This window comes from Panulirus ornatus, chromosome 3 (assembly GCF_036320965.1).
Source record: "Panulirus ornatus isolate Po-2019 chromosome 3, ASM3632096v1, whole genome shotgun sequence".
NCBI classification, from domain to species: domain Eukaryota; kingdom Metazoa; phylum Arthropoda; class Malacostraca; order Decapoda; family Palinuridae; genus Panulirus; species Panulirus ornatus.
The window spans coordinates 19,281,644-19,417,001 of record NC_092226.1 but is presented as its reverse complement, the minus strand read 5'-3'; the positions used below and the strand labels follow the sequence as shown (position 1 = coordinate 19,417,001).

Sequence of the window (135,358 nt, the reverse complement as noted above, 5' to 3'; positions counted from 1 at the left end):
GCTTATAAACCTCCTCGGACTAGTAGAGAAGTGGAGGGAGTGTGTCACCCAAGCCATGGGGGCAGTGCTCCATAATGCTCGCAATAAAAATTAAGACACGTATACAACATCCCTGATTTCGGAAAGCTGATTTTTCTTTTTTCACACAGACTCGGGTTTCAGGAAAGAGTGGAGGACTTGGTTAACTCATTATTTTCAAGTTTGAGAGGGTTGAGTTGTGGTGTTCAGAATCTGAAGAGGAGAGATAGAAAGCTCATTCACAGCACTATTAAATGTAACCAGGTTACTGCTTCCCTATTGCAAGATGCTGCACAGTTCCGAATATGAGATGTGTTCAGAATGAGAGAGATCGAGCATTAGAGATAGGAAGGGAAAGTGAGCTGAGGAACGTTGAGTGGAATCATCAGTGTACGAGTGAAGTGTCAGGACTTGAAGATAGATGATCTTTTATAGAAAGAAGAAGAGAGGAGGTCATAAGATAAAACCCTGAGGGACAACACAGTTTATAAAATGAAACGTCGCTCCATCAGAGATCTCTGCAATGGACCTACTTGAAAGGAAGATATAGTCAGTAAACAGAGACGCGAAACAGCTGAAGGAAAGAAAGTTAGAAATCAAAGACGTCCTCTTAATTCCGTGTAACAAATAAAAAAGGATTCGACAAAAATAATATTTATGTGACACCGGAGATCAACAGTCGAGCTTGTACTATGAAAAACGTATTGGTGATCAGAGAGAAGACATGGGATACTAAGAAAGTGCGAGATAAGAAAAGTCTTCAAGACTTTGGAGGTGGCAGAAGTGAGAGCAATGCGGCAATAGCTGGAAGGGCTGAAACAGTCTCTTGAGCAGGGGTTCCGAACCTTTTTTGTTCCTCTGTACCCCTTGGGCATTCTGACAGGTTCCCATGTGCCCCTAAACATTAAGGATTAGAAATTGATAACATGATACTGGTTTTATATCACTTTATTATGAAATCTGTACGAGATTATTCAACGATTTTATACTGATTAGTAACGAGGGTGTTCTAAATTGCTTATGTTCTACATTACTCATGGTGTACACTGAATATTATGGTTACTCTCAGACCTCTACTTTGTACCCCTTGAGAAGTGCAAATGTATCCTTGAGGGTATATGTTACCAAGGCAGGGAACCCCTGCTCTAGAGTCTTCAGCATACTATCTCACGACTCGAGGAGATATGTAATCTGGGTTATACACCTTGCTGTGGTCGGAAGACCATGCGAGAGGAAATTATAGATGGCATAGGTTCAGTGGGAGGATTAATCATGGAATCATCCAAAGATGAATTAGGAAAGAATACGTAGTGAAATAGTGACTCTGTCAGTTGGAGTTTTGTGCTGATTGATCAGGTCGGAAGAGAGGAGGAAAGGCTGAATTACGTAGTTATTGTACATGATTTTAGTTTAGGATCAGATAGATTTACCACACACCGCATCAACACACTTTCTTTTGATGACCTTCAGTGATTTACTTAATCTTTTCACTGTTCACTTCCCTCCTTGAGCACAAAGGTCATGTAAATAACTAATGTGGAAGTGGAGGCACAGGGAACGTCTCATACTGCACCCGTCCCAAGCTTCCTCCTTCATGTTACTCCTTTGTTCGGGTATCTACAATGAGTAAAAACAGCATTCTTCCAACGAGAAATCAGACAAATATATTTCTGTACTCCATTTAGTTATGCCAAAGTGGGTACGCAACCCGTGCCAAAATAGACCTTGCGCTGTTTAACCCCATGAGTGGTTTGCTAGCTTTATTTTCTATAATGGGATTTCGTAAAATATATATATATATATATATATCATACAAACTTCCAACAGCCAGGATCGAACCCGGGACCCCTGTGCAAGAGGCGGGAATGCTAACCGCTAGGCTATGGGCATTCCCAGCTCTTGCACAGGGGTCCCGGGTTCGATCCTGGCTGTTGGAGCTTTGTATGTTCTATGAAGGTACGCGTTTCCATGAACTATGTTTGTATATATATATATATATATATATATATATATATATATATATATATATATATATATATATATATATATATATATATATATTCTTTTTCATACTATTTGTCATTTCCCGTATTAGCGAGGTAGCGTTAAGAACAGAGGACTGAGCCTTTGAGTGAATATCCTCCGTTCTCTGTTCCTTCTTTTAGAAAATCTAAAAACGAGAGGGGAGGATTTCCAGCCTCCCGCTCCCTCCCCTTTAAGTTGCCTTCTAAGGCGCAGGGAATACGTGGGAAGTATTCTTTCTCCCCTATCCCCAGGGATATATATATATATATATATATATATATATATATATATATATATATATATATATTATTCACTGAAAAAACGGCATGGACGCTGCTACCAGGAATCAAATACATTCATAAAACCTCCACAGCAACAGCGGCGTTGCGGACGCTGGTGTAACGGTCACTAACGTTCCGCCATGGGCGGCTGACCTTCACCAAACGTTGTAGGTTGTGGCAAGTCGTCTGGTGAGGCAAGACAGGAATCCCCCGGTCATGTGATACGTGGGCGAGGGCTTACGGCATGCAAGGATGGGTGGGGTTATTATCATTGGTGTATTTCGAGAGTGATTTACTACATTCGTGTCGCCCCGCCTCAACCTTTTGTGTGCGACTCGAACGCATGTTTCTACGGTATTTCTGGTTCACAAGTCTAACCACTATACAACGTGAGCCGACCGGTCTAGCATAGAGTTCCAATGATATTGTTCAAGAGGTGTCAAAAATAGAAGTGTCCAGCCAAGCTGTCATCTAAAATCTCACACAATACCTCTCCACTTGTAAAGTGTCTCCATTTTCATTGTGGATTACTGAACTGCAGCACCCTCGGTCCTGGGCTTAAAATCTTCTGCCATATTTTTTCCAATCATTTCAATTCTTCCTCGGTAATTCTATATTACCGATCAGCTCCTGGTGGCCGGCTGGTGCCATTTGTCAGTATAATCTCTGTGAAGTTGACTAACATTTACAGCACTGCTGGTGAGGTCGAATGTTCACGGTGAAGCAGATGGTCAAGTGAGACTGGGTAATCATTCTCGTGGATGATCTTAATATTGTAGTCCACTGCTACAGATCTCTTGCTGGACATCTCATTTCATCTCTGACTTGTTTACATGGATCATGTGATCCCTTGACATAATGCCCATCACTAAGAGGCTAGAGTGTCGGGAGTGGTGGGGGAGCTGCACTGCAAAAACCTTTACTGACGTCAGAGCTAAGTGAGGGGGCGGCAGTCACACGCGCTGATATGTACCCAGAGGCAGCATCTATAATGGCCACAAGCAATATCACTGAAGAACCGCAGGTCAGCAACTACACAGGCACAGCATCAAACAGCAACTACGGCCACTGGCGGCAGATACCAGCACCAACTACAAAGCAATCTACAAGAACCCCACATGCGACATCTAAGCTACGAGTTCTCACAGGTCGGAGCTCCATCTAATGGCAGCAGAGAAACAAGCAGCCACAAGCAGGAATTACCGAGAAAAAAAAAATTGTGACCATGGCAACTGTAAGGCTACCCAACCACTAAGCTACCCGGGTAACCCTGGCCGGCGACCGGCTGCCGCCATCCACGTCTGTGTGACTGATAAAGCTTACGGGCGAGGCTGTCCGTCTATGGAGGACACCTCAGAGCATCAGGACTTAGCCTGAATCTTGTCCACAGGTGGCGCCGCCACTGCAAGCACACCGTACACATACCTTCATATTTCACTGGAGTAGCAAATATGACAAGTTCAGACAAATTAGTTTGCTGTATAATCTAATGACAGAACTGCAATCATCACAGAGAGATATGAAGCCATCACAAAAACCCTCTCCAACACACATTACTTTCAACCTGACAAATACGTAGGCGCCGACAATGCGGCAAGACAACACATTCAGTAAACTTAAGTAAAAAAAAAAAGTGTTCATTCAATGTAATGTAATAGTTCTTTCCAGTTAAAAGTAGCGAAAATGGTGATGAATGTCAATGTATATATATATATCAACGTTACCACACAAACGGCAGTCTATGCTGGGACTACGATGTTGCCCCTCCTGAAACAGTCCAAGATATCTCTCGTTAGACCCTCTGTACACACACATATATTCATATCGTTTTAAAAACATAAGAAATATTCCTATACATGCTATGGGAATTATAAGGTGGAGGTCATGCACAAAATTACATGTCTATGTATTTATAAATCAGGATTAGTAGGCCCGTGTACGAGTCCCAGACCGAGTTGCAGGTTCACAACAGGCTCAGTTGTTCCCCTATGGTAGCTCAGCGATAGATGGACACCTATCCTTATCTTAATCATATTCACCCCAGGACTTCTTTTTAAAAATCCTGGCATTACCCATGACGCCTTTCCAAAGGCAGTGCTACCTCTAGTAGCAGGAAAATGCGGTCTCCATTAAAGAGAAATTCTTGACGAGATTACTCCCAATGATGCAGCCACCTCAAAGGTGTCTTTTCACTTGCGGTTTAAACTCGAGCAGACAGAGTCCGGTAATACCGAACTATATGTGTGTGTGTGTGTGTGTGTGTGTCCTGCCTAGGATCCGTTTCTATTGGGCGTGATTGCAGGTCAAGAGGTTCCGTGGTGTTTTGGTCTTTGTAGGGTGTGTGTGGTGCTGGTGTCCTCAGTATGGAAGGTGTACTTGGGGTATTGAGGGCTCGTGACACGATGAATTATGTTGTAATGAGGTAGTAGTCTCCAAAACGCAGACGAGAAAGTATACTTCGTACGTTTCTGGGGAGTGTAATTTCAGACGGGTGTAATTTTTTTGGTTGAGTTAGAGACTGGAATAGCAGGGCTGTTGTTTAATGTTTGTCGTCATTAAAGCATGCATGTTTTGTCAAAGAGGATGTTGCTGTGAGAGGGGGAATGCTAAAGTATGGAGTCGAGGTAAGATTTTGATTTCCAATTGGGGATTTGTGATGGCTTATGAAATGGTTTGGGTGGGAAGGGTTTAGTCTTGCTGCTGCAAAGAACTGTATGCCGAGTATAAGATTCTAATGGGAGTTTTTTGTTGTTTGTATATTTCACACAGGTACTGAATGTCGGTGCTTGTTCTGAGTGATCTGTATAAAGCATTTTGCATGTCTGTTTGCTTTTGACAAAGTGGATGACCTGGCAGGTGAGGTGTAGGTTAGGAAAGAGCGGATGAATACTTTGTCGAAGGCACTAAAGGCTTTCCTGTCTAATCCAAAATTGGTGCCCGTGAATGTTCAGAGAGAACTTGTCTTTCTGCTTACTGTTTTACGAAGTTTCATCCACGTGACGCCCCGTTTCTCAACCTTATGTACGTAGCATGTATTTTACTCATGTGTATACACACACAAAAAAACCTCCCAACCTTAGCCAGGTACCTCTTTATCGACCAGCCCCAAGGGAAGGATGAACAGCTGGATTGGCTGTAGGCCAACTGCCGCACCCAGAATGCGAACCTGTGCATGTTGACCATTAATATGTTAGTGGCTAACTATATGACACATTCGTATGCGATACATGGGGTTTTTTGAAAAGGGGATTATTAATCATAGTATGGTGCAGGTTATATATATATATATATATATATATATATATATATATATATATATATATATTTTTTTTTTTTTTTTTTTTTTTTTTCTTTTAAACTATTCGCCATTTCCCGCGTTAGTGATGTAGCGTTATATATATATATATATATATATATATATATATATATATATATATATATATATATATATACATACATAGGTAGGTTGGGCCATTCTTTCCTCTTGTTTCCTTGCGCTACCTCGCTAACGCGGGAGCCAGCGACAAAGTATAAAAAATAAAATAGAGAGAGAGAGAGAGAGAGAGAGAGAGAGAGAGAGAGAGAGAGAGAGAGAGAGAGAGAGAGAGAGAGAGTCTTCTTGATGTTACCTATTTAAGATGTGTGTGTGTGTGTGTTCTTGTTCTGCATGGGGAGGGTTTTAGTCTTGGGGCCCCATCTCTGAACATTCTCATTATCATACAACTTCTAACTTTCCGTATAATGTCTGCATTTATCACGTAGTTTATTCATGTTCTTCAGTTCAACCATCATCATCATTACAGTACAAACGTACTTTTAATCGTTTTTAATGTTTCTCGTTAAATTCTGTATTTTGGTTGGTTTATTCTGACATCTCTGTCGAACTGATGAGTGAATTAGAGTTTTACACTCCTGTTGCCCCGTACGTAACTAACAACTGTTGACAAGATATAACGTTAAGCGATATATATATATATATATATATATATATATATATATATATATATATATATATATATATATATATATATTGGGGGCTCACTTTCTAAAGCCATCTTTTCTAACATTACAGATGTTAGCATGATAGCTTCGATATTCTAACGTTGATCTGCCACTGTAAGTTAGTAATCATCCATCAAAATGCTTTTTAATCTTTTACTATTTAAATGCACAAAGGTGTATTAGCCGACCAGTCACCCCAACGGGGTCTGCCGAGCAATCCACCCAAATCAGCAGTATACACATGGCTAATTAGACAAGCTTCCAGAATTAAATCAATAACGACAGCCGGTAGAAATGACCAGCAGGATAACGTATGCATACACATCATAACGAAGTAACTAGTTGATTAGTACTCATTCCTTCACTTGTATATTAGCTATACACAGACTCCACCAATGTCTCTTATCAAATTATACAATCCTGTCTAGTGCCTAGGTCTACAAAGCTACATAAGAATATATAATAAAATTAAGTCTTATAACGCTCTGTCCTTACCCTCTTCCGTGATGGAGGAGAGAGAGACGGGGGAACCTTGAATCACTGGCGGCATCGTCTGCTCTGCCGTTGTTGCCACCGACCCCTGTCTTCAAATGTAACTTGTACAGGGAAGAAGTACAGTTGTAGTTGCGTCCGACACGGTTAAGTACCAGCGAACGTCTTATGAAGTTCGGGTGACTTACGGCGGAAACTGTGATTACTTGCTGCACTCTCAGTCCGTACAGAATAGACTTCTTTTATCCAAATGACACTGACACAGTTGTTCTTTTAGATTGTAATAACTGTCAGAAATCTTAAAAAGTTTTGACCAGCTGGAGTGTTTCTAGAGGTTTAACGAGTATAACCTCAACCAATGTATTACTACATCTCGGAGACGATGCACGTTGTATATATGTGAGTTTCCGAGGTCGCGTCCGGATTGTTGCCAGATTGGCAACATATATTATTGTAACTGTTTTTGATACTTAAGACCTGTAAATTATAGATGCTTATTGACAAGGCTGTCAAACACGTGTGATGAAAAATTAGGAAAACAGGCTAATTCTACAATATTAAGGTTCTGACAACACTTACAATATATAAGCTTGTCATATGTGGCACTGCTAGTACGCTGCCATATCGACTATGCTGTTTCATTTTCTTATATTTAGTTCGAACAAGGAACATATTCCTAAGTATTGACAGATGAACGTATCACGTAACACGTGTATTGAAAAATGGAAATTGCACTAAGTACGTAATGCAGCATCCGTCTTTACAGGCAGTTTCCTATTCCGCAGTTTACGTTAGTAACACTGGTGGGCTGAGCAGTATTGCCAAGGGTAGCGAGATGTCCTACGTCAGCGTTTTGCGCTTGGGGGGTCCATCAATTTCAACGGCATTTCATGCTGTAATTACGTGTGATTTTCCTACATTCTAATTTGTTTCGAATTCGTTTCAAGAATGTTACTCTCAATCAATAGGGGCTCCATCCACAATGCAATCGTTAACAGATTACCAATTTCAAGCAGAAGTTCAGTACACGTGAGCATCACGTTAACATTATTTCCAGAGTTTAACAACCTCGTTAATTCCTTCTGACCAACTCATGGCATCATTCATCATTACCTCCTGTTATCTTAGACCTCTACGGTATATTACATTCTTGATAGTATGCTTGTGAAAGGACATTAGGCAATTCTATTCCACCGTAAAACATCTTTCGTGCACATAACATTCCTTACTCTAATCCAGTTTTCTACTCTCGTCCAAATATGGCCTCAGTAACATCTCTACGCCTATCCTTTCCAAATACATGCTATCCTACACCTCTATATAGTTTATTCTCTCTAGATGCCCTTGTGAAAGTGCCCCTTATTTATCCAACGTGTTTAGGGGCATTAAAGTTTGTGTAATTCCTCCTACATCAATTTTTTGCCATGGTATTTGCCAATACATTCGCAACCAGTCTAACATACACAAGGTACTCAAGAGGTACATAATATTAATTTCCGTATTTGCTAGATTGTCAACACTAAATGTAATTTAGTGAGAATTTAGAAGAATATTTCGATCCATAACATTCTCTTTTTTTTTTTTTAGTTTCTCAAGGTCACATTTAGAGTCACTTGTTATCAGTTTATCATTTCAAGAGTTTATTCATTTTTCATCCTTAGTATCTGAATAACATCAACTAGTTCTGCTTTTGTTGGGGAAACTCCATCACTCATTCTGCCACTTATATTTTTTTTTTTTTACCTCGACTCATTTTTCTGTGTCGCAAATTCCTTCATGATCTTGGACTTATTCTTCAGTATCAAAAACGTCATCGCATTTAAGTCATTGCATGATTTTCTTTATCCAAGTTGGATAGCATTTGCCTACTCACCAACAACAGTCATTCACATATCTAGTAATATTTTCATACTCACTTCTAAGATCACTGACAGTATGCGCTTCCTCACCATAAATATTTCTTGGATATTTCCTCACCAACACAGTGGTTCATAAGGGATACAACTACCTTGATCCTGTTTCAAGCTTGCTAATTAATCCTTCATACACATCATCAGTAAACGTCTGGTCTCTTAAGTATTTTACATCTGATATTACACTACTGTGCCTGATCATGTTCACCTGGGTGCATTAGGTGCCACCGTAAGAGCTTTGTTCTAAATTATCATCTTTTATTACTTTCTGTTTATTTGTAACTGATCTTGCAGAAACATAAACAACTAAAGACCTAATCCACTTAGTATTCAGATCTTACATAACTACTTGGGTACCAATGGATTTATGTCACATAAATCCTTGCACGTCACTTGTCATAAATCCTTGCACTTTTTTTTTTTAGGTTATTCCCATTATCAAAATATTATAACCAATTACTTAAATTACTTGACTCGTTTTAGTTTTCCCGATTATACAAGCTATTGTTATGTCTCTAGACATCACCAGCATCTGTTTGTTTACTACCAGGTGACATATTTTTCTCTGCTGTAATATTGATTATAAGAACGAGAAGTAGCGAACATTCTTCTCTGTACATGATATCCTCTTGAGTACACTTGAAATATCACTCTAGTTACTCTTCCTGTTATATAAGTCTTCGTCCATTTTAAGGAACATCCTTCCATCCCCTTCTTGGCTAACTCCTTCAACATTTAGGCTACTAGCCTTACTGAAATGCTTCCTTACAGTTGATAATGTTAAGTAATTTGTCTCTACTTCCTAAAACGTAGGCAGTGGCCTTTTCCCACGTAACCCTCACGAAGTCCAGCTGTCTAACGAGATTTTAAAGATATTCTCTGCAACGTCTTACCCAAACAACAGAAAGTAAGGTGTATTAGCCCACATCACTCATCCACACTCCTCACCCCAGCACCCCCCGATATGGTCATGACCATCGTTTTCTTCCATGACACAGCCAGTTGTCCTGCTTCATCTGTTGTGGGGTTATAGTAGACAGTATTCTTAAAGGGTCTTCCCTTAACATCAGAGTATCAAGTGTAGACAAGGTTATCCCATCCTCTTTTATGATATATTCGTATACTTAAAATCCTTGGCATTTATCTCAAAAGGATTGTCTAACCAATTTTGTAATAAAGTTTCATTTTTTCACTCCCTAGTTGTTTCTAAAGAGTCTGTCCCTGTTTAATGTCATCTGGTAGAGAATAAACACAACTTTAATGTTCCCATTTGTCAGCTGGTTGATCAGGAACAACATATGGATTAAGATATGATCTTGTGTTATTTTTCCTTATAATTTTTAGCGTTTTTCTCCACATCTCAGGTTTTGTCATTTGTTTAATGATATTTTCCTTGAATTCATGCCATGAGTCATCTCTTACTTGCTTAGTGAGATCATCTTTATAAACTCTTCCAGCTGGTAATGTTATGTAAATCCCTGAGCTCCTTATTATTACAGTTATATTCATAACTTATTCTCCTAAGTACAATGGCCTCCTTAATGTGTGGATTGTCCTTGTACATTTTCTTTGTTACTCTACCTCTCCCCTCCCTTGTCACACCAGTTTTGAATCTCCTCCACCAGATTATTAAGAAAAAGCTCAGTCCTATTTGTCATAAAATGTCCAAATCATTTGTTTATACATTCAATGATTCTGTTCCTTGCCTCCAGCCAACTTCCTCACCATTTCCCACGAACACAAGATCATGTCTTCCTCCATTGCTATTGTGGACGGTTTATCTCCCACTACTTTAATCTTAAATTTTCAAAAGTTGATATTCTCATCAGATCTTGACCTGGACTATCACAAGATTCAATTAGGAACTTATGCCGGCGATGTGCACCAAAACCACCTTCATCCTCATGATTTGAAGACTGGTGAAGTTCAACAACAGAATGTAAGTATGAACATATTATTTTTTCCTCATTGTATCTGACGTAGTACATGCATTTCTTCTCATGGCCATTTAGGGGAGAAAAAAAAATTAATCACAGTTCTCTGGTTGTTTGTAAACCTAACCCTTAAAGCTGAAAATGTATCATCAACTCTTAGTAACTTTTAAGAGCTCATTCTCCTCTCCTGTGTACACTGTGTTATACCCTAACACTTCAGTGTTGTCTTAGGTGAAGGTTATTACAATCTCGCTTGTTCTCCCTTCTGTGTACACAGACTGTTAAACCCACCAATTTTAAAGCAATCTTGCAAAGCTTCTTGCAAAAACCATTACTTTTATATTACTGTCTATAGCGTATCATAAGACCTTTTTTCCTAAAGATATTGATATTTCTACCTTCAAAAGCCTATTACTAACAATATCCAAGACACTATCCTTCACTATCCTCATCCATGTTTAGATACACCTTATGTACTCCACTATTATAGTCATCGCCTTCATCATCAGAGTATTATGGAACCTTTTGATTATGTATCTCATGGTCATCATCCATGGTTGCCACGGACATCTGAACGTTCCTAGTCTTCAATGCTTCCATATAATCAAGGAGAAGTTTCTCCAATTCTTCATCTCATCATCTATCCTCATAGTCTCTTCTCTTATTCGGACATTGTCTCTCTCCAGGTTTTGTAACAGCTTCATACGTACCTAAAATCTATTCTGCCCTTTAAGTAAATCCATTTTGCTTTGAATAGGAGTATCAATTTCTCTTTCCATATTACTCTATCGATCCATATCCTCGGTTTCGTCTTGTTTATACTTAGGCGCGCCACTGTCATTCTGTTGTTTCTTGCCACTAGTGTTTCCCTCGGTATGGGAAATTCTTTCTTTATATGTATCTTTGTATCCTGGATGACCTCGGCACCGTGCTCTAGCTACGACTCCTGCTGCTGTTGGTTGTGTATCTTAGTATCTTAGGACATCTTTGGGTATCTAGGGCACGCTGTTGACCAATGGTTGCGAGTTCAGAAGCAAAGGTTGGACCCTCTGCCCCTGATCTGTCTTCTGTCTGCACAAAGTAAATTCATAATTTCCAATGTAAAGGCCATAAATATAAAAGAAGAGTCACAATGCTAAGCCCTGTGCCTCCAACACTGACATTATCCCACAGAGAGTTGGCTTGGCTTCCCCATACAACATTCCACAGCGTAGGTGAAACAGCCGTGAATGCTAAGCAAATCCTAGTTTCTTTTCTCTCGCACCAGTTAGGCTCAGGAGACGGGAGCTTCCCCCTCCTCCTCCTCCTCCTCCTCCTCCTCCTCCTCCTCCTCGGGAACAGTCGAAAGTTAAGTGAAAAGATTCTGATAATCACCCTTAACTTCACATCTTCGAGTTACTGAGGTCAACGTACTCCTCCGTATGTAGGTGTCCTGCCTCTGTGGCCAGTGATACTGCCTGTATCTTGGGGTCTCCGTACCTTGACCGGGACAGTTATCATCTCAGTGAAGCACGGTCGAAGCACTGGACTCCTGTGTTTCCTTCAGAAATGAACAATCCAAGTTTCATCCCTCTTCCACCTGGCTGCATGATTTCGTGGTGCTTCCGTCAAACCACATCAGCGATCATGTATGTTCCCACCCGCATCTCTCTCAACCGTAGCTCGGGCTATATTGCTTTTCCACCCTGATCCTCTTCCTCTCTCTGCTCCTATCGGCAACGTTCATCCGGTTAAAGAATCTTCCCAGACTCTCACAGAGGGATCGTCTATATCAAGAGAAGGTCGACCTTCCTTGGAAAGAACCGGATCCGGGATTGGAAACGGTGGCTGGTCCAGAGTTGCCAACTTAGCGCTTTTGGCGCTAGATCGAGCGCTTTCTATTGCTATCTTGCGTCTAAATTTCGTATTTAGCGTCTTAGCACGTTTTTCGGCGTTTTTTGTCCTATTTAACGCTAAACTCGGTGTTATTTCAATATATAAGGAAATTCAAACTCAGAAAAACAATACAAATATTGCAGGTAATTCATTTTAATCGAAATTAACATATTCGATTTTTTTTTTTTGAACATGTTCAGTTCGGGTATATTCCGCTGGCTCCCCTTCCTCAAGACCCTTGTTCAGTTCAGGTTCAGTCGGGCACTCGTTATTGATTGAACTATCCTTGGACCATTAAGGACAGTAACATTGCTGGCTGTGTGTGTTAAGTTTTATCCGAGGACAATGAAAGAGGCGAAAATGAGATGGTTGATCCCCTGACTGCTATTTTCAAGAAGTCCCTTCCTTCGTGAAGAGCTCTAGAGGGCTGGGAGTCTGTCAGTGTACCACCAACATTGAAAAAAAAAAAAAATGTAGTTTAAGTCCCTTGCTGAAAATCATCGTCCAATTAGCGTAACCTTTGCCGCTGGCGGTACGCTTACGGAAACCAACATTCGTGACAAAATCGTAAATCAGAGGACCACTACATTAGCGATTCTTAGCATGTTTTTCGCCCAAGTTGTTCACATCTGACAAATTTGCTTGATGTCTTTTCTGTGATAAACAAGTATAATGAAAGTAAATCAGTTATCAATATATTTAGTTTTTAAAGAGCATTTTATAATTATCGTATCAAAGGTTATTAACATAAAGTGAGACATGATATCGATTGAGTTTTAACTAATGGTCAAGGAATTGGCTGACTGGCCATATACCTCATAATAGTTAGGCATAATAACAATGTACCACAGAGATCATCAGTTTTGGGACAGGGTCTTTCTCATAGATATTACTGATATTGATAATGAGCTGCGTTGTTAGATATCAACATTTGCAGACGATATTAAGGTGGGAAGAAAATCTAAAAACAGAAGTTGAACGTCGTCTACAGCGACAAACTAACGAAGAAATAGATAGACTTGGCTCACAGACGGCAAATTAAGTTCAGTAAATAGATAAGTATAGAGTTGAACATATCACTAGTAAACACATGAAGACAAGCTGCCCAGTGAATTCTGTTGAGCTGCGAAACTTGAATGGGAAGAAGACTTGGGTGTAATAACCTCTGGTGACCTGAACCCAAGTAAGCAGTGCACAGAAGCAGTAAGGAGTACTGACGAAATTCCTGGTGTCAATTTTAAGGCTGTCGTTTTAAGTCTTGAGAAATTGTCCTCTTTCTTTACAATTGGAATACTGGAACATTGTGTCCAGTTTTGTTCACCCTGCTTGAAAAATAAAAGGATAGACATCACAGAGCACAGCGGTGAACCAGCAAAATTATTATAACGGCTTAATGACCATAATGATTTACCAGTTGGAGTAGTTTAAAGCAACATTATAGATACGTTTAAGAGCAGACTTGATAATCACTTCGCTTCAAGTCCTCTCTTGACATGTGCGTCTCCTTAGTGAAATGAAAAGTTTACAGATATTTTTCTGTAAATCACCTCTAAGGCTAAATGCTCTTACCACACTAGAATATAATTTTCTGATTTCTTCCCGTATCACGAACTATCTCGAAAGTATCCAATGGTTGCTTTTTGAATTTTGTCCTTGTACGTATTGGACTGAGGCTCTGGGAAGCTTCCCATTTCTACTTGGAGGTTTATGGATAATAATGAAACGATCTGGAATGAAAAGGGTCTAGTTGTTTGTTGCGAAGAACTGAATGCCAAGGAAACTGAGGTGGGACTTTGTTAAGAGAATCCTTCTTTCTATGAGTATCTAAAGAATATAAGTATAGAACCGCTCGGTCTCTTCTGTAGGACTCCTGCAGCGTCGAGGCAGCACTTCGCGTAGGAGTAGGGAAATGATAGACTCCTTTGGAGCGAGAAGATCCTCATCGAGACTGTTCTGTTCATCAGTTTAATAGCCTCGCGGAACAACTTCAATGATAGGAAGGTGGAGCTAGCACTAAAGACTAGTCCCGCGGGACAGTATGACAGTATATAAGGCAGGTCGGGTGCCGGGTGTGAGAGAGCCAGATGCCACCCCGGCCCCTGGTCAGGTATTGTGACCTTGGTGCAGCAGGTTACGCTGACGGGGAGTCTTCTACTACTCGCCGTCGAATTGGTCGACCGTCAAATGGGGGTATTGTGGCGATCATGAATAGATTGTATGCTGACTGTCGGACCTATGTCACGTATATGGACAACTTCCAAACTTGTGGGCGTCGGTATCCGTGCTTGATGCGATGACACAGGTGTTTCTTCGCATATCATCAGCTGTAAGGGTCATCATACCATGTTCCCGCCAGTAGTTTTGTCTAGGCGCCCCTTTATCAATGTGTTTAATGATGCATCAGCTCAGGGTACAGCTAGTCTGACCAGTGCAGCGTACATTTTGGGTTGCACACTTCCCATCTACACAGAGGTATTGGTAGATCACATTGACCTTAACCACAATGTCGTGAGGGGCATCGGTGTTGGTACACACGATAAGATTGGCTGATTTGGGGCTTTTGTGGCCCGACAGATCTCAGCTTTTTGTCGTTGTTCATAGGGGGGTACACTGTGGTAATGCTACGATTTTCTTGATTATTGATCATCTTGCTTGTATACTGGAGTGATGGTGTTACGATGGAGATGATGTCATGTACCTGTGTAGACGTTTCCTCAGAATGTCGTCGAAATTAGCGTTCGAGGATCCATTGTTGACCAGAATCTGACGTATCCTGTGTGTAATTCCTGGTTCAGGAATGGCCACGAGGACCGTGTTTGCAAGGCTTTGCCGATGTATGCCCGTACAACGCTATCGTTGTAGCTGTTGGTACACTCTCCCTCAACATTTAGACACTGGCCTGCGTCCCTCTGTTTCTTAGACATGTCAGTAAGAAATTGCTGTCCCTCAGTTGTTACACAGACGTCAAAGAACCCAGAGATACGTTCGTTAGTACTTCTCTTTACGGGGAATTTGGAAGCCTGTTACCTCTCGCATCTTTCCTCTTAGCAGCTCTAGGGTGTTCTCGCTGTCTGTGCACACAAAGATATCATCGACGTAACGGCAGTAGATATTGCCTTCTCTTGGACATGACATAATGGAGGTCTGCCCAGGGTGTAAAGTTTTCATTATACTGGAAAACCACCAACAGGAATTACTTTATTCATTATCTATCTGCACTCAACGAGAGATCAAAATCTTGGGTGATGATTGTGTTCTTCTCAAGGGCAGTCAGAATATACAGTGATGAATACGTACTTGCACACGCCTCATTGAGGTGTTCAAGAAGGTACGTTACCCTGAAGGACTTTCAATTAACCTCAAGTAGAAGGCCAATATCATATCAGAAAGGCACAGAAGGAATACTGAGAACGGCACAGAGAAAAATATGAAGTATATAAGAGTCCCCAGTTCAAAGAAAACCTCGGATGTGGATAGATATTAACAGAAGACGGGGTTGGACGTTGCTACATCGTCGGAGATGAGGATAGGAAATGAGTTTAAAACAAGCAGCTGAAAAAGTATGAACAAAGATAGAGTGATATACAGTGCACTACCATGTTGTGGATGTCTGGCCCCATGTTATGGGGAAACAGGGCGGGGTATTGTTAACAAGATCAGCGAACATGAAGCTGATATCCGTCATCATAGGACATCGAATGCGTCTGTCGCCACATAGACAAGTGCGTACACCTACCAAAGTAACAAGAGGCGAATATAGTGCAGAAGAAGCTATGCAAGCAAGTATGAAAAGCTATGGAAGCTGCTTTCAGTGCGCGGAAGTAACAATAGGCAAATATAGTGCAGAAGAGGCTATGCAAGCAAGTAAAAAAAGCTATGGAAGCTGCTTACAGTGCGCGGATGGGGTAATATGACGTCACGCAGGCTTTATACATTGGGCGGGACCAGCGGCAAAGATGTCGGTCACAGGAACCAGAAAAACACGGTGGAGGACTGAGTAACACAGCCGACCAAGAATAAGGATCAGGGAGCGGCGTCTGGCGAGGTAGTGCTCTATTGTGGGGATATGTGTATAGACTTGCATCTTTGTACCTTACATAGTTTCTCTGAGGAAGATTACTGCTCAAGCCGAAACATTACAAGAATATACTCAGGAGCTCTTCCCTGCGTTTATTCACCACTCCAAATTTACACACACACACACACACACACACACACACACATATATATATATATATATATATATATATATATATATATATATATATATATATATATATATATATATAACTACAAACTCGTTGCTTCTACAACTACAAGGATTACCAGTAATTCCTCAATCACTATCATTATCATCATTGCTACCTCTCCCTCCTACTCTCATGACTGCCACTTCTTCCAATGGCAGTATTATCAACACTGGTACACCCCTGCTGGCTTCCTTATCACTGATATTAGTACTATTAAAGATATGATGTCCGATAGCCCTGCTGTTAGATAATCACCCTCTGTTCCCCTGCAGTGATGCGAGTAGCGTAACGACCTTGGAATCTCACCGGCCGGCGTTCAAATCCCAAGGTAATATGAAAAAAAAAAAAAATGAAAGAAAAGAAAAAGCTATGTGAACTGTTCACATCGTCCATAACGTTGTATATACTTACCGAAGGTCTTGGTGCTCCCAGACCCTACCCAATCTTAGCCACTACGTCACCCGGCAGCATTTAGGCTGCGCGTCCTTGCAACCACCACCAGCACTCACTCTTCCCACCCCATTTTTTTTTTTTCTTTTTTTCGTATGAATATTTCTTATTACCTGACCATCATAAAGCTGTTACATTAACAGTAACCTGAAGTATGCTTGATGAATTGTCTAAAAATCTGGTTACGATACATCTGAACTTATTAGAAATTTTTTCCTTATATATATATATATATATATATATATATATATATATATATATATATATATATATATATATATATATATATAAAGTTACCAAGCCCAGATTTTAGGATTATTGTTATCTTTTGCTTCAGTAACTGTAGTTTTCAAGATGGATTTATACAGGGAAAAAGTCGCCAGCCTCGCGATGTGTGGCGTTGTTATCTTGTTATCTGTCTCACACAAGTAAACACTTGTGTTGACACCATTACTATGCACAACCCTTACCTTATGACCCCATTGGTGAGATCTTTTTGATGTCACCCACTTTCCTCGGGTTTTCAGGCTGTAGAAGACGTCCATAACACTTAGTCAGAAGCAGTTTTATTCATAGTCTTTAGTGGTGAAAATTCTCAAATTCTGTACGTTACATAAAGTCACTTGTTACCGGCAGGGCCATGGGATTGTGATAAGAACTGGATAAATAATTGGATAATAGAACAAAGTAAATAAAAAGGGATGATTGTGGCTACCATTTCATCCAAGATTCATTTTATCAGTTTATGTTTGGCATCACTTTATCACTTTTTGGGGAAATACGTCAGCGTCCAATCTGCTACCATCAAGAGATCAAGACTTAGACATGGTATTTATGACACGTACAAGTTAGAGTATGTGACACACCTGACTCTCGTGTAAGAGTATGACATACTTGACACCCGTGTAGGAGTATGTGACACACTTGTTCCTCGTGTATGAGTATTTGACACATTTGATAGTCGTGTAGGAATGTGACACAGCTGACACTCGTGTGAGACTATGTGATTCAGCTAACACTCGTGTGGGAGTAGTGACACATGTGACATTTGAGTAAGAGTTTGTGGCACACCTGATACTCGCGTTAGGTTATGTGACACACCCAACACCCATATGAAATATATGACATACCTGACGCTGACATAATATCTCAGTGGGGTAGACGAAACCTAGTTTAATGCCTCCAAGACCCAGTTTCTACCCATCTCTCTATCGAGAACGCCTCACAACTCTCGTCTCTCCTTTGACGGCTATGTAATTCCACCTCTTGAATCAATGAACATTACTGTAATATCCACCAGTCTTTCTTGAAAACCCCACATTACAGGAATAGCTAAGTCTGCCTCAAAGAAACTGGACGTTTTGGTTAGAATCTTATCGAAACTTCTTTTCTTCTAAACAGTTGCTCCTTTTATACAAAGGATTTTGATTCGACCTTGACTGGAGTACTGCTTTCACATCTGGCTTGGTACCACCGCTACATCCTTACTTGACGGAGGTGAGTCGAAAGCGGTCCGACTAAATAAACTGTCCTAGGCTAACTTCCAAATGTAATCTCTTTGCCCTACGCTGCAGTGTTGGTTCACTCTCCCTCTTCTGTAGGTATTACTTTGGTTTTTGCTTTGAGTGCTGGCTGCTTGTGTACCCCCACCACAAGCTAGACCACGCAATATGCGACAAGCTGCTGCGACACATGAGCATTATGTGGCCTTTGGCAATTCAAGATGAGCTATTTTGATAATTGTTTCTTCCCCTACACCCCGAAGCTTTGGAACTCTACACCATCTCATATCTTGTCCAATAACTATGACATGGCATATTTCAAAAGACAGGTTTTTTCTTTCTCCAAAATTCGTAAATAAAAGTCCTTGTCTCTTCTTTTACGCTCTCATAATTCTATTTCAGTGAAAGCCTAACCTTGGTGTAGACTTTTGTCCGTGACTGGAGCCTTCAACATGAGAGAGAGAGAGAGAGAGAGAGAGAGAGAGAGAGAGAGAGAGAGAGAGAGAGAGAGAGAGAGAGGACCAGGTGGAGGCGGTGAACTACAGACCGGTCACCCTGATGAGTGTGGTCTGTAAGGTACTCGAAAAGATTATAATCAGTAAACAAAGGGACATCTTACTGTAGGAGAGAAATTGCCTTAGTGATGACCAGTATGGCCTTAGAGAAAGAACGTCATGCGTAACGAACCTCTTAGTTTCCTGACAGAGTGAGCTTAGTACATGGGGAAAGAGAAAGCTGACTGGATTGTATATCTCTGGACTGCCAGAAAACATTTGACACTGTCCCGCGTGCAAGGCTGATTAAGATATTGGATCATCAACATTGAAACCCACGATGGATGGAAGATTGCCTTCATGAAAGGGAACAAAGGACGCATGTCAAAAAATGGTCATAAGGGGAGTTCCCCGGGGCTCTTATCCAGTACTATTACACACCATAATGTTTGTGAGTGAATTGTCTGAAGTTACGGCCTCCTATCTGGTTATGTTTGCAGATGATGCAGTGGTCAAGAGGAAACTAAGACAAGTTGAAGGTTGCATCAAGGTACAAGGCTACCTGGACAGACTCCAAAGTTGGTCTGGTACATAGGTTGATGAAGTTCAATTGGAGAAAATGTAAAGTAATTAGGATGTGTCACAGTGACAGAAGGTCTCGAAATGAATATCATCTAGCAAGAAACAAGCTGCAGGAATCTGTGAGTGGCATAGAATTAGGAGGAGACATTGACCCTAACCTATCACCAGAGTCCCATCTTAGATTAGTTAAGAAGCCCAACTGTCTGTTCGGGAGTTAGGAGATATCAAGTAAGCTGTTCACCTCATACAATAGGCCAAAACTAGAGTATGCGTCTCAAGTTTGGTCGCTGCACCTACAAATGCACCATGAGCTAAGAGAGAGGGTCCAGAGGAGAGGAATAATGATCGTACCAGAACAAAGAGAACTGAGTTACAAGGAAGGATTAGATGCCTTGAATTTGACTACCATGGAAGAGAGAATAATGATGGGTGACATGATCACAACTTTTAGTTTTTAAATTTGACTGATGACGTAGACGGTGAATAAATGTTTGAAAGATGTAGAATAGAACAATCAGTGGACATAGCAATAGACTAAGTAGGAAACGTTAGAAGATATTGAAAAAAAAGTGCTTATAGACTATACCAGTGGTGGATGAATGGAAAAAACTGAATGAAGACATGGTTCACGCTGAGGGTATTCAAAAATGTTAAAAGTTGTATGATGGTTGAGAATGGTTGATAGATTAGGCACAATGGACGTTATACTCCTTCCCTGCAGAGTACAAATTGGTAATACACACACACACACACACACACACACACACACACACACACACACACACACACACACACACACAGAAGCCCTCAAACTGCCTACCTTGGCGGGAAGGAGATTAAGGTAAACATAATAATTCCTTTCAAGTCCGTCACGGGGTCACGATGAGGTTAGCGTCGACCTCATCTTAGAAATGAAGAGGAATGTCACACTTAGAGGTCGTGCATAGTTGTTAGGCCTGGAGGGGAGTGAAGAAGCACCTGGACAGTGACAGACCGGGACACACGCAATAGCAGCAGCGGTAGGAGGTCGTGGTAGATAATGACCGAAACGTTAGGCTGTGAGATGAGGCACATTGAGGGTCCAGGCCCCGTCCCTATATACACAAGTCCTCAAAGGAATCACAAGCATTTTTGCACGCACATAAACACACACGTAAAAGCATAAACACATATAAAGATACACAAATATTCAAAGAGAGCATTTTGTGTTTGTGGGATTACTGAAGGAACCATCGTAGAGTCGTGGTTGGATAGAGAATGGTGGATGACGTATCCTCCACTCACGGGTGCCAGAGGGCCATCAGTTTGGGCGGATGATCCTGGATAAACGGGTGTAAGAAAGCCTACCTCAACCATGGGAGATGGGGACGGTAACGACTAAGCCATGCGCCCCATTGCCTCCCTGTCGTGGGCTCCACAGCCTAGCAGTAACCGTCCCCACACCCCACACAAATGGTAGCGGTTTGTATTGCTGTGAGGAGGGCACTGTACGTGCTATGAAAATGCGCGGCCACTGGGCGAGAAAAGCGATCGAAGGAATGAAAATCGATAGCTAACCGTTGCCAGGGGAGACGGACGCCAGCCGCTTTGTTAGAAGTTGCAACCACAGCGTGACCAGTGGAGGCCACAGATGGACGTCTGTAGCTTATGGAATGATGGACATATGGACGACAATAAGAAAAAGATATGCAAACAACAGCAGCAGACTATTCGATCCAATGGAGGTTATTTGCATTACCAGATGTGGTAAGAAACAGACTTGAAGAAAATCAGACAGATGACATTTGTTAACGCTGATAATCTGTGTTTGAATAATAGCGTTGTGTGTCTCTCTTTCCCTTGATGGCTCTCAGTGGAAAAGTACAGTTTCGTCAAGGTTGGTTTTGAACCATCTTAGCGGAAATAAGAGTATTGCGAAGATGAGGGTGTATGAAGAAGGGCATAATGATCACATGATAAATCAATTAGGTTCAAGGCTGGTTGACAGCTGACTTTAAAACTAGCTTAGTGAAGTTAAGGGGACGTGAGGATGAGGGTGGAATGAAGAATTTAGTGAACTCAGAGCAATCCAATATTAAACATCCATGATGACATTAAACACGTCTGCCGCAAACACCCTACACCTGGAAACACTCACCCTCCTCTCTCCTTATTCGCACACATGTCTTACTGTCTTGATAAAAACTCATCACTGCCTCTAATACCTTTCCTCCCACACCAAATATTCTTGGCATCTCTTTCAACCCTGTCTTATGCTTCCAGATCCATAGATGCCGTATACAAATCCCTCTGTTTATTTCTGACACACATTCCTCAGAGCCAACACCTGATCCACACATCCTCAACCTCTCCTGAAGGCACATCGTTCTCCAGTCTGATGCTCTGTTCATGCCACCCACCGCTCTGTCATACAACTTATCAGGTAATCTCAACAAAATAGTATATCTGTATCTCAGCCATTCCCTTTTGTTTCCCTTGTATATATATGTATTTACACAGTACATGCATTCCGCCAGTCACCTCACGTTGAGCCATATCTATAATGGAGATCCTAACTAATCAACAACACTGCAACACCCTTCCTTGACATATTCAATTGCATCCCTTCCACTCCACCCAATGTGCCATATTTCATATTAAGTCTTTTACCAGCCTTGACTCTCACACTCCACGTCCAACACACTCCCACGTCTGCCACTCTATCATCTAAAACATTCAACAGTTCTTCAAAATACATATTACAGCTCATCACGTCTTTGTCTCTTACCACTTTCCCATACGCTCATTTAATAATGTTTCCATTTGTTCTGTTTTTTTCCTAATGATGTACACCCGAAGCATTTCCTTATCTTCCCTGATGTTTTCTGCTACTCTCTCACCCCATTACCTCATCTATTATTTTTTCCTCTTTATCAGCCCTGCACCTTCCTCTTTCCTTGTTGCTGCTTCTTGTACATCTACGAAACACTCGCTTTCCTTCTGTGCAGGTATTAGCTATACACCTCTGTTTCCTCTTTCACTAACATCTTACCTTCATTTTCCCCTTCTCACACACCCACATTCCACTTTCAGCTTGCCACGCATTTCTCACGCTCGTGCCAGCATTGTTTCCCTAAATACCTCTCATTGCTGACCCACTTCCTTAGTGTTGTTGATTTTCAATTTTTGCCATTCTTTGTCAATCTCTCCTGGTATCTCCTCACACGAGCCCATTTTCCGAGTTCATTTACTCTCACCAACCCCTTCCCATCCAAATAACTTTTTCTTTTCATAAAGCCTCTACAAATCATCACCCTCGCCTCCGCCAGGAAAGAATCAAGTCCTTCTAGTTGTCAACACATTTTCATCCAAAAGTCTCTCTTTAGCACGTCTGTCATTTAGTACATTTTTACATTTTGCAGTGATATTCTCTCACCATTAACCTTACTTACCCACGCATAACAATTGCATGTCCCTTTTTTTTTCTTTTACCAGGCATTCCCAGTCACCATTCTGTTTTTCAGCATTTGCCTCCACGTAGGTTCGTTCATACCCCAATTTACGTGTCTACCCTCAAAAGCCACATTATCCACCCTCACATTCAGATCACCAGTCACTATTACATGATCCTGCACGTCAAAACTGCTACTGACGCCCTCACTCATCTCCTCCCAGACAATTCGCCTCTCTTCCTCTCTCCTATCGTTACCAGGTCCTTAAGCACCAACAGTTCCAGCTGCCTCTCTCTCCTCAGGACGCCATCCAATCCCTTAATACTAATCCATTGTGACTATTTTTTTTTTTTTTTGGTTCTGTTAGATGTAAGAAGGTCATCACCCCCAGTCAAGTGGTCCATTAATTACTGACACTGTGACTTACTTCAAGAAAACGAACCCACAACAAAGATTCAGTAATTAATGGACCACTTGACTGGGGTGATGACCTTCATGCATCTAACAGAACCAAAAAACTCCTTAGCACGTCTTTTGTTATTTTCGGCAATATATGTTTCACACTGACGTTATTTTTATGCAAATTTACGTAATTCACTCTATCATCTTGGATATTGGTCTCTTTGCGTTTCTTATGTGCTAAGTCCGCCATTTTGGTTTCATTTTGGAAGTCTATTGCGCATTGGTCCGTATGTTCCTTTTACTGCTTTGAAAGTTTTCCTGAAGCTTTTCACTGATGACACCATCCTATATTTGCTTTTCAGGGGGAATGTCCAAACCATGAAACTTTACGTCTTTTTTTTTTTTTGCGATTTTCATCATCCTATATTTGCTTCTCAGGGGGGAATGTCCAGACCATTAAACTCTACGTCTTTTTTTTTTGCGATTTTCATGTGGGCTAACATTACACGGTGTTACAACTTCCCTTAAATGTATTAAATGTATCAGTGATCAAACTCTTCTCCAACTTCAATACTTAACGAAATCTTCATTTGCAGATAGAACTATATTTAACATGCATTGTTCTCGTCGCATTAGGACACAAGCAAATTTAGGTAGAGTCCACGCCCGGAGCCACTGGAGAGGGATTCCCTCTATATAAATACCGGTATGTTAAAGTCTCCCGTGATGATCGAATCATGTTCATTACAATTTTCTGTTGTGATCATAAAATCTTTCGTCTACCTCTGGTGTCCTTGATGTGGGCAGATAAAACGAGTCATGCTGTTATTTTCTCACGAAGCTTATCTTTACTTTCTATGAAGTCGATATTTCCAGCGGCCACAACATATTTCATCATAGGATGAGCTTAAAGAAAGAGCAAAACACCACCAACTGCTTTATTTCCCCTATCAACTGTTTAATAGAGAGTACTGCTATAATGCAAGTTGTGGATGAATAAAATAAACTGTGTGATGAAGTTGTGATTGTTGATAGCATACATACAATACTTCGAAAAGCTGTTTGGAAGCCAAGTAAATTCAGGAGATTCCCCCCCTCCCCCCCACGAGATTCACAGGCCCTTCCTCGTAGTCCCCCCCCCCCAAAAAAAAAAAAGATAATTAGAAACGAGTGATTACACTCAGAACTGACACAAGATGTGAGGAAAATGATTGGTAAAGTGACTCAGGGAGTGGTAGCTGAAGGCAAAAGATGGTGGGGTGAGTGAGGGACTTACGAAACGAAGGAAAAAACATCCAGATATACATAGGTTAACCTACGCTCCTGAACGTGTGCAGACCGGGAGAAGTGTAGTGGAACACAAAGAGAAAGTTGTTACGAGGAAAACACAACAATAGGGATGTGTAAAAGTGAGAAAAGTGAGATATAAAGATAAGATTAAGGTTAAAGGAAAGTATGTAGGAGATGGTTAGTACCGGGAATCAGGGAAGTTTCATCAGGGAAGTAAGGTATTAACTAGGAAGGAACAGATCGGCGGTGTTCATAACTGGAGGATGACATTAGGAAAGAGAGGTTGCATCTCTATGTGAAGCCAAGGGGATACCTGAAACTGAGGAGGAAGTAGGTATAAAAAAGATGGCCGGACTGGGATGTAGGAAGATGTCGAGCGGAACGAGGATAAACGTTTGAACTTTTTTTTTTTTTCATCTAGTGACCGACACGATACGGTCAAAACGTACCCGAAATAAAAGCCATCTCGAGTGAAAAGAAAGATCAATATATGAGGAATATAGAAATTGATCAGGACACCTGCGCAGGTGTTTGTAGACCTGATCTTAAAGGAAGACACATTTTGTGAAGACGGAAAGACGAAAGAGGGAGGAGAATTCCGCAACTTCGTTGTTCGAGGGAAGGAGGAGGTATGATAGTAGCTAATCCTCGAGTGGTCGATCTCCACACTCACTGCGAAGCAGCAGCTAAAGACTGTAAGATGTGAAAAGTAAGGACAAACGAACATTCTAGAAAATAAAAGATAAAAAAAAATGTCGGATGTTACTAAGTAAAATCAAGAGTTGGAGACGCTGAGGGAAATCATCCAAAAAGTGAAAATCAAGGAAAATTGTGTTGCGAAAAACACCTTCCCTCTTCCCCTTCACATGAGCAGGAACGGGGGAGGGAGCCGTGTAGTTGGGAGGAGAGCTAAGGGAACAGGATAGTTGAGGTATGAGGTGTTGAAGTGGAGGAAAAACCTGCCAGGTAATATCTGCCAGCGACGGTGCAGTTCGATATTGACCAACATTAATTTACAACCTTCTTAGGATTCCTTAGATTTAAATTCAGAAACTGGAGTGGACCTCGAAGTAAATATCTTCGGCTTCCACCGACAATTATGTGCATCCATATGTCAGTTATGTGGATTAGTCCGTTCCTTACGACCATATTCACCTTCCATAATGGCCGAACAACATGCAAATCAAGAAACAAATGTACAATATAGAAATCACTTGCAAATAACGTCACGAAGACAATAGTTGTCAAACGTCACCAGATGCCGCTCGTCCAGCAGGCCGTGCGTGTCTCCGGTCTCCGCTTCACATACGGTTGCCGTTGTTGAGTTGTTGTTAGATCCGCCAGGTTTGTGCCTTCCACAGACGCTTTGTCCTGCACCACCCGTTCCACCACACCTTGTTTTTCCAGTTAACCCGTCGGGCCGTAGGGCTTAAAGCAGCCCGCAAGTAGTTAAAGTACTTACATCACCGCTGTATGAACGGTAACCATGTTAATTGTAACATTCAGTTTCCACGATATTTTCGTGGTTACAATGATATCTACTGTTATGATTAACTTTGTTAGTATAATGGAAGACGTTTGAGTTACCACACGATTTTAATCAATGGCTAGTGGAAGCACAGGGTGGCTGAGCTCCACCCACTGGTACCTAGAACCGAGTTGGTGGCGCTGCTGAAGCAGAAAAAAACAAGACTCGAGCCGGTAGGTAGATGTGTATCTGTGTTTACCCCGTCAGCCAAGTTATCTAACGGCCTCAACTTTTCATATATTGAAGTATGCTAATTACTCTAGTAGTTATATTAATTTTTAGATTTTGATGAGACGTTAGTGTTCAGCATACATAAAAGTATCTATGCTGAAAATTTCAAGAAAATCTATTTTTTCAAAAAATTCAAGAAAAATCCAAGGCTATAGCCTTGCATTTTTTTTTGCTCAGATTTTCAACTTCCTCAGATTTTAATAAAAATAAGTGTATAGATGTAATTTTATATGGTATTTAAGTATTTGGAGTCAAAAGTCTGTAATTCATAATACTGACCGTTTAATTAAATTAGATCCTGGACTAATTATAAAATGTAAATGCTAATTACTCGACTGATTATAGGTTTTTTTTTTATTTTGACCACTGATTCATATTCAGCATACATAAAAGTATCTATGCTGAAAATTTCAAGAAAATCTATTTTTTTCAAAATAAAATCAAGAAAAATCCAAGGCATTTTTTTTTGCTCAGATTTTCAACTTCCTCAGATTTTAATAAAAATCAGTGTATAGATGTAATTCTATAAGGTATTTAAGTATTTGGAGTCAAAAGTCTGTAATTCATAATACTGACCGTTTAATTAGATCCTGGACTAATTATGATAAAATGTAATGCTAATTACTCGACTGATTATAGGATTTTTTTATTCTGACCACAGATTCGTATTCGGCATACATAAAATTATCTATGCTGAAAATTTCAAGAAAATCTTTCAAAAAAAATCAAGAAAAATCCTAGGCTATAGCCTTGCATTTTTTTTGCTCAGATTTGCAACTTCCTCAGATTCTGATAAAAATCAGTGTATAGATGTTATTTTATATGGTATTTAAGTATTTGGAGTCAAAAGACTGTAATTCATAATATTAACCGTTTAATTAGCACCTGCACTAATTATGATAAAATGTAAATGCATTCTCGAGTAATTATACTAATTTTTAGATTTAGACCAGAGATTCGCACTCAGCATACATAAAAGTATTTATGCTGAAAATTTCAAGAAAATCTATTTAAAAAAATCAAGAAAAATCCAAGGCTATAGCCTTGCATTTTCTTTTTTTTGCTCTGATTTTCAACTTAGATTCTAATAAAAAGCAGTGTATAGATGCTATTTTATATAGTATTTAAGTATTTGGAGTCAAAAGACTGTATTTCATTGTATTAACCGTTTAATTACCACCTGCACTAATTATGATAAAATATAAATGCTAATTACTCGAGTAATTATACTAATTTTTAGATTTTGACCAGAGATTCGCCCTCAGCAAACATAAAACTATTTTGTTGAAAATTTCAAGAAAATCTATTTTTCAAAAAAATCAAGAAAAATCTATAACCTTACAACTTTTTTTTCTCAGATTTTCAACTTCCTCAGATTTTAATAAAAATCAGTGTATAGATGTAATTTTATATGGTATTTAAGTATTTGGAGTAAAAAATCTGTAATTCATAATACTGACCGTTTAATTAGATCCTGGACTAATTATGATAAAATGTAAATGCTAATTACTCGACTGATTATAGGATTTTTTAATTTTCACCACAGATTCGTATTCGGCATACATAAAATTATCTATGCTGAGAAATTCAAGAAAATTTATTTTTCAAAAAAATCAAGGCTATATAGCCTTGCAATTTTTTTTTCTCAGATTTTCAACTTCCTCAGATTCTAATAAAAATCGGTGTATAGATGTTATTTTATATGGCATTTAAGTATTTGGGATCAAAAGACTGTAATTCATAATATTAACCATGTAATTAGGACCTGGACTAATTATGATAAAATGTAAATGCTAATTACTCGAGTAATTATACTAATTTTTAGACTTAGACCAGAGATTCGCACTCAGCATCCATAAAAGTATTTATGCTGAAAGTTTCAAGAAAATCTATTTAAAAAAAATCAAGAAAAATCCAAGGCTATAGCCTTGCATTTTTTTCTCTGATTTTCAACTTCCTCAGATTCTAATAAATATCAGTGTATAGATGTAATTTTATATGGTATTTAAGTATTTGGAGTCAAAAATCTGTAATTCATAATACTGACCGTTTAGATCCTGGACTAATTATGATAAAATGTAAATGCTAATTACTCTACTGATTATAGGATTTTTTTTATTTTGACCACAGATTCGTATTCAGCATACATAAAATCATCTATGCTGAAAATTTCAAGAAAATTTATTTTTCAAAAAAATCAAGAAAAATCCAAGGCTATAGCCTTGCATTTTTTTTGCTCAGATTTTCAACTTCCTCAGATTCTAATAAAAATCAGTGTATAGATGTTATTTTATATGGTATTTAAGTATTTGGAGTCAAAAGACTGTAATTCATGATATTAACCGTTTAATTACCACCTGCACTAATTATGATAAAATATAAATGCTAATTACTCGAGTAATTATACTAATTTTAGATTTTGACCAGAGATTCACACTCAGCATACATAAAGCTATTTATGTTGAAAATTTCAAGAAAATCTATTTTTCAAAAAAAATCAAGAAAAATCTATAGCCTTGCATTTTTTTCTCAGATTTTCAACTTCCTAAGATTTTAATAAAAATCAGTGTATAGATGTAATTTTATATGCTATTTGAGTATTTGGAGTCAAAAGACTGTAATTTATAATATTAACCGTTTAATTAGCACCTGGACTAATTATGATAAAATGTAAATGCTAATTACTCGAGTAGTTATATTAATTTTTAGATTTTGACCAGACATTAGTGTTCAGCATACATAAAAGTATCTATGCTGAAAATGTCAAAAAAATCTATTCCAAAAAAATCAAGAAAAATCCAAGGCTATAGCCTTGCATTTTTTTTTTCCTCAGATTTTCAACTTCCTCAGATTTTAATAAAAATCAGTGTATAGATGTGATTTTATATGGTATTTAAATATTTGGAGTAAAAAAAATCCGTAATTCATAATACTGACCGTTTAATTAGATCCTGGACTAATCATGATACAATGTAAATAATAATTACTCGACTGATTATAGGATTTTTTTTATTTTGACCACAGATTCGTTTTCAGCGTACATAAAAGTATCTATGCTGAAAATTTCAAGAAAATGCAAGGCTATAGCCTTGCATTTTTTTTTGGTCAGATTTTCAACTTCTTCAGATTCTAATAAAAATCAGTGTATAGATGTTATTTTATATGGTATTTAAGTATTTGGAATCAAAAGACTGTAATTTATAATATTAACCGTTTTATTAGCACCTGGACTAATTTTGATAAAATGTTAATGCTAATTAATCGAGGAATTATACTAATTTTTAGATTTTGACCAGAGATTCGCACTCAGCATGCATAAAAGTATTTATGCTGAAAATTTCAAGAAAATCTATTTTTCAAAAAAATCAAGAAGAATCCATTTTTTTGGCTCATATTTTCAAATTCCTCAGATTCTAATAAAAATCAGTGTATAGATGTAATTTTATATGGTATTTAAGTATTTGGAGTCAAAAATCTGTAATTCATAATACTTACCGTTTAATTAGATCCTAGACTAATTATGATAAAATGTAAATGCTAATTACTCGACTGATTAAAGGATTTTTTTGATTTTGACCACAGATTTGTATTCAGCATACATAATAGTATCTATGCTGAAAATTTCAAGAAAATCTATTTTTTCAAAAAAATCAAGAAAATCCAAGGCTATAGCCTTGCATTTTTTTTGCTCAGATTTTCAACTTCCTCAGATTCTAATAAAAATCAGTGTAAAGATGTAATTTTATATGGTATTTAAGTATTTGGAGTCAAAAGACTGTAATTCATAATATTAACCGTTTAATTAGCACTTGGACTACCTATGATAAAATGTAAATGCTAATTACTCGAGTAGTTATATTAATTTTTAGATTTTGACCAGACATTAGTATTCAGCATACATAAAAGTATCTATGATGAAAATTTCAAGAAAATCTATTTTTTCAAAAAAATCAAGAAAATCCAAGGCTATAGCCTTGCCTTTTTTTTTGCTCAGATTTTCAACTTCCTCAGATTTTAATAAAAATCAGTGTATAGATGTAATTTTATATGGTATTTAAGTATTTGGAGTCAAAAGACTGTAATTCATAACATTAAACGTTTAATTACCACCTGAACTTATTATGATAAAATGTAAATGCTAATCACTCTAGTAATTATACTAATTTTTGGATTTTGCAAAGATTCGCACTCAGCATACGTAAAGCTATTTATACTGAAAATGTCAAGAAAATCTATTTTTCAAAAAAATCAAGAAAAATCTATAGCTTTGCATTTTTTTTGCTCAGATTTTCAACTTCCTCAGATTTTAATAAAAATCAGTGTATAGATGTAATTTTATATGGTATTTAAGTATGTGGAATCAAAAGTCTGTAATTCATAATACTGACCGTTTAATTGGATCCTGGACTAATTATGATAAAATGTAAATGCTAATTACTCGACTGATTATAGGATTTTTTTATATTTTGACCACAGATTCGTATTCAGCATACATAAAAGTATCTATGCTGAAAATTTCAAGAAAATCTATTTTTACAAAAAAATCAAGAAAAATCCTAGGCTATATATAGCCTTGCATTGTTTTTGCTAAGAATTTCAACTTCCTCAGATTCTAATAAAGATAGTGTATAGATGTTATTTATATGGTATTTAAGTATTTGGAGTCAAAAGACTGTAATTTATAATATTAACCGTTTTATTAGCACCTGGACTAATTATGATAAAATGTAAATGCTAATTAATCGAGTAATTATACTAATTTCTAGATTTTGACTAGAGATTCGCACTCAGCATAAAAAGTGTATATGCTGAAAATTTCAAGAAAATATTTTTCAAAAAATCAAGAAAAGTCCAAGGCTATAGCCTCGCATTTTTTTTTTCTCAGATTTTCAACTTCCTCAGATTCTAATAAAAATCAGTGTATAGACGTTATTTTATACGGTATTTAAGTATTTGGAGTCAAAAGACTGTAATTTATAACATTAACCGTTTAACAAGCACCTGGACTAATTATGATAAAATGTAAATGCTAATTAATCGAGTAATTATACTAATTTTTAGATTTTGACCAGAGATTCGCACTCAGCATACATAAAAGTATTTATGCTGAAAATTTCAAGAAAATCTATTTTTTCAAAAAATCAAGAAAATCCAAGGCTATAGCCTTGCATTTTTTTTTGCTCAGATTTTCAACTTCCTCAGATTCTAATAAAAATCAGTGTAAAGATGTAATTTTATATGGTATTTAAGTATTTGGAGTCAAAAGACTGTAATTCATAATATTAACAGTTTTATTAGCACTTGGACTACCTGTGATAAAATGTAAATGCTAATTACTCGAGTAGTTATATTAATTTTTAGATTTTGACCAGACATTAGTATTCAGCATACATAAAAGTATCTATGATGAAAATTTCAAGAAAATCAGTGTATAGATGTAATTGTATATGGTATTTAAGTATTTGGAGTCAAAAGACTGTAATTCATAACATTAACCGTTTAATTACCACATGGACTAATTATGAAATGTAAATGCTAATTACTCGAGTAATTATACTAATTTTTAGATTTTGACCAGAGATTCGCACTCAGCATACAAAATCTATTTTTTCAAAAAAATCAAGAAAATCCAAGGCTATAGCCTTGCCTTTTTTTTTGCTCAGATTTTCAACTTCCTCAGATTTTAATAAAAATCAGTGTATAGATGTAATTTTATATGGTATTTAAGTATTTGGAGTCAAAAGACTGTAATTCATAACATTAACCGTTTAATTACCACATGGACTAATTATGAAATGTAAATGCTAATTACTCGAGTAATTATACTAATTTTTAGATTTTGACCAGAGATTCGCACTCAGCATACAGAAAAGTATTTATTCTGAAAATTTCAAGAAAATCAATTTTTTCAAAAAACGAAGAAAAATCCAAGGCTATAGCCCGGCATTTTTTTTTATGCTCAGATTTTCAACTTCCTCAGATTCTAATGAAAATCAGTGTATAGATGTTATTTTATATAGTATTTAAGTATTTCGAGTCAAAAGACTGTAATTCAGTATATTAACCGTTTAATTACCACCTGCGCTAATTATGATAAAATATAAATGCTAATTACTCGAGTAATTATAGTAATTTTTAGATTTTGACCAAAGATTCGCACTCAGCATACATAAAAGTATTTATGCTAAAAATTTCAAGAAAATCTATTTTTCAAGAAAATCAAGAAAAATCCCAGGCTATAGCCTAGCATTTTTTTTTGCTCAGATTTTCAACTTCCTCAGATTTTAATAAAAATCAGTGTATAGATGTAATTTTATATGGTATTTAAGTATTTGGAGTCAAAAGTGTGTAATTCATGATACTGAGCGTTTAATTAGATCCGGGACTAATTATGATAAAATGTAAATGCTAATTACTCGACTGATTATAGGATTTTTTTTATTCTGACCACAGATTCGTATTCGGCATACATAAAATTATCTATGCTGAAAATTTAAAAAAAATTATTTTTCAAAAAAATCAAAAAAATCCGAGGCTATAACCTTGAAATTTTTTGCTCAGATTTTCAACTTCCTCACATTCTAATAAAAATCAGTGTATAGATGTTATTTTATATGGTATTTAAGTATTTGGAGTCAAAAGACTGTAATTCATAACATTAACCGTTAATTAGCACCTGGACTAATTATGATAAAATGTAAATGCTTATTACTCGAGTAATTATACTGATTTTTAGATTTTGACCAGAGATTGGCACTCAGCCTACAGAATAGTATTTATGCTGAAAATTTCAAGAAAATCTATTTTTTTCAAAAAAATCAAGAAAATCCAAGGCTATAGCCTTGCATTTTTTTTGCTCAGATTTTCAACTTCCTCAGATTCTAATAAAAATCAGTGTATAGACGTTATTATATATTGTATTTAAGTATTTGGAGTCAAAAGACTGTAATTCATAATATTAACGGTTTTATTAGCACATGGACTAATTATGATAAAATGTAAATGCTAGTTACTCGAGTAATTATACTAATTTTTAGATTCATACCAGAGATTCGCACTCAGCATACATAAAAGTAATTATGCTGAAAATTTCAAGAAAATCTATTTCAAAAAATCAAGAAAAATCCAAGGCTATAGCCTTGCATTTTTTTTTTCTCAGATTTTCAACGTACTCAGATTCTAATAAAAATCAGTGTATAGATGTTATTATATGAAGTATTTAAGTATTTGGAGTCAAAAGCCTGTAATTCATTGTATTAACCGTTTAATTACCACATGCACTAATTATGATAAAATATAGATGCTAATTACTCGAGTAATTATACTAATTTTTAGATTTTGACCAGAGACTCGCACTCAGCATACATAAATCTATTTATGTTGAAAATTTCAAGAAAATCTATATTTCAAAAAAATCAAGAAAAATCTATAGCCTTGCATTTTTTTTTTTTTTTTGCTCAGATTTTCAACTTCCTCAGATTTTAATAAAAATCAGTGTATAGGTGTAAGTTTACATGGTATTTAAGTATTTGGAGTCAAAAGACCAATTCATAATATTAACCGTTTGATTAGTACCTGGACTAATTATGATAAAATGTTAATGCTAATTACTCGAGTAATTATACTAATTTCTAGATTTAGACCAGAGATTCGCACTCAGCATACATAAAAGTATTTTCGCTGAAAATTTCAAGAAAATCTATTTCAAAAAGATCAAAAAAATTCAAAGGCTATATCCTTGCATTTTTTTTTTTTGCTAAGATTTTCAACTTCCTCAGATTCTAATAAAAATCAGTGTATAGATGTTATTTTATATAGGATTTAAGTATTTGGAGTCAAAAGACTAATTCATTGTATCAACCGTTTAGTTACCACCTGCACTAATTATGATAAAATATAAATGCTAATTACTCGAGTAATTATACTAATTTTTACATTTTGACCAGAGATTCGCACTCAGCATACATAAAACTATTTTTGTTGAAAATTTGAAGAAAATCTATTTTTCAAAAAGATCAAGAAAAATCTATAGCCTTGCATTATTTTTTGCTCAGATTTTCAACAGACTCAGATTGTAATAAAAATCAGGGTACAAACGTTATCTTATATGGAATTTAAGTATTTGGAGTCAAAAGACTGTGATTTATGATATTAACCGTTTAATTAGCACCTGGACTAATGATAAAATGTAAATGCTAATTAATCGAATAATTATACTAATTTTTAGATTATGATCAGAGATTCGCACTCAGCATACATAAAATTATTTATGGTGAAAATTTCAAGAAAATCTATTTTTCAAAAAAATAAAAAAAATCCAAGGCTATAGCCTTGCATTTTTTTTTGCTCAGATTTTCAAATTCCTCAGATTCTAATAAAAATCAGTGTATAGATGTAATTTTATATGGTATTTAAGTATTTGGAGTGAAAAGTATGTAATTCATAATACTGACCGTTTAATTAGATCCTAGACTAATTATGATAAAAATCCAAGGCTATAGCCTTGCATTTTTTTTTCTCAGATTTTCAAATTCCTCAGATTCTAATAAAAATCAGTGTATAGATGTAATTTTATATGGTATTTAAGTATTTGGAGTGAAAAGTATGTAATTCATAATACTGACCGTTTAATTAGATCCTAGACTAATTATGATAAAATGTAAATGCTAATTACTCGACTGATTATAGAATGTTTTTGATTTTGACCATATATTCATATTCAGTATACATAAAAGTATCTATGCTGAAAATTTTAAGAAAATTTATTTTTTAAAAAATCATGAAAAATCCAAGGCTATAGCTTAGCATTTTTTTTTGCTCAGATTTTCAACTTCCTCAGATTTTAATAAAAATCAGTGTATAGATGTAATGTTATATGGTATTTAAGTATTTGGAGTCAAAAGACTGTAATTTATAATATTAACCGTTTAATTAGCACCTGGACTAATTATGATAAAATGTAAATGCTAATTAATCGAGTAATTACACTAATTTTTAGATTTTGATCAGAGATTCGCACTCAGCATACATAAAATATTTATGGTGATAATTTCAAGAAAATCTATTTTTCAAAAAAATAAAGAACATCCAAGGCTATACCCTTGCATTTTTTTGGCTCAGATTTTCAACTTCTTCAGATTCTAATAAAAATCAGTGTATAGATGTAATTTTATATAGTATTTAAGTATTTGGAGTGAAAAGTCTGTAATTCATAAAACTGACCGTTTAATTAGATCCTAGACTAATTATGATAAAATGTAAATGCTAATTACTCGACTGATTATAGAATGTTTTTGATTTTGACCACAGATTCATATTCAGCATACATAAAAGTATCTATGCTGAAAATTTTAAGAAAATTTATTTTTTAAAAAATCAAGAAAAATCGAAAGCTATAGCCTTGCATTTTTTTTTATGCTCAGATTTTCAACTTCCTCAGATTTTAATAAAAATCAGTGTATAGATGTAATTTTATATGGTATTTAAGTATTTGGAGTCAAAAGACTGTAATTCATAATATTAACCGTTTAATTAGCACCTGGACTAATGATAAAGTGTAAATGCTAATTACTCGAGTAGTTATATTAATTTTTAGATTTTGACCAGACATTAGTATTCAGCATACATAAAAGTATCTATGCTGAAAATTTCAAGAAAATCTATTTTTTCAAAAAAATCAAGAAAATCCAAGGCTATAGCCTTGCATTTTTTTTGCTCAGATTTTCAACTTCCTCAGATTCTAATAAAAATCAGTGTATAGATGTAATTTTATATGGTATTTAAGTATTTGGAGTCAAAAGACTGTAATTCATAATATTGACCGTTTAATTACGTCCTGGACTAATTATGATAAAATTTAAATTCTAATTACTCGACTGATTATAGGATTTTTTTTATTTTGACCACAGATTCGTATTCAGCATACATAAAAGTATCTATGCTGAAAATTTCAAGAAAATCTATTTTTTCAAAAAAATCAAGAAAAATCCAAGGCTATAGCCTTGCATTTTTTTTGCTCAGATTTTCAACTTCCTCAGATTCTAATAAAAATAGTGTATAGATGTTATTTTATATGGTATTTAAGTATTTGGAGTGAAAAGACTGAAATTTATAACATTAACCGTTTAATTAGCACGTGGATTAATTATGATAAAATGTAAATGCTAATTCTTCGAGTAATTATACTAATTTTTAGATTTTGTCCAGAGATTCGCACTCAGAATACATAAAAGTATTTATGCTGAAAATTTCAAGAAAATCTATTTTTCAAAAAATCAAGAAAAATCCAAGGCTATATATAGCCTCGCATTTTTTTTGCTCAGATTTTCAACGTCCTCAGATTTTAATAAAAATCAGTGTATAGATGTTATTTTATATAGTATTTAAGTATTTCGAGTCAAAAGCCTGTAATTCATTATATTAACCGTTTAATTACCACCTGCACTAATTATGATAAAATATAAATGCTAATTACTCTAGTAGTTATATGAATTTTTAGATTTTGACGAGACATTAGTGTTCAGCATACATAAAAGTATCTATGCTGAAAATTTCAAGAAAATCTATTTTTTCAAAAAATTCAAGAAAAATCCATGGCTATAGCCTTGCATTTTTTTTTTTTGCTCAGATTTTCAACTTCCTCAGATTTTAATAAAAATCAGTCTATAGATGTAATTTTATATGGTATTTAAGTATTTGGAGTCAAAATTCTGTAATTCATAATACTGACCGTTTAATTAGATTCTGGACTAATTATAAAATGTAAATGCTAATTACTCGACTGATTATAAGTTTTTTTTATTTTGACCACTGATTCGTATTCAGCATACATAAAAGTATCTATGCTGAAAATTTCAAGAAAATCTATTTTTTTCAAATAAATCAAGAAAAATCCAATTTTCAGCATAGATACTTTTATGTATGCTTAATAGGAATCTGTGGTCAAAAAACCCTATAATCAGTCGAGTAATTAGCATTTACATTTTAATCATAATTAGTCCTGGATCTAATTAAACGGTCAGTCATATGAATTACAGACTTTTGACTCTAAATACTTAAATACCATATAAAATTACATCTATAGAATGTTTTTTTTATTAAAATCTGAAGAAGTTGAAAATCTGTGCATCTTTTTTCTCAGATTTTCAACATCCTCAGATTTTAATAAAAATCAGTGTATAGATGTAATTTTATAAGATATTTAAGTATTTGGAGTCAGAAGTCTGTAATTCATAATACTGACCGTTTAATTAGATATTGGACTAATTATGATAAAATGTAAATGCTAATTACTCGACTGATTATAGGATTTTTTTTTATTTTGACCACAGATTCGTATTCGGCATACATAAAATTATCTATGCTGAAAATTTCAAGAAAATCTATTTTTCAAAAAAATCAAGAAAAATCCAAGCGTTTTTTTTGCTCAGATTTTCAACTTCCTCAGATTCTGATAAAAATCAGTGTATAGATGTTATTTTATATGGTATTTAAGTATTTGGAGTCAAAAGACTGTAATTCATAGTATTAACCGTCTAATTAGCTCCTTGACTAATTATGATGAAATGTAAATGCTAATTACTCGAGTAATTATACTAATTTTTATATTTAGACCAGAGATTCGCACTCAGCATACATAAAAGTATTTATGCTAAAAATGTGAAGAAAATCTATTTCAAAAAAATCAAGAAAAATCCAAGGCTATAGCCTTGCATTTTTTTTTTTTTTACTTAGATTTTCAACTTACTCAGATTCTAATAAAAATCAGTGTATAGATATTATTTTATATAGTATTTAAGTATTTGGAGTCAAAACACTGTAATTCATTGTATTAACCGTTTAATTACCACCTGCACTAATTATGATAAAATATGAATGCTAATTACTCGAGTAATTATACTAATTTTTAGATTTTGACCAGAGACTCGCACTCAGCATACACAAAACTATTTATGTTGAAAATTTTAAGAAAATCTTTCGAAAAAATCAACAAAAATCTATAGCCTTGCACTTTTTTTGCTCAGATTTTCAACTTACTCAGATTCTAATAAAAATCAGTGTATAGATATTATTTTATATTAGGTATTTAAGTATTAAGTATTCATAATATTAATCGTTTAATTAGCAACTGGACTAATTATGTTAACAATGTAAATGCTAATTACTCGAGTAGTTATATTAACTCTTAGATTTTGACCAGACATTAGTATTCAGCATACATAAAAGTATCTATGATGAAAATGTCAAGAAAATTTATTTTTCAAAAATCAAGAAAAATCCAAAGGTATAGCCTGGCATTTTTTTTTTTTTTTGCTCAGATTTTCAACTTCCTCAGATTCTAATAAAAATCAGGGTATAGAATGTAATTTTATATGGTATTTAAGTATTTGAAGTCAAAAGTCTGTAATTCATAATACTGACCGTTTAATTAGATTCTAGACTAATAATGATAAAATGTAAATACTAATTACTCGACTGATTATAGGATTTTTTGATTTTGACCACAGATTGGTTTTCAGCATACATAAAAGTATCTATGCTGTAAATTTTAAGAAAATGTATTTTTTCAAAAAAAATCAAGAAAAATCCAAGGCTATAGCCTTGCATTTTTTTTGCTCAGATTTTCAACTTCCTCAGATTCTAATAAAAATCAATGTATATATGTAATTTTATATGGTATTTAACTATTTGGAGTCAAAAGACTGTAATTCATATTATTAACCGTTTCATTAGCACCTGGACTAATTATGATAAGATGTAAATGCTAATTAATCGAGTAATTATACTAATTTTTAGATTTTGACCAGAGATTCGCATTCAGCCTACAGAAAATTATTAATGCTGAAATTTTTTTTTTTTTGCTCAGATTTTCAACTTCCTCAGATTCTAATAAAAATCAGTGTATAGATGTTATTTTATATAGTATTTAAGTATTTCGAGTCAAAAGACTGTAATTCATTATATTAACCGTTTAATTACCACCTTCACTAATTATGATAAAATATATATGCTAATTACTCGAGTAATTATAGTAATTTTTAGATTTTGACCAAAGATTCGCACTCAGCATACATAAAATTATTTATGCTGAAAATTTCAAGAAAATCTATTTTTCAAGAAAATCAAGAAAAATCCAATTTTTGCTCAGATTTTCAACTTCCTCAGATTTTAATAGAAATCAGTGTATAGATGTAATTTTATATGGTATTTAAGTATTTGGAGTGAAAAGACTGTAATTCATAATATTAACCGTTTAATTAGCACCTGGACTAATTATGATAAAATGTAAATGCTGATTACTCGAGTAGTTATATTTTTTTGCATTTTTTTGCTCGGATTTTCAACTTCCTCAGATTTTAATAAAAATCAGTCTATAGATGTAATTTTATACGATATTTAAGTATTTGGAGTCAAAAGTCTGTAATTCATAATACTGACCATTTAATTAGATCCTAGACTAATTATGATAAAATGTAAATGCTAATTACTCGACTGATTAAAGGATTTGTTTGATTTTGACCACAGATTCGTATTCAGCATTCATAAAAGTATCTATGCTGAAAATTTCAAGAAAATCAATTTTTTCAAAAAAATCAAGAAAAATCCAAGGCTATAGCCTTGCATTTTATTTGCTCAGATTTTCAACTTTCTCAGATTTTAATAAAAATCAGTGTATACATGTAATTCTATATGATATTTAAGTATTTGGAGTCAAAAGAGTGTAATTTATAATATTAACCGTTTAATTAGCACCTGGACTACTTATGATAAAATGTAAATGCTAATTAATCGAGTAATTATACTAATTTCTAGATTTTGACCAGAGATTCGCACTCAGCATACATAAAAGTATTTATGCTGAAAATTTCAAGAAAATATTTTTCAAAAAAATCAAGAAAAATCCAAGGCTATAGCCTTGCATTTTTTTTGCTCAGATTTTCAACTTCCTCAGATTCTAATAAAAGTCAGTGTATAGATGTAATTTTATATGGTATTTAACTATTTGGAGTCAAAAGACTGTAATTCATATTATTAACCGTTTCATTAGCACCTGGACTAATTATGATAAAATGTAAATGCTAATTAATCGAGTAATTATACTAATTTTTAGATTTTGACCAGAGATTCGCATTCAGCCTACAGAAAATTATTCATGCTGAAATTTTTTTTTGCTCAGATTTTCAACTTCCTCAGATTCTAATAAAAATCAGTGTATAGATGTTATTTTATATAGTATTTCAGTATTTCGAGTCAAAAGACTGTAATTCATTATATTAACCGTTTAATTACCACCTGCACTAATTATGATCAAATATAAATGCTAATTACTCGAGTAATTATAGTAATTTTTAGATTTTGACCAAAGATTCGCACTCAGCATACATAAAATTTCAAGAAAATCTATTTTTCAAGAAAATCAAGAAAAATCCAAGGCTATAGCCTTGCAATTTATTTGCTCAGATTTTCAACTTCCTCAGATTTTAATAGAAATCAGTGTATAGATGTAACTTTATATGGTATTTAAGTATTTGGAGTCAAAAGACTGTAATTCATAATATTAACCGTTTAATTAGCACCTGGACTAATTATGATAAAATGTAAATGCTAATTACTCGAGTAGTTATATTTTTTTGCATTCTTTTGCTCAGATTTTCAACTTCCTCAGATTTTAATAAAAATCAGTCTATAGATGTAATTCTATACGGTATTTAAGTATTTGAGTCAAAAGTCTGTAATTCATAATACTGACCATTTAATTAGATCCTAGACTAATTATGATAAAATGTAAATGCTAATTACTCGACTGATTAAAGGATTTGTTTGATTTTGACCACAGATTCGTATTCAGCATTCATAAAAGTATCTATGCTGAAAATTTCAAGAGAATCAATTTTTTCAAAAAAAATCAAGAAAAATCCAAGGCTATAGCCTCGCATTTTTTTTGCTCAGATTTTCAACTTTCCCATATTCTAAGAAAAATCAGTGTATTGATGTAATTTTATATGGTATTTAAGTATTTGGAGTCAAAAGACTGTAATTCATAATATTAACCGTTTAATTAGTACCTGGACTAATTATGAGAAAATTTAAATGCTAATTACTCGAGTAGTTATATTAATTTTTAGATTTTGATCGGACATTAGTATTCAGCATACATAAAAGTATCTATGCTGAAAATGTCAAGAAAATCTATTTTTTCAAAAAATCAAGAAAAATCCAAGGCTATAGCCTTGCATTTTTTTTGCTCAGATTTTCAACTTCCTCAGATTCTAATAAAAATCAGTGTATAGATGTAATTTTATATGATATTTAAGTATTTGGAGTCAAAAGTCTGTAATTCTTAATACTGACCGTTTAATTAGATCCTAGACTAATAATGATAAAATGTAAATGCTAATTCCTCGACTGATTATAGGATTTTTTTTATTTTGACCACAGATTCGTTTTCAGCGTACATAAAAGTATCTATGCTGTAAATTTTAGGAAAATATATTTTTTCAAAAAAAAATCAAGAAAAATCCAAGGCTATAGCCTCGCATTTTTTTTGCTCAGATTTTAACTTTCCCATATTCTAAGAAAAATCAGTGTATTGATGTAATTTTATATGGTATTTAAGTATTTGGAGTCAAAAGACTGTAATTCATAATATTAACCGTTTAATTAGTACCTGGACTAATTATGAGAAAATTTAAATGCTAATTACTCGAGTAGTTATATTAATTTTTAGATTTTGACCGGACATTAGTATTCAGCATACATAAAAGTATCTATGCTGAAAATGTCAAGAAAATCTATTTTTTCAAAAAATCAAGAAAAATCCAAGGCTATAGCCTTGCATTTTTTTTGCTCAGATTTTCAACTTCCTCAGATTCTAATAAAAATCAGTGTATAGATGTAATTTTATATGATATTTAAGTATTTGGAGTCAAAAGACTGTAATTCATATTATTAACCGTTTAATTAGCACCTGGACTAATTATGATAAAATGTAAATGCTAATTAATCGAGTAATTATACTAATTTTAGATTTTGACCAGAGATTCGCATTCAGCCTACAGAAAATTATGCTGAAAATTTCAAGAAAATCTATTTTTTCAAAAAATCAAGAAAAATGCAAGGCTATAGCCTGGCTTTTTTTTTTTTTTTTACTCAGATTTTCAACTTCCTCAGATTCTAATAAAAATCAGTGTATAGATGTTATTTTATATAGTATTTAAGTATTTCGAGTCAAAAGACTGTAATTCATTATATTAACCGTTTAAGTACCACCTGCACTAATTATGATTAAATATAAATGTTAATTACTCGAGTAATTATAGTAATTTTTAGATTTTGACCAAATATTCGCACTCAGCATACATAAAAGTATTTATGCTGAAAATTTCAAGAAAATATATTTTTCAAGAAAAATCCAAGGCTATAGTCTTGCAATTTATTTGCTCAGATTTTCAACTTCCTCAGATTTTAATAAAAATCAGTGTATAGATGTAATTTTATATGGTATTTTAGTATTTGGAGTCAAAAGTCTGTAATTCATAATACTGACCGTTTAATTAGGTCCTTGACTAATTATTATAAAATGTAAATGCTAATTACTGGACTGATTATAGGATTTTTTTGATTTTGACCACAGATTCGTATTCAGCATACACAAACGTATATATGCTGAAAATTTCAAGAAAATTTATTCTTCAAAAAAATCAAGAAAATTTTTTTTGCTCAGATTTTCAACTTCCTCAGATTCTAATAAAAATCTGTGTATAAACGTTATTTTATATGGTATTTAAGTATTTGGAGTCAAAAGACTGTAATTTATAATATTAACCGTTTAATTAGCACCTGGACTAATTGAGAAAATGTAAATGCTAATTAATCGAGTAATTATACTAATTTTTACATTTTGACCAGAGATTCGCACTCAGCATACATAAAAGTATTTATGCTGAAAATTTCAAGAAAATCTATTTTTCAAAAAATTCAAGAAAAATATAAGGCATTTTTTTTGTTCAGATTTTCAAATTCCTCAGATTCTAATAAAAATCAGTGTATAGATGTAATTTTATATGGTGTTTAAGTATTTGGAGTCAAAAGTCTGTAATTCATAATACTGACCGTTGAATTAGATCATAGACTAATGATAAAATGTAAATGCTAATTACTCGACTGATTATAGGATTTTTTTTATTTTGACCACAGATTCGTATTCAGCATACATAAAAGTATTGATGCTGAAAAATTTAAGAAAATTTATTTTTTCAAAAAAATCAAGAAAAATCCAAGGCATTTTTTGATTGCACAGATTTTCAACTTCCTCAGATTTTAATAAAAATCAGTCTATAGATGTAATTTTATATGGTATTTAAGTATTTGGAGTCAAAAGTCTGTAATTCATAATACTGACCATTTAATTAGATCCTAGACTAATTATGATAAAATGTAAATGCTAATTACTCGACTGATTAAAGGATTTGTTTGATTTTGACCACAGATTCGTATTCAGCATTCATAAAAGTATCTATGCTGAAAATTTCAAGAAAATCAATTTTTTCAAAAAATCAAGAAAAATCCAAGGCAATAGCCTTGCATTTTATTTGCTCAGATTTTCAACTTCTCAGATTTTAATAAAAATCAGTGTATACATGTAATTCTATATGGTATTTAAGTATTTGGAGTCAAAAGAGTGTAATTTATAATATTAACCGTTTAATTAGCACCTGGACTACTTATGATAAAATGTAAATGCTAATTAATCGAGTAATTATACTAATTTCTAGATTTTGACCAGAGATTCGCACTCAGCATACATAAAAGTATTTATGCTGAAAATTTCAAGAAAATATTTTTCAAAAAAATCAAGAAAAATCCAAGGCTATAGCCTTGCATTTTTTTTGCTCAGATTTTCAACTTCCTCAGATTCTAATAAAAGTCAGTGTATAGATGTAATTTTATATGGTATTTAACTATTTGGAGTCAAAAGACTGTAATTCATATTATTAACCGTTTCATTAGCACCTGGACTAATTATGATAAAATGTAAATGCTAATTAATCGAGTAATTATACTAATTTTTAGATTTTGACCAGAGATTCGCATTCAGCCTACAGAAAATTATTCATGCTGAAATTTTTTTTTGCTCAGGTTTTCAACTTCCTCAGATTCTAATAAAAATCAGTGTATAGATGTTATTTTATATAGTATTTCAGTATTTCGAGTCAAAAGACTCTAATTCATTATATTAACCGTTTAATTACCACCTGCACTAATTATGATCAAATATAAATGCTAATTACTCGAGTAATTATAGTCATTTTTAGATTTTGACCAAAGATTCGCACTCAGCATACATAAAAGTATTTATGCTGGAAATTTCAAGAAAATCTATTTTTCAAGAAAATCAAGAAAAATCCAAGGCTATAGCCTTGCAATTTATTTGCTCAGATTTTCAACTTCCTCAGATTTTAATAGAAATCAGTGTATAGATGTAACTTTATATGGTATTTAAGTATTTGGAGTCAAAAGACTGTAATTCATAATATTAACCGTTTAATTAGCACCTGGACTAATTATGATAAAATGTAAATGCTAATTACTCGAGTAGTTATATTTTTTTGCATTCTTTTGCTCAGATTTTCAACTTCCTCAGATTTTAATAAAAATCAGTCTATAGATGTAATTTTATACGGTATTTAAGTATTTGAGTCAAAAGTCTGTAATTCATAATACTGACCATTTAATTAGATCCTAGACTAATTATGATAAAATGTAAATGCTAATTACTCGACTGATTAAAGGATTTGTTTGATTTTGACCACAGATTCGTATTCAGCATTCATAAAAGTATCTATGCTGAAAATTTCAAGAGAATCAATATTTTCAAAAAAATCAAGAAGCATTTTTTTTGCTCAGATTTTCAACTTTCCCATATTCTAAGAAAAATCAGTGTATTGATGTAATTTTATATGGTATTTAAGTATTTGGAGTCAAAAGACTGTAATTCATAATATTAACCGTTTAATTAGTACCTGGACTAATTATGAGAAAATTTAAATGCTAATTACTCGAGTAGTTATATTAATTTTTAGATTTTGACCGGACATTAGTATTCAGCATACATAAAAGTATCTATGCTGAAAATGTCAAGAAAATCTATTTTTTCAAAAAATCAAGAAAAATCCAAGGCTATAGCCTTGCATTTTTTTTGCTCAGATTTTCAACTTCCTCAGATTCTAATAAAAATCAGTGTATAGATGTAATTTTATATGATATTTAAGTATTTGGAGTCAAAAGTCTGTAATTCTTAATACTGACCGTTTAATTAGATCCTAGACTAATAATGATAAAATGTAAATGCTAATTCCTCGACTGATTATAGGATTTTTTTTATTTTGACCACAGATTCGTTTTCAGCGTACATAAAAGTATCTATGCTGTAAATTTTAGGAAAATATATTTTTTCAAAAAAAATCAAGAAAAATCCAAGGCTATAGCCTCGCATTTTTTTTGCTCAGATTTTCAACTTTCCCATATTCTAAGAAAAATCAGTGTATTGATGTTATTTTATATGGTATTTAAGTATTTGGAGTCAAAAGACTGTAATTCATAATATTAACCGTTTAATTAGTACCTGGACTAATTATGAGAAAATTTAAATGCTAATTACTCGAGTAGTTATATTAATTTTTAGATTTTGACCGGACATTAGTATTCAGCATACATAAAAGTATCTATGCTGAAAATGTCAAGAAAATCTATTTTTTCAAAAAATCAAGAAAAATCCAAGGCTATAGCCTTGCATTTTTTTTTGCTCAGATTTTCAACTTCCTCAGATTCTAATAAAAATCAGTGTATAGATGTAATTTTATATGATATTTAAGTATTTGGAGTCAAAAGACTGTAATTCATATTATTAACCGTTTAATTAGCACCTGGACTAATTATGATAAAATGTAAATGCTAATTAGTCGAGTAATTATACTAATTTTAGATTTTGACCAGAGATTCGCATTCAGCCTACAGAAAATTATGCTGAAAATTTCAAGAAAATCTATTTTTTCAAAAAATCAAGAAAAATGCAAGGCTATAGCCTGGCATTTTTTTTTTTTTTTACTCAGATTTTCAACTTCCTCAGATTCTAATAAAAATCAGTGTATAGATGTTATTTTATATAGTATTTAAGTATTTCGAGTCAAAAGACTGTAATTCATTATATTAACCGTTTAAGTACCACCTGCACTAATTATGATTAAATATAAATGTTAATTACTCGAGTAATTATAGTAATTTTTAGATTTTGACCAAATATTCGCACTCAGCATACATAAAAGTATTTATGCTGAAAATTTCAAGAAAATATATTTTTCAAGAAAAATCCAAGGCTATAGTCTTGCAATTTATTTGCTCAGATTTTCAACTTCATCTGATTTTAATAAAAATCAGTGTATAGATGTAATTTTATATGGTATTTTAGTATTTGGAGTCAAAAGTCTGTAATTCATAATACTGACCGTTTAATTAGGTCCTTGACTAATTATTATAAAATGTAAATGCTAATTACTGGACTGATTATAGGATTTTTTTGATTTTGACCACAGATTCGTATTCAGCATACACAAACGTATATATGCTGAAAATTTCAAGAAAATTTATTTTTCAAAAAAATCAAGAAAACCTTGAACTTTTTTGCTCAGATTTTCAACTTCCTCACATTCTAATAAAATTCAGTGTATAGATGTTATATTATATGGTATTTAAGTATTTGGAGTCAAAAGACTGTAATTCATAACATTAACCGTTAATTAGCACCTGGACTAATTATGATAAAATGTAAATGCTTATTACTCGAGTAATTATACTGATTTTTAGATTTTGACCAGAGATTGGCACTCAGCCTACAGAATAGTATTTATGCTGAAAATTTCAAGAAAATCTATTTTTTCAAAAAAATCAAGAAAATCCCAGGCTATAGCCTTGCATTTTTTTTGCTCAGATTTTCAATTTCCTCAGATTCTAATAAAAATCAGTGTATAGACGTTATTATATATTGTATTTAAGTATTTGGAGTCAAAAGACTGTAATTCATAATATTAACGGTTTTATTAGCACATGGACTAATTATGATAAAATGTAAATGCTAATTACTCGAGTAATTATACAAATGTTTATATTTAGACCAGAGATTCACACTCAGCATACATAAAAGTATTGATGCTGAAAATTTCAAGAAAATCTATTTGCAAAAAATCAAGAAAAATCCAAGGCTATAGCCTTGCATTTTTTTTTTTTTTTTGCTCAGATTTTCAACTTACTCAGATTCTAATAAAAGTTAGTGTATAGATGTTATTTTATATAGTATTTAGGTATTTGGAGTCAAAAGACTGTAATTCATTGTATTAACCGTGTAATTACCATCTGCACTAATTATGATAAAATATGAATGCTAATTACTCGAGTAATTATACTAATTTTTAGATTTTGACCAGAGATTCGCACTCAGCATACATAAAACTATTTATGTTGAAAATTTCAAGAAAATTTTTCAAAAAAATCAACAATAATATATAGCCTTGCACTTTTTTTGCTCAGATTTTCAACTTCCTCAGATTTTAATAGAAATCAGTGTATAGATGTAATTTTATATGGTATTTAAGTATTTGGGGTCAAAAGACTGTAATTCATAATATTAACCGTTTAATTAGCACCTGGACTAATTATGATAAAATGTAAATGCTAATTACTCGAGTAGTTATATTTTTTTTTTGTAGATTTTGACCAGACATTAGTGTTCAGCATACATAAAAGTATCTATGCTGAAAATTTCAAGAAAATCTATTTTTTCAAAAAAATCAAGAAAAATCCAAGGCCTTGCATTTTTTTTGCTCAGATTTTCAACTTCCTCAGATTTTAATAAAAATCAGTCTATAGATGTAATTTTGTATGGTATTTAAGTATTTCGAGTCAAAAGTCTGTAATTCATAATACTGACCGTTTAATTAGATCCTAGACTGATTATGATAAAATGTAAATGCTAATTACTCGACTGATTATAGGATTTTTTTTATTTTGACCACAGTTTCGTATTCAGCATACATAAAAGTATCTATGCTGAAAATTTCAAAAAAATATATTTATATCAAAAAAATCAAGAAATATCCAAGGCTATAGCCTTGCATTTTTTTTGCTCAGATTTTCAACTTCCTCAGGTTTTAATAAAAATCAGTGTATAGATGTAATTTTATGTAAACAAAGATGTAAACAAAGGACAATCGTCAGCATAATCTCAAAATGGGTTGAGGTCACCAGTGACGACATAGATATATAGCAGGAAATAAACTGTAGGGAGCAGAAAACATCCCAGACAACTTGTGGCCTGCCAGAGTCGCACCTAAAGAGAAGAGTAGAGGAGGAAGTGTTTACCGGAAAATATTGGTAAATATTGCTGCTCGGATTTGGTCACCGTTCTTAAAGAAGTACCAAGAAGTAATAGAGTAGGTCCAGAGGATGGCAACAGAGATGCTACCAGAATTAAGAGAGCTGATTTGCAGGGAAAGGCTTAGAGGCCTTGAATATGTCCACCGTATAAGAAAGAAGAGTAATGGGTGATACGATTACAATCTTTACGCTTTTTAATGTTTGATAATGTCAAAAGTGTACATTCGAGAGATGGAGGGACAAAGCAGTCAGAAACTATAATATACAATTAACCAAAGAACATTAAGAAAAGATGGAACGAAACTTATATTGTAGTATAAGAATAGTTTAGTGGAATAAAGTGAATGACGGAATTGTGAATGTGGTCAGCATACACGAGTTCAAAAGGTTATGTGACAGTAGGGAAAGGCCAAGAGGTGAGGACCCATGATTGTAAACCTCCCTCCTCGTTCAGTACTGAAGAGGTACTTAACTCGAATACATATTCACCACAACAGCTGCCAAAAGCTTTTATTTAGATCATCTATGATGACTGAAGGAACGCTATGTACACCTGTAAATAAAAAATAGTCAAAAACAGATACAGTAAGTCTATTGTAACGGTCGGAGTGTAGAGAATTATTAGGTTCTTTATCCTCTACATTAACGGTGGGAAGAATGGCGTCCCTTTCGTCTGAGATCAGTTTAATTTTTTGTGTCAGACCTGTTTCATTATAGATTCTAGAGGGTTTAGAATGATCTCCAGAAACCTGAAGATCTTGTAAAATGCCTGGCGCGTCTGACTCGCCACACTAAAGCAGTTTCCAACTTACAAGTCTAGAAACACTGTTGTTTCGTGATACCATGGACAAACCTGTTGACGCTATTGAATTCGGTGGAAGTGTGTCAAAAACAAGGAAAAAGTTTACACAAAACACTTCAAAGAACTCTGGTATATTCAGAGGGATGTAGGTGTGGGCCATTCGGTGTAATACATCCACAGATCTCCGGTATATGTAGCGTCGACCTTCGTCAACAGTGTTCTACCAACGCGTGGTGTAATGACGTGTGATGACGTACTTCCCAGTCAGTGGTGGCGCGCTCTCCGGGAAAACCCCATGAGAGAGGAGTGCGACGCACTCGCTCGAACTAAGCAGATAGTTTATCCTCAGCTAGCACGCTGTGGCTGGTTGTTTATAACTTCTTCCAGTGGCGAATCCCTTTGAATTCTCTGACGCGTTTGTGTCATTTAGAATAACTCGGGATATTCTTGGAATAATGAACCCACTTGGTCGTCAGGTGGTCGATACGCACAACCTTTAAAATTTAGCCGACGCAGCATACCACCCTGTTGTTACTATTACGAAAGCTAAACGATACTTGTCGTATCTGAGACCAATAATAGATTTGTAATCATGTATCTTAATTTTTGTATATTCAACATGAATCATTATCTCTTCCGGTGACCTTTTGTTATCCGTTGGTGTCCGTCGATGTCGTCTGAATGTAAATTATGCCACATTTTGATCTCAGGATCGCAACTTTGCTAAAAGTATGATATATGGATTGTCCAATTTATAATTCCTCTTCTACTGCCGATCCTTCATCTAATAAAGCGTCATGTGGCGTATGATCTCTTGTTAGTTATTTTGAAAATATTGTCGGAAACCATGGAACACTGAATCAAAACCACGGTTGCCATTTAGAGCCGATAAGACGTTTAAAATGGCATCTGCAACCCGTCTTGGTTTCAGATTGCCTGAAAATTTTAGAAATCTCAGAAACTATTGTGCCAGGTGACAGAAATGATTGGGTGATTGTCTTTTATCAGATGCTCGTCTTTCGTGTTGGCTAGAAATATAATGTGGCTGCCATAAGCCATCATTTCTTTTGAATTAAATTCATGAAATCTTATTTATATCCAGGTGAGTGACGCAAGCTCACCCAAGCATATGGGGGTAGTCTTGCGATTTTAAATGAGAAAAATTTTTTCTCGTTTTTTGAGGGAATTTTTCCTCGCAAACTCATAACTATTTTTCCTACGGACTTATATAAATATAATTTAGTAGTAGTTTTAAGAATTTTTATTGGTACGACGAAAATCATATTTTTTTCTCGTAATTACATTATATATTACAAAAAAGGCGTAATACTTTGCGATTAGATTGTTTTTCTCACGTATATCGAAATATGCCTCCATTTTAACGAGATTATGGCATGATAATTTTTCGTATTAATGATTTTTTTTTCTTGTTCAGAGACGATGACTTCATTCCAAAGTCTTTAATGTATCATAAATTGATCGAGCGGCACTGGTTCCACCTATGGCGGGAGAGCTGTAATAAATTTCATAATGACTGTCAGCCAGGACGCAGTAGCGTGGAAAGGTACACACACAACTTTTTTCTATTATCGTGAAATTCATGCACTTACAAACACTCATATAACTTGTTTATTCTCTAGGGTTTAGGGGAAAAAGAATATACTCCTCACGAATTCACCTGCGTTTCGTTGAGGGGGACCAAGAGGGACAAGAGCACAGGCTGCTGGAAATCCTCCCTTCCTGTATTACATTCGAAAAGAAGGAACAGAGCAAGGAGCCGAGTAAGGAAATTAACCTGAAAGGCCCTGTCATCTGTTCTTGACACTACCTCGCTCGTGCAGGATATGGCGAGCTTTTATGAAACACACACACACACACACACACACACACACACACACACACATATATATATATATATATATATATATATATATATATATATATATATATATATATTCCTATGAGTCCACGGGGAAAATGAACCACGATAAGTTTTTCCCGTGGACTCATAGGAATATCTTGATCCCGCGCGATCCTTTACAATATATATATATATATATATATATATATATATATATATATATATATATGTGTGTGTGTGTGTGTGTGTGTGTGTGTGTGTGTAAGTGTGTGTACACGAACAAAGTGCATTTGAACGCGCACTTTCATAGAACATACAAACCTCCAACAGCCAAGATCGAACCCGGGACCGCTATGTAACAGGCGGGAGCGCTACCGATCTTGGCTGTTGGATGTTTGTATGTTCTGTGAAGGTGCGCGTTCAAATGCACTTTCTTCGTATTCATATACTTCCGCGTTGTACAGTTAGGTTCGGTAAAATGCTATCTGCTGGCTGTCTGAGCCTGTTGGGATATGACCGGTGTAGACCGGTGTAGATTCCCTTTAAACACTAATCATAAGAAGTATTTTTCGTGCTGAATACAAATGTGGTGTTAGTATATCGCTTTGTCGTTTATGATATTCAATTAAGCTCTTTAATGAATTCAATTCTAAATATTTTTTGATTCTTTGTATCGTATTTACTGGGTATGTATCTTTGACTAAGAGCATTACGATATATTTTCCATGATTATTTCAAGTATAGAATTGCTTAAATATCTTATCTTTCAGTTTATCTTTTAACGAGTTTTTAAAGGGAATCTATTTTTCTGAGAAAATGCTAAAAATTAAAGGTAATACTTCAGGATAATTTTTAGCTCAAAAAACTTTTTGTTTTAAAATTGAAAGATAAGATATTCAAACGCTTCTATACTTGAAATAATAATGGAAAATATATCACAATATTCTTAGTCACCAATACATGCCCAGTAAATACGAAGCAAAGGATCAGAATGAATTTAAATTGAATTCATTTAACAGCGTAATTGAATGTCATAAAGACGACCAAACGCTATTCTAAGACCAGGTTTGTATTCAGCATAAAACATTCTTCTCATAATGACTTTTTAAAGGAAATCTATTTTTCTGAGAAAAATGCCAAAAATTGAAGGTATTACTCCAGGGTATTTTTTGGCTCAAAAATCTTTTTGTTTCAAAATTGAAAGATACCCCAGGCCTCACATAGAGCGCTACTTCAGCCGTCAGGTCAAGGACAACAAGTTATTCTATTTTGAGTACCAAAAATGCCACCGGCCCAAGAAAATTGTTGGGAGGCCATGTCACCAGCCTTAATAATTTGCTAATTCTGAGTTTGTATATAAATATTGTACCATGCAGGATGCTTAATAGTTTGATAAATGTACTTAGATTTCAAATTTACCTTTCAGTTCCCCCTGGAATGATTATTTGGTATATTAGAATTAAGTTCATAGTATTGGTTTGGTTACAAGGGTTTCAAAACCACATTAGAAAAAAATATAAGCGAAAAAGCTGCCAAACTAGTCGAAAATGCTTATATATTCATGGACTTAGCATAGATAAGCATTTTATATGGGTTTTCAAGCTTTTTTTTCCGTGTTATTGATTTTCTATTTAAAAAGTTATCGTTATCGGATTATCGTTAACTTCCTACAACTAGGTATTAAAATCATCGGATTATCGATATCGGACTTAGAAACTTGAGTTGTGGGATTATCATCGTCGAAGTTAACTTTTTTGTTATCGGTGCTCAACACTGCTTTCTCCATATACATGTTTTACTTTACACATTTGACTGTGATGGAAAATGTTTCTACCTGTGCTTATCGGAACTCGCCATCGTGCTTCAAAGAGGCCAGTTAGTTCCTTTCTCATTACAGTTTTGAGGCTTGTAATTGACAACCCAGTGTTGTTTTCAACATCACCTTTACTAAGTGCAAGTGTGGCTAAAGCATCAGCTTTGTCATGCACACGGAGGCCTATATGAGAAAGGAATCCATAACAATTTGATTTGAATCCCTTGACCAATGATATTAGAATATCTATCACTGGCTTCAGAGACCAGCATGTTACATTCTGGTCTCAGGGTGTTAAGGGCAAGTAGTGAAAATAAAGAATGAGATAATTAAGCTTTTTGTGGCAGTGATTTCTAGAATAGATGCCCACTTGTTTATTCTACCATTTTTCTTTACTCTCTTACAAAGGCAGCACTGCCTGCCCTCCCAGTGGCAGAGTCGCGAGAACCGTCAGTACAGATGCACTGGGCTAGGTTGTTGTATATGTTCAAGAGCGCTGGTCTCGGCTGAATGTTGAAGGTGAAAATTATAAGTAATTAGTGTCTTCGATGGATAAGTGGATGTAGTGACGTCAAAGGGACTTATCTGCCGAGGCAGGAAATGCAGCTGTTTCTTAATTCTATACAAATGATGTACACCAAACATTGTCATGTGGTTAGCTGATATTTGGATCCATTTAGATTCACTTGTGCCATGACATATATGGTTTAACAATTCTTTAGAGACAACACTATCAGGATCACCAGGCAGAAGTTTCATTGCAATTATAAGATTGATTTTAAGTATTCTGTCTTCAGTGCTGGGAATATCAAGTTCTTTCCGCATGTTGAGTACTTTAGTGGACTTCGGGCAGCTAAGTATGATGCTTACGGCTTCATTTTGCATTTTTTCGTCATATATATATATATATATATATATATATATATATATATATATATATATATATATATATATATATTTCACCTAATATTAATGGTTTCACTCATGGCAAAAGTGTACACAACTATGTTTCGAGACTACAAAAGTGAAGTCAAAGATACTCCTCAAGGTGGAGTACTTAGCCTCGCTGTCTTCAGTGTACTAATCAATGCATTACTGAAGTCAATTCCATAGTGTCTCAGAAATATCACTATTAGTTATGCTTATGACATTCATGTACACACCAAAATATACCGTGAAATGCAAACTGTTCTTAACTGCATACACATAGCCTGTGAAAGCCTTGGCTTCATCATTTCTGCAGGTAAAACTAAGGTCTTCAATAAACGAGTTGACACCAGCAGGAGCGGACCATCTAAGTTGACGGTTGGTGGAAACCCGATTGACTATGTCTCTTCCTTTATATATCTTGGTGTCTCAGTCCCATGTGCTGCAGCTGGTGTGCAAGAACTGAATCGACAATGCACAGATAGACTCATAGCTCTCAGTGCTGTTGCAAGGTACAGTCTTAATTATGGTGCAAATATCAGAATTGCTAATATGATGTACTTACTTATATTAGGTCCCTAATAGATTACCACTCACCGGTGTTTGTCCTACAGAACAACAACAGCAATAACAACCCAGAAGCTAGGGCCTGCCCTGGTCTGACTTAACGCAATGGTCATTTTGCACATTGGTGTCAACACTGTGTGACTGATTGATTAACTCCAAGAGCAGATATGGCGCCCACCGTCTCTGGAGAGTACTGAACGGGCAGTTGTTAAGGGTGCCATTCGCTACACACGTTCATTGGCAGTGCCCATCAGCAAGAGTATGTGTTTCCTTTACCAGGCCAAGTGTACACAACTGTCCCACTCTGCACCATCATACACAACACTCACACAGCCACTTGACTACGTCCATCCAATCACTGAGAACCACACAGACGACCTGGGTCAGTAATGGCACATGAAAAGACCGAATTGTCATTGACAAGAGCCCGTTCCTAGCGAATCTCTACCCACTCACTCACCGCTGGAGAGCCGCCACAAGGAGTTAAGCAAAATAACAAGAGAGAGTAAGTGGACTTAGGATAAGCCATCTCTCCAAGTGATGCTCGTGACCGTGATGTAAAGTTTCATGTATACGTTTCCGTAGGAGAACACAAGCACAACACATGTTTACCAAATGGCGTCCTAGCTTCGTCTCTTCGATGTATATCAACTGACTCTTATGTTTCTCTCTTGTGTATCCCCTGATGATGTGATTATTACACGAAAGTGCACTTGGGAACTTTTCGTGTTTCATTTTCCCCGTAGACTCATAGGAATATATATATATATATATATATATATATATATATATATATATATATATATACGTGGGACGTATTCTTTCACCCCTATCCCCAGGAATGATATATATGGTTTGTTCACATGGAGAGAATGAGTGAGGAAAGATTGACAAAGAGGACATATGTGTCAGAGGTGGAGGGAACGGGGAGAAGTGGGAGACCAATTGGAGGTGGAAAGATGGAGTGAAAAAGATTTTGAGCGATCGGGACCTAAACATGCAGGAGGGTGAAAGGCGTGCAAGGAATAGAGTGAATTGGAACGATGTGGTATACCGGGGTCGACGTGCTGTCAATGGATTGAACCAGGGCATGTGAAGCGTCTGGGGTAAACCATGGAAAGTTTTGTGGGGCCTGGATGCGGAAAGGGAGCTGTGGTTTCGGTGCATTACAAATGACAGCTAGAGACTGAGCGTGAACGAATGTGGGCTTTGTTGTCTTTTCCTAGCGCTACCTTGCGCGCATGCGGGGGGGAAGGGTGGTTGTCATTTCATGTGTGGTGGGATGGCGACGGGAATGAATAAAGGCAGACTATGAATTATGTACATGTGTATATATATGTATGTCTGTGTATGTATATATATGTACACGTTGGAATGTATTGGTATGTATATGTGCGTGTGTGGACGTGTATGTATATACATGTGTATGTAGGTGGGTTGGGCCATTCTTTCGTGTTTCCTTGCGCTACCTCGCTAACGCGGGAGATAGCGACAAAGTATAATATATATATATATATATATATATATATATATATATATATATATATATATATATATATATATATATATATATATATATATATATATATATATATATCACCAATATCTCACCCACTATTCTTACACCTTTCTCTCTTCAGCCAAACTGTACATAGCAGATCATTTGGACTATGCTATTTTTTTTTCCTCTGTGATACAGTAAATCCCCTGACTCTTCTCTTGTCATCTTATCTATGTTGTACTTCCGTTGCCCGCTCTCCTGTTTCTTTTGAGCACCACGTTATTATTAGTCCTACTCAGCTCCATATTCATCCAATTGTGTCCCCGTCCTCGAATTATTTCTTCTCGTACCAAATTATTACGTAGAATTATATAGAGATATAGAAAATGGTCTGTCATGTTCTCTCATCGCATGTTTCCCTGACAGTGTCATTATTTTAGCACCGGAGTCATTAAAGGTGTCAAGGACAAGTTACGATCTCCTCCCTTAGAATTCTTAAGTACCTTCGTCAGGTGTTGTATTCAACCGGTGTACTATCTTGCCTTTACGACCGTGCTGACGTGACGACTACAATGAATCTCTAATTTTTACATTTAATGGACCTTTTTTTTTCATTATAGGTTTATCACCACGTTAATTCAAAGTATTGTTCTTACTTATCCTATACCCTTTCCCATAATTTTTTTTTCGGTCTATTCGAAAAGCGCTGCTCTCTCTCTCTCTCTCTCTCTCTCTCTCTCTCTCTCTCTCTCTCTCTCTCTCTCTCTCTCTCTCTCTCTCTCTCTCTGTGGACACAAGCAAGGCATATCGTCCTAATGGCATTCATCACCATGTACCGTACTAGTGTGCCTCTGACCTTGTCCCTGTGCTTGTTCGTCTGTTCCGTTTCTGTATGAGATTGGAACTTCTCCTTCTTCCTGGAAGCATGCATTGATACACCTCATCCCTAAGAAGAGTGACTTTTCTAACTCCTCGAACTATCGTCCTTTGCTTTGACATCTTCCATTTCCAAAGTGTGTGATGAATCCCTTCTCTGCTTCTATATCCTCAGACGTCTAGAATCTCAAGTCTTTTCTCTGATCACCAGCATGGCTTCCGTAAAGCGAGATCAGCTTACCTATCTTATTAATGTCTGGTTATCATCCCTGAAAGATTTTGGAGAGTCCTTTTTTTCATTGCCCTTGACATATCCAAATCTTCTGACCAGGGTGTTGCGTCGGTGTCTCATCTCTAAGCACTTTTGTGTCTCATCTCTAAGCACTTTCTTTCTGGCTTCCCTCCCTCTCTGACCGATCTATCTCCGTGGTTCTTGATGGAGTCCTCAAAGTTCTGTCCTATCTCCTACACTTTTTTTTTTTTCCTTTTAATCAACGCTTTCCTCTTTTCCACAAATAGCCAAATGCTTTCCTTCGCTGACGAATTAACATTGCATTTTTACAATCCTTCATTTCGGTTCCTTCTTCTCTCACTTGATCGTCTCTTCTCATCACAACTTCCTCAGTAAACACAGACTTGGACAAGTTATCTCAGAAGGGTAGACGAAATATGGCTAAGTTTGATGACTCCAAGACCCAGTTTCTTCTCATCTCTCGAAAATTCCTCTCAATTTTCCTCTTTCTTCAGACGGTTCTTATAATTCCACTTCATGATTCAATGAACATACTTGGTATTATTGTAACATCCACTATTTCTTGGAAACCCCACATTACGGAAATAGCTAAGTCTGCCTCTAAGAAACTGGGAGTCCTGTTTTGATGTCGAAATTTCTTTTCTTCTGAACAGTTGCTCCGTTTACATAAAGTAGGATCCGTCCTTGTATGGAGTACTTCTCTCACATCTGGGGTGGTTCTAGCTCTGCATCCTTGCTTGACAGAGGGGAGTCAAAAGCAGTCCGACTTAAAAACTCTCCCAGCATTAACTTCACAACTTTACCCTCTTGCCATACGTCGCAATGTTGGTATACTTTCCCTCATCTATAGGTATTACTTCGTCCTGTTGCTCCTGAGAGCAGGCTACTTGTGTGCTCCACCACTAGCAAGACCACGCAATACTCGGAAAAATGCTGCGTCACATGATTTCTGTGTGACCCATTGGCAACCCAAGGCTGGGCCGTTTTGATGACCATTTCTTTCCCACACGTCGGAGCTTTGGAACTCTCTGCCTTCTCATGTCTCATGTCTTTTCTGATAACTACTATATGCCACATCTTAAAAGATAGGTCTATTACTTCCTCCAAAATTTGTAAATACTTTTCCTTGCCTTTTCTTATTTGCTTTTGTAATCCTCTCTATATTTCAATTAAGGTCAGGCCTTGATGTGAACTTCTGCTCATGACTAGAACCAAAAAGAAAAAAAAAAAATGAATGGCTCATCGTCACTGGATTATTTACTAAAATGGTCTGTGGTGAAAAGACTACATTCTTCATATATATACCAACGAAAAATATGCAACACTGTATCTGGGAACCTTAATGGATGTTGAAGTTAAGAATCACGTGGCTTAGCCAAAAAGAACAAAGAAAACATTTAGTTCTACTTGTTATTATGAAGAAATACAGTTATTCTCATGATTAAGGTTACAAGACGATAATTTCCGTTAGTTTGCTGTTTCAATTAAAAGACAATGAAAATCGTACGACTAAAAATATTTATATGGAACTTTGTCGCAATCATAGAACTGTAACTACGAAAAGTAAAAAAACTTATATATATATATATATATATATATATATATATATATATATATATATATATATATATATATATATATATAAGTTTCAGTAAAACAGCTTTTTTCTTTGTGATGTTTTAGATTCCCATATGAAAATACTAGAAAAAGTTATCAGTGTTTATATATATATTCTTTATTCGCTGCTGCGAATTCGTTTTTCAAGATGGATGCCTAACTCAATATCAGAGAGGGAAAAAAAAAAAGCCAGTCTTGCTTTTTAGACTCGCTGAAACAACTGAAGTCTGACCGTGGTGGTGTTACCACACGAGGAAAATGAGTTTTAAAATCCCCGCCGAAAGCCTTAAGTTTATATAAGAAATACACTTCGCCTTGAAAAGGAAAATTAGTCAAAAACACATTACGATACGTAGATTTTCATTCACGTAAAGCACATGCTTGAAGAAAATGGCCATAGGTGCCCATGTGTAGAGCTTGGAGTACGTTGTATTGTATTGAAGGTTAGGGGTGATTGCTGCTGCTACCGCTAGATGCCTCCACCGTCACTGACAGTGTCGTCTGGAAGCTTCCCTCATTGTGTTTAAATTGTGTGCCATACCTCAGGTCTGAGTTGAGGACGTTTCGGCCGAGGAGAAGACCCATAGACCCGCTGGTGAGTAAGTCGAGGGGGTTAGTTGTGTATGGGAGTGTGTGTGGTGGTGGTGTTGGAGGGGAGGTCGAGCCAAGAACATCGTGTGCGGGGCTGGTGGTCGATTGCTTCACCCACCACGAAAACAAGACTCCTTTTGCTCGCCACTTTGTAATATTCTTCTGGAGTGACTGACTGTAGTGTGGTACGTAGAACTGTGGAAAGGATTCGTTATCTCCATATATTTTTTTTTTTGGGTGAGGAATGGTGTTTTATCTGCTCATTGTATCGGGAGATGAGTATGTGAAGACGTGGCCGGGAGGGCCTGGTAACGATCTGACGACGTGGAGGCGAGGAATTACAGTTTGGTCATCCCGTGTGTAATTCCTCGGGCTGACTGGAGGCAGACCTCTTAACATATATATACCACTTTTCATATATGGTAACTGCTGGTTACGAGTTGAGGTGAGAGGAACGCATTGTTTTTCAGTGCTCTGATGTATTGGATGTATAACAATCAAGTATTTTTTACGAAGTAAATAAAAAAAAATGTTCTGGAAACTGATGGATGATCAATATTAAAAGGAAATGTAACCGAATCAAACCTTTCTGATGTCATACATAATCTAACATGGGCACCGGTATCCCATAATTTACGTAAAAATATCAGAGGATTGTAGTTGAATTAGCAAAGTACACATATACTACTATTGGAGATTAGTGGACATAATGCAATTATTGTTTAGAATAGCTTTACCTTGTTATTAGGTGTGAATATTGACCGTGTTCTGCAGTGCTAGAGTAACCTAAGTTACAATAACAGGTACATTACTGGATTAGGGGCACCGGTGGTATGATGGATTTTGGTGAAAACCATATCAGTGGGGGTCATTATACATGTGAAAAGTAATGTAAACAAGGGAACATGAATTGTTACGATTTTTTTTTCAAATGGAAATAGATATGAGGGCTATGAAAGATCTAAACTATGAGGTATAAGGAGTGCTTCAAAATGTATGAGACGTCGATAAAATGGTACATAAAACGTACAGGAATGGAACAAGATTTAGTCATTCATCATGTGTTTTACTATGAGTAAGATGTGATGATAAGAGTTCGTTTATGTATGGTGGTGTAATTTTTTGAAATGATCTTCAAATATGTCAAAGAGTGTTAGAGATTTATTTGTTAGATAAATGGGATCTTTTTATTTTGTTGATTGTGTTTGTGACTTAATTTTTCTTACATTGATGCCATTAACTGTGCTCATTTATTTTTTAGGATTAATTCATCATGAAAATGTTCTATTTGTATTGAGCTCCTGTATATTTTTTATTATTCATTATTATATGCTGTGTCATATTGAATGTATCAATAGGATTGCTTTGGAAATAGGTATTAGTATACACTTAAGGGCTAACCTTGGTCAAATATTTAGATATATTTAGTATACACTTAAGTGCTAACCTTGGTCAAATATTTAGATATATTTACTCCAAGTATTTTGCGAAAACAAACTCTACTCATAAATCAACAGAACCTGGGAAAGCCTCACAGGTAAAGTTCCACTTTAGGGGCAGGCACCTTGTAAATAGCATATGGGTTTGGAAGAAATGCATATCAGTGAACTTGTGGTTAGTAGATATGGTAAACTGGGGATTGTGATTTTCAGCATTATGGCTTTTCCTATGATAGATTATGGTAGGGGCTTTGATCAGCTTTGATCAAAGAAAGTGTAGGATAAAAGGAAGGGAAATGCTTATGAATATCGACAACCACTTAATGCATCACCTAACTTCCCCAGGCATTGGAAGTGTACGATATTTTTTGATAATGAAAGAAATGTGATTAATGTCATGTATTCTGTTGCTGGGAAGCAAGTACCCTAAATGTGTTTAGTGTTTAATGGTTATGTTTACTGCTTCCATTTGTATGCAACTAATATGGTAGAAGGAAGGTTTGCGTAGAAATATTTTGAGTACAACACTGAATTTTAAGATGTTTTCGTATGTTGTGTATATATACTGGTGTTTCACTATATTTTACCTGATTATCATAACATTAATATCACTTTTACCAGGGAAAAAATATAACAAATGTTTCCCAGGTTTCAGTTATTTTCACTTGATTTAGATTCCATCAATAGGCTTTTCATTGAAATTCATAAGCTGTCTCTAAACTTACTTAACCTCACTTAGGGGCAGAGATATTGCTGTGTATTCAGTTTCAAGCACTTAGATATATGAAAGCCATTATTGTCATCTACCTTTTGCCATGATGTTAGAGATACCAGTGTGACCATGTTTTTTCTGTTGCATTTTCTTTCATACAGTTGTTGTGTTTTGTGTTAAAGCTTATTTTTCTTTTTCCTCCATTCCTTTTTCCTACATATAGAGTTTTTCTCAGTCTTAGTAATCGGCATCATCCATTGTTTTATGTATCTCTGTAATCAGCATCTTGTGGAAAAATTTAGTTCTTGAATGCTGATTCTGAATATGTGCAATAGATGCTATTAATTACAGTACCTACTGCTAAGAGGAATGAATTGGGATCTACGAATTGAGATATGGCTGTATGGTGGAGGATATACATTCCTTTTGTACAATACCTGCTACTTAGAGGAATGAATTGGGATCTAGGAATTAAGATATGGCTGTATGGTGGAGGATATACATTCCTTTTGTTGCATAATAGATTATGAGATGGATATCCTATAAAGAGTCTATCAACATCCAAGAAATAAAATTTTATTTGATCAGTTGTTACATTTTTGTTATTGAAACATTTTCTTGAACTGGCATCATAATTCCTTTGAAATTTACATCCAAAAGTATTTATAAGTGAAAAAATGTACTGTAGATAGGACAAGAATTTACATTACGGAGTCAGTAAACAGCTAAATCTTCATTTTTCTCTGAACATTACTAGTATTCTATTAATCAGTTACTTACGTTGTTAAGAAGTGAAGGATCTTTAAAAAAAATGACAAATGTTTTTACTTTGCCTTGGTTTATATTTTTTAATTGTTACATTGTTGAAAATTGATGTATGACAACGACAAGACAGATTACATTATTCTGAGTTCTTTACAATCAGATTTAATGAGTGATGTGTGTGATATAAATTGAATAACATGCTGGTATGTGTAGACATATGTTAAAATTTTTCATGTCAGTTTGATACACTCGAAATCTAGGAGATTTTGACCTTGGTATTTCTTAGTCGTATACCATTTACAGTCAGGAGTTAGTGTAAATGAGTTAGTAAATTAAATGTTTCCACCTCATTTTTTGTGTACCTCTAAGTTACCATAATCAGTATTAATGTTCTCAAACTCACTCCCATTCTCAGTGTTTTGATTAGCTTCAGTTTCGGCATCAGTTGCAGCTTTCCTCCTCTTGCTTCTCATGATTGCAGTGGTAAAATAAAACATTTGGAGATGCATATAACCATGAACATAACACGATGTAGCATGTCAGTATGACTAGGAAATAAAGCATAATTTATGTAGTAGTTGATTTGAACAAGTAAAAGAAACTGCCTCTTTTGCCTCGTCTTCAGTCCTCTTAGAAGTAAATATGACTGCTACAAACCACACAAAAATAGTGCAGTCAGAACAGTCGCTGGCTTACTGTTAACTGCATACACTCTAAACCTAAACAGTGAAGCAAAGATCCTTCCAATGCAGTTGCACCTCAACATGTTCAGCACTCATATGTCTCTGCAATCACTTGACTCCTCTCACTCAAATCACTCAGTAGCTACTATCCCCCAAGTAGAAATAAAAAGGTTACCCATGCCTTACATTGCAGTGATCTCTGCTCACAGATCCCCCCACATATCTATCTTTCTATCTATATCTCTGACTCCTGTTCCCTCCAGGAACTACCATCAAGGGGTAGCCACAGCAAAAGTTTCCACTTATCCCTGTCTTTACATGCCTTCCTCACATACAACATTCTACGCATTCTTCCACTATTTTTTTTCCGGTATTCCTACACAATATTTGCCCATGTCACAGGTGGTCATCCTCTCACACCAACCCCTTTGATTTTACTGTCATATGCTTTGTAAGCTCCCCGCCTTGCATTCTTTCTGCATTCCCAAACCACCTCAAAGTAATGCGTTTCACTCATTCTACCACTCCACAATTCATTCCCATTGCATTCCCAGCCATATTACATCTCTCATACACCATTTCATTTCATCTAGTCATGCCACATGCTCATTTCAAATAGCTGGATTCTTGACCTCTGTGACTTATGCCATGTCCATGTTTCAGCTGCATAAGTCAGGCTTGGGAGGACTATTCTGACCCATAATCCTCTCTTCACTTCCATACTTACACCTGTACTCTTCATTATTCTTTTAAGGGACCCAGCGACTCGTGTACCTTGTACTACTCTCTCCCTTGTCTCCTTTCGTATCACCACACTTAACCAAGACAGCTCCTAGATACTTAAATTCTCACTTTCAGTCTTTTCCCCCCCTACTTCCAAAACTTAATTTAGTACACTTTCTTCTTTTATTTTGTATGGTTTTACATAATCTAAACTTTTACTGTTTCCTTTCAAATACCATTACTTTCCTTTTACTTGCATTTACCTTCATTTGCCTATGTATACACGTCATAGAACACTCACAACCTTTTGCAACTCCTCTTTACTTATGGCAAGCAACACAGTATCATCTGTGAACAGGTTTGCCACGAGTCACCATGTCTCACTGCCTCATTCCATCTCCACCTTCTTTCCCTATTTTTGCTTTCATCTCGCTTATCACTCCATCCATATATATATATTAAAAAGCCACTGTGACATCACACAGCCCTGCCTCGTACCTACATGCATCCCAAAATTTTCACTCAACTCTTACACACTCGTTTGCTCCTCTGTAGAAGGCTTTCACATCATCCAACAGGTGTCTCCGCTATACCATATATCCTTAACACATCCCATAAAGCATTCCAATTGATTCTGTACGTCATACACTTTCTTTAGATCCATAAAAGCTCCATACAACTTCTTACCTTTCACTAAATACTTTTCCTGGTATACTTAACAGACTTATTCCCCTATAATTGCTATGTGCATCCTTAGCATTCTTTCCTTTGAATAAAGGAACGATAGTAGCTTTCACCCAATCCTCGGGCATATCCTTCTGTTTCCATGCTAAATTACATAAAAAATGCATCCCATCCACTCCAGGCGCATTTTGTACCTTCAGCCTCATTGTTGCCCTTCTTACCTCCCTTTTTGCTGTATGCCCTTGCATCCTCTTCCTTCCATCCTCTTTACCTATGCATGTAACAACTGTCCCCCCCCCCCTTTTTTTTTTTTGAATACTCTTTCCATCATCCTTTCACTTCCTCCTTTTGATTCAGCAACTTCCCTTCCTTCCTTCTCACTTTGACATTTCCTTTTTCACTTCCTTCCTTTGTAGTTTCTTATCCCGAAACTCTTCACTTCCTTCCAAAATCTTCCGTTACTTTTTTGCTTTCCTCTGTTAGCCTCTTGATATTCTGCTAACATATTTTGTGTTATTCCCTTCTCCTTTGCAGAACTTCCACTGGTACATTCCTATCGAGCAATCTAACATGACTTTTTCTTCTCTTCCACAGCAATTCTGATCTCTTCTGTCTACCATGCATTGCCATTTTTATTCCTATATCTCATGACCTTTTATCCAACCACCAATTGTACTGCCTTTAATAGTATTTCTCTAAACATTTTAAACTCCTCATTCACACAAAACTGCATCCTCATTCACTGCACTTACATCTAAGCTCTCAGTTGCTTTACTTTCATACTCCTCCCTACATTTTTTTCCGATTCATCTTCTCGCCTGCCAACACTATTACCTCTCCATTCTTCCTTACACCATACCTCCACTTCTCCCTGATCCTCATCCCCATGAGAACCACAAAATGGTTTTCTCCAAAGAGTCCTCTCATGACTCTAGCAAATAGCATGGCTTTTCTCAATCTTTCATCCTTTGCCACGTAGTTAATAAAAAGCCTTTTGCACTTCTCTTCCATCATTCCTCATCCATGTATATCTGTGGATCATTTTTTTTTTTTTTCGGTCTCCTGCGTTTGCGAGGTAGCGCAAGGAAACAGACGAAAGAAATGGCCCAACCCACCCCCATACACATGTATATACATACGTCCACACATGCAAATATACATACCTACACAGCTTTCCATGGTTTACCCCAGACGCTTCACATGCCCTGATTCAATCCACTGACAGCACGTCAACCCTGGTATACCACATCGATCCAATTCACTCTATTCCTTGCCCTCCTTTCACCCTCCTGCGTGTTCAGGCCCCGATCACACAAAATCTTTTTCACTCCATCTTTCCACCTCCAATTTGGTCTCCCACTTCTCCTCGTTCCCTCCACCTCCAACACATATATCCTCTTGGTCAATCTTTCCTCACTCATTCTCTCCATGTGCCCAAACCATTTCAAAACACCCTCTTCTGCTCTCTCCACCACGCTCTTTTTATTTCCACACATCTCTCTTACCCTTACGTTACTTACTCGATCGAACCACCTCACACCACACATTGTCCTCAAACATCTCATTTCCAGCACATCCATCCTCCTGCACACAGCTCTATCCATAGCCCACGCCTCGCTACCATACAACATTGTTGGAACCACTATTCCTTCAAACGTACCCATTTTTGCTTTCCGAGATAATGTTCTCGACTTCCACACATTCTTCAAGGCTCCCAGGATTTTCGCCCCCTCCCCCACCCTATGATCCACTTTTGCTTCCATGGTTCCATCCGCTGCCAGATCCACTCCCAGATATCAAAAACACTTTACTTCCTCCAGTTTTGCTCCATTCAAACTTACCTCCCAATTGACTTGACCCTCAACCCTACTGTACCTAATAACCTTGCTCTTATTCACATTTACTCTTAACTTTCTTCTTTCACACATTTTACCAAACTCAGTCACCAGCTTCTGCTGTGAATCATATTGTGCTGAGAAAAAGTTTGTAAGGAATAAACCCCTCTCGGCACATTCCACTCTCATTTACTCTAGGCATTCCCCATTTATCAATTATCTCATCAGTTTTATCATATCCCACTTTTGCATTCATATCACCCAATATGACCATGTATCTCTCATTCTCAAAGCCACCTATATAGTTATTCAAATTTCTTCAGAACAGCTTTATTTCATCCTTGCCTTGTACAGTCCTCATATTCACAGGCGCATATACACTTACCAACGTATACTTCACAATCCCAGTCTTTCCTTTCACTTGCACTATTCTTGATCCATTCCATCATGATCTGTAACACTTATTCACAGGCGCATATACACATACCTGTGTATACTTCACAATCCCAGTCTTTCCTTTCACTCACACTGTTCTTGATCCATTCCATCCATGATCTGTAACACCCTCCCACACTCTTGGAGACAGCAGAATTGCACATCCTTCATATCCTCTTCCTAGATAATTTTTACTCATTCCCTTCAATATCACACCTTCCAAGCCCTCTCATACTTTGCATTCATCATCTCCAATTTCACTTCACACACCCTGCCCCAAGGATATGTTTCCCCAATTCCTAGCACATCCATGCTACCACTTTTAAACCTCTCCACAAGCTCCCTCCTTTTACTCTCACCAGTCATACCATTCACATTCAACACCATCACCCTCACTCGCTTGTCTCTTCTAATCCTCAGCATAACTGGTTGACTCCAGTGCCATTTTTTAGCCTTTTGTGCCTCACTCTTGACAGTTCACTGGCAGAGGGCATCTCCAGTGCCATGTTTACAAGGGCAGTGAGGCTTCAAAATTGTCCAAAAGACTAAAAAGTGACATCACACTTCTGGTGTTTGTCTTAAGTTTAAAAGGAATGCCTTGAAGGAAATGAGCAAATATACCATTAAAAAACACATATGCACTGAAATTACTTGACAAGCACTTAACTGACCTCCCAGCTCAAACTCCATCCCACACAACAGAAACCCTACTCTCCTTTTTGATGCCAGTCACACTTGCTCACTTTTGCTCTGAACATCATGTATCTCTACCGCCCTACAAACACCATTTCAGCATATCCCAAGCCTTTCCTTGCCCATGGTACAACTACCATGAAGACATCAAACACTTACCGTGCATTCTCAGCACATGGGTACATACCATCACAGCACTTCATAACTTGTGGTCCCAACTATTGGATGTGGCCAGCTTCCTGATGGCTACATGAACCTTATAAAGATAGACTGGACTCATGGGGCAGGAGGTAGACTAATGGATATCATGATCAAAACAAAAGAATTCATGAGAACAACTGGCTACTCACTTGCCATTTACTCTGGATGGTTGAAGATGGAGAACATAATAGTGTGATAGCTTCAATCCCCCTACCTCTAGTATGGGAGGAGTTCGACCCTTCCCCCTGGTGAACATTGAAATATCCTTGGTAGAGGATCTCAGCTAGGCAGGTGAGATGTCATGGCTTCATGGTGGAGTTTAGATAATTACAGTTATAGAATTTGTAGAATATGGAGAGTAGGTGGTAAAACTAAAGAAAACCGTAGTAGTTGGGAGACAGACTTTGAACCAGGTGATATCAAAGTTTGGGGACTCGAGTCCCTAAGGCCTACCACAAGTTGGCATATGAATGGAGATTATGGTTGGATATGAGAAAGTGGCTAGTAAGAATATCATAAGACAATTTGGTCTCAGGGAAGTTAGATATTAGGAGAGTAGTTGACAGATGGTGTTCAACAGAAGAGAGGTTATTAGAGACTCTAGACTGCAAATGTTGGTATAATGAGTAGAAAAAGAGGCAGGTCTATTAGAAAGGGGAAGCTTGTGGCAGGGGCCATTATTGCTACTGTCTGAGCCCACCCTTGCACAGGCATTAGAGTCAGGTGGAGATCCTTAGCATCCCATGATGCTGAGGGCTAGGGACCGTTGGTTTGTTGGAATCTACTGTGATTACATGTGAAAAGATTGTGTAGACAAGATGGCAAGAGAACTTGTGTGAAGAAAACAAGTGAGATTTGAGTATGTGTAAGATACTTTTAAGGAGGAGGTGTCAGAATTAGCCTGGTAGTTTGTTTTTTGATGAGACAAGGTAAAAGTTTCAAAATATGGAGAGAATTTAATGGTCCGAACTTTTTTTTTCAAGGGTCTAGTCATGGACAAAAGGCCCTAATTAAGATACGGAGAGAGTATTGAAAGAAAAAGAAAAGAAGGGAAAGTTTACGAATTTAGGAGGAAGTGAAAAACCTGTCTTTTATAATGTGCCAGGTGATAATTATTGAGAAAGACATTGTAAGGTAGAGAGTTCTGATGCTTTGATGTGTAATGAAATAAGCGTTTATCAAAACAATCCACTTTTGAGTTACCGATGGCCATACATTAATTAATTATGCGATGCAGCAGCTTGCTGAGTGTTGCATGGTCTAGCTAGTGGTTGTGGCGCACAAACAGCCAGCTCTCGGGAGCAAAAACCAAAGTAATACCTATAGAAGAGGGAAAGTGAACCCCCATTGCAATGAAGGGCAAGAGGGTCAGATATGGAAGTTAGCCTGGGACAGTTTATAAGTTGGACTCCTTTCAACTCTGTGAAGTAAGGATGCAAAACTAGAACCACCCTAGATGTAAGAGCAGTATTCCATACAAGGACGAATTAGTCCTTTGTATAAACAGAGCAAGTGTTGAGAAGAAAAAAGTTCTGACATCGAAATAGGACACCCAGTTCCTGAGATGCAGAATTAGCTATTCCTCTGATGTGGGTTTACTAAGAAAGAGTGGATGGTAAAATGATACTAAGTGTGCTCAGTGAGTTAGGATGTGGAATTACTGAACCATCAAAGGAGAGAGAAGAGTTGTGAGGATTTTACAAAAGAGAGGTGGGTAGAAACTGTGTCTTGGAGACGTTGAGCTTGACCAGCTTTTATCAGTCCTCGAGATATCATGTCAAAGTCTGAGTTTATTGAGGAAGCTGTGTCAAGACAAGATGCAGACGGAGCGAGAGAAGGAGCAAAATTAAAGGATGTGGGTGAATGCAGTGTTGAGCTTTAAGCATATGAGTGCATTTGATTATTTGTGGAGGAGAGGAAATTGTTGAAGAAAAAAGGTGAAAAAGTGTAGGGGACAGGACATGACCTTGAGAGGCACTGCTTTTGATGGAGAAAACGGGAATGTTGATCCATCTAGGAAACTAGATATGAAGGAGCAAAGTGAAGGAGAGAAGCCAGGAGAGGGGAGAATAGAGATGAGTCCCCGATGCCACACCCTGTCAAGGGTAGTTACACATAACTCCAAAATCTTTGAGGGATGATGACCTGACATTTGTAAGATAGGAAAGAAAATCCAGTGGATCTCCTCTTATGGAAGCTGTACTGGTGATCAGAGAGAAGACTGTGATTTTCGAGGTGTCTATGGATATGGGAATTGAGGAGGGATTCAAAAACTTTGGAAATGGTGGATGTCAAAGCAATAGGACGAAAGTTAAGAGGGTCAGAATGGTTGCTCTCTTCAGGGATGGGATTTATCAGTGCATACTTCCAAGGAGAAAGAAAAGTTTTGGTTTTTGAATAGAAATGGAACAGATGAGCAAGCACAGGTACATATTTAGAGGCACACTCTTTCAGTACATAGGGATGGATGCAAACGACCATAAGTTTGCTTGTGTCTAGAGAGAGAAGTGCATTTCGGACAGTCTGAAAAGAGATTAAGGGGAGGGGCATACGATTTAGTAAGAGGAGCATCAGGGGGTGAAGGAATGTTAGGGTCATCCAAGATGGGGTTAGAAGAGAAACAGGAACCAAAGATAGTTGCTTTGTATATGAGAGAGACAGCTATAGTGCTGCCAGAATGGAAAAGTAAAGGAAAGGTAGAGTGACAGATGATGCTAAGGATGCCTTTAGCTAAAAGACCAGTAAGACCTATAAGTGGATGACCAGGAGAGGTTATTGCACTTCCTTTGAAGAGAGGAATGGGTTGCCTCATGGAGAGTTTTTCAAGCAGGTTTCCTGATCACTTTCCTTAATGATGTCAGAATAGGAATGGTTGAACAATGGGTTGGATAAAGAGGTTGTTTTGGAGGAAGAGGGTATAAATGCTTCCATTCGTGCAAGAATAACCTCTCTTATGCATTTGATGGAGACAGAAGCATCACCACATAAGTCATTAATTTACTCAAGGAAAGTCAGAAAGAAGTTACATAAGGTGTTCCAGTTATACAGTTTACTGTCATACTTTCTCTCTGTATTCCCAGATGGCAGCATATCTGGATCATTTGTACTCATTTTTAAGAATTTGAATGTTAAGGTGCAACTGAATGGAAGGAAATATTTTTAAATCTCCATGGCAGTTCTTACAATTTATGCAGTAGATTTAGATAAAATGCCTATGCTTAAATGTAAATATTACATCAGAAATTTTAATGTGTAAAGATACTGTGGTTGCAAAATATAAGAAAATCTCTAACTTTGGAAAATTTATCACTTGGGGATCGTAACAAGGGTGACCAATTTCCTCCTCTGCTAAGGTTCTGATCCTTCAGATTTTGCTTCATTGGTGACTAGGCATTTGATGAAAACAGTTGTTACAAATTGTGGCATCTTTACATAGAACTGAGACCATGGTGCTCTTGATGAATTTATTGGTAAGATGTGCATAGATTATTTCAAACACCTTATTAGACTAAATAGTAAAAAAAGACATTTATTTTTCAGATCCACTGAAATGTATTGTCTAATTGATTTACAGGCTTAGATCCTTTACAAGGAGCCAGGATGGTGAAGGAAACAGGATATTACGATATATTGGGGGTGAAACCCACGTCATCAGCAGAGGAATTAAAAAAGGCTTACCGCAAGCTTGCCCTCAAATACCATCCAGATAAGAATCCAAAAGAGGGAGATAAGGTAAGTGCTATTACTGTATCATTGTTCTTAATAGTAAAGTTTTAGTTTTATTGGCGAGTGGCTTCATTCTCAAGAATGACTATTTTATTAGCAGCACTATTGTGTTTTTGCAGAATTTTAAGCTTTTAACTGTAATAAGGAAAAAAATGAAATTGTTTTAAATTCTTTAAAGAGCTGGAATTTTTTAACCCTCTCTTTCTCTCTTAAAGATAAGGGACTATCATGAATGAAAAACTAGAATCTAGAGAGCAAATTGAGGAGATAGTACAATTTAGTGTTATTAATGAATGTTTGATATGTTCTCAAGCAAAATTGAATGCCGTGTTTTATGTTCACCCACTAATAGATGGAGATAAACAGTTTAGAATGAAGAATTGATCCTTGAATAGAATTGATTGGATTTAATATTGAAATTTCCATGATAGACTGAAAAGACTCGAACTTACAGTCTAGAAAAAAGAGAAAGACGTATGATAGTCTGTACATGGAAACAAATTGAAGGGGGAAGAAAAGTGTTATGAACTTAAAACTATCTCATCAAGGAAAAGCCAGAGTTGTTAACTTTGTCAGTGCCACTCGTTTCCTCTGGGAACTCCCCTTCAAGGGGTGGCAAAAGAAAGGAATCTTGACTTATTCTTGTCTTACATGCCTCTTACGTGTTCATTTCACGCATTCTTCCTCCATTTCTCTCTTTACTGTATTCTTTGTCACAGGTAGTCTTCCTCTCACACCAACCCCTTTAATTGCAGCATGATGCTCTCTCCTTGTAAACTCCTCACCTTGCATTCTTTCCACATGCCTAAATGACATAAAGGTATTATGTTTCACCCGCTCTACCACTCCACTCTTCTTTCCATTTGGTCATACCACCTGCTGCTTTCAAATAACTCGTTTCCATAGTTTGGATTCTTGACCTCTGTGACTCGTCGGCGTCCATGTCTCTGCTGCATAGTCAGGGTTGGGAGGACTATGTATTCCCTGGATCCTTTCTTCACTTATGTACTTAGATCTGTACCCTTCATTTATTTGTAAAGGACCCAGAGGAACCCAGTGACTCTTCTACCCTGTAGTGCTCTTTCCCTTATCTCTCCTTGCATATCAACAAACTTAACCAAGTTAGACCCCAAATACTTAAATTCTGTCACCTCCTCTGGTCTTCCTACCCCTATGTATATAACACCATTTAATACAATTTCATCTGTTACTCTTACAGGACTTTCTTAGATATGAACTTTCATGCTGTGTCTATTACTTTACATTCACTCAATCACCTTCAGTAACTTAGGCAAATGATAACCTTACTCAACAGAGTCAAGTCAAAAGTGGTCCACCTTATCAGCTCACCCAAGCTAACTTCAAAGTTTGACCTACTTTCCTTACATTTTCCCCCGCTTTTTTTTTTTTTTTTTTAAGGTTTCACTTTGGATTTTGCTCTCAAGAGCTGTCAACTTGTGTGTCCCCTACCACTAGCTAGACCGTGCATTACTTGGGAAGTTGCTGTGTCACATGATTACTTTGTGGCTCTTGGCAACTCAAGGGTGAGCTGTTTTGATAACTGTTTCTTTCCATACATCTCAAAGCTTTGGAGCTCTTAACCCTCCCTTGGTTTTGCCAAGAACTATCACCTGACAAGGCTTTTCTTTTCCTTCAAAATTCATAAATACATTCGTTTGTCTCGTCTTTTTTCCATATATTTGCTTCCTCATTTCTCAGTTAAGGTCTGTGACTGGAGCCTCCAATATAAAGAGAAAGAAAACGGTTCTTCTTCACTCAGCAAAAACACAGTATCATCTGCAAACAGACTTTTTCATTTGCCATTGACCTCACTACCACACTCCATCTTTACTTCCATTTTCCCTAGGTAGAAATCCATGGTGACATCACACAGCCCTTTTCAACCCTCAGAATTCATAATTTTATGTTTTAAACAAATTTACAGTTTGAAAGATATTTCTTTTTTCTTTTTTTGCTTTGTCGCTGTCTCCCGCGTTTGCGAGGTAGCGCAAGGAAACAGACGAACGAAATGGCCCAACCCACCCCCATATACATGTATATACATACACGTCCACAAACGCAAATATACATACCTACACAGCTTTCCATGGTTTACCCCAGACGCTTCACATGCCCTGATTCAATCCACTGACAGCACGTCAACCCCGGTATACCACATCGATCCAATTCACTCTATTCCTTGCCCGCCTTTCACCCTCCTGCATGTTCAGGCCCCGATCACACAAAATCTTTTTCACTCCATCTTTCCACCTCCAATTTGGTCTCCCACTTCTCCTCGTTCCCTCCACCTCCGACACATATATCCTCTTGGTCAATCTTTCCTCACTCATTCTCTCCATGTGCCCAAACCATTTCAAAACACCCTCTTCTGCTCTCTCCACCACGCTCTTTTTATTTCCACACATCTCTCTTACCCTTACGTTAGTTACTCGATCAAACCACCTCACACCACACATTGTCCTCAAACATCTCATTTCCAGCACATCCACCCTCCTGCGCACAACTCTATCCATAGCCCACGCCTCGCAACCATACAACATTGTTGGAACCACTATTCCTTCAAACATACCCATTTTTGCTTTCCGAGATAATGTTCTCGACTTCCACAAATTCTTCAAGGCTCCCAGGATTTTTGCCTCCTCCCCCACCCTATGATCCACTTCCGCTCCCATGGTTCCATCCGCTGCCAGATCCACTCCCAGATATCTAAAACATATATATATATATATATCATTTGGACGTGAGAGTCATTGTTACCATTCAAATGACATCATTATTGTGTGGCTGAATCCTCTAACATTTATTGAATAACAGATGTCTACATATCATTTATTGTAGAAAAGTAAACATGAAGGAAAAAGAAATTAAGTTTAAGCTCATGAGTTATCGGTATTGATATACTTCCTAAGGTAATAAAAATATATGAAAAATCATTGAGGAAGTTGAGGTTCAGGAACGCAACAGACCTTCGACTAAACAGCAAACCTGTTGTATATTTCAAACAAATGCACTCATTTACCCTCCATCCAGCACTCATTCGTATACCGTAAAATGATGATTCCGTTGATAACTTCTGATGACCAAGTCGTTCCTACCGTCATTCACACCCATATCAAAGTATCATATAGAATTGTTTGAATTGTAAACATACAGCTTTCAGGATTCGAATCAGACAGCGGTGGTGAAAGAGGAAGGAAGGAATCAGACAGTGGTAGTGGAAGAGGAAGGAAGGAATCGGACAGTGGTAGTGGAAGAGGAAGGAAGGAATCAGACAGCGGTAGTGGAAGAGAAGGGAAGGAATCAGACAGTGGTAGAGGAAGAGTAAGGGAGGAATCAGACAGTGGTAGAGGAAGAGTAAGGGAGGAATCAGACAGTGGTAGTGGAAGAGGAAGAAAGGAATCAGACAGTGGTAGTGGAAGAGGAAGGAAGAAATCAGACAGTGGTAGTGGAAGAGGAAGGAAGGAATCAGACAGTGGTAGTGGAAAACGAAGGAAGGAATCAGACAGTGGTAGTGGAAGAGGAAGGAAGGAATCAGACAGTGGTAGTGTAAGAGGAAGGAAGGAATCAGACAGTGGTAGTGGAAGAGGAAGGAAGGAATCAGACAGTGGTAGTGGAAGAGGAAGGAAGGAATCAGACAGTGGTAGTGGAAGAGGAAGGAAGGAATCAGACAGTGGTAGTGGAATAGGAGGGAAGGAATCAGACAGTGGTAGTGGAAGAGGAAGGAAGGAATCAGACAGTAGTAGTGGAATAGGAGGGAAGGAATCAGATAGTGGTAGAGGAAAAGGAAGGAAGGAGTCAGACAGTGGTAGTGGAAGAGGAAGGAAGGAATCAGACAGCGATGGTGGAAAAGGAAGGAGGAACCAGACAGTGTTAGTGGAAGAGGAAGGAAGGAATCAGACAGTGGTAGTGGAAGAGGAAGGAGGGAATCAGACAGTGGTAGAGGTAAAGGAAGGAAGGAATCAGACAGTGGTAGTGGAAGAGGAAGGAAGGAATCAGACAGTGGTAGTGGAAAGATATATATATTTATATATGTTTGAAGGAATAGTAGTACCAACAGTATATGGTTACAAGGCATGGGTTATGAATAGAGTTGTGCAGAGGAGGGTTGATGTGTTGGAAATGAAATGTTTGAGGACAATATGTAGTTTGAGGTGGTATGATCGAGTAAAAGGAAAGGGTAAGAGAGATGTGTGGTAATAAAAAGTGTTGTTGAGAGAGAAGAGGGTTTGTTGAATTGGTTTGGACATATGGAGAGAATGAGTGAGGAAAGGTTGAGAAAGAGGATAGATGTGTCTGAGGTGGAGGGAACAAGAAGCGGTAGACCAAAATGGAGGTAGAAGGATAAAGAGAAGAGGATTTTGAGCAATTGGGGCCTGAACATGCAGGAGGATGGGAGGCATGCAAGGAATAGTGAATTGTAATGATGTGGTGTATAGGGGACAACGTGCTGTCAGTGGACTGAACCAGGGCATGTGAAGCATTTAGGGTAGACCATGGAAAGGTCTGTTGGTAGGGAGCTGTGGTTTCAGTGCATTACACATGACAGCTAGAGACTGAATGTGAATGAATGTGGCCTTCAGAAGTATATTTTGTCTTAGTCCAATATTTTTAAATATAGATATTTCTCCACAATATGCCAAAAGGTGACTGAGTAAGTTCTGAGTGTTCGTTGAGTTGCTTTTGTGTGTGTTTTTTTTTTTTTTTTTTTTTTTTTTTTTTTTTTTTTATACTTTGTCGCTGTCTCCCGCGTTTGCGAGGTAGCGCAAGGAAACAGACGAAAGAAATGGCCCAACCCCCCCCATACACATGTACATACACACGTCCACACACGCAAATATACATACCTACACAGCTTTCCATGGTTTAGCAAATATACATACCTACACAGCTTTCCATGGTTTACCCCGGACGCTTCACATGCCTTGATTCAATCCACTGACAGCACGTCAACCCCTGTATACCACATCGCTCCAATTCACTCTATTCCTTGCCCTCCTTTCACCCTCCTGCATGTTCAGGCCCCGATCACACAAAATCCTTTTCACTCCATCTTTCCACCTCCAATTTGGTCTCCCTCTTCTCCTCGTTCCCTCCACCTCCGACACATATATCCTCTTGGTCAATCTTTCCTCACTCATTCTCTCCATGTGCCCAAACCATTTCAAAACACCCTCTTCTGCTCTCTCAACCACGCTCTTTTTATTTCCACACATCTCTCTTACCCTTACGTTACTTACTCGATCAAACCACCTCACACCACACATTGTCCTCAAACATCTCATTTCCAGCACATCCATCCTCCTGCGCACAACTCTATCCATATCCCACGCCTCGCAACCATACAACATTGTTGGAACTACTATTCCTTCAAACATACCCATTTTTGCTTTCCGGGATAATGTTCTCGACTTCCACACATTTTTCAAGGCTCCCAAAATTTTCGCCCCCTCCCCCACCCTATGATCCACTTCCGCTTCCATGGTTCCATCCGCTGACAGATCCACTCCCAGATATCTAAAACACTTCACTTCCTCCAGTTTTTCTCCATTCAAACTCACCTCCCAATTGACTTGACCCTTAACCCTACTGTACCTAATAACCTTGCTCTTATTCACATTTACTCTTAACTTTCTTCTTCCACACACTTTACCAAACTCCGTCACCAGCTTCTGCACTTTCTCACATGAATCCGCCACCAGCGCTGTATCATCAGCAAACAACAACTGACTCACTTCCCAAGCTCTCTCATCCCCAACAGACTTCATACTTGCCCCTCTTTCCAAGACTCTTGCATTTACCTCCCTAACAACCCCATCCATAAACAAATTAAACAACCATGGAGACATCACACACCCCTGCCGCAAACCTACATTCACTGAGAACCAATCACTTTCCTCTCTTCCTACACGTACACATGCCTTGCATCCTCGATAAAAACTTTTCACTGCTTCTAACAACTTGCCTCCCACACCATATATTCTTAATACCTTCCACAGAGCATCTCTATCAACTCTATCATATGCCTTCTCCAGATCCATAAATGCTACATACAAATCCATTTGCTTTTCTAAGTATTTCTCACATACATTCTTCAAAGCAAACACCTGATCCACACATCCTCTACCACTTCTGAAACCACACTGCTCTTCCCCAATCTGATGCTCTGTACATGCCTTCACCCTCTCAATCAATACTCTCCCATATAATTTACCAGGAATACTCAACAAACTTATACCTCTGTAATTTGAGCACTCACTCTTATCCCCTTTGCCTTTGTACAATGGCACTATGCACGCATTCCGCCAATCCTCAGGCACCTCACCATGAGTCATACATACATTAAATAACCTTACCAACCAGTCAACAATACAGTCACCCCCTTTTTTAATAAATTCCACTGCAATACCATCCAAACCTGCTGCCTTGCCGGCTTTCATCTTCCGCAAAGCTTTTACTACCTCTTCTCTGTTTACCAAATCATTTTCCCTAACCCTCTCACTTTGCACACCACCTCGACCCAAACACCCTATATCTGCCACTCTGTCATCAGACACATTCAACAAACCTTCAAAATACTCATTCCATCTCCTTCTCACATCACCACTACTTATCACCTCCCCATTTGCGCCCTTCACTGAAGTTCCCATGTGCTCCCTTGTCTTACGCACCCTATTTACCTCCTTCCAGAACATCTTTTTATTCTCCCTAAAATTTTGTGTGTTTTATTGTTTATTATACTTACAAAGAAAGATTGAATACTGTTTACTGTGTTTATCCTTATAAGATAATTACTTTCTTGATATAATTATTGATTAATTGAAAAGATTTTTATAAAAGGAACACTATAAAAGTTAATAAAATTATCAGCCATGCCAGTCATTTACAGTGTTGTTAGGGTCAGCAGGTACTGGCAACACTGCCTTCACTTTTGGTACACTGCATCCTCTTTTGGTAGAATAGCCTCTCCACTTTCATCAAAGTTGATTTTTATTGCTGGAAGATTCATTATCCGTGAGATAACTCTCCACACAACCCAAAGACGGATCATCCATCTTTTGAATGTAAGTGGCAGAGAGCATGGATGCCCTGGAATTGTCTTGGTACCAGAACATATTTTGGACTCTGTTATTGTATTTTATATTTAGATATTCTGTTCAGGTACTAACTAATCTTTTGAAGTTCAAGGATGCTTCTGTAATGCTCAGGTATAATCTTTATTGCTGATTGATGGATTAGTTTGTGCTTTTCCATGTTGATTCCCCATGACTAAAAGCCATGAATTTGGGTTGATTAGTGGCTTTCTATCCTTTAGGATGACTAGTTGTATGTGAATAACTATTTTCAAGAAGAGAAAAAAAAAAATATTAGAGAAACAAACTTCAGAGGTAGAAAATTTATATCTTGTTCTCATGTGTAGCAGAGTTTTACCTTTATGCTCTTCCTGAATGCAGATTTGAACTAAACTCTGCTGGTGAAATCACACCTGGGATATAGGAGTAAGGGTAAATGCCTATTGGCTGTATGTCCCAGTCTTTTGATTAGTTGATTTTGCGGACTATTATTGGTTTAATTTTGCTAATTTTGTTTGAATTCATATTTTATTATATTTATTATACTTTGTCTCTATCTCCCAAGTTAGAGGTAGCGCATGGAAACAGATGAAAGAATGGCCCAACCCACCTACATAGACATGTATATACATACATGCCCACACATGCACATGCCTATACATTTCAGCGTATACATACACAGACATATACATATATACACATGTACTTATTCATACTTGCTGCCTTTATTCATTCCTGTCACCACCCTGCCACACATACTGAAACCACAGCTCCCTTTCCACATACAGGCCCCACAAAACTTTCTAAGGTTTACCCCAGAAGCTTCACATGCCATGGTTCAGTCCATTGACAACATGATGACCCCGGTATACCACATCGTTCCAATTCACTCTATTCCTTGCACGCCTTTCACCCTCCGGTATGTTCAGGCCCCCATCACTCAAAATCTTTTTCACTCCATCCTTCCACCTCCAATTTGGTTTCCCACTTCTCCTCGTTCCCTCCAAGTCTGACATATATATCCTCTTTGTCAATCTTTCCTCATTCTCTCCATGTGACCAGACCATTTTAATACACCTTCTGCTCTCTCAACCACACTCTTTTTATTACCACACGTCTCTCTTACCCTTTCATTACTTACTCAGTCAAACCACTTCACACCATCCACACCATTTCCAAAACATCCACCCTCCTTGGCACAACCCTATCTATAGCCCATGCATCACAACCATATAACATTGTTGGAACCACTATTCCTTCAAACATACCAACTTTTGCTCTCCGAGATAACGTTCTCACCTTCCACATTCTTCAGTGCTCCCAGAACCTTTGCCCCCTCCCCCACCCTGTGACTCACTTCTGCTTCCATGGTTCCATCCACTGCCAAGGCCACTCCCAGATATCAAAAACACTTTACTTCCTCCAGTTTTTCTCCACTCAAACTTATCTCCCAATTGACTCATCAACCTTACCGAACTTAACAACCTTGCTCTTATTCACATGTACTTTCAACTTTCTTCTTTCACACAACTTTACTAAACTCAGTCACCAACTAATGCAGTTTCTCACCCGAATCAGCCACCAATGCTGTAGCATCAGCGAACAACAACTGACTCACTTTCCAAGCCCTCTCATCCACAACAGACTGCATACTTGCCCCTCTCTCCAAAACTCTTGCACTCACCTCCCTGACAACCCCATCCATAAACAAATTAAACAGCGATGGAGACATCACGCACCCCTGCCACAAACCAACATTCACTGAGAACCAATCACTTTCCTCTCTTCCTACTTGTACACATGCCTTACTTACTCTCACCACTCTTTTCACCCCAACAATCCCTCTTCATTTATGAAAACGTCTACAAATCTTCACCATAGCCTCCACTAGATAATGATCCGACATCCCTCCAGTTGCCCCTCTCAGCACATTAACATCCAAAAGTCCCTCTTTCATGTGCCTATCAATTAACACGTAATCCAATAATGCTCTCTGGCCATCTCTCCTACTTACTTATGTATACATATGCATATCTCTCTTTTTAAACCAGGTATTCCTAATCACCAGTCCTTTTTCATATATATGTATATAGGCTGAATTTAGAAGCTAACCATATAGGGATGGTTTAATCCCTTCAGGGCATTTCTATTTCCAAGTACTTCTGATGCAGATTTGGACAGGTCTGTAGCTGTTCTGTTGGAAGATTACAAAAATATATCTTGCTTAACAAAAATTGGTTATCAAAGTGAATTCATTAGAATAAGGCTACAGTATCATAAAGCTTGTCTTAAGCCCCTAATTATGTTTCCTTCATGTACAGTTCAAACTCATCTCACAAGCATATGAAGTGTTGTCCAATGAGGAAAAGCGAAAAATATATGATCAAGGAGGAGAGCAGGCACTCAAGGAAGGTGGCTCTGGAGGTGCAACCTTCACATCACCGATGGATATCTTTGACATGTTCTTCGGTGGTGGCATGAGACGAGGCCGTGAAAAGAAGTAAGTATAGCTTATTGCATCTTGTTTGGTTTTAATATCTGTCCATTAAGCCATGTATAACAATTACTCACTTTCCAGTTTCTTGGATTGGATCAGATACATAATCTCTGAACTCATTTGTACACATCCTAAGCCAATGTTCACTATGTTTAAGTGATGGTAGATTGCCACTCATTTGATAGTGCTTCTTGCTTATGTGCACTCATCCATGTAGCATGTTCATCCGAAATTCTTATAATAAGGTGCTTATGGAAATAAGTTTCTGACAGTTCTTACAATAGTAAGTACCTGGAATGGCTCCCTTAGGCAGCAGTAATGGCTTTGCAGATATTATTTTGGTATTTTATTGATAAAACAAAGACATTATCAAGAAAAAATAACATGATATTGGATTTGATCAACATTCAGAAGTTTGTTGGAGCTTGCAGCATTGTTGTTCACTGCCACTGTACTTAGTCTGTGAACTTCCACCAACCTGGCAGGCTTTTCATTGTCTCCAGGGGCTTATTCCTAGTGTGGGAAAACTTTGCTGCAAGTTAAGTTATGGTGGAACCCACCCTGCCACCCCAACCCAACCCCACCCAACCACCACCTCCACTACCATCCACCACTGCCACGGCCGCTGTTATCAAGTATTGCTCTAATGGTAGAGGAAGTTAATTCCATCAACTGACTGCACATTCCTGGCTTTGCCTGACAATTTTGTATATACTGTATTTACTTGATTGTTTTTCATATCTTATTTATATTCAATATACTTAGTCGCTGTCTCCCGCATTAACGAGGTAGCACAAGGAAACAGATGAAAGAATGGCCCAACCCACCCACATACACATGTATCTACATAAATGCCCACACATGCACATATACATACCTATACATTTCAATGTATACATTTTTTTTTTTTTTTTTTTTTTTTTTTTTTTGCAGCTGTTTCCCGCGTTTGCGAGGTAGCGCAAGGAAACAGACAAAAGAAATGGCCCAACCCACCCCCATACACATGTATATACATACGTCCACACACGCAATTATACATACCTACACAGCTTTCCATGGTTTACCCCAGTCGCTTCACATGCCCTGATTCAATCCACTGACAGCACGTCAACCCCGGTACACCACATCGATCCAATGCACTCTATTCCTTGCCCGCCTTTCACCCTCCTGCATGTTCAGGCCCCGATCACACAAAATCTTTTTCACTCCATCTTTCCACCTCCAATTTGGTCTCCCACTTCTCCTCGTTCCCTCCACCTCCGACACATATATCCTCTTGGTCAATCTTTCCTCACTCATTCTCTCCATGTGCCCAAACCATTTCAAAACACCCTCTTCTGCTCTCTCAACCACGCTCTTTTTATTTCCACACACCTCTCTTACCCTTACGTTACTTACTCGATCAAACCACCTCACACCACACATTGTCCTCAAACATCTCATTTCCAGCACATCCATCCTCCTGCACACAACTCTATCCATAGCCCACACCTCGCAACCATACAACATTGTTGGAACCACTATTCCTTCAAACATACCCATTTTTGCTTTCCGAGATAATGTTCTCGACTTCCACACATTCTTCAAGGCTCCCAGGATTTTCGCCCCCTCCCCCACCCTATGATCTACTTCCGCTTCCATGGTTCCATCCGCTGCCAGATCCACTCCCAGATATCTAAAACACTTTACTTCCTCCAGTTTTTCTCCATTCAAACTTACCTCCCAATTGACTTGACCCTCAACCTTATTGTACCTAATAACCTTGCTCTTATTCACATTTACTCTTAAAACTTTCTTCTTTCACACACTTTTCCAAACTCAGTCACCAGCTTCTGCAGTTTCTCACATGAATCAGCCACCAGCGCTGTATCATCAGCAAACAACTGACTCACTTTCCAAGCTCTCTCATCCACAACAAACTTCATACTTGCCCCTCTTTCCAAAACTCTTGCATTCACCTCCCTAACAACCCCATCCATAAACAAATTAAACAACCATGGAGACATCACACACCCCTGCCGCAAACCTACATTCACTGAGAACCAATCACTTTCCTCTCTTCCTTCACGTACACATGCCTTACATCCTCGATAAAAACTTTTCACTGCTTCTAACAACTTTCCTCCCACACCATATATTCTTAATACCTTCCACAGAGCATCTCTATCAACTCTATCATATGCCTTCTCCAGATCCATAAATGCTACATACAAATCCATTTGCTTTTCTAAGTATTTCTCACATACATTCTTCAAAGCAAACACCTGATCCACACATCCTCTACCACTTCTGAAACCACACTGCTCTTCCCCAATCTGATGCTCTGTACATGCCTTCACCCTCTCAATCAATACCCTCCCATATAATTTACCAGGAATACTCAACAAACGTATACCTCTGTAATTTGAGCACTCACTCTTATCCCCTTTGCCTTTGTACAATGGCACTATGCACGCATTCCGCCAATCCTCGGGCACCTCACCATGAGTCATACATACGTTAAATAACCTTACCGACAAGTCAATAATACAGTCACCCCCTTTTTTAATAAATTCCACTGCAATACCATCCAAACCTGCTGCCTTGCCGGCTTTCATCTTCCACAAAGCTTTTACTACCTCTTCTCTGTTTACCAAATCATTTTCCCTAACCCTCTCACTTTGCATACCACCTCGACCAAAACACCCTATGTCTGCCACTCTATCATCAAACACATTCAACAAACCTTCGAAATACTCACTCCATCTCCTTCTCACATCACCACTACTTGTTATCACCTCCCCATTTGCGCCCTTCACTGAAGTTCCCATTTGCTCCCTTGTCTTACGCACTTTATTTACCTCCTTCCAGAACATCTTTTTATTCTCCCTAAAATTTAATGATACTCTCTCACCCCAACTCTCATTTGCCCTCTTTTTCACCTCTTGCACCTTTCTCTTGACCTCCTGTCTCTTTCTTTTATACATCTCCCACTCAATTGCATTTTTTCCTCGTCCAAATGCCTCTATCTTCTCTTTCACTAATAATCTTACTTCTTCATCCCACCACTCTGCCCTTTCTAATCAACCCACCTCCACTCTTCTCATGCCACAAGCATCTTTTGTGCAATCCATCACTGATTCCCTAAATACATCCCATTCCTCCCCCACTCCCCTTACTTCCATTGTTCTCACCTTTTTCCATTCTGTACTCAGTCTCTCCTGGTACTTCCTCACACAAGTCTCCTTCCCAAGCTCACTTACTTGAGCTCACCACCCTCTTCACCCCAACATTCACTCTTCTTTTCTGAAAACCCATACAAATCTTCACCCTATCCTCCACGAGATAATGATCAGACATCCCTCCAGTTGCACCTCTCAGCACATTAACGTCCAAAAGTCTCTCTTTCGTGCGCCTGTCAATTAACACGTAATCCAATAATGCTCTCTGGCCATCTCTCCTACTTACGTACGTATACTTATGTATATCTCGCTTTTTAAACCAGGTATTCCCAATCACCTGTCCTTTTTCAGCACATAAATCTACAAGCTCTTCACCATTTCCATTTACAACACTGAACACCCCATGTATACCAATTATTCCCTCAACTGCCACATTACTCACCTTTGCATTCAAATCACCCATCTTTATAACCCGTATACATACATAGACATATACATATATACACATGCACATATACATACTTTCTGCCTTCATCCATTTACGTTGCCACCCCACCACATATGAAATGGCATCCCCCCTTCCCCCCGAGTGCACGCGTGTGAGGTAGCGCTAGGAAAAGACAACAAAGCCCACATTCATTCACACTCAGTCTCTAGCTGTCATGTGTAATGCACCGAAACCACAGCTCCCTTTCCACATCCAGGCCCCACAGAACTTTCCATGGTTTACCCCAGACGCTTCACATGCCCTGGTTCAATCCATTGACAGCACGTCGACCCCGGTATATCACATCGTTCCTATTCTCTCTATTCCTTGCACGCCTTTCACCCTCTTGTATGTTCAGGCCCTTATCGCTCAAAATCTTTTTCACTTCATCCTTCCATCTCCAATTAGGTCTCCCACTTCACTTTCCCTCCACCTCTGACACATATATCCTCTTTGTCAGTCTTTCCTCATGCATTCTCTCAATGTGACCAAACCATTTCAATACACCCTCTTCTGCTCTCTCACCACACTCTTTTTATTACACCATATCTGTTATACAAAAATTTTTATGGATGAGGCTTCTTTAAAGGTCTCTCCGTATTTCATACCCCTGACAAAACACAGGCCCAATGGTAATGTATGTAGTTAAAGGGTTGAAATTAAGGTCAAATGGAGTGAGCCAAGACCTTATATTATTCACTTTTCTGCCCAGCTCCCACACAAATGACCAAGTAAGATGTATTGTACACTGATCCTTTCTGAGTGAAAAATTTTATTTTTCTTATGTCTGATGCTGTGGTAAGTCACATGAAATAATTTTTCAGTTGAATGTGGCCCATGGGCCATATATTGCTCACCCTGGCTTTGGCATTTGTTCTGAGATACTTCCACAGCATTGAATGAGCTCATTTCCTTTTTTCATGCAGATTTAAATCATTATTTTTTTTTTCTATTATACTTTGTCGCTGTCTCCCGCGTTTGCGAGGTAGCGCAAGGAAACAGACGAAAGAAATGGCCCACCCCCCCCCCCATACACATGTATACACATACGTCCACACACGCAAATATACATACCTACACAGCTTTCCATGGTTTACCCCAGACGCTTCACATGCCTTGCTTCAATCCACTGACAGCACGTCAACCCCGGTATACCACATCGCTCCAATTCACTCTATTCCTTGCCCTCCTTTCACCCTCCTGCATGTTCAGGCCCCGATCACACAAAATCTTTTTCACTCCATCTTTCCACCTCCAATTTGGTCTCCCTCTTCTCCTTGTTCCCTCCACCTCCGACACATATATCCTCTTGGTCAATCTTTCCTCACTCATCCTCTCCATGTGCCCAAACCACTTCAAAACACCCTCTTCTGCTCTCTCAACCACGCTCTTTTTATTTCCACACATCTCTCTTACCCTTACGTTACTCACTCGATCAAACCACCTCACACCACACATTGTCCTCAAACATCTCATTTCCAGCACATCCATCCTCCTGCGCACAACTCTATCCATAGCCCACGCCTCGCAACCATACAACATTGTTGGAACCACTATTCCTTCAAACATACCCATTTTTGCTTTCCGAGATAATGTTCTCGACTTCCACACATTCTTCAAGGCTCCCAGGATTTTCGCCCCCTCCCCCACCCTATGATCCACTTCCGCTTCCATGGTTCCATCCGCTGCCAGATCCACTCCCAGATATCTAAAACACTTCACTTCCTCCAGTTTTTCTCCATTCAAACTCACCTCCCAATTGACTTGACCCTCAACCCTACTGTACCTAATAACCTTGCTCTTATTCACATTTACTCTTAGCTTTCTTCTTCCACACACTTTTCCAAACTCAGTCACCAGCTTCTGCAGTTTCTCACATGAATCAGCCACCAGCGCTGTATCATCAGCGAACAACAACTGACTCACTTCCCTAGCTCTCTCATCCCCAACAGACTTCATACTTGCCCCTCTTTCCAAAACTCTTGCATTTACCTCCCTAACAACCCCATCCATAAACAAATTAAACAACCATGGAGACATCACACACCCCTTGCCGCAAACCTACATTCACTGAGAACCAATCACTTTCCTCTCTTCCTACACGTACACATGCCTTACATCCTCGATAAAAACTTTTCACTGCTTCTAACAACTTGCCTCCCACACCATATATTCTTAATACCTTCCACAGAGCATCTCTGTCAACTCTATCATATGCCTTCTCCAGATCCATAAATGCTACATACATGCCTCTTGTTTATATATATGCACCTTCTTCCATAGTTTGCTGTTTGATTTTAACTCATTTCCCATCAAGAGGATTGCTGAAGTGGTTTTTCATCAGTTTTATTTCCCTGAAATCTTTTTCCAGTTAATCGTATTGCTTGGTGTTTTATTTCATCTAGACTGAAATCATCCTTGTTTACAAGATTTTATCTGATAGCTGAAATATGTGATTTGCAGGGTTAAGGATGTGATTCATCAGATGAGTGTGTCCCTAGAGGAGCTCTATAATGGAGCTCTTAGAAAACTGGCCCTTCAGAAACATGTGATTTGCAGTAAATGTGAAGGTCAAGGAGGCAAGAAGCCCCCGGAGAAATGTCCTATTTGTAGAGGGACAGGCATGCAGGTATAGTCCTCAGCTGATTGATATACTCTTTCACCTTGTTGCATGTTCTTATATATACTGAAGTCTGAATGATTTATGAAAAAAGAAGTCTTTGGTCATTCATATTTGAGAACATTACCATAGCAAAAATAGTTTACTGACTGTTTCTTTGCAAAGATTTTTTTATTTACAAGCATGTTGGTGTGATTTGCATTTTTTTTTTTTTTTTTTAAACTATTCGCCATTTCCCGCGTTAGCGAGGTAGCATTAAGAACAGAGGACTGGGCCTTTGAGGGAATACCCTCACCTGGCCCAATTCTCTGTTCCTTCTTTTGGAAAATTAAAAAAAAAAAAAAACGAGAGGGGAGGATTTCCAGCCCCCTGCTCCCTCCCCTTTTAGTCGCCTTCTACGACACGCAGGGAATACGTGGGAAGTATTCTTAATCCCCTATCCAATTTTCAGCATCATATTTTTGTGTGGTGATGAGGGCCTTGCATAAGATGAAATGTGCCAATGCAGTTTGGGTGGATGGTATTGCCGTTAAATTTCTTTTGAAAAGGGGTGACTTTGTTGCTGACAGATATGTATGGACCATGGTGAGGTGCCTGATGATTGGCGAAATGTTTGTATAGTGCCATTGTATAAAGGCAAAGTGGACAAAGGTGAGTGTTTAGACTACAGAGGTGTAAGATCGTTGTGTACCTGGCAAGTTTTATGAAAGAGTAATGATTGACAGTATCAGATTGGGGAGGAATAGTGTAGTTGAGAAACAGGAGGATTTGTATGTAGCAATTAAGGATCAGGTGAAAGTATATGATGGGGTTGAGAGAGATTCCTTGTGGAAGCTGTTCAGTATATATGGTTTAAGAAGAAAGCTGCTAGAAGCATTGAGAAGTTTTTATCAAGGCTGTAAGGTATATGTATGAGTAGGAAGAGAGGAGAGTGAGTGGTTCCAACTATAGGTTGGTGTATGCGAGGGATGTGTGATGTCACCTTGAATGTTTAGTTTGTTTTTGAATGGGGCATTAAGGGAGGAGAATGCAAAAATCTTGGTAGGGAGGTGCAAGTTTACATCTTTTAAGGGATATGGGGACATGGGAAGTGAGTTGGTTGTTGTTTGCTAATGACACAGCACTGGTAGTAGAATTGAGTGAGAAATTGCAGAAGTTGGTGACTATGTTTGTGAGAGTGTGTGAGAGGAAGTTGAGAGTAAATGTGAATGAAGGCGAGTTGATTGGGGTGTGAGTGTGATTTTAGAAGATTTAGAGGAAGTGGTGTTTGAGATACCTATGAGTGGACGTAGCTGCAAATGGAACCATGGAAGCAAAAGTGTCATAGGGTGGGTGAGGGGGGGGGGCAAAGGTTCTTGGAGCATTGAAGAATACTGTGGTAAGAGATCTCATAGAAATAAGTATGTTTGAAATTGTTGTAGTCCTAACATTGTCATGTGGATGCAAAGCATATGCTGTAGTTGAGGATGTGTTGAGAAGGATGGAAATGCTGGTAATGAAATGTTTGAGGACAGTGTGTTTTGTTGAGATGTTGTGATCAAGTAAGTAATGAAAGGATCTGGAAGTGGCCTGGTAATGAAAAGAATGTTTTTAAGAGAGCAAAAGAGGGTGTACTGAAATGGTTTGGACATGTGGTAAGAATGTGTAAGGTATGGTTGATAAAGAGGATATGTGTGTCAAAAATGGAGGGGACAAGGAGAAGGGGGTGACCAAGTTGGATGTATAAGGATGGAGTGAAAAAGATTTTGAGTGATTGGGGCATGAACATGCTGGAGGGTGAAAGGCATACTCTGGATAAGAGTGATCTGGAACAGTGTTGTGTATAGGGGTCAACATACTGGCAGTGGACTGAACCAGAGCATGTGAAGCAACTGGGGAACCATGGAGAGGTCTGTGGTGCATGAATGTGAATAGGGGGCTGTGGTTTTGATGCATTACACATGACACCAAGAGAATGCATGTGAATGAATGCGGTCGCTCTCTTTCTGTTTGTGGCGTTTCATCATTGATGCAGGAAGTGGTGATCAAGTATGAAAAAACGTGTGCTGATAAAGATTGGTGATTAGGATTACATGGTTTAAAAAAAGAGGGACATACTTAAGTATACATGGCGTAAGAAAGATAGTAAATGCATATTATTGGATTTGATACTAATTAGTAAACATGCAGAAGAGAGACTCTTGGATGTCACTGTGCTGAGTGGGATGGCTGTTGGAATTTCTGATCATTACCAGGTTGAGGTGAGTTTAAAGCTTTGTAAAGGCTTTTAGTGAAGAGGAAATGGTATGCGTGTGAAGAGGATAATGAAAGTAAGTGAAGTTGAAAAAAAGGCGTATGTGAAGAAGTACTAGTAGAAATTGAGTGTAAATGGTAAGATGGGAGGGTAAGTGAAGCATGACAGTTATAAAATGTTTTGAAGGGTGGTTAATAGTGTCAGCAAAGCAAGAGAACAAATGGCAAATTTAGTTAAAAGGGCAAATCTGAAAGCGGTAACAAGCAGTGTTGAGGGAATTGAAGTAGGGTTGAGTACTCTAAACGATTGTTTAATGTGTTGGATGATAGGGTGGCAGATATAGGGAGTTTAGGTTGGAGAGGTTTGAAAAGTGAGTCAAAGCAAGTGTTTAGAGAAGAGAGAAGAGGTGGTGAATGCCTTGCATAAGATGAAATGTAGCTATAGTGAATGGTAATGGAGTTGGATTTCTCTAGGAAGAGGGCAACTGTGTTGTGGATTGGTCAGTTAGGATTTCATTGTATGTTTGGATTGTGCTGAAGTTCTTGAGATTTGATGGAATGCTTGTATTTTGGCATGATTTAAAGGCAAGAGGGATAAATGTGTGTCAAAATTACAGAGGTGTGACTGTTGAGTATACTTGATAAGTTGTATGGAAGAGTGGTGATTGAGTGTTGGCATGCATAGAGCATCAGATTTAGGAGGGACAATGTGGTTACATGAATGGTAGAGGATGTGTGAATCAGGTGTTTGTTTTGAAGAATGTGAGAAATGCTTAGAGAAACTGAAGAATTTGTATGGTGTTTGTGGATCTAGGTTTTTGAGATGCTTGTGTAAGGTTTTCCGAATATATGGTACTGTGAGAATTTTTTATCAAGAGAGTAAAGCATATGTGAAAGTAGGTAGTAAGAAGGGTGAGTGATGAGTCTGCAGCAGGAGTGTATGATGTCACTCTCTGTGGCTGTTAAATTTGTCTGGATGAGGTGATGAGGAAGGTAAATGCAAAGGTCTTGGAGAGAGGGATAGATATGTAGTCTGTTGGGGATGGGGGGGAGTGAATATTTGCTGATGACACAGCACTGGTGGCATGTTTGAGTTAACAAACCAAAGATGGTGTCTTAGTCTTAAAGTTTATGTAAAAGAAAGTTGAGAGTGAATGATAGCAAGGTTATTAAGTATATCTGTGGCCACCCCCTTGAGGGAGTTCCCTGATGGAATGGGTATCTGATATAGATAGATGGTAGTGCAAACTGGCAGATTAGCTAGGATGTGAGTTTGAATTGATAAAACTTGGAGTAAGTGAATGATTAGATATCTAGGAGTGAATGGGAGCTGATGCAAGTCATAGGATGGATGTGGGGGCAGAGACTCTGGAAGCATTGAGGAATGTGAGGAAAATGGGTCTTTTTGAAGATATAGTAGTCCTGATGATGTATGGATGTGAGGCATGGACTAGAATTGATGATGTGCAGAAGGTGAATCTGTTGCAAACGAAATGTGTGAGGACAATTTGTGGTGTGAGGTGGGGTTGATCAAGTAAGTAATGATAGGGTAAGAGAGAAGTGTGGTAAGAAGAGTATGGTTGAGAGAGCTGAAGAGAGTGTGCTGAAATGGTTTAGACATAGGGAAAGAATGAGTAAGGAGAGCTTGACACAGAGGAAATATACGTCAGAAGTGGAGACCAAATTGTAGATGGGAAAATGAAGTGAATGAAATTTTATGTGCTTGGAGCTTGAACATGCAGGATGGTGAAAAACAAGCATGGGAAAGAATGAATTGAAGCAGTGTGGAATGAAGGGGGTGACTGATATGTTGTTGAGTCCATTCTCATTGAGAGGCTTAACTAGGGTGTGCTGAAACTGTTTGGGCATATGGAGAAAATAAGTGATGAGAATGACAGAATTTGTGCGTCAGAAGGAAAGTGAGTAAAGGTGAAGGGGAGATTGAGAAAATGATGGAAGAATTGAGTAAAGAAATCTTGAGGGTATTAGAGCCGTATTCAGGAGAGAAAGAGGCATGGGCTGGTTGGAAAGAATTGGAGTGATATGTTGTTTGGTGTGTTTGATGTTATTATGTAGAGCCAGGGCATATGAAGGTGTGATTGTAACCATTAGAACGGTCTACTGGGGTTTGCTTTAGATGGTGGTATCTGGTTTAGTACCTTATACCTGACATCTGGAGACTGGTTGTGTACAATTTGAGGCCATTTTGTGTTTATTCCTGATGCCACCTTGCAAAAGTGGAATAGGCAGTAAGGTATTAAATGAGACTCTAGAAGCTGTTGAAAGAATTTAGGAGTGTGTGTGAAAGGAGTAAGCTTAGCTTTAATGTGAATCTGGAGTGACAATGGAGTGTTTTAGGTGCCTACAAGTGGATGAGGAGGCTATGGTATTGTGTGATAAGTGGTATGTGGAAGGAGAATTCAGTGTCTGTTAGGACAAAGATGGATATATTTGAAGGTGTAACAGTCCCAAAAGTGGTTAATGGATGTGAGTCTTGGATGTATTGGAAATGAAATGCCTGAGAATATTTAATGTGCAGCAGGTTGATTATGTAAATAATGACAGTTTAAGGCAGAGGTGTGGTAGTAACAAAAGTCTGGTTGAGAGAGCAGAACATGTGAGTGCTTAAATGATTTGGACATATGTAGAGGATATTTGAAGACAGCTAGAATAGGATGATAGGTTTTTCTGAAAAGGAATGGGGACGGGGAGACCAAGGAGATGGAAGGATGGAATGAAGGAGACCTTAGGATACTAAGGCCTAAACAGTCAGAAAGGTGAAAAGCTTGCATGGAATGTAATGAATTGGATCAGTGTGGTATGTGGGGTGAGAGATTTGCTGTTAGTGGGCTGAACCTGGGCATATATCTGTGGATGGTAGGTATTGGTTTCATTGCATTGTACATAACATTTAGAGAGCGACTATATGCAAATGGATACATATTACATTTGTTCCTTATGCTGTTCACAAAGGTGGGAGAAGGAATTGGGTTTAAAAGATAAAGAATAGTTATTATAACTACAGAATGTGCTGGAAATTTTCCCTTTATGTATTATTACTTTCCCAAAGTTGAAACAGTGAAGATTTTTTCCATAGAGTTTGGTCATTTGTTCCTCTTGGTACCATGCTAAGCAGGAAAATGTAAACTGGTATGAAAAATAAAGAACTGTACCTGGGATGAAATGAATATGGTTTATGTCTATTGGGGATTGTGCCGATGTACTGTCACTTAGCTGAACCAGGGCATATAAAGAGGTCAAGGGAACCCATAGATGACAACTAGGCTTTTTAGTAAAAATCTTTTACCTTCAGTGGCAATGTATGTGTTCTTGTTTCAAAGGCTTTAACAGAGCTGAAGCTTTACACCAAAACATTTACTCCTCAGGTGCGAATTCAGCAGCTTGGGCCAGGTATGGTGTCACAAGTGCAGAGCATGTGTGTCGAGTGCCGAGGACAGGGTGAACGCATTAATCCCAAAGACAGGTGTAAAACTTGTGAAGGGAAAAAGGTAAGTTAATAACATGATGTGTTTTTACTTAAAAGAGCTATTTGATGTGTTAGTAAGGAGTTTTGTGTTTTCAATAAGAAAGTTAGAAAAATGAATGCCTATCTGATGTTTTATTATTATTGTACTAAGCAGTATCATTATAGTGTGGGATGTTGCATGTAGATATTTTCCAATGCACCGTGATTGTGTAATAATTATTTCAAACATGTAATTGTTCAGTCATCAATAATTTTTAGACTGGTTGTTGAAGACTCAATTGTAGATCAGTTGGTTTGATTTATTCTGTAAGCCCATTCATCAGAGATAAAAGGTTTTTCTTAATTGATAGCGCTCTCTTCATGGTCACCTATTCATTGCAACATTGTTTTCTGTTTTGTACATAATCTCTCTAACTCTGTATTGTTTTTCAGTCATTTCCAATTTCTTCTCTGTAATTAGTTGTATTCTTTGAGAAGGGAGTTTTATGTTCATAGGGCCCTGTATCATGAAAATTCTGTACTATAATACAACTTCTTAAATTCATACATGCTGTCTACATCATTACTACTTCCTAAATTCATATATGCTGTCTATATTAAACATATTGTCATTTGTGTTATTCCTTTCATCCACCACTCTTATATTTTGAATATACTTCTTCACATAATTTTTTTTAACAAACTTCTTGCTTAGTTTCATGTTATGTCCCCTGGTTGCTCTGTTCATACATCTTATGAACTCTTCACTGTCATTGATCTGTTTTTAAACTTAAAGGTTGTGACCAGGTCACCCTCAGTCTTCTCTCTTCCAAGGTGGGCAGATTTAAAGCCTTTATCCTTTCCATGTAACTCAGCTGTTTTAATTCTAGTACCATATTTATTAGCCTCCTTAGGACCTTTTTATGTATACAGGTGATGAACAACTTGCTGAATATTTCCTTATCCTTAACTTGAAAGCTGTTCTAAAATCTGTAGCAGATAGTTTATGTACTTAACTATTCTTTTAACGTGGGACTCAAGGTCAGGAATGATGTTGACTCCCAGGTCATTCTTACAAACAGCATTCTGAAGAATTCTGAAGCTTATTTCTGGTTAGATTATTATTATATTAAAACCTTTCTTTCTGTCCTAACCTCATTACTGTGCTGTTTGGTTGAATTTCATTAACCTTGTAACCATGTATCATACCAACCTCAGAATGTGTTTGGGTCCCTTTGTAAGTTGATGCGATCCCCCCTCTTGCTTGTTATGCTTTCCTCCTTGTATGTATTCATTTACTGAGATGACTTTCTTGCCTCTAGCACATTTTTACTTGGTGTAAGCAAGTGATTTTTGCTTCATTTGAAATTGGAATACTTGATTTGTAGTTATTTTAAAAGTGTATCGAGTTTTTTGCTCAAAAAGTTGTGGAGTAATATTGAATGGGAAGAGTTTAAAAAAATAAGCTTGTTCAGAATTCAAGAAAATTCAGGGAGTTTTAGACAGCAACCACTGAGGGAAATACTACCTTCCTGATGTAGGAGGATTGCAATGATGCCTGGAATCATTCTATACTTTTTGTCAGATTGATAATCTTTATCTTATCAAAACTAACCTTGACTTGCTTTCCTTACTTACATTCCTACATTTTCCTCTTTTTGTCACACATGCTTTTAGGTCATTCTCATTTTCATCTTTGGATTAGAGAAATCTGGCATTGTTGGATGTAGATAAATCACCAGGGTCCCAATTGACTTTGCTGCCAGTAAAGAGGGCGTTGTTGGTAATAGCATCGACTTCTCTCAAAATTGTAGCTCATGTAGGAGACCTGAGATATTTAACTAATTCCAACATAGTACCAGTCCCTTCTCTTTTGAGTATGACTGAATCAGTACTTCAGACATCTTACTTAATCCCTTGGAAACCAAGCCTTCTAAAGGTGTTTGAAAATGATGCCTTTCCCATCTGAAGCTAAAACTTACATCCGATTACTGTTTCAAAGGAACTTGTACCTATTCCATTACCAGCATGGCATTTGTTTGCCTCACCAGTGTTGAATTTCCATCTTTTGATGTTTTGCAGCTCAAGATTTGTGGACAATTGCCCAGTTTTTATCAGTTTAACCCACAGTTTAACCTACTCTTCTCATAATATATAAACCTTGTATTTTTCATCTACTTAATCAAAATTTCTTCAGAAAAGGCCATTGCATCCTATCCTTAAGATGAGGTAATTTTCTGTGGAAACTATCATGTACACAATAGGAAGTGGCTTGAATCCTCATGTATTCTACTCTTAATGATATTAAGGAAATTTTCATCCTTCCACTCATATTGCAGACCATCTCAATCAGAGTTTTAGCTAAGGATTTGTTCACCTCAGAAATTATTTTTTCTTTGTTTTCTTTGATACTTTTATGCTGTTCCTGTATTAGTGAGTTAGTGCCAGGATTGACAAAAAAAAAAAAAAAAAGGCCTCATTCACACACGCATCTATTCTTGAGCAGTCATATATGATGCACTGAAACCACAGCCTCTCTTCAACAACTAGTCCTCATACTTTTCCATGGTTTTCCTTGGATACTTCCTATTCCCTGACTCAGTCCATTGACAGTATATTGCCTTCTGTGTGGTTCTGTCTATTGACAGCATATTGTCCTTTGTGTATACTGCATCACTACAGTTCTCTCCATCTTGTGCATGTCTTTCACCCTTCTGCATATTTGGTTCCTGAGCATTCATTATGGTATTCACCATAAGCTAGACCACTCTATACTTAGCAAGCTAGTTAAACGATTACTCTGTTACCATTGCCAACTCAAGGTTGCGCTGTTTTGAAAACTTTCTTTCCTCACACCATAGAGCTGTGGATCTCTCTACCCTGACAAGTTTTTCCCAATATCTATGACGAGGAACATTTTAAAAGACAGGTTTTTCACTTCTTTCAAAAGTTGTAAATACCTGTAATCTTCTTTCTCTCTCTCTCTCTCTCTCTCTCTCTCTCTCTCTCTCTCTCTCTCTCTCTCTCTCTCTCTCTCTCTCTCTCTCTCTCTCCCCCCCCCCTTCATTAACCTTTCTATATTCAATTAAGGCCCAGCTTTGATTTGGACTTTTGTCAGAGACTAGAGCCTCCAACAACTGAAAACTGGGGATAGGGGAGAAAGAATACTTCCCACGTATTCCCTGCGTGTCGTAGAAGGCGACTAAAAGGGAAGGGAGCGGGGGGCTGGAAATCCTCCCCTCTCGTTTTTTTTTTTTTTTTTTTTTTTTTTTTTTTTTTTTTTTTTCCAAAAGATGGAACAGAGAAGGGGGCCAGGTGAGGGTATTCCCTCAAAGGCCCAGTCCTCTGTTCTTAACGCTACCTCGCTATCGCGGGAAATGGCGAATAGTATGAAAAAAAAAAAAAAAAAAAAAAAATTTTTATGAATGTCCACTGTGTCCCATGTGAGCAATATAGCATCTAGAACAGATGACCGAGCCTTTGAGGTCAAGATAAAATGAATTTGGATCTTCCCTATTATTTATTTTTTGGAAAGTAATATGAGAGGATCTTCAACCTCCTAACTCCTGCCCTTCTTAGTTTCCTTCTATGATTGCAGGAGATAATGGGCAATGTTCTATCTCCCCATTCCTCAGGGAAAATGAATGATAATTTTTTTATTCTTCGTCACCATTTCCTGCATTAGCTAGATAGCACCAGGAATAGACAAAAGAGGGCTACATCATCCATTCTCTGGCTGTTGTGTAATGCATTAAAACTTACAGTTCCCTGTCCACACCAGGCCCCACCAACCTTTCCATGGTTTACCCTGGACGCTACACATGCCCTTGTTCAGTCCAAAACAACTTATCAGCCCCAGTGTACCACCCACCTGCATGTTCAGTCCTCTATCACTTAGAATCTGTTTCACTCCATCCCTCCATCTCCAATTTGGTCTTCCCATTCTACTAATTCCCTCTGCTTCTTACACAATATCCTCTTTGTCAGCCTTTCCTCACTCATTCTTACCATATGTCCAAGCCAATTTAGCACACCTTCTCTCTCAATCCCACACTTTTTTTATTACCACACATCTCTCTTACCCTTTCTTTTTTTACTCGATCAAACCACCTCACACCCCATATTGTCTTCAAACATTTCATTTCTAACACATCCACCATCCTTTTCACAGCCTTATCTATAGCCCATAACATGCACCCATATGGTATTGTTTTGATTAGCATTCCTTCATACATACCCATTTTTCCCTCTGAGATAATGTTTTCTCTTTCTGCATACTCTTCAGTGCTCCCAGAACATTCACCCTCACCTCAACTCTATTACTCACTTATGGTTCCTTGGTTCCATTGGCTTTTGTGTCTACTCCCAGAAATCTAAAACACTTCACTTCCTCCAATTTTTCTCCTTTCAAACTTGCACCCCAACTAAATTGTCCGTCAACCCTAATAACCTTGCTCTTATTTGCATTCACTCTCACCTTTCTCCTTTCACACGCACTTCCAGACTCAGTCACCAACTTTTGCAATTTGTCACTCACTCAAATCGGCCACCAGTATTGTATCATCAGCAAGCAACAACTGATTCACTTCCCAGGCCCCCACCTCATCCCCTACAGACTGCAGAATTGCCCCTATATCAAGACTTTCATTTATCTTCATCACCAACCTATCCATGAACAAATTGAACAACCATGGAGACATCACACACCTTTCACATCTATCACAGACTGTCCTTCATTTGGAGCCATTCAGTCTCCTCTTTTTCTACTTGTGCACAAGCCTTACACTATTGATGAAAACCTCTCATTGCTTCTACTTCTAGTAGCATTACTCTCGCATCGTATATTCTTAAGACCTTTCACAAGGCTTATCTCTAAACCCTGTCATATGCCTAATCCAGATCCAAAAAGCCACATACAAATCCATATTTTTTTCTAAATATCTCTTGCAAACATTCTTTAATGCAAATGCCTGATGCACACATCCTCTGAAACCATATTGCTCCTCCCCTGTCTAATGTTCTGTACATACATTCCACCCTTTTTAATGAATTCAACAACAGTACCATCCATTCCAGCTGCCTTGCCTCATTTCATCTAATGCAAGCTTTTCACTGCCTCTTTTCACCATCCATGACTATCTTACTTTGCTTACCACCTCGACCAAAACATACTACATCTGTCAGTCTATCATCAAACGCATTTAACAATCCTTCAAATTACTCACTCCATCTCCTCACATCATCACTACCCATTATCACTTCCCCATCTGCCCCTTTCACAGATGTTCCCATTTCTTCTCTTGTCTTTTGCACATTATTTATGTCCTTCCAAAACATCATCTTATTCTTCCTAAAGTTTATTGATACTAACTCCAACTCTCATTTGCCCCCTTTTTCACCCCCAGTACCTTCCTTTTGCCCTCCAGCTGCTTTCTCTTGTACTTCTCCCAGTCATTTGCAGTCTTTCCCTGTAAGTACCACCCAAATGCCTCTCTTTTCTCTTTCACCAGCAGCTTTACTTCATCCTCCCACATGCTACCTTTCTAATCTGCCCACCTGCTACCTTTCTAATCTGCCCACCTGCCACCTTTCACATGCCACATGCCATCACTGCTTCCCTAAATGCCTCCCATACCTCACCCACCCCCTTGTTTCATTTACTCTCACCTTTTGCCATTCTTCACTCAATCTTTTCTTGTATTTCTTCACACAAATCTCTTTTCCAAGCACACTCACCACTCTCTTCTCCTGACATTGTTTCCTCTTTTTCAAAAACCTGTACAAATGTTCACCCTTGTCTCCTCATTTACATCCAAAAGTCTCCCTTTTATATGCCTACCAATTAATATGTAATCTATTTAAGCCAACTGACCATCTCTCCTACTCAAATACGTATACTTGTGTATATCCCCTTTTTAAACCGGGTATTCCCAATCACCAGTAAGTTTTCAGCACAACTCCACAAGATCTCAACCATTTCCATTTATGACACCGAATACCCCATGTACCCCAGTTATACCCTCAACTGCCACATTACATACCTTCACATTTAGATCTCTTTTTCTTACACTCTTGCCCCTTTCTTGTTTTAGGGAGGTAGTGCCAGAAACAGAAGAACACATTGCTTCATTTTACTTACCTTCACTTTCTTCCTGTCATGAATAATGCACTAAAACCAGAACCCCCTGTCCACAGTCAGCCTCACAGCTTTCATTGCTTTATGACATGGTTCAATTCATTGAGAACTCATTATCCTCTGTAAATTGCATTGCTTCATTTTGTTCTATCCCTTGCATGCCTTCCACCCTCCTGCATATTCAGGCCTCTTATCCTTTAGAGCATCTTTCACTCCATTCATTCACCTCCTCTGTGGTTTCCCTGGTCTTCTTATGGCATCCACCTCAGAAATATTCTTATGTGTGTTTTTTGCATACTTCATCCCAGTTTCCCAAGTTAGCGAGGAAACATAAGGGACAGACAATGAAAGGCCACATTTGCTCATAACTTCTCTATCAGTCATGTGCAGTGCATTGAAACCACTGCACCTTAACCATAACTAGACCTCTCACAACTTTCCATGATGTACCCCAGCCATTTCACATGCCATGGTTCAGTCCTTTTACCAATTTCACCAATCTTATCAAGAACCCAAAAGAATTCTTTAGATATATCATAAGCAAGAAACATATCAGGGATACTGATAGCCAATTATCAAATGATTATGGTATATTAATGAGTTACGGTATTGAAATGGCTACCTCTCTCAACATGTATTTTGATTTTATTTACCATCAGATATGTCTAATGTACCACAAGTGCAAAATATAGTTTTGAGAACTGAAAATGATAAAGTAGCCTGAAGGATTATGGAATGCAAAGATGTACTTACTATCTATTTAGAGATCTAAATCTCTTACACCTGCTCCCTTTGGGAACTCTCTAAAAGGGATGGCCTCAGCAAAAGTGTCTCTACAACTGGTGAACACCAATGCTGCTCCTTAGCCTTTAGTGCCTCATCCTTAACAAGCCACTGGCAGAGGGCAACTCTCGAGCAGTGTTTTTAGAGGCTCCTACACATTATTCTTATCTACCACTTCTACCTTATGTTTCTTCCTTATGTTCTTACATACTATATCTACTCTATTGCTTGTGCCCATTCCTTTTGAGAACTCCCTCAAGTAGGTGGCCACAGCAAGAGAGTCTCCATAAAGGTGAACTCCATTGCTGTTTCAAAGCCTTTAGTGTCTGACCCCTACCAAACCACTGGCAGAGGGGAACTCCTAGTACACTTTTTCTTAGGCTCCAACCCAATATACCTGCTGTTAACTTCTACCTAATTTGTCTAACTAATGTTCCTGCTTAATGTTCTAACCTGCTACTTATACCTAATGCTCCCACCTAATGTTCCTACTTAATAACTCTATCTAATGTTCCTACCTCATATTTCTATCTATTGCTCCCTCCATTTTGCTAAATGGTGGGACTAGCATATGATGCTCACTGCAGAAAAATTTAGAGTAAGTAAGAATGAGTTGTGTGAGTTAAGTGTTGTCTTCTGTTGTTTGTAACAAGGAGAAATTCTGTGTTTGTGGATAGAATGCCAGCAATTCATGTGTGGTTGAGGCAGAAAGAAAAGACATCTACCTAGGTCAAAGTACAGCTTGACAACTACTGAAGTGCTGGCTCAGTATGCAGCCGTCAGTAACCTTCCTGATACCCAGGAGATTAGTACTGGTGATACACCTCCCTGGTCGATGGCTGCCTACCAATTACTGCCAAACAGATCGACTAGATCAGATGATATCTCCCCCAGATTACTGAAAGAAGCTAGCTGGCAGTTAGCTGTACTGATCACTAAGATTTAGGATAAAAAGAATCTTTACAGGAAGGAAAAGTTCCTGACAACAGGAAGCTAGGTAACATAACGCCAGTTTTCAAAAACAGTGACAGGAAGTGTGCTTTGTACTACATCCCTCTAAGCTTTACTTTGGTTTTAGATATAATATTAGCAACAGGGATTAGAGACAGAATCATTAAATTGTTAGAAGAAAATAGATTAATATCTGACTATCAGCATGGTTTCTGGAACAGAAAATCATATTTAATGAAACAGATGAAGAAAGACCCATCCACTCATATACACATATATACATGCATGCACATATATGTACATTTACATATCAACATGTGCACATGTACATACACAGACATATACACATATACACATGTACATATTCGTACTTGCTCACCTTCATCCAATTTCGACGCCACCCTGTCCCACAGGAAACAGCACCGCCACCCTGTGTCATTGAGGTAGCGCCAGGAAAACATGACAACTCAGACTCGAAAGTACCCTCTGATGTTTTATACTTTGACTTTCCTAAAACCTTTGATAAAGTACCACACAAAAGATTGCTAAATAGAATTTGAAGCTTATGACATGGAAGATCAACTCTGTATGTGTATAGTGGATTGGCTCTCTCAGTAGCAGCAGAGTGATATTGAATGGGAAAGCTTCTGACTGGCTTTTATCTGGTGGAGTTCCTTAAGTCCATTTTTAGGACCCATGATTTTCATCATAGACATCAGTGACTATCTACAGACAGGGTTAATCATTAGCATCTCAAAATTTGCTGATGACACAAACTTGGTAGGCATACCCAACTCAGCGGAAGACTACCTAATGAGTCATAGGCATTTAGTAAAATTTAAAGTGGACTGAGTGGTAGATGGATTTCATTGTTGGCATATGCAGAGTTTTGTATTTTGGTGCCAGAAATATGAATTGTGAAGGCAAAATGATTAGTAAACTTATCCAAAAAGTTAAAGATAAAAGAGCATAAGGGTGATTGCTAGTAATGATCTTAAATGTGGTAGACATTGTGTAACTGTGGCTAGCTGTTTACCCATAAAGCCAATAGGATGTTAGATTTCTTAGCTGGAATTGTAATCTTAGAAACAGATATGATAACCCTGGTTAGATCTCATTTGGAGTACAGCATTCAGTTCTGGTCAACAAAGCTTCTCAAAATTTGATAAAGAGAAACGAGCAAAATCCTAGAAAACTACGATACTAATACCTACACTTAGAAATATGCTTTATGAGGAGACTCAAAATATGTAAAATTAACTTACTAAAAGGGGCAGACTCTCAGGAGATCTGATTGAAGGGATCAGAATAGTAAATGAATACTTTTGATAATATATTATTTGAAGATTTGATCTTGACCATAGATGGTATGAAGTCATAAGAATGTAGATGTAATAGCAATTTGGACAACAGTTTTTTACATAAAGAGTGGTAGAGCATTAGAAAAATTTACCCAAAAAAGTGGTAAATTCAAGGACTGAATACCCCCAAATTGAGGCTAGACAAATACTTCATTGACACCTGTTGTCAGTAAGAAATCCAGATTACCATAAATCTGTTTTTTCAGAATCCAGTTGCAGAGCAGATGTCAGACTGATGGAACTTTTTCCAATCCACGTTTTCCATTAATTCTCTCGGCAGTATCTTAATACTATACTGCATTGTATTATTTTCTCATCTTTTTTATGTTGGTGGTTGAGCCTGAGGGAGAGGTGGATGGGGAGGTGCTTTGCTCTTCTGTTTCTTCATCTATATTTAGACTTTTTTCTTTACAGATAACTTCGTTATGGACCATCAGGTCTCCTATTATCTGTTCTTCCTAAGTACTCCCATAATAACTCTGCCACTCCCTTGCCACCACCTCTACAACCAATAGTGATATTGCTAGCATTATTACTTTTGCCACCAACTCTGTCATCCCCTTGCCTCTGCCACCCTTACAACCACCTTAGTGCCACTTCTGGCACTTTTTTTTTTGCCAACCATCACTACTACTTTCCTCTACAGCCATCCATGCCCTCATCTCCTCTTGACAACACCACTGCTTCCATACCTGGCACCACATCTTCTAATACCCGTGCCACCAGTTATCACCAACCCTGAAATCATCCCTTGCTGTCATCACCACTACCATCCCCTCTACTAGTGTCTTTACAACCATTCCTTCTACCATTGCCTGTGCCACCCCATTTGTAACCCCCTCTTGCCACCACCTCTCCCACTGCCCCTGACACCATCTCTTCCACTGCCTTTGTCACTACAGCCATCTCTGCAACCCCTGCTACCACAGTCTGCCATCACCTGTATCAGTACCACTGCAACCACACCTACTTCACCTTTTTTTTTTTTTTTTTTTTTTTTTTTACCATCTCTGTCACCACCTTTGCTATCCCCCTCTGTCGCTGTCATATCACCTCCCATCATCACCATCTACCACCTCCTCTGTCAACACCATTGCCACCATCGCTGCCACTACTGCCATCCTGTTTGCTACCACTATATCTGCCATCCCCTGTCTCACTACCTCTGCCAACATCACAATCACCACACCTGCTATCACTGCTTTAGCCATCTCTCCAGTCCACCTTTGCCACAACTTTACTATTACCTTTGCCATGCCTTTGCCACCACCATTACCAGCATCTCTGCCCTCACACATCTGCAACCCCTTTGCAAGCAGTACAACCATTGTCTTTGTAACTACCAGCTTTATTTCCTGTGCCACCGTCATTATCATCACCCTTGCCGCCGTCTTAACAATGACCTGTGCCACCACTTCTGAAATTCTCATATTTTTCTTCCACTGCCACCACCATCCTTGCCAACTCCATTGCATACACCAAATTTTCCACCTTGTTATCACCTCTTCCAACGTCTCAACCACCATCCCTGCTACCCATATGCTCATACTACTACCAATACCTTGAAAGTTACAGTGTGCCACCACTTCTGCCATTCATTTTTTAATCTGCCTCCACCTTTACCACCATGTTTGCATCTCTCTTACCACATGTACCATCCCTTTGGCATGTCTCCCACTCTGCTACCTTCCAACACTGCCACTACCATGGTTTGTCATGTTCATGTACACCCACACCTTAGGTAAGCTTTGGTTCGAGTCCAGTGACAGGTTTTCAGGTCAAATGTCAGGTCATGGTTAAGTTATTGGTTTAATTCTGTTTCAGCTGCTTTTGATGAACACTTGTGTGACTTATGTACTGATGTTTGTTGATGAGTGCTTCAGTGTCCCATCAAAAAGAGGTTGCCCTGACACCTCATTGACTAGTTCTGGGTCAGGTCTTGGATAAGTTTTAGGTTCAAGTCTTTCTTAGTCATTATTTAATGTATTGTCATTTAACTTCATGTGCAGATGCATATTGTTGAGCACTTCAACATTTTATCAAAAATTAGTTATACTGGTGCCTCAGTGACTGGTTTTTGAGTCAAATATCAAGTCTTGGTTAAGTTTTGGGTCCAAGTTTTTATCTGTAAATAGTTTAAAATAGTGTTAATTTACTTTTAGGTCGTTAAGGACAGAAAAATCTTAGAGGTGCACGTGGACAAGGGGATGGAAGATGGCGAGAAGGTGGTATTCTCTGGAGAAGGTGACCAGGAGCCAGGATTGGAACCTGGTGACATAATCATTGTGCTGGATGAGAAAGAACACCCTGTATTCAGGTGAGGTATATTAGCAGTTGAAGGGATGATTTTTAGATAGTCAGCTTATTAGCCTGGAAGATGATATGAAGGTATTATTCCTTGAAGATGAGGAGTCATCAATATGCTTTATGAGAATGAACACCCAGCACCATGTTTAGGTGAGGTGGATTAAAAGTTGAACCTCGCTTTGTTCCCAGAACTAATATTATAATACAAATTTCCCCTCTTGTGGTACACATGAGGGTAATGGCTGATGTTCATATGCCTTCAATTTCTGTCATGTGAACCAGGCACCTATTTACATCAGAAGGCATTCCTGTAGATGGCATGAGTTGGGTCCAGATTTACAGCTTGAGTTTAGTAGTTCTGTATCCCAAGCACTCTTGTCATGCCACCAGACTGTAACTGAATTGTAATAATTATGGGCAGAACTAGGATGTCTCCAATTAGTAGTGTAAATTTTTTAGCATTTTTGATGACTTATGACAGTAGTGATTAGGTTTATAGCATTATTGATATTCATGATAGTAGTGATTAGGTTTAAAGCTTTGCTGATACCTGTAACAGTAGGTTTAGGTTTATAGTATTATTAATACCTGTGAGTGTAGTAATTAGATTCATGGCATAACTGATACTTCTGAAAGTAGTGTTTATGTTTGTAGCATTGATACCTATGACAGTGCTTATTATGTTAATGGCTTTATTGATACTTATGACAGTAGCAGTTAGGTTGTGGCATATTGTCTTGATTTCGGTCATTTTTTCTTAGCATAATTTCTCTTCCAACAGTTTTTCCACTTGGCTTTACTTGCAAATGGTGTATAGACTGATAGCTATGATTCTCCAGGCCAGAAGATTGATTGTGTTCAGTATATCAAAGTTGGTCGATGGTATAGATTAGGGAGTTTGTGGTGAGTTGGTGAACTAAAAATAATTCATTTCTTTGTTATTGAAGGAAGATCACTTTGTGAAATTGATTGATTAATTGTTGTGTAAAGATGGAGAATCTGGTGTATGTATATGTATGATTTATGTGTGATATGGTTTAGTAGGATGACATTGTAGTTCTGGTTGGAAACCATAACCAGTTCTAATGGAGGTGTTGAAAATTTGAATTCATCATAGGAAATGAGTTTCAAATTGTACTGGGAAAAGTTGCAAAGCCATACCTTGATGTAAGATATTGTAAAGTGAAAAATATAGAGGTTTTATTGAAGTGTGAGCAGCAGAAATAAGGAGTTTTGAAGTTCACACTGTGTCTGTTGATTCATAGAGCAGAAGCACAGTTCACCAAATTGGAAAAGATTACCTCCTAACACTTTTAATGTCCGAAAAACATGATTAACCAAACTGATGATGATTGCTTCATAATCATCTTTGAAATTTCACATAATTTCCACTCAATCTGTTGTTTTTAAATGGCATGCGAGCTGTATCCATTTCTCTTTGTGAGTAGTGTGTGCACCTGTTTGCACTGCATGGGAAGAAATTTTGCACTCATGGGGACCCATCTCTTGAACATTATCAGCTATCAACAGTTCCTTAGATTTAGGTATTCTGTCGGGATTAACACAAGTCCTCAGTCACCTTATTCCATTTATGCACAACTCTTACTCAACAAAAGGACGTCACATCTTTTTTAACAAGTTTCAACTTACTTTTAAGCTCTGTACTTTGGTTTTACTACATATCTATAAGAACTGCTTGCTGTCCTCATTACTGAACATAATCCATTCACTTTGGCCAGTTCATTTTATGGCCTACTCCCTTGTTTGGCAGTAATTACAAAAACTAAAAGAAAACGTATAAGGACAATGAATAGGGTACCTCTCCTGATGGCAACAGTTTTTGAGGACACAGCTAGATTTTGCTGTTTTACACTGTAAATGTGTGTTTTTTCAAATTTAAGCATCTCTTTTTCACTGTCAGATGCATGATCTAGTAGCAGGATATTTGTTCCAACTCATAATTTTCCTATGGAAATAATGTTTAAATATTCAAATGAAAAGTAATGATCAACATATTTATAATTTTCTCTATTCGAACAGTGGTGTGTTTAGGAGAGCATATTCCAGATGACCTCTCCACAGCACTAAACTCTCATCTGTTCTTGTATTTTGAAAAGGCATGAACTTTGTTGGGAATTTTATGCATATGTTGTTCAGGAATTTGCCTGATTTTCTGCAGTGTTTCACCTCTTCATGTAGTTATTTATTGTTAGCAAAGTGAATAACTCGTAGGAGTTGAAGAAAGCAGTCACGAGGCATTAGTTTTCAAATGATATTCATCTCATGCATACCATCGGTTTTCCAATAGTCATTTGTTCTCTTTCTTTTAACCTGTGACATAAGAATCATCACACAGGAAAAGATGTCTCATCCTTTGTTGTGGTAGTCCTGTTTGTTACACTACAGTGAGATGGAAGATGGAGGAAATGTTTCCTTGAGATACTGATAATATCTGTGTTTCCTCCTCACTCTTATCCATTATGTATGTGTTAAAAAATAGTCTTGGCAAAGATGGCATAGCCTGTCAGCCCTACATACAGCTGCGCATTCCATCCCCACCGCTGGCATGCAGTATTCGTTTTGATGGCGGTTTGTATGTATCATGTCCACTCACATCATCTCCCCAAGAGTCAATATGCCTCTCATTTCCACTAACTGGATATTAATCTTCTCATACTGATACACTTAGTTGATCTATCATATCCAGCAAGAATGTATGTAGTGGGGTTGGAATGGGGCTGCATCAGCTTACAGTTGTTTTATTGCCCCCTCTGCCATGATCAGGCATACTGATTTAAAGTTTAAAGAAAAGGCTCGTATCAAATGATAATGTTATGAATGAGGCCAATTAGGTCTTCTGTTACCAATATTTACCCATACAGTACAAATAGGTAATTACATAAGTTTATTGGAAAAAGTAAGGATAACTTGACAAAACTCATTAGTCTGGTTGAACAATTGACATACAGTATACTCTAAAAAGAAATTGGTAAAACAAAACTTATAGAAATGCTACTTAAGAATTGGATATGTAGAGGAATAGCTTATTGTATCCCAATAGAATATATGTTATTAGTAAAGTAATAAAATCGCACCATTACTATCAGCTTGGGTATTGGGAGGGTTAGTGATATCTGTAAGGTGAGCTAGCACTTCATTGGTTGTCAAATTGCCCTCCTCTGACCCAGGTGGCTTTCTTTTCTTTCTGCCTCGCCCACAAGTGGGCTACAGGCATTTTGTCCTCAAACATAGAATCTCTCCTTGTCACACATGACACTTGATGACACTTTGACTGCCCATTCTATGTATCTGTAGATTTTCGTATGATGAATGCCATATGCTAGCCCAGCCCTTTGGCAAAATGGTAGGAGCAGTAGATAAAAGTATTGGTAACATTTATGTAGGAGCATTAGGAAAAACAGTAGGTAGAAGTAGTCAGTAGGAACATTAGGTAGGAGCCTCTACAAACACTGTGCTAGACTTGCCCTCTGCCAGTGGCCTGTTAAGGGTGAGGCACTAAAGGCTAAGAAGTGGTACTGGAGTTCTCTAGTTATGGAGTCTAATGCCATGGCCACCCCCTTAAGGGAGTTCCAGAAAGGAACAGGCATCAGATATATGGATAGATTTTTTTCTTTTCATACTATTCACCATTTCCTGCATTAGCGAGGTAGTGTTAAGAACATTGGACTGAGCCTTTGAGGGACTATCCTCACTTGGCTCCCACCTCTGTTCCTTCTTTTGGAAAACTAAAAACGAGAGGGGAGGATTTCCAGCCCCCCACTCCCTTCCCTTTTAGTCACCTTGTACGACATGCAGGGAAAATGTGGGAAGTATTCTTTCTCCCCTATCCCCAGGGATAGATAGATGTATAGGATAAGATAATTCATATTTGATAACTCACTGAATAATCTATCTGATGTATCAGTCTCATAATTTCATATTTTGGAAATGTGGCACTATTTGAAAATAAAGGAAGTCATTGATCAAGATGTTTAAAAAGATGTATGTAGGAATGGTGAAAATACTACAATGAACAAACCCAGGGAGAAACGGCAACTGAGCACGTGTTATAGAGTTGCCTATAGAAAAGAGAAGTGATTCTGAAAGTAAAGTTTAAATGGTTGCTGAAAACATAACAGGCAAACGTTATGTAATTAGAAAGTCTTTCTTTCTTTCAAACTATTCGCCATTTCCCGCGTTAGCGAGGTAGCGTTAAGAACAGAGAACTGGGCCTTTGAGGGAATATCCTCACCTGGCCCCCTTCTCTGTTCCTTCTTTTGGAAAATTAAAAAAAGATAATGAGAGGGGAGGATTTCCAGTCCCCGCTCACTCCCCTTTTAGTTGCCTTCTACGACACGCAGGGAATACGTGGGAAGTATTCTTTCTCCCCTATCCCCAGGGATATCCTCTCCACTTCTATATATATACATATATGTATTTCTTTCTTTCAAACTATTCGCCATTTCCCCTGTTAGCGAGGTAGCGTTAAGAACAGAGGACTGGGCCCTTGAGGGAATATCCTCACCTGGCCCCCTTCTCTGTTCCTTCTTTTGGAAAATTAAAAAAAAAAAGAAAATGATGAGAGGGGAGGATTTCCAGCCCCCTGCTCCCTCCCCTTTTAGTCGCCTTCTACGACACGCAGGGAACACGTGGGAAGTATTCTTTCTTCCCTATCCCCAGGGATAACATATATATATATATATATATGTGTGTATATATATACACCTGTAATGTGTTTGTGTAAAAGTATATTAGCAACTGATTGGACCTTCTACAATGTAGTTTTTCACATTGTTCAGCTACTTTCAGTTGGCATTACTAGCATTATTCTGACATTTTTGTGCAGATGGATTTTAACCGAGAGTCAAGACAACATGACTGAAATTAGTGCAAATGCTTACAGATTTAACTTGTACATAAAAACAGAACATTAATGACAATACTGATAAAAAAATCACTATGTAAAATCCAGTATTTTTTGTATTAGAGGAGCTCGAATCCAGAGCATATACTATATGTTTCAGCAAAGAAAAATGTACACAGATGAAGACTTGTTGGGCATTCTCACCCAAAATATTTACAATAATAAACAGCTACATGATGGCCTGGTTTATGAACTCCAAAAATCGATGTCCATACTGATCAGGTTCCACTGTTGATATGCCATCAGCATATCAACAGTCTTGGCAGCTTTTGCTGCCTGTTTCTTAACACCATAATGTGTCAGAACATCAATCAGAGCCATGAAATAGATTTCTCACTGAGGTGCACCCTCATTACTCTCAATGGCATAAATTTCAACATCAGGATCAATGGCACCATTACTGGTGGCTCGTTCTCAGGCTGCTAGAAAGTTAGTAAGGATAATAATAAAGCAAAATGGCAATAAGTGACTTTGGGAATTATGCATATATGATACATTTATTGAGTCGAGTTGTTTCTGGTACAAGTAATGAAGTTACTGATTATGAAATGTGAATTTGGCAGCAAACCAAAAATTTAAAAAATTATAAGCAAAATTCTTAATGTAAAGTTTTAGGAAATTTTTTATGGATTCAAAAGGCTTTTAGGCAGTTAAAGCATAAAACATACGTTCTCGATAAACTATCAAGAGATTAAAACCTTTGTATAATTGTTATGCAAAAAAATTGAAAAGTGCCTTCCTATCACATGTATGAAATGTCAGTCCTCTGTTCTTAATGCTGCCTTGCTAATGCGGGAAATGGCAAAATGTATAAAGAAAGATAGGATTGAGTGGACAGAGACAGAGTACCAGAAACAAAGTTTGTAGAATATGGACAGAGTAATGACTGCCATATAGATAAATATATGTTAGAGACAGTGGAGTTATATGACACAGATTTGCACAGAGGAAAATGACAGATATGGTACACAATTTAGTCAAATTTGTCGAGATGGAAAAGGCAGACTTGATTTAGAACATGGAAATAATGAAAACACAAAGTGAGGCAGCTGAACATGGAAAAGAAAAATACAAAGAAAGTGATCACAAATCAAGAGAAAGAAAACAGTATTGCAAATGAAAGTGATAATGATTTGAGAAATTGATATACAAGAATGAAGTAAAAAGATGCCAGCAAAAAAAAAAAAAATAGAATAAAGGTGATGAAGATGCATCAAATAAGAGGATGAACAATACTGATATATGCAGATATTATTTAAGATGTAGGTGCAGACACTCTGATCAAATTGAGAAGAATCACCTAAGTATACGAGAGCATTTCTGTTTGGAACTTTTGACACCTGAGGATAAAGACCATGAATATGCATGCCACAAATCTACTGCATATATAACAAATATGTATAGATGGGGAAATGAATTTAGGATACCCACATTATCTTTAATGTGTCACCAGAGTCTTAGTAGTAGAACCATTTGTCTTCCAGGAAATATTAGAATAGCATTCAAGCTCATAGATAAGGATTCAGCAAGCTGTTCAAGAAAGTATGTAACCGCTTATATGGTCTTTGTAAATTATGATTGAACCTGCTAAGATTAGTATTGCTCAGTATCATAAGAAGCTGATTATTGATAGGAGTTCATAGAAATCCTGTTTATCCAGAATCTACTGCATATATAACAAATATATATAAATGGGGAAATGAATTTAGGATACCCACATTATCTTTAATGTGTCACCAGAGTCTTAGTAGTAGAACCATTTGTCCTCCAGGAAATATTAGAATAGCATTAAAGTTCATAGATAAGGATTCAGCAAGCTGTTCAAGAAAGTATGTAAACGCTTATATGGTCTTTGTAAATTATGATTGAACCTGCTAAGATTAGTATTGCTCAGTATCATAAGAAGCTGATTATTGATAGGAGTTCATAGAAATTCTGTTTATCCAGTGATCACATGTTTAAGCATGCACATCTTACTCAGAATTATTGTAAGAATTTTCTGCTAGTTGTCATACTTGCACTCTAACACAGAATTCTTTCATTTCCATAGACGCGCGAAGACCGACCTCACAATGCAGATGCATATATCCTTAGTTGAAGCTTTGTGTGGCTTCCAGAAACCAATTAAAACATTAGACGACAGAACAATAGTCATCAGTACCATTCCTGGTAAGTTAAGCTAGATTAAGTTTCAAATAGCACCTTCAGTATTGACTTCTCTATTAGCATTTAAGGCTGTGCTTTTTGTAAGTGTAAGGTCATATACTTTCCTTTTATTTAATTGTGTAAGGCACAAATATGTTGGCAAAGAATGTGAACTTGTACAGAGGCATAGATTTGTTGAGTATAACAGGTAAATTGTTTAGTAGGATATATATTGAGAGGATGAAGGTATGTACAGAGCAACAGTTTGATTTCAGGAATGATGGAAGGTGTGTGCAGATCAGGTTTTTTCTTTGAAGAATGTGTGAGAAGTATTTAGAAAAACAGATGGATTTGTTTGTAGCATTTATGGATCTGGAGAAGGCGTATGATAGGGCTGAAATAGACACTTTGTGGAAGGTTTTGAGAATAAGTGTGTGGTAGGTAAGCTGCTTGAAGCAGTGAGAATTTTTATCAAGGGTGTAAGGTTTGTGTACAAGTAGGAAGAGAGGAGAGTGAATGGTTCCCAGTTAAGGTTTGTCTGTGGCAGGGGTTTGTAATGTCACCATGGTTGTTTGATTTGTTTATGGATGAGTTGGTTGGGGAGGTAGATGCATAAGTCTCGGAGAAAGGGGTATGTACGCAGTTTGTTGGGAATGAGAGGTCCTGGGAAGTGAGTCACTTGTTGTTTGCCAATGATACAGCACTGGTGGCTGATTCGAGTGAGAAAATGCTAAACTGGTGACCGAGTTTGTAATAGTGTGTGAAAGAAGAAAATTGAGAGTAGATGTGAATAAAAGCAAGGTATTAGGTTCAGCAGGGTTTAGGAACAAGTTAGTTGGGATGTAAGTTTGAATGCAGGAAGTAAAGTGCTTGGCAGCGATTGGAACCATGGAAGCGGAAGTGAGTCATAGGGTGGGGAAGGGGATGAAGGTTGTGGAGGCGATGAAAAATATGTGGAAAGAGAACATTATCTCAAAGATCAGAAATGGGTATGTTTGAAGGAATAGTTGTTTTAACAATAGTATATGGTTTTGAGTCATGGGCTATAGATAAGGTTGTGCAGAGGAGGGTGGATGTGCTGGAGATGAAATGTTTGAGGACAGTATGTGGTGTAAGGTTCTTGGATTAAGTAATGAAAGAGTGAGAGAGATTTGTGGAAATATACAGTATGTTTGAGAGAACAGAAGAGGGACAAGGAGATAATGAGTGAGGAAAAGTTGAAAAAAAAAAAAGGATATAAGTTTCAGAAGTGGAGGGAACAAGAAGTGGGAGATCAAATTGGAGGTTGAAAAAGAGAATGTATGTGTAAGAAGTGGAGGGAACAAGGATAATTGGGAGACGAAATTGAAAATGGGATGGAGTGTAAAAGATTTTGAGTGATAAATTGGAATGATGTAGTATACTGGGGTCAGAGGGCTGTCATTGGACTAAACCAAGACATGTGAAACATCTGGGGTAAAGCATGAAAAGGTCTGTGGGTCCTGGATGTTGATAGGGAGTTGTGGTTTTGGTGTATTATACATGAAAGATCTTGTATCAATTTAAGAGGATGTAGCATCTTTTTTTCTGTTTCCTGGTGCTACCTCACTGATGCAGGGGATGGCCATACTGTTTTGTGTGGGGGTGGGAAGTGGTAGTAGATGTGTAGATCAGGTGATTGCTTTGAAGAATGCATGTGAGAAATACTTAGAAAAACAGATGGATTTGTATGTAGCATTTATGGATCTGGGAAAGGCATATGATAGGGTTGATAGAGATGCTTTGTCGAAGATCTTAAGAGTATATGGTGTGTGAGGTAAGCTGCTAGAAGCAGTGATGTGTTAGAACCACTATTCCTTCAAACATACCCATTTTTGCTCTACAAGATAACATTATTGCCTTCCACACATTCTTATTATTATACTTATCTGCTGTTTCCTGCGTCAGCGAGATAGCACAAGGAAACAGACGAAGAATGGCCCAACCACCCACATACACAGACATATATATGCTCGTATGCATATTCATACTTGTTTGCGTTCATCCATTCCTGTCCCTACCCCACCACGCAGATGTACTTACAAAGAGTGGTAATCTCTGGAATAAACATTGTTAGTGACCGAAATACACTTAGCAGCCATACAAATGTCAATATTTTGGTATGTTGTTTAAAAGAAGACTGAAAACTAGCAAGCACCTTTATGATTACTCCCAGCACTTACCAAGTTGTCATATGATGATGAGGTGTTTGAGGGCTAATGCTTTTAGGAAAAAACAACTTTGAATCCTTAAAGTATATGAATATGGAGATTTTAAAGAGGATTAGACAGTTAGTTTAAAACTTCTCTATTTATCCATATTCAGTTTGCATAGCAGCAGAAAATGACATCATAATCTTTGGTGAGTAAGGTGCTGCGCTAGCCCTGCCTCATTGCATTTACTTATAAGTTCTCTCTTGAATGATAAGATTGCACTTGTTTCATTAATGTTTAGGTACTAATGCTGGAGGCTGCTTCTTACTATCCTATTGTTGCAGTTGCAAATCACTATCAAGGGCATCCTCCTGTTCTTCCTCCTTGTATTCTTTGCCATATGCTACTGTTATCATGGTTCCATTACCACCTCTAGACTCTTTGCACCTCCTCCCCATATGTGCCCTTTGTATTTTCCTCAGAATCCCTAATCCAGCTTTCTTCTCTACCTTCCCCTGCAACATGCTTAACTCTTTCTTCCAGATTCATTTCTTCTCTGATTGTTGTTGTCCTTACTGATCAACTTCCTTCTGGAACTCACTGAGTGGGAGGCTCTACATTCAGAAACAGCTTTTGTAAGATAAGTTAGAGTTAAGGGATGTTGAGTGGGTGGGTATACTTTCGGTACATCTGTATTCAGGTCAGACAAGGTCAAGGATGTTGTTGGAACATCACATCTTTACACTGTTCTTCTCCTAAAGGACTAGCATTGTTTAACCCTTTAACACTATTGTCATATGTTAGGAACAATTTCTGTATGCTTGGGTTCAGCAGACCCATTGTGGGAAAAGAAAAGGTCTAATTTATAGCAAACAAAAAAATGCACATGAGCTTTCAGCCTTACTTTACCTTATGAAGATGTAGAAATGAAGAAACATAATTGGAAGTGGTTATTGTAAAAAAAAAAAAAAGTTTGAAAAAGGTTTTTGCTCTTATTAACATAACACAGAAACTATTCAGTATGAAGACTCGATATTACAGGTTTCCATTCTCCAAACCATTGGCTTCCTGCTTTCAGATGGAGAACTTCCCATAATTGATGTGCCATTTTTTATGTATAGGTTATTTATCCTTATTGTCACTATCCATGAACCCAACTACCATAAAACGCAAAGAAGGAATAGAAAAAGCACAGATTAACGTACCTGCCCTTGGTGGTCTTAACAAGAATTAAAGGTAGTGTGACCCACATGGTTATACACACATGGGAACCCTGTAGAACAACTGAACTTTGAGAAGCATTGGGTCTGCCAGACCCAAGGGCAGTGGAACTGCACTCCAGTACAGGCCATTCTGTATTCATGGCCAGTCCTCCTCTTGAAGGATGTGTTGGTATGTTTTTGTTTATTCAAGAAAAATATTTTACCTTTATGTACATATTAGTTTTTAAGATTAATTACTTTATTGAAATACATATACTATTGTTGAAACAAGAATTCAGAGATTTTATCCTAGATTTTGGGGATATTGTTGTGAATCTTCCTTATAACTTAAAAGCTATAACAGAAGCAGTATGCAAACCTAATCACACTTGTATTACATATAACAAAACATTATCATTCTTTAGCTTGATCTTGCTATATGTCATCCCCAGTTTCCTGATGTCATAACCAAATGAAATATTATAGCCAGGCCTTCTTTCTAGCGTAAGGAAGTTACAGTAGCTAGACCATGCAATATTTGGCAAGCTGCTCCGTCACATGATTACTGTGTCACCATCGGCAACTCAAGAGTGGGCCATTTTGATAATAGCTTCTGCCCCTGCATGCCAAAGCTTTGGAATGCTCTAATTTCTCATGTCTTTCCCAATGACTATGACCTGGCCCATTTTAAGAGACAGGTTTAGATTTCCTCCAAAATTCGTAAACACTTTCCCTTGTCTCTTCTTTTTCCCGTCATTATTCTCTATATATTTCAATAAAGGCCTGGCCATGATTTGGAATTTTCCCCATGATTGGAGCCTTCAACTTTAAGAAATGAAATAAATTTGCTTTCAAAATTTTGAAACTGAGGTGTTCCCTTGAAAAATAACTTTAATGGGGGACAGGTACAAGTGTTATAGGGCTTTTTTACTAGTTTAAGCTCATAATGCTTCTTTCCACAGGTGAAGTGATAAAGAATGGAGAGGTTAAAGCAGTATTAGGTGAAGGTATGCCACAGTATAAAAATCCGTACGAGAAAGGCCGTTTGCTTGTTCAATTTTTGGTGGACTTTCCACCACATATCCCCGTGGACCGTATTCCCAGGCTTGAGAAGATTCTTCCTCCTAGGTAAGAAAAATACAAGCATAGAGGTGTAGGGAATTTAGTTTCCTACCCTCAGTTTTAAAGATTGTATCATTGGAGTCACCCAGTTACTAGAGCTTCAGAACAAGCATAGTTCCTTGAAATTCACATTTTGTTTTGCCTTAGAATACTTTCTTTTTCTTTTAAACTATTCGCCATTTCCCGCATTAGCGAGGTAGCATTAAGAACAGAGGACTGGGCCTTTTTTGGAATATCCTCACCTGGCCCCCTCTGTTCCTTCTTTTGGAAAATTAAAAAAAAAACGAGAGGGGAGGATTTCCAGCCCCCCTGCTCCCTCCACTTTTAGTCGCCTTCTATGACATGCAGGGAATACGTGGAAAGCCATATTTGTTTAATGAATGGTTTTAGAATTTTGTCATGATTTTATTAAATTTAGTTGTCTAAAATCTAGTGTTTATGGATGCTGCTTACAAGTAGTAGCACTGCAAACAAGAAGTCACCTTTGACAAGGCTGCATACCTGTCCATGGTCAAAAAGAGTAGTTTCATCAAGAACCTTCTATACCCAGAGGAGTCCACCATACCCTGTCCCTGTGTGGAGCACAGCCTTGAAGCTGCAGGAACCCTATTAAAGGGGATCCTGGAATGGCATGTAATAATAGGTATGCTTGATGGCATAGTAGTCCCATCTGTGCCTTATGGATGCAATGTGTGGGCATTAGTAAGAAATATCAGGAAGGTGGAAAGGTTGGAAATTAAATGTTCGAGGGTTGGTTGAATAAGAAATGAGAGGGTGTGAGAGAGTTGTGTTAGTTTGAGGAATATATATGAGAGCTGAAGAGCATTTGCTGAAATGTTTGGACATATGAAGATAATGACTTAGAGGGTGTCCATATCAGAAGTGGAGGAAGCAAAGAGCATGTGGAAGGATGTACTGAAAGATGCTTTGAACGTTTGGGGCCCTGAACATGCAGAAGTGTGTGAAGCTTGCAAGGGCCAGAGTGAATTAGAGTGATGTAGTATACAGAGTTCTTGTAATGAATAAAGATTCATTGTTGTGGAATGTCTGAATTGTGAACCATTCTTTAAAATGAATCATTGACTTGGTGACCATGGAGATGCGTTCCAAACAGTGTAGTGTTAAAGGAGTAAGAGCTATAGAATAGCTCTCTTGGGTAATGTAAATAGCTTTACAGATGTTGCCATAGTATTTTATAGATGGAAGGAACACATTGTTCAAAAAGGTGCTGTATCAAGGTAAGTTTGATCATTATTTGCCAGCTTGTTCTATACATTTCCCTTCAAATTTGTTTTACCACAGTATTACTTGGGATACTTTTAATCATTCTTCATGCTTTCTTCAAATTCTCTCTTTTTCACTAAAATAGAAGCTTTTAGAATATTGGTTAAATGAATTACTTGAAAACTATTGGAATTACCTTAATACAGACACTTTATCATGATAAATTATGCTCTCAATTACCGTATGAATATTTGTGTCAGATTTCCTGTTTTCAGTTATCCTACTTTATAACATCATGTAGCAGTGTATTTTAACATGTTAAAGTTCTCATGCTTCTTGTAGAGTCATAAAGTTAAGAGATTAGTATATGGGTGCTTCCCTAGTATACAGGTACTTCCTGTTTTAAACAGTCATTGAAATGTTCAACTTTTTAAATTACATACATTGGCAATGTTGAAGTGTCTGCATACCTTTCATATGTACGGACTCATGGAACTTGTGCTCATGCTCATTCTCAATTTTTGCATTGAGTACCAGAGATTTCCTTCTTCATAACTGTATTATAAGCTTGCTAAAACGAATAAGAGACTCAGCGTCTAGTTCAGCAGTTGTGATAAAGCACTATGATAGTGAATGGTGAATGATGTCCTATTGATATCAGTAAAGCTCTTTATTTTGCTATACAATGGTAATCTTTAATGTATTTCAAGTAAGGAAGTGTGTCCCAAGATATTCCACAGGAACACATTTGATATGCTAAACAAGAAGCCTCTGTCGTATAAGAATGCTTTTAATTAGATGTTTGCATTCTTTTGATAAAATTAGCGTGCATTTCTAGAGTTGCTTGAAGCAGTGAAAAGTTTTATCAAGGATATAAGGCATTTGTACGAGTAGGAAGAGAGGAAAGTGATTGGTTTTCGGTGAATATTGGCAGGGGTGAGCGATGTCTCTGTGGTTGTTTAATTTGTTTGTGGATGGGGTTGTTAGGGAGGTGAATGCAAGAGTTTTGGAGATAGGGGCAAGTATGCAGTCTGCTGTGGATGAGAGGGCTTAGTAAGTGAGTCAGTTGTTGTTCGCTGATGATACAGTGCTGGCGGATGATTTGGGTGAGAAACTGCAAAAGTTGGTGACTGAGTTTGGTAAAGTGTGTGGAAGAAGAATGCTGAGAGTAAATGTGAATAAGAGCAAGGATGTTAGATTCAGTAGGGTTGAGGGACAAGTTAATTGGGAGGTAAGTTTGAATGGAGACAAACTGGAGGAAGTGAAGTGTTTTAGATATCTGGGAGTGGTTTTGGCAGCGGAGGGAACCATGGAAACGGAAGTGAGTCACAGGATAGGGGAGGGGGCGAAGGTTCTGGGAGCGTTGAAGAATGTGTGGAAGGCGAGAACATTATCTCGAAGATCAAAAATGGGTATGTTTGAAGGAAGAGTGGTTCCAACAATGTCATATCGTTGCAAGGCGTAGGCTATAGGTAGGGTTGTGCTGAGGTGGGTGGATGTGTTGGAAATGAAATGTTTGAGGACAGCATGTGGTGTGAGGTGGTTTGATCGAGTATGTAATGAAAGGGTAAGAGAGATGTGTGGTTGAGAGAGCAGAAGGTGTATTGAAATGGTTTGGTCACATGGAGAGGATGAGCGAGGAAAGATTGGCAAAGAGGATATATGTGTCAGAGGTGGAGGGAACGAGAAGTGGGAGACCATATTGGAGGTGGAAGGATGGAGTTAAAAAGATTTTGAGCTATCAGGGCCTGAACTTACAGGAGGGTGAAAGGCGTGCAAGGAATAGAGTGAATTGGAATGATGTGGTATACCGTTGTCAACATGCTGTCGTGGATTGAACCAGGACATATCCCCTGGGGATAGGGGAGAAAGAATCCTTCCCACGTATTCCCTGCGTGTCGTAGAAGGTAACTAAAAGGGAAGGGAGTGGGGGGGCTGGAAATCCTCCCCTCTCTTTTTTTTTTAATTTTCCAAAAGAAGGAACAGAGAAGGGGGCCAGGTGAGGATATTCCCTCAGAGGCCCAGTCCTCTGTTCTTAACGCTACCTTGCTAATGCGGGAAATGGCGAATATTTTGAAAGAAAGAAAAGAAATATATATATATATATATATATATATATATATATATATATATATTTTTTTTTTTTTTTTTTTTTTTTTTTTTATACTTTGTCGCTGTCTCCCGCGTTTGCGAGGTAGCGCAAGGAAACAGACGAAAGAAATGGCCCAACCCCCCCCCCCCATACACATGTACATACACACGTCCACACACGCAAATATACATACCTACACAGCTTTCCATGGTTTACCCCAGACGCTTCACATGCCTTGCTTCAATCCACTGACAGCACGTCAACCCCTGTATACCACATGACTCCAATTCACTCTATTTCTTGCCCTCCTTTCACCCTCCTGCATGTTCAGGCCCCGATCACACAAAATCTTTTTCACTCCATCTTTCCACCTCCAATTTGGTCTCCCTCTTCTCCTCGTTCCCTCCACCTCCGACACATATATCCTCTTGGTCAATCTCTCCTCACTCATTCTCTCCATGTGCCCAAACCATTTCAAAACACCCTCTTCTGCTCTCTCAACCACGCTCTTTTTATTTCCACACCTCTCTCTTACCCTTACGTTACTTACTCGATCAAACCACCTCACACCACACATTGTCCTCAAACATCTCATTTCCAGCACATCCATCCTCCTGCGCACATCTCTATCCATAGCCCACGCCTCGCAACCATACAACATTGTTGGAACCACTATTCCCTCAAACATACCCATTTTTGCTTTCCGAGATAATGTTCTCGACTTCCACACATTTTTCAAGGCTCCCAAAATTTTCGCCCCCTCCCCCACCCTATGATCCACTTCCGCTTCCATGGTTCCATCCGCTGACAGATCCACTCCCAGATATCTAAAACACTTCACTTCCTCCAGTTTTTCTCCATTCAAACTCACCTCCCAATTGACTTGACCCTCACCCCTACTGTACCTAATAACCTTGCTCTTATTCACATTTACTCTCAACTTTCTTCTTCCACACACTTTACCAAACTCAGTCACCAGCTTCTGCAGTTTCTCACATGAATCAGCCACCAGCGCTGTATCATCAGCGAACAACAACTGACTCACTTCCCAAGCTCTCTCATCCCCAACAGACTTCATACTTGCCCCTCTTTCCAGGACTCTTGCATTTACCTCCCTTACAACCCCATCCATAAACAAATTAAACAACCATGGAGACATCACACACCCCTGCCGCAAACCTACATTCACTGAGAACCAATCACTTTCCTCTCTTCCTACACGTACACATGCCTTACATCCTCGATAAAAACTTTTCACTGCTTCTAACAACTTGCCTCCCACACCATATATTCTTAATACCTTCCACAGAGCATCTCTATCAACTCTATCATATGCCTTCTCCAGATCCATAAATGCTACATACAAATCCATTTGCTTTTCTAAGTATTTCTCACATACATTCTTCAAAGCAAACACCTGATCCACACATCCTCTACCACTTCTGAAACCGCACTGCTCTTCCCCAATCTGATGCTCTGTACATGCCTTCACCCTCTCAATCAATACCCTCCCATATAATTTACCAGGAATACTCAACAAACTTATACCTCTGTAATTTGAGCACTCACTCTTATCCCCTTTGCCTTTGTACAATGGCACTATGCACGCATTCCGCCAATCCTCAGGCACCTCACCATGAGTCATACATACATTAAATAACCTTACCAACCAGTCAACAATACAGTCACCCCCTTTCTTAATAAATTCCACTGCAATGCCATCCAAACCTGCTGCCTTGCCGGCTTTCATCTTCCGCAAAGCTTTTACTACCTCTTCTCTGTTTACCAAATCATTTTCCCTAACCCTCTCACTTTGCACACCACCTCGACCAAAACACCCTATATCTGCCACTCTGTCATCAGACACATTCAACAAACCTTCAAAATACTCATTCCATCTCCTTCTCACATCACCGCTACTTGTTATCAAGAGTTTTGGAAAGAGGGGCAAGTATGAAGTCTGTTGGGGATGAGAGAGCTTGGGAAGTGAGTCAGTTGTTGTTCGCTGATGATACAACGCTGGTGGCTGATTCATGTGAGAAACTGCAGAAGCTGGTGACTGAGTTTGGTAAAGTGTGTGAAAGAAGAAAGTTAAGAGTAAATGTGAATAAGAGCAAGGTCGTTAGGTACAGTAGGGTTGAGGGTCAAGTCAATTGGGAGGTAAGTTTGAATGGAGAAAAACTGGAGGAAGTAAAGTGTTTTAGATATCTGGGAGTGGATCTGGCAGCGGATGGAACCATGGAAGCGGAAGTGGATCATAGGGTGGTGGAGGAGGCGAAAGTTCTGGGAGCCTTGAAGAATGTGTGGAAGTCGAGAGCATTATCTCGGAAAGCAAAAATGGGTATGTTTGAAGTGGTTCCAACAATGTTGTATGGTTGCGAGGCGTGGGCTATGGATAGAGTTGTGCGCAGGAGGATGGATGTGCTGGAAATGAGATGTTTAAGGACAATGTGTGGTGTGAAGTGGTTTGATCGAGTAAGTAACGTAAGGGTAAGAGAGATGTGTGGAAATAAAAAGAGCGTGGTTGAGAGAGCAGAAGAGGGTGTTTTGAAATGGTTTGGGCACATGGAGAGAATGAGTGAGGAAAGATTGACCAAGAGGATATATGTGTCGGAGGTGGAGGGAACGAGGAGAAGAGGGAGACCAAATTGGAGGTGGAAAGATGGAGTGAAAAAGATTTTGTGTGATCGGGGCCTTAACATGCAGGAGGGTGAAAGGAGGGCAAGGAATAGAGTGAATTGGATCGATGTGGTATACCGGGGTTGACATGCTGTCAGTGGATTGGATCAAGGCATGTGAAGCGTCTGGGGTAAACCATGGAAAGCTGTGTAGGTATGTATATTTGTATGTGTGGACTTATGTATATTCGTGTGTATGGGGGTGGGTTGGGCCATTTCTTTCGTCTGTTTCCTTGCGCTACCTCACAAACACGGGAGACAGCGGCAAAAAAAAAAGAAAAAAAAATTTTCTTTCATACTATTCACCATTTCCCACGTTAGCGAGGTAGCGTTAAGAACAGAGGACTGGGCCTTTGAGGGAATATCCTCATCTGGCCCCCTTCTCTGTTCCTTCTTTGAGAAAAAAAAAAAAGCAAGAGGGGAGGATTTCCAGCCCCCGCTCCCTTCCCTTTTAGTCGCCTTCTACAACACGCAGGGAATACGTGGGAAGTATTCTTTCTCCTCTATCCCCAGCGATAATATATATATATATATATATGAAGAATGTGTGGAAGTCGAGAACATTATCTCCGAAAGCAAAAATGGCTATGTTTGAAGGAATAGTGGTTCCAACAATGTTGTATGGTTGCAAGGCGTGGGCTATGGATAGAGTTGTGCACAGGAGGGTGGATGTGCTGGAAATGAGATGTTTGAGGACAATGTGTGGTGTGAGGTGGTTTGATCGAGTAAGTAATGTAAGGGTAAGAGAGATGTGTGGAAATAAAAAGAGCATGGTTGAGAGAGCAGAAGAAGGTGTTTTGAAATGGTTTGGGCACATGGAGAGAATGAGTGAGAAAAGATTGACCAAGAGGATATATGTGTTGGAGGTGGAGGGAACGAGGAGAAGTGGGAGACCAAATTGGAGGTGAAAAGATGGAGTGAAAAAGATTTTGAGTGATCGGGGCCTGAACATGCAGGAGCGTGAAAGGCGGGCAAGGAATAGAGTGAATTGGATCGATGTGGTATACCGGGGTCGACGTGCTGTCAATGGATTGAATCAGGGCATGTGAAGCGTCTGGGGTAAACCATGGAAAGTTGTGTGGGGCCTGGATGTGGAAAGGGAGCTGTGGTTTCGGGCATTATTGCATGACAGCTAGAGACTGAGTGTGAACGAATGTGGCCTTTGTTGTCCTTTCCTAGCGCTACCTCGCACACATGAGGGGGGGAGGGGGATATTATTCCATGCGTGGCGAGGTAGCGATGGGAATGAATAAAGGCAGACAGTGTGAATTGTGTGCATGTGTATATATGTATGTGTCTGTGTGTGTATTTATATGTGTACATTGAGATGTATGGGTATGTATATTTGTGTGTGGACGTGTATGTATATACATGTGTATGGGGGTGGGTTGGGCCATTTCTTTCGTTTGTTTCCTTGCGCTACATCGAAAACGTGGCAGACAGTGACAAAGCAAAATGAAAATATATATATATATATATATATATATATATATATATATATATATATATATATTTTTTTTTTTTCAAACTATTCGCCATTTCCCGCGTTAGCGAGGTAGCGTTAAGAACTGAGGACTGGGCCATTGAGGGAATATCCTCACCTGGCTCCCTTCTCTGTTCCTTCTTTTGGAAAATTAAAAAAAATTGAGAGGGGAGGATTTCCAGCCCCCCGCTCCCTCCCCTTTTAGTCGCCTTCTACGACACGCAGGGAATACGTGGGAAGTATTCTTTCTCCCCTATCCCCAGGGATATATATATATATATATATATATATATATATATATATATATATATATATATATATTTTTTTTTTTTTTTTTTTTTTTATACTTTGTCGCTGTCTCCCGCGTTTGCGAGGTAGCGCAAGGAAACAGACGAAAGAAATGGCCCAACCCCCCCCCCCATACACTTGCATATACACACGTCCACACACGCAAATACACATACCTACACAGCTTTCCATGGTTTACCCCAGACGCTTCACATGCCTTGATTCAATCCACTGACAGCACGTCAACCCCGGTATACCACATCGCTCCAATTCACTGTATTCCTTGGCCTCCTTTCACCCTCCTGCATGTTCAGGCCCTGATCACACAAAATCTTTTTCACTCCATCTTTCCACCTCCAATTTGGTCTCCCTCTTCTCCTTGCTCCCTCCACCTCCGACACATATATCCTCTTGGTCAATCTTTCCTCACTCATCCTCTCCATGTGCCCAAACCACTTCAAAACACCCTCTTCTGCTCTCTCAACCACGCTCTTTTTATTTCCACACATCTCTCTTACCCTTACGTTACTCACTCGATCAAACCACCTCACACCACACATTGTCCTCAAACATCTCATTTCCAGCACATCCATCATCCTGCGCACAACTCTATCCATAGCCCACGCCTCGCAACCATACAACATTGTTGGAACCACTATTCCTTCAAACATACCCATTTTTGCTTTCCGAGATAATGTTCTCGACTTCCACACATTCTTCAAGGCTCCCAGAATTTTCGCCCCCTCCCCCACCCTATGATCCACTTCCGCTTCCATGGTTCCATCCGCTGCCAGATCCACTCCCAGATATCTAAAACACTTCACTTCCTCCAGTTTTTCTCCATTCAAACTCACATCCCAATTGACTTGACCCTCAACCCTACTGTACCTAATAACCTTGCTCTTATTCACATTTACTCTTAACTTTCTTCTTCCACACATTATATATATATATATATATATAATGTGCTGAGAGGTGCAACTGGAGGGATGTCTGATCATTATCTTGTGGAGGCTAAGGTGAAGATTAGTATGGGTTTTCAGAAAAGAAGAGTGAATGTTGGGGTGAAGAGGGTGGTGAGAGTAAGTGAACTTGGGAAGGAGACTTGTGTGAGGAAGTACCAGGAGAGACTGAGTACAGAATGGAAAAAGGTGAGAACAATGGAAGTAAGGGGAGTGGGGGAGGAATGGGATGTATTTAGGGAATCAGTGATGGATTGCGCAAAAGATGCTTGTGGCATGAGAAGAGTGGGAGGTGGGTTGATTAGAAAGGGTAGTGAGTGGTGGGATGAAGAAGTAAGATTATTAGTGAAAGAGAAGAGAGAGGCATTTGGACGATTTTTGCAGGGAAAAAATGCAATTGAGTGGGAGATGTATAAAAGAAAGAGACAGGTGGTCAAGAGAAAGGTGCAAGAGGTGAAAAAGAGGGCAAATGAGAGTTGGGGTGAGAGATCATCATTAAATTTTAGGGAGAATAAAAAGATGTTCTGGAAGGAGGTAAATAAAGTGCGTAAGACAAGGGAGCAAATGGGAACTTCAGTGAAGGGCGCAAATGGGGAGGTGATAACAAGTAGTGGTGATGTGAGAAGGAGATGGCGTGAGTATTTTGAAGGTTTGTTGAATGTGTTTGATGATAGAGTGGCAGATATAGGGTGTTTTGGTCGAGGTGGTGTGCAAAGTGAGAGGGTTAGGGAAAATGATTTGGTAAACAGAGAAGAGGTAGTAAAAGCTTTGCGGAAGATGAAAGCCGGCAAGGCAGCAGGTTTGGATGGTATTGCAGTCGAATTTATTAAAAAAGGGGGTGACTGTATTATTGACTGGTTGGTAAGGTTATTTAATGTATGTATGACTCATGGTGAGGTGCCTGAGGATTGGGGGAATGCGTGCATAGTGCCATTGTACAAAGGCAAAGGGGATAAGAGTGAGTGCTCAGATTACAGAGGTATAAGTTTGTTGAGTATTCCTGGTAAATTATATGGGAGGGTATTGATTGAGAGGGTGAACGCATGTACAGAGCATCAGATTGGGGAAGAGCAGTGTGGTTTCAGAAGTGGTAGAGGATGTGTGGATCAGGTGTTTGCTTTGAAGAATGTATGTGAGAAATACTTAGAAAAGCAAATGGATTTGTATGTAGCATTTATGGATCTGGAGAAGGCATATGATAGAGTTGATAGAGATGCTCTGTGGAAGGTATTAAGAATATATGGAGTGGGAGGCAAGTTGTTAGAAGCAGTGAAAAGTTTTTATCGAGGATGTAAGGCATGTGTACATGTAGGAAGAGAGGAAAGTGATTGGTTCTCAGTGAATGTAGGTTTGCGGCAGGGGTGTGTGATGTCTCCATGGTTGTTTAATTTGTTTATGGATGGGGTTGTTAGGGAGGTAAATGCAAGAGTTTTGGAAAGAGGGGCAAGTATGAAGTCTGTTGTGGATGAGAGAGCTTGGGAAGTGAGTCAGTTGTTGTTTTCGCTGATGATACAGCGCTGGTGGCTGATTCATGTGAGAAACTGCAGAAGCTGGTGACTGAGTTTGGTAAAGTGTGTGAAAGAAGAAAGTTAAGAGTAAATGTGAATAAGAGCAAGGTAATTAGGTACAGTAGGGTTGAGGGTCAAGTCAATTGGGAGGTAAGTTTGAATGGAGAAAAACTGGAGGAAGTAAATTGTTTTAGATATCTGGGAGTGGATCTGGCAGCGGATGGAACCATGGAAGCGGAAGTAGATCACAGGGAGGGGGCGAAAATCCTGGGAGCCTTGAAGAATGTGTGGAAGTCAAGAACATTATCTCGGAAAGCAAAAATGGGTATGTTTGAAGGAATAGTGGTTCCAACAATGTTGTATGGTTGCGAGGCGTGGGCTATGGATAGAGTTGTGCGCAGGAGGATGGATGTGCTGGAAATGAGATGTTTGAGGACAATGTGTGGTGTGAGGTGGTTTGATCGAGTAAGTAACGTAAGGGTAAGAGAGATGTGTGGAAATAAAAAGAGCGTGGTTGAGAGAGCAGAAGAGGGTGTTTTGAAATGGTTTGGGCACATGGAGAGAATGAGTGAGGAAAGATTGACCAAGAGGATATATGTGTCGGAGGTGGAGGGAACGAGGAGAAGTGGGAGACCAAATTGGAGGTGGAAAGATGGAGTGAAAAAGATTTTGTGTGATCGGGGCCTGAACATGCAGGAGGGTGAAAGGAGGGCAAGGAATAGAGTGAATTGGATCGATGTGGTATACCGGGGTTGACGTGCTGTCAGTGGATTGAATCAGGGCATGTGAAGCGTCTGGGGTGAACCATGGAAAGCTGTTTAGGTATGTATATTTGCGTATATGGACGTATGTATATACATGTGTATGGGGGTGGGTTGGGCCATTTCTTTCGTCTGTTTCCTTGCGCTACCTCGCAAACGCGGGATACAGCGACAAAGCAAAAAATATATATATATTATAAAGTATACTTTGTATAATATATATATATATATATATATTTATTTATTTATTATACTTTGTATATCCCTGGGGATAGGGGAGAAAGAATACTTCCCACGTATTCCTTGCGTGTCGTAGAAGGCGACTAAAAGGGGAGGGAGCGGGGGGCTGGAAATCCTCCCCTCTCATTTTTTTTCAATTTTCCAAAAGAAGGAACAGAGGGGGGCCAGGTGAGGATATTCCCTCAAAGGCCCAGTCCTCTGTTCTTAACGCTACCTCGCTAACGCGGGAAATGGCGAATAGTTTAAAAGAAAAAGAATATATATATATATATATATATATATATAAGCGACTAGAGGGGACGGGAGCGGGGGGCCGGAAATCCTCCCCTCCTTGTATTAACTTTCTAAAATGGGAAACAGAAGAAGGAGTCACGCGGGGAGTGCTCATCCTCCTCGAAGGCTCAGAGTGGGGTGCCTAAATGTGTGTGGATGTAACCAAGATGTGAAAAAAGGAGAGATAGGTAGTATGTTTGAGGAAAGGAACCTGGATGTTTTGGCTCTGAGTGAAACGAAGCTCAAGGGTAAAGGGGAAGAGTGGTTTGGAAATACCTGGGGAGTGAAGTCAGGGGTTAGTGAGAGGACAAGAGCAAGGGAAGGAGTAGCAATACTCCTGAAACAGGAGTTGTGGGAGTATGTCATAGAATGTAAGAAAGTAAATTCTCGATTAATATGGGTAAAATTGAAAGTTGATGGAGAGAGGTGGGTGATTATTGGTGCATATGCACCTGGGCATGAGAAGAAAGATCATGAGAGGCAAGTGTTTTGGGAGCAGCTAAATGAGTGTGTTAGCGGTTTTGATGCACGAGACCGGGTTATAGTGATGGGTGATTTGAATGCAAAGGTGAGTAATGTGGCAGTTGAGGGAATAATTGGTATGCATGGGGTGTTCAGTGTTGTAAATGGAAATGGTGAAGAGCTTGTAGATTTATGTGCTGAAAAAGGACTGATGATTGGGAATACCTGGTTTAAAAAGCGAGATATACATAAGTATACTTATGTAAGTAGGAGAGATGGCCAGAGAGCGTTATTGGATTACGTGTTAATTGACAGGCGTGCGAAAGAGAGACTTTTGGATGTCAATGTGCTGAGAGGTGCAACTGGAGGGATGTCTGATCATTATCTTGTGGAGGCTAAGGTGAAGATTAGTATGGGTTTTCAGAAAAGAAGAGTGAATGTTGGGGTGAAGAAGGTGGTGAGAGTAAGTGAGCTTGGGAAGGAGACCTGTGTGAAGAAGTATCAGGAGAGACTGTGTACAGAATGGAAAAAGGTGAGAACAATGGAAGTAAGGGGAGTGGGGGAGGAATGGGATGTATTTAGGGAATCAGTGATGGATTGCGCAAAAGATGCTTGTGGCATGAGAAGAGTGGGAGGTGGGCTGTTTAGAAAGGGTAGTGAGTGGTGGGATGAAGAAGTAAGAGTATTAGTGAAAGAGAAGAGAGAGGCATTTGGACGATTTTTGCAGGGAAAAAATGCAATTGAGTGGGAGAAGTATAAAAGAAAGAGACAGGAGGTCAAGAGAAAGGTGCAAGAGGTGAAAAAAAGGGCAAATGAGAGTTGGGGTGAGAGACTATCAGTAAATTTTAGGGAGACTAAAAAGATGTTCTGGAAGGAGGTAAATAGGGTGCGTAAGACAAGGGAGCAAATGGGAACTTCAGTAAAGGGCGTAAATGGGGAGGTGATAACAAGTAGTGGTGATGTGAGAAGGAGATGGAATGAGTATTTTGAAGGTTTGTTGAATGTGTCTGATGACAGAGTGGCAGATATAGGGTGTTTGGGTCGAGGTGGTGTGCAAAGTGAGAGGGTTAGGGAAAATGATTTGGTAAACAGAGAAGAGGTAGTAAAAGCTTTGCGGAAGATGAAAGCCGGCAAGGCAGCAGGTTTGGATGGTATTGCAGTGGAATTTATTAAAAAAGGGGGTGACTGTATTGTTGACTGGTTGGTAAGGTTATTTAATGTATGTATGACTCATGGTGAGGTGCCTGAGGATTGGCGGAATGCTTGCATAGTGCCATTGTACAAAGGCAAAGGGGATAAGAGTGAGTGCTCAAATTACAGAGGTATAAGTTTGTTGAGTATTCCTGGTAAATTATATGGGAGGGTATTGATTGAGAGGGTGAAGGCATGTACAGAGCATCAGATTGGGGAAGAGCAGTGTGGTTTCAGAAGTGGTAGAGGATGTGTGGATCAGGTGTTTGCTTTGAAGAATGTATGTGAGAAATACTTAGAAAAGCAAATGGATTTGTATGTAGCATTTATGGATCTGGAGAAGGCATATGATAGAGTTGATAGAGATGCTCTGTGGAAGGTATTAAGAATATATGGTGTGGGAGGAAAGTTGTTAGAAGCAGTGAAAAGTTTTTATCGAGGATGTAAGGCATGTGTACGTGTAGGAAGAGAGGAAAGTGATTGGTTCTCAGTGAATGTAGGTTTGCGGCAGGGGTGTGTGATGTCTCCATGGTTGTTTAATTTGTTTATGGATGGGGTTGTTAGGGAGGTAAATGCAAGAGTTTTGGAAAGAGGGGCAAGTATGAAGTCTGTTGGGGATGAGAGAGCTTGGGAAGTGAGTCAGTTGTTGTTCGCTGATGATACAGCGCTGGTGGCGGATTCATGTGAGAAACTGCAGAAGCTGGTGACGGAGTTTGGTGAAGTGTGTGGAAGAAGAAAGTTAAGAGTAAATGTGAATAAGAGCAAGGTTATTAGGTACAGTAGGGTTGAGGGTCAAGTCAATTGGGAGGTGAGTTTGAATGGTGAGAGGCTGGAGGAAGTGAAGTGTTTTAGATATCTGGGAGTGGATCTGTCAGCGGATGGAACCATGGAAGCGGAAGTGGATCATAGGGTGGGGGAGGGGGCGAAAATTTTGGGAGCCTTGAAAAATGTGTGGAAGTCGAGAACATTATCCCGGAAAGCAAAAATGGGTATGTTTGAAGGAATAGTAGTTCCAACAATGTTGTATGGTTGCGAGGCGTGGGCTGTGGATAGAGTTGTGCGCAGGAGGATGGATGTGCTGGAAATGAGATGTTTGAGGACAATGTGTGGTGTGAGGTGGTTTGATCGAGTAAGTAACGTAAGGGTAAGAGAGATGTGTGGAAATAAAAAGAGCGTGGTTGAGAGAGCAGAAGAGGGTGTTTTGAAATGGTTTGGGCACATGGAGAGAATGAGTGAGGAAAGATTGACCAAGAGGATATATGTGTCGGAGGTGGAGGGAACGAGGAGAAGAGGGAGACCAAATTGGAGGTGGAAAGATGGAGTGAAAAGGATTTTGTGTGATCGGGGCCTGAACATGCAGGAGGGTGAAAGGAGGGCAAGGAATAGAGTGAATTGGAGCGATGTGGTATACAGGGGTTGACGTGCTGTCAGTGGATTCAATCAAGGCATGTGAAGCGTCTGGGGTAAACCATGGAAAGCTGTGTAGGTATGTATATTTGCGTGTGTGGACGTGTGTATGTACATGTGTATGGGGGGGGGTTGGGCCATTTCTTTCGTCTGTTTCCTTGCGCTACCTCGCAAACGCGGGAGACAGCGACAAAGTATAAAAAAAAAAAAAAAAAAAAAAAAAAATATATATATATATATGAATATAATAAAAAAAAAATAATATGTGTGTGTATGTATATACATGTGTATGTGGGTGGGTTGGGCCATTCTTTCGTCTGTTTCCTTGCGCTACCTCGCTAACACAAGAGACAGCAACAAAGCAAAATAAATGAAATATAAATATATACATGTGTATGTGGGTGGGTTGGGCCTTTCTTTCGTCTGTTTCCTTGCGCTACCTCGCTAACGTGGGAGACAGCGACTAAGTATAATAGATAAATGCAAATATTCAAGAGCTTATGGTCTGCTAAACTATTAGAATTCTTGGAAGTGTGTGTCCATTAAGTGAAAGTCTGTAATTCATGGGTACCATTTAAAGAGGTCTGTTTATACATGAAGTTAGGCTGGACCAGGGCACATAAAGCAGGTGTTGGAAATCACGGAAATGTGTGTGGGGAAAGGTTGTGGATAGGGGGCTTTTGTTTTGATACATTATACTTGACAGCTAGAGAGTGGATTGGGAATTTGAAATATAAAATATAAGTTGTAGGCAGATTCCTGCTTGGGGTGCGCTCACTGCATCCTTCCACCATGGTTTTCCCTGGGTAACTGAACTTAATTTCTGTGGATGAAGCATTGCCAATGACAACATTACTATGGTGTAGTGGAGCAAATATGAATACTGATTGGTGAGAAGAAATGAGCCCTTTGTTAAATGGTCTTGGCATTTTCACCGACTTTTGTGTTTTCTTGGTGATAGCACTTAAGGGTTAGATGTGTGTCAACAGCTAATTTTTAAGCACAGGAAATAAGTTCCAAAATAATGAGATATATCTGCAGAACTTGTGTGTTAAAATTTCTTGATCATTTTTGGAAGATGTCAAAATTTTTTGATCATTTTTGGAGGATGTCGTTTTTGTAGAATGGGATAGGGGTAAATCATGGCTATAAGTATTACCTCTGGATGGTAAATTGTCTCCCATATGGTGTATGTCTGGGCAGTTTTTTCAACTAGTCCTTATGAAGTGATCACAAGTTCAAATAATTTCTGAACACAAAAGAAGTCACATTAAATATCAAAATGTATCAGATTTTTTTTCTTTTTTTTTGGGGGGGGGGGTGGAACATTGGAAGGATGTGTGATGAAGTAATAGCATTTGTTAAAGGTAATGATATGCATTCACTTTTTTTTTCTTTATTTAGGCCAGAGGTGATGATACCTGATGACAGTGAAGAGTGCCAGATGGTTGAGATTGATAGGTCACAACGCAGCCATCGCAATCATAATGCTATATATGATGAAGATGAAGATGATCATCATGGGGGTAGGCAACATGTACAGTGCCAAACCAGTTAGAGGGTATGGTCTTTTGTACAAAATAATATACTCTTAAAAAACTGATAAACTGGTCGAAATGATAAATGTTACCTGTAATTCAAGGAAATGTTGTAAGTGACTGTGAGACTTTGGCATGGATGATGGCAGTATTGGAAAATATGATACAACAGCTCGTAATCAATTGTGAAACATATAAACCCGGTTGCAAACTGTAATAGAGGAGAATCAGTGCACTTCTTTTTTTCATACTGGCAGTATTATGTTGATAAGTTTTATGATGTGCTAAAAAGCAAAGTATCTCCAAATTATATCTAGGAGTGTACTTCTGACTGTATGCAGAAGAAATATGAACATGGCACCATTTACTAAGGGTACTTGTGATTTTGTTAGTGAAACTGTGATGTATTATTTCATTTTTAAACTCTGTAGCACCTTTGATGACTTGTCTTTTATGCATTTAAAACTTTGTATTTTCAATTGTACAATGCTAATAGTTTTTTAATGCCCTATTTAAGATTAATTTTGTGGACCCATATGAAATATCTGTGTATTACCTTTTTTTTTTTTCCAAATTATTATTCAAAAGATAATAAGAACATTTTCAGAGTTACCCTTAAAACCACTCTTAGCAAAGATAGCTGCATAGCATGTTAGAAATTTCATGATTTATATTTCTTTAAACATAGCTCATGACATAAAAAATTAATGATTATGCATTTATAGCTCATTTCAGACTATATTCAGTCTATGAATGTGTAAACTGTGAATTGATTGGAGCTTGAAGTAGCTTTTGTATCAATGGATTTTTGAGTGAAGATTGTCAAGAGATGTGTAAATTTTCATTGAATAAAGGAGGCATATAGAGAGTAAAGGAAAGTTTAAAATCATAAGAGAGGTGCTCCTTGTTTGGCTGCAGTGCTCAATGTGAGCACTTTGAAGTAAGTATTCCCGTACCCTTTTGAGATTAACTGTATTGGTGAAATAACCAACTTCCCACTATGATTAGGGAAGGGCTTGACCATTTTTTCATCTTTGATAAGTTGCAAGTTACTGTGGTTATTCTGTTTTGGGGACTCTGCTCAAGCAACATATGATTTTTGTTGTTGATACCAGCTCTGAGTAAGTTTACACCATAATTGTAAATGAAGCTTAGAGTTGAATTGGAGCCCTTACATCTAATGCAGTTTTCAGAACTGGTATTAATCGGCTAAAAGATTTGCTTTCAGACCTAGAACATGATCTTTTTTCCATAGTTTATTAGAGCAGGTATTCATGATACTGTGTTAACAGATTTCAAGTGAACCTCTCATCTAGATTATTTTCTTAAATTGTTAGTGTTATTTCACTTGATTATATTTTTAGTAGAGATTAAATGATATTAATGATAGAGTTGGTGTCTTCTGTTTTGGATGAGATGCTTTAAACTTCGTGATTTATAAGAATATGAAAGTGGTGCTGATGAAATTGGAAAAGTGTACCCTAGAGAGGACATCTAGATTAATTGTGATGTTTAAGTATACAATTCATTGTTATTTATTTGTTTCACCTGTTGTGTATTTTGTTTAATAGTACTACACCAAACCAACTAAAGCAGTGGTTGGAATACATTGCTTTGTTGGTGAACAGTTAAAGGTTCATATATTTTTTTATGGACCCAGTAAATATGTGAATTAGCAGGTATGAGGCTGTTTTTTTACTTTTAAAGAAACGGGTCAGAAAGTATTCCAAGGCTTGAGAAAATCTGCTTTGATTTGCTATAATCTACCTATCATGCTCGTTTCTCAGTGAGTAGACTGTAGTATTAAGGCTTGGCATTTTTTTTCTTCTTGAACTTTCTTTCTTCCTTTGCATTGTGTATGGCATATTGTATATAGATTTCATAAATTTTATTGGAACATTGCATATACTTGAACTATATATTAGCTTATTTTGTATTACTTGTAACAGGCTTTAATTCTTTGCTGGATAATAGTTGACCTCAACTGCTATATGACCTGTATCACCATATACAATGAACTGTTCATAGTAAATGATAGTTTCTTATTAAAATATATCCCACACACATTACTGCTAAGTGCTTTCCTTCTCTGTTTCCATCTTTGTCTTATGTTTATATGAACTGAATACAAGTCAAAAGACACGTGTCCCCATTAACATGGCTGCATCATGAACAGCTGCCTACAGGTAAGCCAGTCCAACATATGAATGACAAAACTGAACTGAACATTGGTGGTCACGCAGTGCTTAAAGTGAATGGCTACTAGCTTGAAAAAAGTCTGTCTGCTGTAGAGCCTGTGTTTAATGGAGAGGTATTAGGTTTAACTAGTGCATTGTCAAAAGGATTCTGAAGAAGGCTGTCCACACTATTTTGCATGGACTCTTGTCATACACTTTGTTACGTCAGTTGTTGTAAACCCACAGGACAGTTTTTCTTTGGTTATGAGGATTACTCTGTTTTTAGGTAATATGGGTGTGCAAATTCAGTGAGAAAGATACAAGGAGGGTGTGGGGGTAAGGCCTGTTTTCAATATTACTCAATATTATGATGTTAGCATGTTAAGAAACTTCTTGTTTCTGATTCCTGTTTTCCCTAGAAAAATCAGTCTTTCTCATTAGGAATGTGGATTTTTCTTTATGCAAGAGGCATGTGTGCCAGTTGTCTTTTGAGATTTCTTGTAAGGCTAGGAAAATTTTTTATTGCTCTTAAGGCACACCTACTGATATGTTTAAATGGTTTGATGTTGCATGGTGGGTTCTCTTA

General features: G+C 37.8%; 2 protein-coding genes across 3 annotated transcripts in view; one reads left to right on the top strand and one right to left on the bottom strand.

Annotated features, from left to right (window-relative positions):
* LOC139761137 (DNA damage-inducible transcript 4-like protein) overlaps window positions 1-7,189 on the bottom strand; it is a 32,370-nt gene extending 25,181 nt beyond the window's left edge. Inside the window, exon 1 of the mRNA XM_071685083.1 lies at window positions 6,822-7,189. Coding sequence (XP_071541184.1) covers window positions 6,822-6,876 — 55 coding nt within the window. The 5' untranslated portion in view covers window positions 6,877-7,189. The remainder of the gene's footprint in view (window positions 1-6,821) is intronic.
* A 52,575-nt stretch (window positions 7,190-59,764) lies between these two features.
* On the top strand, window positions 59,765-134,664 carry Droj2 (DnaJ heat shock protein family (Hsp40) member A4-like). 2 transcript variants are annotated; one of them, XM_071685061.1, is made up of 9 exons: window positions 59,765-59,940; window positions 71,681-71,838; window positions 81,245-81,423; window positions 87,532-87,697; window positions 93,307-93,429; window positions 104,780-104,934; window positions 111,899-112,017; window positions 116,329-116,494; window positions 132,462-134,664. In XM_071685061.1, the coding sequence occupies exons 2-9, from the start codon at window positions 71,707-71,709 to the stop codon at window positions 132,613-132,615; spliced, it is 1,194 nt and encodes a 397-aa protein (XP_071541162.1). In that variant the 5' UTR covers window positions 59,765-59,940; window positions 71,681-71,706; the 3' UTR covers window positions 132,616-134,664. The 2 variants fall into 2 exon arrangements, with proteins under 2 accessions (XP_071541162.1, XP_071541171.1); XM_071685070.1 differs by having other exon boundaries at window positions 59,931-60,121.
* The last annotated feature ends 694 nt before the right edge of the window (window positions 134,665-135,358 follow it).

What these genes read in the sequence shown, in the direction of transcription:
- Droj2 (XM_071685061.1), top strand. Translation starts at nt 71,707, where the DNA reads ATGGTGAAGGAAACAGGATATTACGATATATTGGGGGTGAAACCCACG. An exon ending in ATCCAAAAGAGGGAGATAAG is followed by an intron (nt 71,839 to 81,244) that starts GTAAGTGCTATT and finishes CTTCATGTACAG; the next exon opens with TTCAAACTCATCTCACAAGC. An exon ending in GAGAAGATTCTTCCTCCTAG is followed by an intron (nt 116,495 to 132,461) that starts GTAAGAAAAATA and finishes TTCTTTATTTAG; the next exon opens with GCCAGAGGTGATGATACCTG.